The sequence below is a fragment of the Saccostrea cucullata genome, unplaced genomic scaffold (assembly GCF_032062105.1).
Source record: "Saccostrea cucullata isolate Sc308-1 unplaced genomic scaffold, CSIRO_AGI_Scuc_v1 ctg2189, whole genome shotgun sequence".
Lineage (NCBI taxonomy): Eukaryota > Metazoa > Mollusca > Bivalvia > Ostreida > Ostreidae > Saccostrea > Saccostrea cuccullata.
Genome location: NW_026918814.1, coordinates 316 through 144494, shown reverse-complemented (window position 1 = coordinate 144494; position 144179 = coordinate 316). Strand labels below are relative to the sequence as shown.

At 33.2% G+C, this 144179-nt stretch overlaps 3 protein-coding genes across 6 annotated transcripts; all 3 read left to right on the top strand.

Moving 5' to 3' along the window:
• Nucleotides 1-20654: 20654 nt before the first annotated feature.
• Nucleotides 20655-26425, top strand: LOC134271592 (uncharacterized). The gene is made up of 3 exons (XM_062753797.1): nucleotides 20655-21297; nucleotides 22476-23568; nucleotides 26179-26425. Exons 1-3 carry the CDS (start codon nucleotides 20655-20657, stop codon nucleotides 26423-26425), a joined length of 1983 nt encoding a protein of 660 aa, XP_062609781.1.
• Nucleotides 26426-76172: 49747 nt separating this feature from the next.
• Nucleotides 76173-76601, top strand: LOC134271580 (uncharacterized). The gene has a single exon (XM_062753788.1). The coding sequence runs from the start codon at nucleotides 76173-76175 to the stop codon at nucleotides 76599-76601; it is 429 nt and encodes a 142-aa protein (XP_062609772.1).
• Nucleotides 76602-92174: 15573 nt separating this feature from the next.
• LOC134271603 (ceramide synthase 5-like) lies at nucleotides 92175-118885 on the top strand. 4 transcript variants are annotated; one of them, XM_062753814.1, is made up of 10 exons: nucleotides 92175-92364; nucleotides 98951-99077; nucleotides 99818-99924; nucleotides 100704-100761; nucleotides 101001-101051; nucleotides 101240-101332; nucleotides 102163-102291; nucleotides 103535-103641; nucleotides 107664-107817; nucleotides 117848-118885. In XM_062753814.1, the coding sequence occupies exons 1-10, from the start codon at nucleotides 92186-92188 to the stop codon at nucleotides 117959-117961; spliced, it is 1119 nt and encodes a 372-aa protein (XP_062609798.1). In that variant the 5' UTR covers nucleotides 92175-92185; the 3' UTR covers nucleotides 117962-118885. The 4 variants fall into 4 exon arrangements, with proteins under 4 accessions (XP_062609798.1, XP_062609791.1, XP_062609804.1 ...); XM_062753807.1 differs by lacking the exon at nucleotides 107664-107817 and adding an exon at nucleotides 111519-111678 and having other exon boundaries at nucleotides 117848-118881; XM_062753820.1 differs by lacking the exons at nucleotides 107664-107817; nucleotides 117848-118885 and adding exons at nucleotides 111519-111678; nucleotides 114698-114835.
• Nucleotides 118886-144179: the final 25294 nt, after the last annotated feature.

Here is a 144179-nt window from a genome sequence, read left to right as displayed (position 1 = left end):
AATAAAATTCATGAGTTATACCGCATTAGTTTTTATTTTTTATTCAAAGATTTACAAAAATGTTCTATTTTAAAGTGAAAAATATTTGTACAGAATAATAAGTATGATTTCAGAAGGGTTATATTTTGAACATCAAAGAATGTTCACAATTTCTTTATATTCTTGAAAATTATTATTTGTATCATTTCCATTTAGGTTAAAAAATATACACCAATCCAGACATCCATTTTTTGTCTGTATCATCTGTCCTTAATGTGTAAATGGGGTGAATGGGGGGATTTGGGCAAACAAATCATTTATTTATAAAATGTTTTCCTTATTTAAACAAAGATTTCAAATTAAAGATAATGACACGATGTGTTGAGACTGACACAAGAAAATTAACAATAAAATGCTGAATGAATCACGTGACAGATATATAAATGATAGAGAGGAAAATGGTGCTTGAAAATTCGTTAGCAAAACAAGGAAAAAATTCTCTACTGACACATCAATATAAAGAAACCTTTATTTTTATATTTTCCTGTTTTTTTCTTTAATTTTGTACTGTGTTAATTGAGCAATTTCCATTTACAAAGTAAAAATTTATACAAGGAATAAGAAAAGAATCAAAAAGTTTCTTATCTTAAAGAAAGATTTTTATTGCGTTTCTTCGTTGCAAGTTTATAAATCATCTTACTGAGCTTTACTTAATTATTCTTAAAAAATGATAAAAAAAAAATCATTATAAAACTTCTATTATGAACTCATCTTTATTTTAGCCTTATGTTTTTCCTAAACGCAGTGTTGAAAAAAGGGTTTCTATGCTAATATATATTTGTGTAGATACAAATACGTGTATCTACAAAACTTACTACATCTGAACAAACAGAAGTCTTTATGAACCTTTTTGATGATATTGTACAGATTTGTAAGGTAGAGAGTACTTTAAAGGTCTAACATTGTGTTGTCCTAAATCTTGAAAATAGATTAAATAAATAGCATGTACATTTGAATACAAAACCTCAATGAAGATAAACAGATGGTGTGCGTGTTTTAAGTTTTCCAATTAAGATAAAACAGAAAATCATCTTAAATATTTTTGAAAGAAAAAAAAAAAAACGTTAAAAATAGTTTTAATTTTAATTTGATATCTTACGAAAGGAATAACATTTCCTTATCGTTTGTTTATCTTAGATCCGGGATGAGGTAAGGAGATGAAGGGTTTAATTCATTCACATTCTTTATATTTATATTAACCAAAATTTAACTGTTCAGAAAAAATAACTTCTAAATTTCCTTGAACAAATTTAAACATCACGAATTTAAAATTCAAGATGTTCAAGTAAATTTTAGCTTCACCTTTTTCTTCCTACCATAATGTCAATAAAAAAGTGTTTTCAATTTGTTTTAGGTTGCTATATATGGTTCATCAGTTTACAATATTTTGTAGTCTTCAGTCAAATGGCTTAAATTGAAATATCTATTTGATTGTTTGAAAATGCTGATTGATGCAATGGTAAATTGATTATCTTATATATTTTTTTATATTTTCGTCACTGCGAGCTCTTAAAGCAACGCCTGTGCGAAGAGAAAATTCGGACTGCTGCACATTCATTCGATAGAATATTTTGATGCCGCAATTTCGACCCACAATGCATCACTTGTTTTAGCTACGTTCTTTCTCGCGAGAATAATAGCAAATGTTCAACAAAAAGTTTAATTTACTCGCCTTGATTGAATGGATGCATATTGAAAATAAATAGTAAACGAAACCTTCTTCATTAACTTTCAGCACTTTTCAGGCTTTTTCTTGGTATATATTGCAACTTACTTACGACGTCATGTGACGTCAGAGTCTAGACGAACCAAATGTCACGTGCGGTTTGACGAGCCCGATTTAAATTAAAACAATAAAAGAGTTTGCGCTCGCTCTAACGGTCGCACCGTCAACATATTATTATTTATCTATAAGCTAGATGAATGGGTTAATTATTATCTATTTTACTGAAGATATAATTTATAAAATTTTTTGTTATTAATTAAAAGAGCATAAGACCATATTTTAAAAAGTTAACTTCATCTATTCAGACTCTAAAACACGGTAGGGAGGGCAGTGATGTTTATGTCAATAATAAGAAATAATTCTTAGTGGATGGGAAAAAAATCGAGATAAAATATGTTTCTGGCAAGTTAGAAAAGTTTGATTCGCACCGTTTTCACTCGATCAAGCGGTCAAGAGAGGACATCATTCCCTTTTTAAAGATCACCTTCAAAGAGTTTTTTTTTCCGTGTTAAGTTTTCTGGTCTCTTATTGTAATTATTTTTAATTTTCTCAGAAATGAAATATATAATACTTTTTTAAGACATAAATATAGGGTTGATTTATTAACATGATTATGTTCAATCTGAAGGCACAGCTTTTGCTTCATTTATTTTGAGTTTTATTTATTTATCTATTTATTTATTTTTGCACGTAATGTAGGTGTTTGTAGATCATCCCAGATTATAACTCTTCTGCATACACATGCCTTGTATAAAGTTCACACACCACACTTGCAACCAGCAGATGGGAGCTGATTAAAATTTAGTGATCAGAATCCCTATACATGTAATTGCAGAGGTACACAGGTGTTTAAACATAAAATTTTGATATAGATGTTTTATTAAATTTTATTCATTTTATTTTAAAATCTCATTGTTTTTTTTTCTTTTAATTTTATGAAATGAAAAATAAAACATGAGACCTAGTGTAATCTATTTTTTTGATAATAAAAGTTAATGATCAAATTGATCAATTTTAATCTTAGATGATCAAATTGATTTTCATTGATCAGAAATCGATGATCAACCTGTGATTTGGCTGTGTTATGTACATGTCTCCGGCCCCGGGGTAGAAGGGGTACAACTTGTATATTTTATGTAAATTGTGGTGGTCAGCGTAACAATGGGCACTAATCACCTATTGTTCTTCGTCTGCAGCTACTGGTGTACACAATAAACAAACTACCTACACTGTACTTGCTACTTTGAGAAGAAACAATTTTTACTACTTTTTGAAAAGGAATTATCCTGTAATTTTAATTTGGACGAATAAAATTGATAGAAAAAATATTTAGAAAAATAATACAGAGCAGTTCTAAAAGAATAAAAAAATGAAGTTTCAATTTATGAACATTGTGCAGTTTTAATAATTATTTTAATTTTGCATAATCTATCTATCTAAGCACAGTCATTTATTTCATTTTACCCACATTTCTTGAGATAAATCTAAAAAGTAAACCTCGGGATGTTTTCTGTTAAAGATTGTTTGTGGCCTGTGAAACGTACACGAGAATTAATTGATAGGAAACATTTGACTTCATCTTATAATTAAAAAAATCTGCAAAATGTAAATATAAATTCAAAAAAATTAGAAGGTTTAGTGACAGCAAGAAACAAGGAAACTCGACAACACTGAATCGGAAAAAAAAAAAAAAACAAAAAAAAACATGAATTTTGAATGTTGGCAAAATAACGTTATATATCGCACTCATGAATAAAATTCATGTTTTGAATTTTGTATCGTTCATTGATTCTATAATCTATTTTATGTACATGTGTATAAAAATATGAAATACGCAATTATAACATGTATGATTTATAAAACATAAAATTAAAGAATCAACCTTTCGTCGTTAACAGCATTTCACCCTCCCCTCCCCCATTTCTGTATTACATGTACATTCAAATCATGTCAATAAGCGAAAACCTGTATTGTTTATTTATACAAAGGCCCTGGACAAGGAGTAAATGGAATGAAAACAAATCATAGTCTCTGTACAAAATCATTTTTTCTAATTTGTTGTACGGCGTAAAGAATGAACTAATAATTGACCCGATTCTCAAAACGAAAGTAGAATTTTTACACGTGGTTGACATGTGTGTGTATACATACCAAAGTAAGACGGCATTTATGGAAAAAGAAACTTCCAGTCTTATTCTATTTTTTTCATACTGACTGACCATGTATAATATGTTTTAGGAGTTGTTTATATAATAAATTGATCCCGCTGCTACGGCACATGTACAGTACAAGACATTCGCCCATTGTATGTGTACTACTATTTTAGCAATGAAAGACGGATATTTTATCAACTGAAAATCCCACTGCATAAAATGTATAGTGTACTGATGGTTTAACAAATATTTTTTTTTTTATTTTTTAAAGCGAAAGATAGTCTAAGAAAGTGTTGATACCTCAGAATGATACACATACTGTATAAAATTCGCACGGAGGGCATAATCAGGGATCTAGAGCGCTATACAATATATTATAATTCATAAAATTAAAGATAATTTAATTTCATCGTTTGAACTTGTCACATTCTTAAATGAAAGGGCATAATGCATGCTTCATGATCATTTTTTTTATTTACATACTGTCTTGAGAATCATATGTCAATCTAAAGGGGGGGGGTGTCCATTACTAGTAGAGCTCATACATGTATATGACTTGTTCAGTTCTCCTCGAGAAATAATAATTACAACCATTGACAAAGATGCCCCCTAAAAGCTTTTTATGATTTAAATTGAACATATGATATAAGAATGATAATAAATAATACATTTAAAACAGTCATTAAACATGAAAACAATTAAAACGTGACTTTAAAATATCATTTAGAAAAATTTATTTTGCAAGTATACGGTAATAATTTTTTAATAAAATACTTTTCTTAAAAACATAATAATTTCTCAGGTATTTTAGCCCCTTCCTAGCTTAGAAAAAAGTGGCCACAGTAATTATCAGTAAATCTCAGCAACGACAGCACATCAACAGTATTTATCAGTATTTATCAGACTCAACAGTAAAGACGACAGTAATTATCAGTATTTCTCAGCAACAGCAAAAATTATCAGCAACAACAGTAATAATAACAGAAAATATCAGTAATTATCAGCAAGAACAGTACCGTATCAGTAATTATCAAAAATTCTCAGTTAAATTTGGGATTCTCAGCACTTTTTTCGTCCAGTAGTGTTAGCATTATAGTGACTCTAACATGCTGTACATCTTTTTTTAGCTGATATTCTGCTACATGTACACTGCAAATGTGTCCCATATAAATTCTTCTCATTTTTTTTACATCCGGTATCATATCAAACAAGGGAATTCTCAGATTTCGTAAAAATGGAATATAATTCCAGCATATGTAATTTAAAATGAATGTAATTTAAGTAAACAATATTTGTATAGAATATTAAATATGATTTCAAAATGGTTATATTTTGAACATCAAAGAATGTTCACAATTTCTTTACATTCTTGAAAATTATTATTTGCATCATTTGCATTTAGGTAAAAAAAAATGTACACCAATCCAGACATCCATTTTTTTGTGTGTATCATCTGTCCTTAATGTGTATATGGGGTGAGTGGGGGGGATTCTGGGAAACAAATCATTTATTTATAAACTGTTTTCCTTATTTAAACAAAGATTTCAAATTAAAGATGATGACACGATGTGTTTAGACTGACACAAGAAATTAACAATAAAATGCTGAAAGAATCACGTGACAGATATATAAATGATAAAGAGGAAAATGGTGCTTGAAAATTCGTTAGCAAAACAAGGAAACATTTCTCTACAGACACATCAATGTGAATAAATCTTTATTTATATTTTTCCTGTTTTTTGTTTTCTTTTACTTTGTACTGTGTTAATTTAACAATTACATTTACAAAGTAAAAATTTATACAACGAATAAGAAAAAGAATCAAAAAGTTTCTTATGTAACAGAAAGATTCTTATTACGTTTCTTCGTTGCAAGTTTATAAGTCATCCTACTGAGCCTTACTAAATTATTCTTTTCTCAAAAAAATAATTAGAAATCATTATAAAACATCTATTATGAACTCATCTCAAATCTAGCCTTATGTTTTCCTAAACGCAGTGTTGAAAAAAGGGTTTCTATGCTAATATATATGTGTAGATACAAATACGTGTATCTACAAAACTTACTACATATGAACAACCAGAAGTCTTTATGAACCTTTTTGATGATATTGTACAAATTTGTTAGGTAGAGAGTACTTTAAAGGTCTAACATTGTGTTGTCTTAAATCTTGAAAATAGTTTAAATAAATAGCATGTACATCTAAATACAAAATCTCAATGATGATAAACAGATGGTGTGCGTGTTTTAAATTTTCCAATTTAAATAAAACAGAAAATCATCTTAAATATTTTTGAAAGAAAAAAAAACGTTAAAATAGTTTTAATTTTAATTTGATATCTTACGAAAGGAATAACATTTCCTTATCGTTTGTGTATCTTTGATCCGGGTTGATGTAAGGAGGCGAAGGGTTTAATTCATTCACATTCTTTATATTTCTATCAACCAAAATTTAACAGTTCAGAAAAAATAACTTCTACATTTTCTTGAACAAATTTAAACATCCCGAATTTAAAATTCAAGATGTTCAAGTAAATTTTAGCTTCACCTTTGCCTTCCTACCATAATGTCAATAAACAAGTGTTTTCAATTTGTTTTAGGTTGTTATATATGGTTCATCAGTTTACAATATTTTGTAGTCTTCAGTCAAATGGCTTCCATTGAAATGTCTATTTGATTGTTTGATTTAAAAATACTGATCGATGCAATGGTAAATTGATTATCTTATATATTTTTTATCCAACAAAATCTCTTAAGGAATGAGACTGATAGTAACAAAATCTACAATTACATCTTTTTTGTAAAAATAATTTGACTTATTGAGGACAAAAAACAACAACAGGAAAACCGTTAAATTGTGATAAACTAAAAAGGAGTTAGGCAAAATTTCACAACAGACATATCAAAGTATATTTAAACTTTATTTTTTTGGAAATAGTACAATCCAGGTTCTTAGAAAAGAATTGTAAATTTTTACAGATAAACGATGTATAAGTACAAAAATTTGAAAATTAGTTCTCAGGGTAAAAATGATAATGTTTATTATTTGAATTCATCCAAGTACATGTTGTACTCTATAATAGCTTACATTGTTTTATAAATTGTAGAAGCCAACCTACTGACCCTCAGTAGCGGTTCCATTTTTTTTTCTCAGAAAAATATAATAAATATTTTTGTTTTTTACAGCAGGAATATAAGAAGATAAATACAGATATATTTATACTGAAACACAAACGAAACGCAACATTTTCGAAGATTTCTATGCAGGTTATAACTTTTTGCTGTAAAAGTTATGATATCTTCAGCTTTACCAAACCAGTATTTTAACGGTTGAATGATTTTCAATCCTTTACCGAAAGTTGATTTTGAGCCATCTTGACAAAAATAAAATATTACAAGTTTAATATTTGTTTTTCTATTTCCGATGTTTTGTAAATATACTCTTCAAAAAAAGAAAGGCATAGTAGAATTTTTGTGATACATTGAACATAAAGATTATTTAATAAAATGATGCATTAATAACACAGAAATTTTGTAAGCATCAAGAATACTATCTCAATATCATAATTACTCAACAAGTTTAAAATTATAATCAGTTTAAGGCCATTAAAGATCAATATTTTGTATGCCTCCCGCAGACACAAATGATAGCCACAAACGGCATCTAACGGAAGCAAGTGTGTGTAATAAAAACTGTATAGGAATACTCTTCCACTCCAAATGTAGAACTTTGGTCAGCAGTGTGGGGATGCAATTGTCTTTTGCAAATCATGTCAAGCCATTTTGTCCAGTGCTGCTTAATTTGGATAAAATCTAGCGATTTAGATGACTGTGGAAGAAACAGATTGCTGTTACCTTGCAAGAATTTGAGTGTCAAACGAGCCATGCATGCCATATGTGGTTGTGTGTTGTGAAAGAGTTTTTTAGAATAATGTTCACTTTCTGTTTTGCTTCTAATGGTAACGCACATTTTTCAATTGATTAAAGGTCTATATTTCTTGTAGCATAATTAATAATGTTGATTATTTACTTGAGAAAACATATGAATTCGGAATCTGTAAACTCTACTAATTTGAAATTAATAACAAAAATCTATTGATTCAACAACTTTATTTTTTCAAAACTTAAATCTCCAATGCACACTTTTATTGAGAATGGGTGTATAATACTTTTATTATGCACTCATCTCTCATTTAGCCCTTCGCTCTCCTAAACGCGGTGATAAAAAAGGGTTTCTGAGCTAATATATATTTGTGTAGGTACAAATACGTGTATCTATAAAACTTATTACACAATGTATCTGAACCAACATAAGTCTTTATGAACTTTTTTTGATGATGTTTACAGATTTGTAAGGTAGAGAATACAGTTAACGGTCTAACATTGTATTGTCTTACAACTAGAAAATAAATTAAATAAATAGCATGCACATTTAAATAGAAAAACTTGCTGATAAACAGATGGTATGTGTGTTTTAATTTTCCCAATGAAAATACAACAGACTATAATCTTAACTATTTTTAGGGAAAAAAATAAAGTTTTAGTGATATATAACTAAAGGTAAAAATATTTCCTTATCGTTTGTGGATCTTTTTTCATCAAGCCCTACTGAATTTCATCTCAGTTTCTTCTGCAACAGTCAATGTATTTGAGTTTAGCACTCACAACACTGTTTATGCTTAGCCTTATAGTGACTCTTACATGCTGTACATCATTTTTTTGTCTGCATTCTGCTACATGTAAACTGCAAATGTGTCCCATATAAATTCTTCTCAATTTTTTACATCCAGTATCATATCAAACAAGGGAATTCTCAGATTTTATAAAAATGGAATATAATTCAAGCATATGTAATTGAAAATGAATGTAATTTAAGTAAACAATATTTGTATAGAATAATAAGTATGATTTCAAAATGGTTATATTTTGAACATCAAAGAATGTTTACAATTTCTTTATATTCTTGAAAATTATTATTTGCATCATTTGCATTTAGGAAAAAAATATACACCAATCCAGACATCCATTTTTTGTCTGTATCATCTGTCCTTAATGTGTATATGGGGTGAGTGGGGGGGACACAAATCACTTATTTATATACTGTTTTCCTTATTTAAACAAAGATTTCAAATTAAAGATAATGACACGATGTGTTGAGACTGACACCAGAAAATTAACAATAAAATGATGAATGAATCACGTGACAGATAAATAAATGATAAAGAGGAAATGGTGCTTGAAAATTCGTTAGCAAAACAAGGAAACAATTCTCTACTGACACATCAATGTAAGAAACCTTTATTTTTATATTTTCCTGTTTTTTTTTTCTTTAACTTTGTACTGTGTTAATTTAGCAATTTCCATTTGCAAAGTAAAAATCTATACAAGAAATAAGAATAAGGAATAAGAAAAGAATCAAAAAGTTTCTTATCTAATAGAAAGATTTTTATTACGTTTCTTCGTTGCAAGTTTATAAATCATCCTACTGAGCTTTACTTAATTATTCTTAAAAAATGATTAAAAAAATCATTATAAAACTTCTATTATGAATTCATCTTTATTTTAGCCTTATGTTTTTCCTAAACGCAGTGTTGAAAAAGGGTTTCTATGCTAATATATATTTGTGTAGATACAAATACGTGTATCTACAAAACTTACTACATTTGAACAAACAGAAGTCTTTATGAACCTTTTTGATGATATTGTACAGATTTGGTAGGTAGAGAGTACTTTTAAAGGTCTAACAATGTGTTGTCCTAAATCTTGAAAATAGATTAAATAAATAGTATGTACATTTGAATACAAAACCTCAATGATGATAAACAGATGGTGTGCGTGTTTTAAATTTTCCAATTAAGATAAAACAGAAAATCATCTTAAATATTTTTGAAAGAAAAAAAAAACGTTAAAAATAGTTTTAATTTTAATTTGATATGTTATGAAAGGAATAATATTTCCTTATCGTTTTTGTATCTTAGATCCGGGATGAGGTAAGGAGACGAAGGGTTTAATTCATTCACATTCTTTATATTTCTATTAACCAAAATTTAACTGTTCAGAAAAAATAACTTCTAAATTTTCTTGAACAAATTTAAACATCACGAATTTAAAATTCAAGATGTTCAAGTAAATTTTAGCTTCACATTTGCCTTCCCACCATAATGTCAATAAACAAGTGTTTTCAATTTGTCTTAGGTTGTTATAAATGGTTCATCAGTTTACAATATTTTGTAGTCTTCAGTCAAATGGCTTCCATTGAAATATCTATTTGATTGTTTGAAAATACTGATCGATACAATGGTAAATTGATTATCTTATATATTTTTTATTAAATAAAATCTCTGAAAGAAATGAGACTGATAGTAACAAAATCTACAATTACATCTTTTTGTAAAAATAACTTGACTTATAGAGGACAAAAAAACCATCAGGAAAACCGTTAAGTTGTGATAAACTAAAAAGGAGTTAGGCAAAATTTCACAACAGACATATCAGGGTATATTTAAACTTTATTATCTTGGAAATAGTACAGTCAAGGTTCTTAGGAAAGATTTGTAAATTTTTACAGATTAACGGTTTAAAAGTACAAAAAAATTGAAAATTAGTTATCAGGGTAAAAAAGATAATGTTTATTATTTAAATGCATCCAAGTACTCTATAAAAGTTTACATTGTTTTATAAAATAAATTGTAGAAGCCAACCTTCTGACCCTCAGTAGCGGTTACATTTTTTCATAGAAAAATAATATGTTGACGGTGAGACCGTTAGAGCGAGCGCAAACTCTTCGGTTGTTTTGATTTAGATCGGGCTCGTCAAGCTGCACGTGACATATGGTTCGTCTAGACTCTGACGTCACATGACGTATGTAAGTCGCAATATACCGAGAAAAAGCCTGAACAGTGCTGAAAGTTAATGAAGAACGTTTTGTTTTATGTTTATCTTTAACATATATCCATTAAATCAAGGCGAGTAAACTTTTTGTTGAACATTTGCCGTGATTCTCGCGAGAACGTAGCTAAAACAAGTGATGCATTGTGGGTCAGAATTACTGCATCAAAAAAATTTATCGAATGAATGTGCAGTAGTCAGAATTTTCTCTTCGCACAGGCGTTGCTTAAAGAGTTTGCTATTCGAGCGGCGCTTCGCACCGGCTCTCTGCGCTCGCTATAATAAATATTTTTGTTTTTCACAGCAGGAATATAACAGGATAAATACACATATATTTATACTGAAACACAAACGAAACCCAACGTTTTACGAAGATTTCTATGCTGGTCATAACTTTGTGCTTTAAAAGTTATGATATCTTTAGCTTTACCAAATCAGTATTTTAACGAATGAATGATTTTCAATCCTTTACCGAAAGTTGATTTGAGACATCTTGACAAAAATAAAATATTACAAGTTTAATAATTTTTTTTTTCTTTTTCCGATGTTTTGTAAATATACTCATAAAAAAAAACAAAAAAAAAAACAAAAAAAAAAACAAAAAAAAAACGCATACAAAAATTTTTGTGATACATTGAACATAAAGATTATTTAGTAAAATGATAATAAAACAGAAATGTTGTAAGCAACAAGAATACTATCTAAATGTCATAATTACTGAACAATGTTACAATTATAATCAGTTTAAGGCCATTAAAGATCAATATTTTGTATGCCCCCCGCAGACACAAATGATAGCCACAAACGGCATCTAACGGAAGCAAGTGTGTGTAATAAAAACTGTATAGGAATACTCTTCCACTCCATATGTAGAACTTTGGTCAGCAGTTGCAGAGTCTGGGGATGCCATTGTCTTTTGCAAATCATGTCAATCCATTTTGCCCAATGCTGCCTAATTTGAATTAAATCTAGCGATTTAGATGATTGTGAAAGAAACAGATTGCTGTTACTTTGCAAGAATTTGAGTGCCAAACGAGCCATATGTGGTTGTGTATTGTGAGATTGCAATACAGCTCTAGTATGCTGCAAATTTGAATGGGCTTTGTAGGTAGAACATTGTTAGAATACCTTTTCCCATCAAAGTCCATTGCATTTTAACCAAACCAATGTTACTCTCTTATAATACTGTTTTCCATATCATTACACTACCACCACCAATTTTTTAACGTCCTGGAGGCAGTTATCTTTCTTGCATTCATAACAAAGCATTATTACTCATAAACTTACAAGATGCTTTCAGATAAACATTCTTGACTAGTATCAAACCACAATGTTCAGCAGTGATGCCGTGGTCATACTCTATTGATTTGAGATCTTGGAAGTTTTTTTGGGGGGTTTTGTGGGGTCAGAACAATGTCATGAATAATTTTCTTGCAATAAGTCGTAGTCAACTGAAAACGATCTTGTGCAGTACAGAGACAACTAATGCTATAGATGACGTCATTTCATTACATTCATGCAATTTACGTAATCCTCTGACGTGATGCTGTGATGCTGATGTCACACGTGGTCTACCATGTATTTTGCAAACATTGGGTGTTCGATGTAAATGGTTTATGTTTTATAGGTTAGATATAGCATTGTGCGTAACATTAGAACCTCTTGCAATTGTAGATTGTGTATAGGCGTAGTCACGGGGGGAGCAGCGGGGGCACTAGCCCCCCCATCCACTTTCAGATCAGGGGGGGGGGGGGCAAGATTATGCCCCCCCCCCCCCCACTTTTTAATGAAGAACAAAATCACAGCTATTTTGAAATAATATTAAACCTCATTTTATGGCATTTTTTTATGTTCAACAACTGAGTGAGCATTTCTCTTGAAGTAATATAGTTGTATAATATAGTAATATAATATAGTAATTAAATCGTGAAGACCTATTGTGTTCACCAGTTTGGGATAGGGAATGCGGGTCATAAATTGAAGTTTAGACGATTCTGTTTCTCTCAGCATCTTTTAGACAAAATTAAATGAGAATCACTAGCTACCCCTTGTTGTGACATCTGAAAGTCATTATTTATTTGCTGTATACCATTTCTTGTATAACACATAGTCACAAAGTACGTTTTGTCAAATCGTCGGATTTTTGATTGTTTAAATTTGCTGATTCATTAGCACTCATTTATTTTTACATATATGTGCTATAGCATTCTAGTCAATCCAAATCTTATCAAAATAAGTAATTTCTACAAGATAGCTGCCGTATTGGAGATTCTGATTTCGGTATACCTGCGGTGAATATCAATCAACTTTTAAAAACACTATTTCAGGAATGCAGCAACAGCCCCCCCCCCCCCCCACTTTTTCCCCAACATTAACTTTACAATAAAAAATTTTTTTTGAATTTTGGTTGCGCCCCCCCCCCCCCCCCCCCCCACTTTTTGACCATAGTATAGTGATATCGAAAAATTGTGGGGAAAAAATTGGAATTGAAAGTAACTTGCCCTTGAAAAAAAGTTTGCCACTAACCCACCCACCCCCCAACCCCCCTATGAAATAGGATTTTCGAGTTTAGGGAACTTTCAATATTTTTTTTTTTGCTTGTCAAAGAATTTCTGTACTTGAGCCCCCCCCCCTTTTAAGTTTGTGACTACGCCTCTGTTGTGGTACTCTTGCTTTCAGTCGCCCATTTTCCTTTTTGTGTTATGCAACATTCAGATGCAGCATTTTTAAGAAGCATCATTTTTTCAGATAAAACCAGATTCAAAATATCGAGAACCCCCGCTTTTGATAGCCCTTTTGCACCTGAAGGAAATGCATCAGAATTCAATAAATGAAAATTGAGATTAAAATTTTGGGGGAAAATATGCAAAATCGAGTTTTTATGTCTGTGAGACTTGTATAAAAGCTGTAAAGTTAACATTTGCATTAAAAAAAGATCACGCATGGGACAACAATACATCAAATCCATATAAAAATAAAAGGTATGACAAAACTATCATACGTATTCTCATAGTAAAAGTTGTGGAGTGTGCAATTGCAAATACATGTATCATGCACAACATAATAAATTATAAGGTTCATGTGTTTTATAAGTATGAATGACAGTTCCTTGACCGGAATTTTAAGGGTAACTACACTACGTCAGGTTAGAACTAATTCAATCTAAGTATCTAAAAATGGTTGGTTAAAATGCCCAAGAGTATTCCTTTCGTTCAGATTTTTTAGATTGATAAACTTATGTATGAAAGATATGGAAATAACGAACAGTATTTATCATAGCATCATAGAAATCAAATTGAAATTGTTGTACAGGGAGTTTTAGTGGGCTGTAATTGAATGGTTGGAAGGGATGATGTTTTAAAGAGTTATGTGTTACTTTCTAAGATTTAAAGGTTACATTTAAAAATCAATTCAGTAAGGCAAAATTAAATAAACAAACATCAGATATTTGATTTAAATGTTGAATGTTACCTTTAAACTGCAGGATACCCTTTTAAGGAAACGGATTAATATAAGTTGTTACAACTTGTTTCCGAATCCTGTATGTATTTTGCACTGTGTATATATGATGTCTAATTTAAATGAAATAAAGTTTAAACTAAACTGCAGGATAATAGTATAAAGTGTTGAATTCATGCATGTTGGCACGGAAGTTGTGGCGCATGATAAAACAAAATCCACATTCATGTATTATTTGAATTTACTTCAAAGAGATATAACTGGAAAACAGTAAAACAATTGTCGCAGGCGGGCCGATAGGTCGCCACACAAAAAGGAATTATAGAACAGTTCTTTAAATATATCACATTTATTCAAGGCTTAAAACATATGTAAAAGTTCTGGGTTGGAATGTTGTTTGGGTGCAATGGACCAATTTGGGATCTACGAAATCATTGTAAATTACTACCTTGATTCGTGCTCATGCATATCATAACATCTTCTGTATACTTTGCATGTTACTGCATACTGCATTTTACTGCAAAACTCCACAAAATATTTATACGAAATATTTGTGTACAATAAACACATACTTTACACCATATATTGTAGCTACTACATACTATAATATACTCGTATACTTTTAGCATACTACTAGTACTTGAAATGATAGCAATTATGAATACACACATTATTCAATCACGTAATTTACAACAAAGTTTAGAACTAAGATCCTTGGCCATTTCAGGAAACTGTATAAATTAAAACCTTTAAATTAATAAAACAACGTTACCTCAGAAGAGATGTAAAGTCTGGTTAATACACTCTATGAGTGTATAACTGATTACAGTTAATACTCGAGCAAGTGAAGTGTGTCTGCTCTACTCAATTGCTACACCGAAACTGACCACTTAAAGCTGACATGAACTCTTAAAAAGGCATCAGTTTTCATCTTTGTACGACTTACTACATTCCTGTACGCCCTTATCCGCCATATTTCTTCAATTCCGCTATATTATCGAAGATTTTTGGCCACCTGTACCTGCTATATATAGCCTTGTAGAATTGTTTCACTTGAGTGATTTTCTAGCTTGGCTGTCGACATGTACACATCTTCGATAGCATTTTTAAGTTTTTAGAAGTCCATTAACTGAATAAACTGACCAAATACATGTTTGAAAAGTAAGAAATCAACCAAACAATAGAACTATACCGAGAATTAAATTATTTTTGAATGCATTTGCTGTAATATAGAAAATACACTAACACGGAACACATTCAAGTGCAGCAAAAATCCATGCAGGTCGAGAAAACGCGTCAAACGCAGTAATAAAACATTTACCTGAATACTGCTATCGTTACAGGGATGTGCACATGTCGAAAGAATTATCCTATTTTACTTTTATTGAAAAATGCATCTCAGTAATCCATTGCTAACTCAACAGTAGAAGATGCTTGGACACACGTGGCCCATGCCGTTCATTTTATTTGCTCAGGGAAAATATCAAAGGTTGAAAGCTCAGTGGGGTTGATTGAAAAAAATGTAAGTGATTTTTTCAAAACTAAACATTACTCTTGTCTGTAAATGTTGCAAATAGAATTTATGATTACATGTTTTAACTTCATCAAATTTATAATAAAGCATGCATTATTACGAATCATTCACCTTTTGAAGATATTTTCCTGTGATAGGAGGAAGGGGGTGTAATAAAACATGCATATTAACACTCTCATAAAAATAATTAAGAAAACGTCTGAAACAGATTGATTTCTTTATGATTAATTATTATCAAATAAATACTGTGTATTGGCTTTATTAGACCTAATATAATTTGATTTAAAGTTATTAATAATTTTATGCACAATGAATGAAAACATACCCCATGCTCCCCCAAAAGTCGAAGTGCTGAAATTCCCAGAAAAAAATAGAGGAATCGTAAGTTTCTTGTTATATGCACACCTATGCACATTGTGTCCTAAATATCTGCAAAGTTTGACGAAATGGTGTGCAGCTGTTTTTGAGGAATTGTGCTGACAAACTGCTCATCTTTATATTCAAAATATGGCCAAAATCTAAATCTTTTTTTTTAAATATATACTAAGTATAGACATTGAACATTGCTGCGTAGATTTAGCCCCCCCCCCCCCCCCACTTTCCCACTTTTCCCCCAAGTCGCAGTATAGGTTAAAAAAGAGAAAAGTTTTGGTGTTTGGAGAAAAATTTTGTTACTAAAGTTCGAACCTACCTCCCCCCCCCCCTTTCCCCCACACAAAATATGATATTCGTGTTTTGGAAAAGGACGTTTCCCCTTTTTTTTTAAGCTTCTCAGATTTTTTGAATGTATAAAAAAAATTCTTTGCACTTAGCTCCCCCCCCCCATACTTTCAATTTGCTTCCGACGCCAATGCATTTGAGAAGGTATTTGAGAAAGTTCCCATTCCCGTGATGTATATTTCACGTTTATTATATCCCCCGCCTGAAAAGTGGAAGGGTATATAGTAATAGTTATGTCCGTCCGTCGGTCTGTTACGCTTTGGGGTACCCATCTCTTATCCGCAAATCCTCTTATACCACTTAGTGAAATTACTAAAACTTTCACAGAATCTTAGGTTTATTACATTTTACCATTGCATGTGCACCTCCTATTTTACTTTTTGATCCGACACGTATTTTGGGTTTAGCGACAACAGCAAAATATGGACTTTGCCATTATAACCATATGGGAGGCGGGGGTATCATTTAGTGAGCTCATTGCTCACAATACCTATAGTTTCTCTTTCAATTTGGCCTTTTGGGTTAACTTCTTGTCCAAATTTAAATTATTATTCGATTTATGAAGTTTTGACATCCCGCCTGAAAAAAATCCTTGATCTGTCCTAAGGCATAATAAATGGTACAGCAGAAAGTGCGTAGGATCTTAAACCTATTATTGCCCTAAGGGATGGTTACAGAGTGAGAGAGAGGGAGAGAGAGATAGGTAGTTAGTTCAAAATACAAAAGAGTAAATAAAAATTATCCGTATTGAACCAGTGTCAAGAATCCCTACCCTTAGGCTAGCTTTTAAAATTATCTTCCAAATTCTCTTACAGAAATTATTTTTATATAGAAAAAAAAATAGCAAGACTATCAGGCAGGGATTCTGAAATCTCGATAGACTCTATAACAACATAATCATAGAATATTTATACATTCCTCGAAAGTGCACATACTTTGTGGTCGGAGTGACACATTTAAAAAAAATTCAAAATTGAATTCGGCAGAGATGTCTGTCTTCCAAGAGTATTTAGATAACAGTCATGTCAATTATTTTTGCACGCCCCCCCCCCCCCGCCTACAAATCAAATGCCTAGATGTCAATCTGAACAGGGGATGGCATTTCTTCGTGTGTTAATTGTGTGTTCAAGAACGTAAAGATCTATGTTCACATAAAAAATTGTATTCCGGTTATTTGCTTTTAAGATTTGAAGTAAATAATTACCGTACATCAAATTACTTGGTTTAGATTTGAGATTAGTACTATGATAATCAGTTATAATTGACAAATGAATTTTGCGACGCAAACCAACTGCAAACAATATACATGACTTTGTATAGAATGTATATTAGAACTACATGTAGATAGACAATTCACAATTATAGCTTATGAACAGCAGTTATAATACCCCCCCCCCCTTCAGCCGCGCAAATAACCAAATAACTTCTCATTCCGCTTGTGATATTTTCCCTGACCAAAATGTGATCGGACTAAGTGTATCGGCCTGGTAGTCTATACGGAGTAATGACAGTGTGTTTACTTTTGAGCTATTACGGAGTTTATTTCTTTTTTGTGATGCATATTTCAATAAATGGAATTGGCAGATTTTACTGCTTTTTATTTCAAGTTTATTCTGCATAAATTGGCGCACTGTAAAAATACGTACTCGTGACGTGCATCTAAATTTTTCTCACCAAACTTGCATTTTTTTCTTTTGTTTCAAATCAATAATTATTCAGAAATATGATAATTATGTTCTTTATTGTGGTTTTGAAATGTCTTGATCTCCTCATGTGTTCTCATATGTTTTACCATCGGAGATGTGCACAAGTCGATACCCAAACCGAATAATTATTCAACTGTAACGAGCACTTTGGGGTATACATCGTTACAATGAGACAAGGTGTCTGAAAGAAATATGGCGGAATACGGCTATCGTTGGTATGAAACAAGTCGTACATAGATAAAAATGTTGCGTTTTTAAGAATTCATGTCAGCTTTAACAGCACGGGATTTAAACCCGCCAAGTAAATTGTACTGAGCGGATAAAATATTATGGAACACAGTTATAGCATTTAGTTATTTACATAGCGAAAAGGTTTGTGTTAAAATATATGGAACAATGTTTGGACGTTAATTGTGACAACAAAGCTTGAAATTGTTTTTGAACATTTTGAACACTTTTATTTGAAAAGAAATGGAGATAGTATAGAGATTTTATTACATTACATTGTTGATTTAAATGCTCTCAGATTTTAAGTAAAATAAAGAAAACAATTGTGTAAGCTTTAAAAAAAACGAAACACGGATATGTAAAGCGTCTGGATAAATGAATTACCAGTTAAAATGATACAATAAAGTTTGTTTTAAAAAATCCGTTACGATAAAAAAATCGTCCGGTGTAACGTTGAATATTGACCCGAGTTGAAAATTGACCCGGGGGTCATTTTTCAACGTTGAATATTGAACCGGGGTCATTTTTCAACGTTGAATATTGAGACCAAAAGTCGTTGAATTTATACCCGGGGTCATTTTTCAACAGCTTGATAATTTTTTTCTTACACCTGATGACGTCAACAAGTTGAAAATTGACCCTGTTGAATATTGACCCCACCTCAAAGTTTGAACATTTTTTTTAGCTGGGAAGTTGTTTTACGGGATTTATCATGCAATATCACTTTATTTATATTTGGTTCCAATTTTTTCCCTTTTCAAGAATAATAGAAATAAACAAACAGTATCACCCCGTGTATATATATATCTACATTTTAATCAGTGCTCGATTTGAGTTATCTTCAAGCATGACAACTTTATTTTTGAAAATAATTTCCAAAATCCATGGCATCCATAAATAACTACAAAACAACGAATAGGGCATAAAAACAAAAATCTTAAAAATCTGCTGTCTAGAAAGTGAGCCCTATATATATTGATCAGGTGGGTGGAACATCCCATCTAGTCAAATTCAGTATAAAAATAACAAAATTAATAGCCTAAAAATTAGAATGAAACACATCGACCAAAATGATTCCAATGATAGGTTACATTTGTGGAAAAGAGCAATATTATAGCGACCATAGCATGTAAGTAATGCTGACTTTAAATAAATTGTTGAAATCCCTGTAACAATTAACTTATTTGTCAGTAGCCTGTCTCGGCTTGATTATTGATCGCTTTCGGACCATAACCTTGAGAATGAGATTTTTCTTATTCTAAAAAATTCTTATTTTATGCAATGTGATTCCTATTTGATAACTTGTTATTTCTATTCCATTATTTGTAATTTGTATTCGGACTACCCAGTTTTCATGCGTTTCATACGATTTTCTTGTTGTATACATGATATATAAGTGAAATAAAAGAATTTGTAAGCAAAAAATAAAAAAAAAATACGGCTGTTCGACGGGAAAAGGTGATATCACCCAATCGAATATGGGCTGTCACCAATTCGAATAAGTGATATCACATTTTCGAACTGGTGATCTCACAAATTCAAATCAAATAGGTGATATCATCTATTGGAACAGGTGATATCACTTATTCAAATAGGGATATTACTTTTTGCAGTAAATACCAAAACGGGGCTTCATACCTATGAATTAAATCACAGTAGTGAAAACCCAATCATAAATATGTGTGTTTTTTTGCTGTTGAATTTTTAACCGGTTTCATAATCAAAATTCCACGACCCGGCTCAGTTTTCAACGGATTAGGGTCTAATTTCAACACCTTTGGTCTCAGTATTCAACGTTGAAAAATGACCCCCGGGTCAATTTTCAACCCGGGTCAAAATTCAACGTTTCACCGGATAATGAAGCATCCGGATATCTTTGGTCTGTATATCTGAAGGTCCTCTGTATATCCCTGGTAATTAAAAGTATTAATTGAATGACAGTAAAAATCAAATGCTCTAATGACTACCCTGCTTCTTGAATTTTTATAAACAATTCGATATCTGTATCATACAGGTACTTTTATTAATGGATGCAATTTATATTTTGATCAGTTTAACTTTTGATATTTTTAAGGGGAAACAAAATGTATAATAACGTATAAATAGAATTTGCTCATCTGTTATTTGAAAGGACTGTGAAATACTGAATTATGAATTAAAAAATTTCAGATTGTGAATTGATTTTCTTGAAATCAAAAGAAATGGCCTCTGGACCAGACCCTGGCGGCCGTTCTAGGTTTGCTAAACTTGGGATGGCAATAAACGAAGAAATGACCCAGGCCTGTAGAGACGTCTTAGAAATGGAGGTACCTCCTGGTCTTGTCTACAACAAAGTGAAAGCATCGTCAATTTATAAGAAAATACGCCCCGAACAAGAACTTTCTCTTATAGGCGCCAAAACAGATGGTTATAAAAAATTTGATATTACATTGTTATATACACTGATAAGAAATATATGTACAAAGATTCCACGTCCAACAAAAAGTTGGGGTGGGAACGCGATGCCGTCTGTAGGAGAAACAACGATAGGTGATGATATTGAAAGGATCAGGATGATAAGAAACAACATGTTTGGACACATAAGCTCGGCTTCTACCTCACAGACAGAGTTTGATGACACGTGGGCAATTATAACTGATGTCTGCCAAAGACTGCAAACGTACACAAACAAAGACTACATGTCTGGACTGAATAATATTCAAAGTCAGGCCCTAGAAGAGGAGTACGAAACAACAGTCATTGAAAAACTTAGGGAAGATTATCAGAATAATCAATCTCTAATGGAAAAGATATCTTCTCTCGAAAAGGATTTGCAAGAATTGAAAAAAAAGTCAGAAAACGAAGGTGACTATAATAAATACTGTCATTAAAATATTTACTACATACGATATACATGTATGGTAGAGACTAGTGTTTCATGCTAACATGACAAATACATTTCTCAATAGTAGTAATTTGGAATACTTTTCCTTAAGATTCTTGAAATTTGAACAAAAGTCTGTTAAGCAAGAAAATCTCCATGATACCTACGAGACGTCAGAACTATGGTGCAATCTATAATGATCGATTAATTGCAAAAATGTCTGTCTTGTTATCGGGAAAGACGTAAACAAACTACAAAACTTAAGGCCTGCATATATACCATGGTGTTGTTACATGGCGGTGTTGAAACTGAGACGCCCTTGGAAGCCCCTTCTTCTAGGAAACCATGCTGTAATTGTAGAAGAAAACTTTCTCCGGATATTTTCATATACCTGTTGTAAAACTTCGTATACCACTAGATATAGAGTCAGACTTCTCCAGTTAAAGGTCTTTAACTTCATTTAATCTTGTTTTAAGAAGTACGTGTACAACAATCACTCTATATGAATCTTAAATATACTTACCAAACATTCACAGCGATGCATTCACCAAAAGTGGTGGAGATTAACTTATCCCTGACCGCCCATTTATCTGTTTGTCATGTTGTATATTTATTAATTAACTAGAGTGAAAAAAAGAGCAAATTTATCATGTTGGTAAGTTAACATATTAATTTCCCAAAGTGAATTTTGATTTTCAGATTAATAGGCCGATTTACTGCATTTCTGTCTATGTAAAACACATAAATTACCGTAAGATATCTAACAAAAAAACTTACGTGCAATGAAATTTTATATTATTTTGCTTGAATTAGATAATAACCCCATTCTCCTACTTTTTTTCTATTAAATGGATAAGAATCCTTTCAATTTACTTTTTTGAACTTCATCATATACCACAATTTAAAGTCAATACATATATTTGTTTCTTTTTCCGATTACTTTAAATTACATACTTTCTTGTAGTAAATATATGTATTATTTGCAATAAACAGTGCAACAGTATGTTTCAATACTTCATTCAGATTCGGTTGAATTTAAAAGAACAATCTTAGTTGACAATTATACAGTTTTTCCAAAAAAATACAATTTGATTTATCAATTTCTTATTTTCTGTTTTTTATACTTATTCTCTTCAAAAAATAAAAACATCTTTTTCAGAAAACCCTCTGGTACAAGAGATTCTGGACAACTGGCGACAAGACGATAATGCCTTCATCCCTACAAGAGCTAGTGAAGTGGTTCAAGAAAAGCTTAAAAGTCATAACCTTATCACTGTGGTTGGAAATTCTGGGTCCGGAAAATCTGCAATAATTCAACATATTGCACTTATTCTAAAGAAGGAGGGATGGGATGTCATACCAGTGGATAATGTTGAAGAAATTAAAATTATCTGTTCAACTGAAGTCTCAAAAAATCGGATACTATTTGTATTTAATGATCCTTTAGGTACGGAGTCGGTAGATGAAATTTTATATCACTCATGGAAAAGGTTAGAGAAAACGCTTGAGATTTGCTTGAAGAAAAATAAACTATTGATATCATGTAGAAGATGCGTCTTTTATGACAAGAGAGTCAAGGGTATTTTATTAGATGAATCCACTGCAGTAGAAATTGACAACAAAGAAAATGGACTGACGGTTGAAGAGAAAAGAGCAATTTTTAATCAGTATTCACCGAATCTGAATTTATCCGAAGGGGTTGTTACTGAAATAATCAAAACGGAAGCTTACTTCCCATTACTTTGTAAACTTTTTTCAAGGAAGGCAACCCACAAAGAAATGGGTGTTGACTTCTTTAAAAATCCGTACGGATTTATTAAAAATGAAATAGAAGTTTGGAAGAAAACAGACAAGAAAAGATTTTGCTCACTAATCTTGATAGTAACTTTCAAAAATAATTTGAAAATCGATTCTGTTGTAAAAAATGATATTTCCTTAAGGAAATTCAAGGAAATTTTAGGAATGTGTGACTTACAAGAAAACACACATATTTCAGTCATTCGTAGCACTCTACATGAACTGAAAGGATCTTATGTCAAACGTGTCGGAAATGCTTTCCAATTCCTTCACGACTTTATTATGGAGATAACGACTCTGGTGTTTGGTGTTGATTGTCCACAAGAGATAATACAATACGCAGACAGTGGTTTTCTGCGACGAAGGGTGAGAATAGAAGACGATACAGAAGAGGAAGATCGCGATCCCTTCACTGTTTACCTGCCTGAAGAGTATATTGATGATCTTGTGGACAGGTTTGTCATTGACATCCAAACAGAACACGTCGTAGATGTTGTACTCAATCCATGTTTACGAAATAAAAGTGTAGTGAAATCTTTTAAGGAAAAGCTTGATTCACCCGAAAAACTTCTTCTTCGAATTAAATTGAAAATAGACGGATCGGAATTTTTAAAATTTTTTGAAAACTCTAGATCTGTTTTTTCAAGACTACTTTTCCTTAAAGCTGGATTTGAAACGTGTGCTTTGATGGGACTTGTCTTATTTTGTCATACTGAAATTTCTTCATTTTTCTTAAAACTTATCCCTGAAACGAAGTTAAAAGAATATCCCATATTTTCTGCTATATGTGCGAATGGCGATTTAAGCCTGCTGAATTTTCTCAGCGAAGAATACAAAAAAACAGGGCTGCAAGAAAAATGGAATTCATATTTACCAATTCACACAGCCTGTATATTTCATAATTGTTCAATAACTGAAGAATTAGTTAAGCTCAGTTGTGACTTACATAAGTTTGACAACAATGAAGGCTTACCAAGTCCGTTGTTATTAGCTGCTGCAAATGATACCGGACATCTGAAAGAAGCAGGTATGGATACAGATGGTGACGAAATGCGTAATAAAACTGTAATCTGTTTATTAAACAATGGTGCAGACATCAATTTATGTACCAATAATGGAATCAGTCCTCTGTATAAAGCTTGTCAAAATGGACATCATAGCACGGTACAACTGTTACTGAACAACGGTGCCGACATTAATTTATGTGATGATAATGGAGTCAGTCCTTTTTATATAGCTTGTCAAAATGGACACGATAGCACGATACAAGTGTTACTGAACTGCAGTGCCGACATCAATTTATGTAAAAAGAATGGGGTCAGTCCTCTTTCTGTAGCTTGTCAAAATGGACATCATAGCACGATTCAATTGTTACTGAACAACAGTGCCGACATTAATTTATGTGATGATAATGGAGTCAGTCCTTTTTATATAGCTTGTCAAAATGGACACGATAGCACGGTACAACTGTTACTGAACAACGGTGCCGACATCAATTTATTTGAAAAGAAAGGAACCAATCCTCTTTATAAAGCTTGTAAAAATGGAAATGATAGCCTGGTACAAGTGTTACTTAACAACGGTGCCGACATCAATTTATGTGATAATGATGGATTCAGTCCTCTTAATGCTGCTTGTAAGAAGGAGCATGCTAACACAGTTCAATTGTTACTTAACAACGGTGCTGACATAAATAATTGTACCAAGGATGGAATAAGTCCTCTTTATAATGCATGTCTTAATGGAGATGAAAGCACGGTACAACTGTTACTGAACAACGGTGCCGAAGTCAATTTATGTGATAATAATGGATTCAGTCCTCTTTATATAGCTTTTGAAAATGAAAATGATAGCACAGTACAACTGTTACTTAACAACGGTGCCGACATCAATTTATGTGATAATGATGGAATCAGTCCTCTTCAATTAGTTTGTTATAAGGGAAATCATAGATTATTACAACCGTGTTTGAACGAAGGGGTTATCATGAATTTTTATGAGTATAAAGGCATGACTTGTACTGCACATTTTGAAAATGGAGATGATAGCAAGGTGCAACTTTTACTGAACAACGGTGCCGACATAAATTTATGTGATAATGATGGAATCAGTCCTCTTCATATAGCTAGTTATATTGGAAACGAAAACACGGTACAACTGTTACTGAACAACGGTGCCGACATCAATTTATGTAAAAATAATGGAGTCGCTGCTCTCTCTTTAGCTTGTCTAAATAGATATAATAATACGGTACAACTGTTACTGAATAACGGTGCCGACATCAATTCATGTGATCATGATGGAATCACTGCTCTCTCTTTAGCTTGTCGACATAGACATGAAAGCACGGTACAATTGTTACTGAACAACGGGGTTAGCATCAATTTGTGTGATAATGATGGAACCAGTCCTCTTCATTTAGCTTGTGAAAATGGTGTTGATAGCATGGTACAACTGTTACTGAACAACGGTGCTGACATAAATAATTGTGCCAAGGATGGAATAAGTCCTCTTTATAATGCATGTCGTAATGGAGATGAAAGTACGGTACAACTGTTACTGAACAGTGGTGCCGAAGTCAATTTATGTAATAATGATGGAATCGGTCCTCTTCATGTTGCTTGTATAAATAGACATGATAACATGGTACAACTGTTACTAACCAACGGTGCCGACATCAATTTATGTAATAACGATGGAATCGGTCCTCTTCATTTTGCTTGTCTAAATGGACATGATAACATGGTACAACTGTTACTGAACAACGGTGCCGAAATCAATTTATGCCCAAAATGTGGATTCAGTCCTCTTCATTTTGCTTGTCTAAATGGACATGATAACACGGTACAACTGTTACTGAACAACGGTGCCGACATCAATTTATGTGATAATGAAGAAGGCGATAGTCCTCTTTCTATAGCTTGTCAAAAAGGACATGATAGCACGGTACAACTGTTACTGAACAACGGTTCTTACATTAATTTATGTGATAATGAAAGAAACAGCCCTCTAAATATAGCTTGTCAAAATGGACATGATAGCACGGTACAACTGTTACTGAACAGTGGTGCAAACGTCAATTTATGTAATAATAATGGATTCAGTCCTCTTCATGTGGCTTGTTATATTGGATATGATAGCACAGTACAATTGTTACTGAACAACGGTGCGGACATCAATTTATGTGACATTGTTGGAGACAGTCCTCTAAATGTAGCTTGTCACATTGGACATGAAAGCACGGTACAACTTTTACTGAACAACAGTGCCGACATCAATTTAGGTAACAAGAATGAAAGCAGTCCTCGTTAAATAGCTTGTCAAAATGGACATGATATCACGGTACAACTGTTACTGAACAACGGTGCCGACATTAATTTATGTGATAAAGACTGAAGCAGTTCTCTTTGGATAGCTTGTGAAAACTCACATTGCAGCACCATTGAACTTCTATTAAATTCAGGTACTGATGTAAATTTATGTAATAAAGGTAACTGCAGTCCGCTGTTCCTAGCTTGTTTCAATGATGATGACAGCCTGGTTAAACTTTTATTGAACAATGGGGCAGACTTCAATTTATGTGACAAGGAGGGAACCAGTCCTCACTACATAGCCTGTGAAAACAGACATTACAGCACAGTCCAATTATTTTTTAAAAATGATGCTTGCGTTAATATATGCAATAAGGACAACAAGAGCCCACTGTATATAACATTCTTATATGGTCATCACAGTTTGAACTTTTACTACAGTATGGTGCTGAGTTTTTATTCTGACGATGGATTCAGTTTTTATTCTGACGATGGATTCGGTTTCTAAATACCAAGTGCGATCACATTACTTCTGAGATATGGAGCAAAAGTAAATTTAAGCTTTGACAATAGGTTGCAAAAATGAGCGGGATACTATCATATAAATTTTAAAGCATTTATTAAAAAAAAATTACATAAGAGGAAGCAAACACGTGCTGTAACATTCAGATATATCGACAACGTATTATCAATTATCAATATTTACTTTCATTGACATGTCAACTCGCTATATTCTAGTGAACTTGAAATCAAAGACACCACAAAATATGGTATTTCTGTTTCATATTCGAATGAACGGAAAATTATATGTATTTAATATTTTTTAATTGCATTGTTAGCACATATAACATTTCATGAATGGGTTTAATTTGACAGACATGTTTATACCAAGTGATAAGCTTTTTGTACTTTATTTGACAAAGGAAGATTCCCTCTGTCTATCAGAAAAAACCATAGCGAGTATGACCGATCAAAAGGGTATGTTTTCTCATTTTGGGCATCTGATTCCACTCCTGGAGTGCTTGTGATTCGTGTTTTATGTCCAGTTTGCATATATTTATTGTTTTTTAAAATTTGTGTAGATTGATCCTTTTTTCTTTTAATTTTAGTGATTACTGCAGTACTGTTTATCGTCAAATTTTCTGTGACAACTGATAATTTGTATTTAAAAGAGAGCTAGAGATATTTTACTTAAAAGAAATTTTCTTTGGATTACGTGTTATTGTTCGATATCATATATGATAATAGGATTTTTATCCGCAACAATTATTTTTTTGCAAGAAAACACAAAAGTAAGTTCTTTCGAATTAAAGGTATTTACAGTAATTTATTAAGCTTACTTACATTTCAATGTCATTGGGTTTTCTTTTTTTATTGTACTACTGCTATTTAAAGGTAATTAAGTTATTAAAAAAATCAGTTGAATAAAATGGCTTGTTTCAAGAGAGCTTAGTCTTGCGGTTACATAAACGTTTTTATGTATTACTGTCAGCAAGGGAGCAGTCTGTTTTTTAATATAATGTGTAAAATTGCTCTGTATTTCAACAATATTTTGATTAATTTGTTCTCTGGGATGGGTAATAATTATTTATTTGTGTGTAAATAAGAGCTTTATTTATCTTAAGCCTTTACAGGCGACACATGAGTTCGAACTGTAATGTTTAGAACATACAGTTATATTCTGTGAATGAATCAAAATTATTTTGTACCAATATTCGTTTATCGTATTAAGATTTATATATTCGGGGGAAATTTATGTATTTCCTAATAAAACATATCTTAAAGGAAGAACGTGTGTTTTTTAACCCCCTGTATATCAATTCGTGGATGAAGGTACGCAAAAATTCAGCGATATAAAAAATCACGTCACAGAAACATTTCTTATTTTTTAAATACATGTTTTACATTTGTCGATATATCATCGTTTACTTTTTTCTTTTCTTTTTTCAACATGAAAATATGTGTATTTATTTTGCAATAATTTTGTTTGTTTGTTTGATTTGTTTTATAGTGCTTTGTTTGTTATTTGGGATAATGTATTCCGAAGGAAGAAGGAAGGGATGTTAAAAGTATTTCTGTTGTGCAAAATAATTTTTTTTTAGGTTAACCTCAAATTAGTCATCGACATTTATAGCACGAGATAGAATTGAATTTGTAATTTTAACATTATGCAATAAATTTGGCATAAGTTATTGTGAAACATGCAAATTTGGCGTTTGATAAAGTACATGTTTATATATTTTTAAGGTAATATTTTATACAGTTTTATATTATGTGTTTATGTGTCAGAAAATATCATTAATCATTAAATGAAATTACTGACTTTTTTCTTACTGGTTATTATTTTTACATTGCATTGTCGACGGATTCTTTCGTTTTTTCCTGAACATGACAATAAGCACACGCCGGGTCTAATCAGACAGCAGGGGATGCTCACTCCTCCATGGCACCTGATCCCACTTGATATTTTGGAGGTCTGTGTTACCTCTGCTACTCTGCTACTATTTTTTAATGGACTTTTGAGCTCAAATACCGTTCCTTGTCTTTCTGTATTTTATTAAATTGTCTAATCAAACAAGTTTTAAAATCATGGACTAGATAGCATGAACTTTATGCTAACATCATTTCAAACCATTCGTAGTACTGAGCAGTCATGAGATAAAAAATCGATTTGAATCCAAAATGAATTTTCATGTAGTGTTATGCATATTTTTTTTACCTTGAAGCAGAAGATACGGTCTCATTCGAAGGACCGGTCTCTACGTCCCACAGTGGGATTCGATGGCGCGACGTAAGGATTGACTCCTTACTTCGCCACCCTAGAGCAGACGCTCTGTGCCACGCAGGCGACTGAAGAAAATTAGACAATTATGAGTAAATGTGTTTTTTTTAAAGGGTCATTTATCATCACATATGAAATAATTATGAATTGTTATTGAAAGACCGGGAATCTTATGGAGTTCCAGTCGGATAATGTTTTTAAAAATCTTGTTTAAAAACTGAAAGACTGTGGTATTTTGCGAAAACTATTACATTTTGTACATGTAAAATTGTTTGGACACAGATTTTACGTTATTTCAATATTTTTTTCAAATTTTCTGCATAATATCATAATTCATGTGTTGCAAAAACATTTTGCCTGGAAATATTAAAAAAAATTCATATCTATTTGAAATTATTGAAACTGATTTTCGGGACCTACTTGATTGACACATACTTACACTAACCAAACTTTATCAGTTTAAAATTGTGACTAAGAAAAAGATTCAGATTACTTCGCATACAATTATATGACGTTTCTGCACTGACAAAATGAACCTTTTCTGGAATTCAAAATTTGATAAGCGCAAAAATTAGTTTAAAGTCTTTAACTTCTGCCAAATTTAACCAGATAGGTCAAAGTTATCTTAAATATATACTCAGAAAAGAAGACTAAAAGTGAGGATATATTAGGGAATTTCTAAGATACTAGTATTATTTGGCTCAATGTTTTTTTTTGTTTTTTTTTGACTTTCAGAATATAGGTATTATATTTGTCGTTGAAGGTATTCATAAGAAATAAATTATTGTAGATTTCTAAATATACGCGTGGAATTAATAAGCGCGTAATTTCGCGAAAAGCACCACACGCGAAATAAAACTACTCGCCTATATATTTATTGTGCAAAAATCTGTGTAAATTCTCTTGATCAATCGACAATTTGCGAATTAATTTTATCGAGATTTGATATTGAATAGCCCATTTGCGATAAAAAGGACTCGCAAATATAAGAAATCTACAGTAATAGGCAATAGGAATTTAAAATTATTTACAGTACTGAACATAGTTTATAAGGGAAAAATATGATTATTTTTCTCTTTGAAAAACCTTCCGCAACATAATATAGTTCCTGGCTTATTCACGCTTGAATAGAATAAAAACGCGGTTTTCTTTTCATTGAATTATGGTGTCCGGATAAGGCCATTTGCGTTAGCACGAAATCGCGTTCAGATAAACGCGCCGTCGCGCTAACACACAACACGCCGTCGCGCTAACGCAACTTTGCACAACGCGCCGTCGAGCTAACACGCAACAGCAAGTCGTCACGGTAACACACAACACGCCGTCGCGCTAACGCAACTTTGCAAGTTTCACAGTCTAGTAGTAAGTCGTGTACGGAAATATTAGACTGCGCATACATCGAAGTCCCCTACCCTGGGGTCTGAAAATTTGGGGGTGGGGTTCTAGGGGCCAGATATCACTTCTATGAAAAAATGGTGATGGTACCATCTCTAGTTTTCGAGATATGGTCCTCTAGTTTTTAGCCCTACTATATAATACTATACGAATAAACATCGGGCTCGGGGGCATCGAAGACCCTACCCTGGGGTCTGATATTTTGGGGGAGGGGTACAGGGGAAAGATACCACTTCTATGAAAAAATGGTGATGGTACCATCTCTAGTTTTCGAGATATGGTCCTCTAGTTTTTAGCCCTACTATATAATACTATACGAATAAACATCGGGCTCGTGGACATCGAAGTCCCCCTACCCTGGGATCTGAAATTTTGGGGGTTGGGTACTAGGGGTCAGATACCACTTTTATGAAAAAATTGTGATAGTACCATCTTTAGTTCCTAAGATATAGTCCTGTAGTTTTTAGCCCTACTATAATATGTTGACGGTGCGACCGTTAGGGCGAGCGCAAACTCTTCTATTTCTTTTGATTTAGATCGGGCTCGTCAAACCGCACGTGACATTTTGTGCGTCTAGACTCTGACGTCACATGACGTATGTAAGTCGCAATATTCCGAGAAAAAGCCTGAACTGTGCTGAAAATTAATGAAGAACGTTTTGTTTACTAATTTTTTTCAATGTTTATCCATTAAATCAAGGCGAGTAAACTTTTTGTTGAACATTTGCCGTGATTCTCGCGAGAACGTAACTTAACAAGTGTTGCATTGTGGGTCGAAATTGCGGCGTCAAAAAATTCCATCGAATGAATGTGCAGTAGTCCAAATTTTCTCTTCGCACAGGCGTTGCTTTAAGAGCTCGCAGTGACGAGCGTCGCTTCGCGACGCTCGCTGCGCTCGCTATAATACTATACGAATAAACATCGGGCTCGGGGACATCCAAATCCCCTACCCTGGGGTATGAAATTTTAGGGGTGGGATACTAGGGGCCAGATACCACTTCTTTGAAAATTGGTGATGATATCATCTCTAGTTTCTGAGATATGGTCCTCTAGTAATTACCCCTACTATATAATTCTATACGAATAAACATCGGCTTGTGGACATCGAAGTCCCCTACCCTGGGGTCAGAAATTTTGGGTTGGGGTACTAGGGGCAAGATACCACTTCTATGATAAAATGGTGATGGTACAATCTCTAGTTTCCGAGACATGGTCCTGTAGTTTTTAGCCCTACTATATAATACAATACGAATAAATATCGGGCTCGTGGACATCGAATTCCCCCACTCTGGGGTCTGAAATTTTGGGGGTGGGATACTAAGGGCCAGATACCACTTCTATGAAAAAATGGTGATGGTACCATCTCTAGTTTCCGAGATATGAATGTTAAGATCGAGTTTGAAAACTAGCAGGGACTATTTTGGGCGGTATGATGGCGCATGAAAATATCTTCTTTTCCGTATGCCTCTCAAAATCATTTAGAACAATGCAATTATTTATAATTTTTACACAATTAAAGACTTGAAGAACTTTTCAAAGGTAACTTTAAATTATTAATAAGGGTCTAATGTTACTAAATATACCAAATGACTATGATTTTTCAAACAGACTAATGTTACCTTTTATAAGCTGCCAATCCAAGTACAGATTTGAGCCAAAAATCCGTAAGAAGTATATTTTCTCTCTTAGAAAACGATCAAATTTTTGTATTTTTGTCATTTTGTATCTTTATGTGACAACTTTACCATATGTGAAAATGAGAAAGATTTATAGATAAGAAGCATATAAAAATAACTAATATATATCCCCCAAAAAATTTTAAAAGAGAAAATTCGAATTAGCCAATATCCACTTTAGTAAATTATTTATGTCGATTTAGTAATATCATTTCATAGGTCCTTTATGGTAGTACTTTTTTTTGCAAAATAAAAACATTAAATATTTTGAAAAACAAGTAGGGATCCCATACTTGGTGACAGTATTTTTTTTATTATAAATGTTCAGGAAAAAAGCAATGAACTTGACCCGACCTTGTCTTTAATACAAAACGGTCAAATTTAATTTCACTGATACCATCACTTAGTGATATTGTCTTCTTGATTCTGTGAAAATTTCATTAATTTTAAAAAACAAGAAATATGAGAAGAATCCTACCTTAGTTTGGTTAAATATTACGATTGACAATTCCTTCAAAAGATAGCAATAAAAATGAGCAATGTTTGTCATGAAAATAATCATCAGAAACAGATGAAAACTCGTCAAAAGAAGAATAGAGATTCTATGAAATTTGAAGATATTATATGTATTTTTATGTCTCCTTCGAGTATGTTTTTTGCATATTGAGAAGTATACGGAGATAACTAACAGATCTCATCTTCAAAAGTCCTTTAATCTTAAGTCCTATAGCAAATTATCAAGTCCTGTATCAAAGTAACATCTCTTTGTGTAATAATAGTTGACTAAGAAAACGTTTATTCTAAATTTGTTTGAAGACTTAAATAATACAACAAATCCGCGTAATTTTTGAACGACCCTCGAACACTTTTCCAAACAAACCACCGCGGAAAAATAGTACATTCTATCTCAACACTTGCTAGTATAGTTTTTCATACAAATTGTCTGTCCACTATTTATACACTGAATTGACGACGTATTTTTCCGCTACTTCCCGATCATGACAAAGAGCACACGGCGGTTGTGACCGGTCAGCAGGGGATGCTAACTCCTCCATGGCACCTGATCCAACCTGATGATTCGGAGGTCCGTGTTTGCTCTGCTTGTATTTTGTATTGTTTTAAGGACTTTGATATTGAATACTGTTCGTTATTTCCATACTCTTCATTCATGATTCTGTTCATATGGAAATCTTGCTGAACGGAGCTTCTAGCTCATGTGAATACCGAGGTATGTCCTTGTCATGTCACGTGAGGATGCAAAGTTGGATTATGCTCTTTAAAGAGATTTAAAGTATTTGAAAACTTTGTGGTGCACTTGAAAAACTCAGAGAAATAAAAAGACCCTGTGAAAAGTCAAAAAGGTTACCACAAATGAACAAGAGGCCCATGGGCCTTATAGGTCACCTGAGTATTGTGCAACAACTTTCAAACAATTAAATTTGGTTCATGTTTTAAACCAGAAGCCATGAAATTCACAATTCACAATTTTGAAAGAGGCACCATTGCTTATCATAATTGAAAAAACTTAGCATGCTTACTCTACTTACTCAATACCCAGAGGTAGATCAGAGTTACAAAGAGAAAATGTTCTTCCACTTTATAACCAGTTGTGCACCTCACCCCAAAAGAACCACTGACCCTGGGACCACATATTTCAAAATTTTGCAAATTTTATTATAAAATGGTTGATAAATATCAAAGAGCAGATTTCAAAGCATTATTTTTTTTTCAGACTATACCCCCCCCCTTCCCATGACCCAGGTGGCATAAAAATAACCATTTTGCTAGATGCACCTTTCTTCATCATAAATATATACCGGTATACTTGGATCATTTGCATAAAATTCACAATTTTGGAAAAGGCACTCTTGCTTATCATACTATGTGTTTAGTTAGTTTATTTAATACTCAGAAGCAGAGAAGAAGATTTTGAAAGAATAAATGCATTTTCACTAAATAATCAATAGAGCCCTGCTCTATCACCAGAGCCCCTGACTCTGGGGCCATAAACTTCACAATTTTGGAAAAGGCACTCTTGTTCATCATAACTTTGTGCTTAATTATTTTATTATATACTCAGAAGCAGAGAAGAAGATTTTCAATGAATAAATGCATTTTCACTATATAATCTATAGAGCCACGCCCTAACACCAGAACCCTTGACCCTGGGGCCATAAAATTCACAAATCTGGAAGAGGCACTCTTGCTCATCATAACTATGTACATACTAAATGAATTTTATACCCATAAGCAGAGAAGAAGATTTTCAATGAATAAATGCATTTTCACCATATAATCTATAGAGTCACGCCCTAACACCAGAACCCCTGACACTGGGGCCATAAAATTCATAAATCTGGAAGAGGCACTCTTGCTCATCATAACTATGTGCCTAGTTAGTTTATTTGATACCCAGGAGCAGAGAAGAAGATTTTCAAAGAATTCATGAATTTTTACTATATAATCTATAGAGCCCCGCCCTAATACCAGAACCCCTGACCCTGGGGCCATAAAATTCACAAATCTGGAAGAGACACTCTTGCTCATTATTACTATGTACATACTTCCTTAATAAAATACCCAGAAGCAGAGAAGAAGATTTTCAATGAATAAATGCATTTTCACTATATAATCTATAGAGCTACGCCCTAACACCAGAACCCCTGACCCTGGGGCCATAAAATTCATAAATCTGGAAGAGGCACTCTTGCTCATTATAACTATGTACTTAGTTAGTTTATTTGATAACCAGGAGCAGAGAAGAAGATTTTCAAAGAAATAACGCATTTGCATTATATAATCTATAGAGCCCCGCCCTAGCACTATACCCCATGACCCTGGGGCCATAAATTTCACAATTTTGGTAGAGGACTCAATGTTCATTACATTCATGCTAACAGTTTGCCTGCTTGATGTCAATGAGTAAAGAAGAAGATTTTTAAAGATTGAAATAATTTTAGTGGTTTTGGCCCCACCCCTCAGACCCCAGGGGGGGACCATGAAATTCACAATTTTTGTACCCCTTCACTCATAGATGCTGTCTACCAAATTTGGTTGAAATTGGTTCAGTGGCTTCAGAGAAGAAGCTGAAAATGTTCAAATGTTAACACGCGACACACGACGCACGGCGACGGACGAAAACGGATAGCAATAGGTCAGCTGAGTTACTCAGGTGACCTAAAAGCCGAGATGTGTAAGAGGCTATATAGAACCTGAAGTATCCACACTGTACCTGTGAGACTGAACAGTTTGATGGAAATAAGCAACTCTTGTTTTCTGATGTTTTTGACAAGATTTATGTTTAAAAGGGTAAGAACAAAGAAGACAGTATTAATTGTACAAGTGAGAGTCAGTGGAACAATAAAGGTGACGATGTTTTGAGTGAGGTTTTCAACGAAACACAGATATTTTCCATAACCTGTTACCTTCTAAACCAAACGTTGAAACTAAATTAGTACCAATTACAAGTAAGGGTGTGAAATAGCAGAAGATGGTGTACCAAGCGAAAGCCACCCTGATATTTTGACCTTGATTGTTTCCAGTGTACTTGCGGAATGAAAAGGTTCTGAACATATGAAAAGAACAGATAAACAGGCAACAACACAGGGAAAGCCAAAAATAATGTAATATTACACCCGTTACCTGACAAAGCAAGGTCGATCTTTCTACAGCAAGTTACTTGCATACAGAAAAGAGAAAATGTTGTGCTCATTATATTTAAACCTGGGAGTGTGCGCAATCCGGGAACATTCATGTGAATTACAAACAAAATCAACAAAGATACAATGCTGATAATGTTTTAACAGTTGTAAAGGTTTCCAGAGTTTTGGTATATTCGTGAGAAATACTTTCGATGTTTTGTTCGTGTGAATGGACACACACTCGAATTTTGTCGTCAAAATCTACCACATAGTCGCCAACGTAAAATATTTCTTTGGTCTTCTTTGTAGAAATATAACCGCCCTTGGTGTCAAAGTCAACTTGGCTTGTGTTAAACATTCTCTGACGACATAAAAGTAAATTACTTACATAAACAAAAATTAATGGATTGATATAAAGCAGCGAGCTATATTTTTTATCGATAAATAGTGCATATACATCCTGTAGTAAATATGTTTGTGAATTCAAAGATTTGCTAAAGTTTGACAAGCTTATGCCTTTTAATTCGATTGAAATATATTCATCTTCTTGTGCTTTAACGTTCACGGACAAATTGGATGGTAAATCTATAAGATATCTTTCTACCTTATCCCTGTCAAACAATTTGAGATCAGTCAATTCAAAATATATATTCCCCTGCACTGTAAACTGAAAATATCCTTCTCTAAATGTTGATAAAATGGGAGCTATTGGTAAAAAGAAATATTCATTGAAAATAATAGTGTTGATGATAAAAAATCGTAGATTTCAGCTTTTTTTCACAGCAGGGTACCAGTCTGGGACCTGACCCCTTTCTATTTCTTTAGTCAGGCGCTCTATCAACAGATTTATCTGATTACCGAAGATCAAATCAGTCTGACCGCCCCATTCCAACCGCCTTTAAGATCTTCGTCGGCCCCCAAAGACACCAACGAAGGCTCTTCCCTGGCAGGACTCTTAACCTCTCACATGACACTTCCAAGGCAAAAGAGTCGCCTTATCCCCAATCTCTCCGACATATTAACTGTTGTGAAGAAGAATCTTCAAACATATTGTACTAAAAGATTATTGATTAATTGTATGTTGTTCTACATTCCATTTGAGAATATTTCACTCCTATATATACGTCACCATATATTGGTGAATTGCTTCAAATTTTGACTTTTATTTGCCACTTTCAGCCATTGATGAGTGAGGGATCTTTTTTTCGGACCAACGTCTACAGTAGATAAGAAAACCTTTGTAGTGTCCAGTGTTCAGAATTAGGATGTTAGGGGTAATAGACATTTTCAGTTGGATGAACTTCTACAGCTATCGGCGATGATGGGTAATGAAGGGTGAAAGCCATGTTTTGCAAAAAAGGAAACACCTATTACAAACAAATGATATAATTTAATCTCAGGGCTGGATTAATACTTTATTCAATTTTACCTACATGTACTTACTATATATACAAAGATTCCTGTTTGAATTTTAAAAATATATACCGATGGTGATTACGTAAAATCTAATAGTTTATGCATGATACCCACCCCGTTTGAGTTTGGTTATTGCATATATTAGATACTTATTTCTTAATGGCTGAAAACAAAACTCTTCCATAAAATATGATTTTACAATTGCAAAAAATACCAACCCTGAAATACTACCTAAATGATTGTATGCTATGTATATACAAACCGAGATAATTCGTCCTCAGGCTTTTTCATTGAAATCTGCTTTTCCAATAAAAATGAAACTCATAAACTTACTTACCTTGTCATTGGACATTTGCAATTTATTTTGTTAAAAACATTCTTATTGTACATACAAGTACTCTAAATTTGACATAAAAAAGATGCTTAAGTTTCCGATCCACAATATCTATGTCGTTTTTGTTGACCAGGTCTTCCAACAATCTATTGGAATTCCCTTGGGTACCAATTGCATCCCGTTACTAGAAGACCTATATTTGTATTCAGATGAAGCAGAATCTGTCCAACATCTTATGTGTGGAAAAAAACACTTACTGAGGCCTTCCACTAGACATATAGATAAACTGACGACCCACAGTTAATTATCAATACTAATTTTCATTCTTATGTCGATATGGTGAAGGATATGGAGATAATGAACAGTATTCAATATCAAAGTCCATAAAACAATCAAAAATAGGAGCAGAGCAAACACGGACTTCAAAATCATCAGAGATGGGATATGGCGCCATGGAGGAGTGAGCACCCCTTGTTGACCGGTCACACCCACTGTGTGCTCCTTGTTATGATGAGAAAATAACGGAAAGATCCATCGTCAATTCAGTCTATAAAAAATGGACTAACAATTAGTATGAAAATATGTCAGTTAGCATTTGAATCAATGATAAATTGTATTTGCTGACAAGATCCTTCTATCGGCCATAGAACTTACGAAATGATGCCTTTAAACGAAAATTGATATTCTGGTTTCATCAACTTGTTTGTCAATACTTCACATTGGTTTAGAAATTGTTAATACGTAGAGCATGCTCTTGCGTATCGAATCAGATGAGATATATGCAGGTGATAAAGGTATATTGTTGCATAAGTAAGGGATGTTGACGATAGAAAAATTAAAGTCATCACGTATATCTTACAGTTTGTTTGTTAGATTACGATTAAGGCCTTTTTCAAGTAAAATATCCAAGTATGAAACGGGTGTGTCAGACTCTGTGTTATCTTTTATCTCAAACTCACCAGGATGTTTCGTATTGACATAAAAATGGAAATTAGTAATGTTGATTGGCAATACGTCGTCAATATATCTATATGTTGAGTTGAAGGACACAGCAAGTGTTTTTTTCTTTTGCGCAGACGATTTTGAACAAATTCTTCATAGTATAAATACAAAAATAGGTCTGCTAATAACGGGGTGAAATTGGTATCCATGGGAGTTCAAATAGATTGCTGGAAGACCTGGTTACCAAAAAACCACATAGATATTTTCAATAAGAAACTCAAACATTTTTTTTTTGAAATATCAACTTCAGAATACTTGTGTTTACAATCAGAATGTTTTTAACTAAATAATTTTGCTAGTGACCAATGACAAGGTAAGTAGATTAAGGAGTTCCATTAAAAAGGTAGATGTTAATGATATAAAAAAAGAGCCTGGACTTTTATTTATCGTGGGAATTCGTTGATTTTCGTAAAATCTTTTGATTTCAAATTGTCCAAAAGTTCCTTGGAATTTTTAAGTATCCACACCTGAATAACACCACTTCTTGAATAAATTTTTGCACAGTACTTTTGAAGTTTCTTCTTCACTACTGTTAATATCTTAGTGAGGAATAAAGAAAGGTGTAACATAAAGTTTAACTGTTGATATACATAAGGTGGTAACATCAAAAGAGACATCGTTTATTAAATGTTAGTAATACTATTTTGTAAACAATAATATTTCACAGAAATCTGAAAAATTACTATATCTTAAATCAGTAGCCAAATACGCGAGCTAAAACTTGCAAAATAAATATTGATAATCCTGATTTATTTTGCAAATTTTGACAATCATATCTGATTTGTTTTTACTCTATATAGTATTGAAATTACACATTTTATTCTATTTTAATAAACAGCAGAATTATAATATTAAAAATACACACATTACAAGCAATTGAATTTATCATTAGTGTTCTTGCGATGTTTTCTTCTTTCCCATGAAAAAATAGTGACATAATTTCAATTCGAATTTTATATAATTAAAAAAAGTTCCGTCCTTTGGTACATCGGGTGTCTCCTTGATACCACTGTCAGTAAACACTTTCCTGTGTCTGTTACATCATGCTCTACTGCTGCCAAGGAAGGAAAAGACAATGTTTGATTTTCAATCACACGATCCTTACGATACTTGGGTATCAGCTGTGTTCTAATTCTCAGTTACTATGATCACTGGAACTTCAACACCACAGAGATAACTCACTGTCACGTGACTCCGAAATGGGTTGTAAACTAGACAAAGTGAAAATAAAGAGTACTCACCGATTGAAATTTGTTTCACAAGATGATTTATCCTATTACTCCTGGGAGAATGAAATCTATCCATAGCGTATGTGTCTGCTGACACAGGGCGGATACACTTTGCCATATCTAGAGAAATTGTAATTTGTTATTGCTCTGGGTAGCACAGTCTGAAAATATATTCACAATTAATAGAAACGCAACACCTTCATTTTAGAGTGAAAACTATATACGGGATATAACTATGTACCCAAAAAGTTAGGACATCTTTTACTTTGCAAAATCAGTTATTTAACTGTTGAATGAATTTCTTTCCATTTCCGGAAGTTGCTTTTTAGCCCTATTAACAGAAATCAAAATGTTGCATTTTTAATACAATTTTTAACAATATTTTGGGTTTTCAAGGTTTTGTAGCTGTTAGTCATAAGTTTTGTACTAAAATCACGGGAAAAACATCCTTCTTTCTTTTCCGGATGTTAGTAATATTTTTCTCCATAAAAATAGATTTTGAGACCTTTTATTTCTTTATTCTTTATTTATATTTATTTACGGTGCCTCTTTAAAAAATGTGATTAAAAATTTAGATAACAATGTCTAATAAATTAAAAATACCCGAGGCCTTATTACATTTGTGTACTATATTGTCAATATTACATTTTTGAAAGATTTGAAAAAGAAATTCCACTCAACCGAGTCAAATATTTTTTCAAGGTCTAAGAAGAGTAAAGGTGTGATCACACGTTGTTGCTTTATGACTTAGTCTTCCTGATGTTGTTTAAATAAAGAAAAAATCAACGTCTAACATTAAACGGAACACACTTATAGGTAGCATTTCAGAAGGAAGCTTCTCTGAATGATACTGAATGGAAATAACAGCTATGTTAACTAGTAAACAGGTATTCATCAAATGCTTTGAGTAAGATCCACTTGAAGGGAAAAAAATTAATGAGAAAAGTTTTCAGCAATATGTACTGTTGATATATCTATTGCCTAATGAAAAAAGCTGTGAAAATAACGAACAGTGATGATATTTAAATATCCATATACCATACGATTCTGTTAACAGGACATAAAAAGTACCCATGTACATTGTAGAGGTGGGACCACGTGCCTAGGAAGAGTAAGCTCCCCCTTTTCCCGTACATCCGCCGTGATCCCTATTAATGAATCAGTTAAACGGAAATTCCTTTATGGAATTTAGCATAAAAATAATTGCGAAACAATTGACCCGATCATCAATATATATTTGTTGACAGAGTCATTGAAACGACCATTGAATTTACGAAATGCTAACTTTTAACGATGACGTTGAAAAACTGTAACATCCTTATACATTTACCCGTTAGTAGCCTGCCTCCAGTTAAAAAATGAATTGTGCTCTTGGGTATCGAATAAGTTGGAATATGTAAACATCATACCCTCCATGTGAATATAAGGATTTCTTTGTTCCTACATTGAACTAAAAATAGATTTTAAAAATTTTGAAAAATTATTTCACCAGTCGTTATTCTATGGGAGTCATTATTCGTCTTTACAGCAAAAGAGGGCTGCTTTCCGTGCCTACATACAACGTCTGCGACACAGGATCTCTACTTATACAATATCATCCGAAGGACCGTTTTGTTCATCCAGCACTGCATTCGAACCAGCGACATAAGTATAACTTCCCCGTATTTCTAGAACTGACGCTCCTACCTCTGTGCCATGCGCACGAAGTTCTTGTAGAAATGAAATCTACATGAATACAAGGGAAGATTAATATAAATTTATGAATTTTAAACCAACGTGTACAATCTTTTAGGCCATAAAATAGAGCTTATTGAATCATATATCAAAAAATTCAAAAACATTTAAAAGAAAATAAACACTCCTCTATAAAAGTCCTATTATTTAAAGGTAATATTTCATATATCCCGAGAAACCACATTATACTTAACTTAATCATTTTTCTGAAATAGTTATGTAAATATCTACAAATTTGTTAAGTTTGCAATAAAAGTTAGTTATAAGAATACATATAAGGATGCTTAAGTTCTTAATCTCCAACCTATGTGAAGTTAATTTAATTTTTTTTACTAAAAATAAAATATCTTGCAATTAGCAGTAAACGTTTGTATAATTAACATATGTTTTGAACCTAAGATTTTAATGATTAGATTGAGTGTTACTTCTATTCTATTACAAGAGAACAAAAAAGAAATTTAAATCAAAAAGAAATCTCAGAAAATTCAATTTAATGATGACAGCCAAATATATTCTTTATTCTTAACTGATGGTCAGCAAGTTTAATCCAGGGCAGAATTGCACAGCAGAAGCTGTGTTTGGTTATTAAAGTACTTTCAGTACAATGATTCTCAATACTGTTTATTTTACTTCATCAGAAAGGTACTCGGTGAATTAGTAAATCGAGTAACGAAATACTCGAAGTATTAATCAAGGGACAAACTACTTATTCTGTATTCTTGTACCTTAAACCCCTACATTGATTTTTTTTCCTTTAAGGTGATTGGACACATATTTGAATTTAATATTATTTCTACGAATTTGGGGGTGTGTAAAATTGATACATCCGTGCTCTTTCATAAATCAATATTTATCCTTAATTTTTTAGAAAAGTTCCTGTTTATTGATGCTTGCAGAGTTAAACAAATAGAACACAACATGTGAAAAGTAAACATTGACAAAAACTAAGTTATGGAATCGTTTTTACACGAAAACGGGTAAGTTCAATTTGTTAAACTCTGCACATATAACCGAGCACAGATTGACAATACTAATGAGTAGGTTTTGTTTTCTCACATTTCTACTCTTTTTTTCTTTTTTTTTTTTTAATTTTCAATTATTTTAATAAATTCTATTGTTTGGTTTTTTTTTGGCCCATCCCCCCCTCATATTTCCTTCTGTGTTGTAATATTTAAGGTCAGACGAGACGTTCCTCAAAATTTGTTTTGAATATCTTCGTAATGTTTGAAAAATATTCCAAATGATTATAGCATTCTTATTTTGAAACCAGTTTCTAAACGTTTAAAACAAATCCAAACACTTAAACATTTGAAATTGGAAAATTATTTTTCTCCCCAAAAGGATTATATAAGAAAAACTACCCCTGGTATCTTGCAGAAATGCCTGGTAAGGTACCTCAATTTTTTGTGAGTAAAAATGTTTAAGTACCAATACTTCAAAGACAAACTCTTAGAAAAATTTATCTACTATTAAGGAACGTCTCGTCTGTCCTTAACCCTTCAATATTTTGTAACGAAGCAGAGCTAGAATCAAGACAAGATGATTAAGCTCTCTACCAAATTTTATTAAGTTACATACAGTCATCAAAAAGAAAAGTGATCGTATCGTTTTTAAATAAAGTTCGAAGAATAAAAATTAAAGTATTTTCAAAGTTAACGGTTCGGATTTGCCAAAAATTATCCCAAGAGTCCCGGCCATTTCAGGGGAGGAATTACGGGGTCCAGTGACTCTCGTGGTATCTCAATAGCCGTCTCTCTGGGCTCTCCCGGTTCCTCCTTTTTATACCGGAGATGTTTGTTCACTATTCCGGCCCTTTTTCCGAAGAAAGCCAAAAATAGTTTTGTTTATTTGCCATTTCCCATTGCAACAGATGGAGAGTCAATTCCCATAACCACTCCAATGTTTGTACTGAATACTTCAGGGTTGTCTCTTACTAGTTGAAGTTTATTACTCTCACCCATAAACGAGCAGGTGGAAATCGAGTCAATTTCCATGTCCACTCCAATGTTTGTACTAAATACTTCGGGGTTGTCTCTTACTAGTTGAAGTTTATTATTATCACCCATACACGGGATGCCCATCTGTTCTCCTCCCGTCCTTGGTAAGTGTTTAGACTCCTCCAAGAATTATGCAAGAAAGTCATTTTGCAATAGTCCTCGATTTGACCAACTAAATTATTATCTAATATTTTACTTTACAATTTACAGTATTGACCTATAAACTGATTCAAGAGAAACATACAGTATTTATAAATACATCAAGAGTATACATCGTAAATATTATTTATAATAAAGAATCTACAGATTCTTTAGACAAGCATAGGGATTATTCTGCCCTATAAACACTTGCTTGTCTTATTCAATTAAAGCACTAATACTCGGCAATGGATATCAAAGTAATTAAACACGGCTGTGGATGTCAATTGTGTTACAATTAATTTAATACATATCTTTGTAGAACTTCGAATATGTACAGTATTTACATTTGTACCTTGATCTCAAATACAGAAAACTAATATAGGCTTTTGGCCTGCTGTTCATCCATATTCATTTTGAATTTTTCTTTGTACATTATGAATAAAATTCTTCGTAAACTAAATACTTTTCATTTATGATATAACAAATTTTCTACTTTTCTATTTAGAATAAAGGTTTTTCAGGTGTTAGGATATGTCAATCAAACGCGTCCCGAAATTTGCAATATCAATAATGATCAGACAAAATATATTTTTTTAAAAATAGAAACATATAAGTCATATCAGTCATGAAATTATACTGAAAAATTTAGAAAATATTAATTTCAAATCCTTGTCCACGCACTTTTTTGGAAATGAAAAAAGAACTTAAAAGAATGATGATACATTGAATTTATTAAAAGAAAATGATCATTAAAAGTGCAATCATTAATACATATAGTTATATACATCAACTAAATATTTTTCCTTCATTTTTAGAAGGCAAACCATTTTTATTATTAGTTAGTAAAATCCACTGAGCATGTTAGTCATTCAGGTGCTCTTTCATGAATGAAAGGTACAAAAATGTTCTTATCCATAATACATTATTAATTTACTTAATACTACTTTTCGTAATTATTCGTACATATAGTTTATCTAATTAAAAAGTTACATCTTTTTAAGCAGAGTACGTCTAGTACAATATTTTAAAGTAAAATATCTTGTTTTATTATTCAAAAGAAAACCTTAATGAAAACATGAAGACATCCTTTTGGTGGTATTATATAACAACAAACAACACTGACTAAAAACGGGAAAACACTTGCTGATTTTTGCACAAACAAATTCACCTTGTGATTATCAATATAAATGTATAGATTTATGAATGATTTTTGATCTGCTGAAAAAAGACAAAATTTGCTTTAATTAAGACCGACCCTTGTTCGGGGTGACATAGTAATTGTAGTCCATCGAGCTGAACCATGAGTAATATATTGATTTTTTCTTGATATGACTAAGCCCAACTTCAATCTAACTGGAACAAGAACTATGATCAAGGTATGAAAGTTACAATTTGGCGAGGATTCTGCGTTTAGTGTCATGTTTGTAAAATTTTATATCTCAATGTTAAAGGATGGGGAAAAAAGATGATTATCTTCTAGGCTTAAACTCAAGGGACACTAATTTCTTGATTTTAGCAAAGGACAAATATGTACCAGTATCGTGGATGAAGTTTGCACACTGAGTACTCTGGGCTTCAGGCCACACATTTCGAATCATCATAAAAATGCATATAGGTAGCATGTTATGTACCTGACACCATGTCCTTTTGGCATTGATATATTGATTTTGTTATTGAGTGAAATGTTTATCATTAATTAAGCAGAGTTTCCGAACAAAATGTCATGGTTCTTTTAAAGAAAATTTCTTGTATTATTCTAGGGTCGAAAGGTGTGTATGACCATCAAATTAGTATTTTTTTAACATTGAATCATTGAAATTCCATGCAGAAATAAGCAGACTCAGACTCAGCCGCCGCCATAAAACTTTTGAGTAATAAAAAAATTCTCAAATTCAGTTTTATTCTCAAATATTTGAGTACACAAAAAAGGTTACTTAAGTCTATTCTCAAAGAACAAAATGGCTGCTGTGCACAGAAGGAGAAGAAGATTTCGCAGACAAAATGCTTTACCACGACCAAGAGTGTTTAGGGACAGGACCAACCCATTGGAGACGCTGGAGGAGGAGGAGATTTTTCAGCGCTATCGATTCCGACCCGCTACGATTAACTTTTTAGTCAATGGACTCCATGAGGAACTCAAAACTGACACTAACAGGAACAGTCCAATATCCCCTCTCTTCCACGTTTTGCTGTTCCTACGTTTTGTGGCGACAGGGGCTTATCTCCGTCTGGTAGGGAACAGTCTCGGGATTTCAGAATCGTCCGTAGGCAGATCTGTCAAAGCAGTTGCCTCAGCTATAGTTGCTGTTTTTGCCAGACCATACATTTCTTTTCCTGTCGGAGAAATGGCAACAAAAGTTAAAGAAGGTTTCAGGAGAATAGCTGGTACGTAAATCAAATGACATGTAAAAACTCACATAGCAGTTTCCTCACTTCAAACGTTAGCGCCACATGCATTTTAATGTTTATCACTAACTTTACTGATTAAGTCCCGTTTCCTGTTGTTAAGTTTCCATGCAACTTCTAACAACACATAAGTTTTATCCCCGAAACTGTAAACGGTGTTGACTGTTGAAAAAAGCAAACAAACCGCTCGTTTTACTGCTTTTCTTCCTTATAAGAGTTCCAATTTAAGGGGGAATTACTGCATGAGAAAGACGCGCGGATCCATCAATTTGGCATGTGTACTCCCCAAATACTTCAACATGTTCAATACCAATACGCAAGATAGATCATTTTCTTTTTCTTATAAATAACATATAATAAACATATCTCGAATTTATTTCTTGAAAGAATAAAATACCATATATCTAAGCCAAAAAAGCAACAATTAAAATCATTCTAATTTATTTATTATATCATGATTCAAAATTTTAGGAGGTGTCAGGAAATGAGGAAGACATCAAAAGTTGATGTCTAAATTTAAAAATTTTTAAATAATATATGAGAATTGAAAAAAAGAGGAAAAATAAACAAAACAAAAAGCTTGTTGTCAGTAAATTCACTCATGCATGTAAAGTACTCAAACACAAACAAATCAGTATAAAATCGTGTCGTAAAAGGAGATGTTATTTTATGCTTTCTTTTTGATACCAGTGTGTTTTTCATGCACCAATAGACACACTGTCAAAAACTCAGAACTCGACTTTCAGTATTTAATTTTTTAAGAATTTTTTTAAATTTTCATTGCATAAAATACCTTGATCAATGTATTTTAAATACTTTGATAAAGCTATATAGCTTTATCAAGCTATATACCTTTATCGGGGTATTGTGCTGGACCTGCTTATTTTAGAGTTACTTTCCTTAACATATAATTCATATTCATATATCATTATTTATGATTATTATGGTAAAAACTGGTGAACTGTTTCTGTTATGTAATTTACTTTATGGGAAAACAAATTGTCATAAAACATCGGCATGGATTTGTTTTTAATATTTGTTTGCACTTACTAAATGGTGCTTCCTTAGCACGACCTTGTACAGTTATAGGAGCTGTTCTCAGCTGGCAATTGTCACATCTTTGTCCAGTATAACTACGGTAAATTAAATTACAGCCCGCTGACTACTGTTTACTGCCTGCATGTCCCTAAACACAAAGTCATCACCGCTTATCTTTCTTGTAGAGATGATTCTACCCGTTTAACAGCCGTTGAAGGAAGCACATGCACTTTTGTTTACCTTTGTAAAATACACTTTATTGGTTTTCATTTCGTAGATAATTCTACACGGGAGATCACTCTCAATCACAGTTTTATAAGAGAAAAAACAAATGATAGAAACCAGAATCATGACAAATAAGGCTATTAAGAATGTGTAATTCTTTGCTTAAACTAGGCCTACTTACGAGTTGAGTTTGTCCACAATGGTTTGCCACTCTTTTTCTTTAATTTCTTTCCCCTTTCCTTTCTGTCCACTCCCCTTGAACGACCCAAATAAAATTGATGTCCGAGACTTTACTTCCTCAATAAGTGCAACTTCCTCATCCACCCCCCAATTCTGTGCCCTCTTTCTCACAGGGACAACCTCTGCATCCATTATATGTTCAATCAGACGACAACAGTGTGTGTGTAACAGTGTTTTTTTTTTTATTTACAGTGATCATGACCGTTTCTTACCTCTAGACAAAAAAAGAGTTCCACTGGACCGCTTAAATCCGCGAAAAAAATCCGGGAAAACAGTCTCGCGAGAAAATAATTTTGAGAAAATTCTCAACTCCAGATTTGAGAATTACTCAGCTGAGAATATTCTCAAATCGTTTTATGGCAGCGAATTTGAGAAAATTCTTAACTGAGTAATTCTCAAGACTTGAGCTGAGAATTTTTTTGAGAATTCTTAAAGTTTTATGGCGGTGGGGCCAGGCTTTTTTATATCAATGACAGCTGCTTTTTCAATACAAAATGAAACTCGTTAATTTACTTACCTTGGCACTGATCATTTGCTGAATTTTTTTTTTGGTTGAAAAACATTATGATTTTACACACAAGAACTCTGAAGTTGATATTAAAAAGATGCTTGAGTTTCTACTTGATAATATCGTCAAAATCTTGACAATATCGTCTACTAAAACTTTCGGCAAGTGTTATTTGCAAATCTGTTAAACATCTTATAAATGCTAGCATCACTAATGGAGAATTTCCATCCTGTTTAAAACAAGCAAAGGTCACTCCTATTTTCAAAAATGGCGACCACGTAGATCCAGGGAACTACAGACCGATATCCATTTTTCCAACATTATCAAAATTAGTTGAAAAACACATAGCCAATCAAATGCGTAACTTTACTTCTAGCTTTGATCTTTTATTTAAATCACAATCTGGATTTGAGAATGTCATTCATGTTAAACAGCTCTAACAAAACTTACAGATAATTTGCTACAAGCTATGGACCTAGGAAATTTAGTAGGCATAACTTTAATTGATTTTAGCAAAGCATTTGATTTGGTTAATCATGATATCTTAATACATAAACTTCAATCATATGACTTTGACCAAATGGCTATTAAATGGTTTCATTCTTATTTATTCAAGGTCTCAGTGTGTAAAAATAAGTACATAATCTTCAGACTTTTTAACTTTCACAGCAGGAGTGTCGCAGGGATCTATCTGAGTTCCCTATTAATTTAATTGTATATAAATTATCTTCTTTTACATGTAAATAGAAAAGATATTGATATGTTTACTGAGGATGCAACCTTACATACATATCATAAAAATATAGAAGGTACTGAGAATGCCTTGAGATTGAAAATTGGTGTTCTAAAAATCAAACGGTGTTAAATACCAAAAGACAACTGTATGCTTATGGGATCTCAACAAAGAAAACCAAGAATAAATACCCCTGAACTAAATATATATGCTTCAAACAAATTAATTGAAAATGTTGAATCTGAAAAACTTTTGGGAGTACATATAATATTGATTATTCATTGTGCTTTAATTACCATTTAGGCTCAGTTTGTAAAGCTTTGACTTACAGTATAAATCGTATACTTTCCGCAAAATTTAAAAAAAATTCTCCCCTTACAAACGAGAAAACTGTTTTATAATGCATACATTCTGCCTTCTTTGAATCATTGTCTTACTGTTTGGGGTATTGTCGCAGGTGCTAGCAAAGATAGAGTTTTTAAATTGCAAAAAAGGGCAGCCTGGATTATATTAGATGTGGCTTTTGATGCCCCTTCACTACCATTATTTGAAAAACTTTGATGTCTGACCATATATGATAATGAGTTGATTGATTTTCATAAATATGTCTTGCTGTACAAAACACTGCATGATATGGCACCTACTTATTTAAGAGACTCGTTTGAATTTATTTCTTCTAATAGTTATGTTCTACGATCTGAAACAAACTATGACCTCATCTACCAAAATATTGAACGAATCAATTTGAAAAAAAAATTCTTTTCATTATTCCGTGGTTAATTTAGAGAACAAATTACCTTTGCATATACTTTTTTCACCAACTATACAAACATTTCGTAATAATGTAGAAAAATTTATTGTAACATGCCGCAACTAAAAGAAATATAATTTTATATCCTAAAATCGATCTGTATATGTAATTGTATTTGTACGTTATGTTGTGTTATTTTAATATTATAATATTGTACAATGTTTTATAATTGTATTATTGTGAATATGTTTAGAGGACCCCGAGGAAGACTAGTGCATTGTACTAATCGGGTTACCCTCTTTAGATAAAGTATTATTATTATTATTAATATTACATGTATTTGTATCCATGTGATTTTTGGAGGCCAGATGTTCAAAGTATATTGCAATTTCCATTGGTACCAATCGCACCATACAATGAGCAGACCTATTATTATAATCAGGTCATTTGATATGATTCTTATATCGATACCATATATCTCGGTAAAATGATATTAAAGATTTCACAGAGTCTGTTACATCTGTTTCCTATATATTTAGATATTTTACTAGAGCAGAAGTGTGTAATCTAACAACCAAGATTAATGGTAAACGTGATGACTTTAACTGTTCAATAGTCAACTTTCCTTACGTATGCTAAAATATACCTTCATCGCCGGTGTAAAGACGAATAATGACCCCCATCGAATAATGACCGGGGGGTCATTTTTCAACGACAAAAAATGACCCCCACCCGTAGAAAAAAATCATTTATTGTAGAAAAAGGGTCCTAGGGGGTCATTATTTTATATGTTAGTCCTATAAAATAATGACCCCCATTGAAAAATGACCCCCTTTAAAGTGATACAAGATATACACTCTTTGATATCTTTTTTACAGCGAAACTAATTTTTACATTTTCTGTAACCAGAAAAATACAAAAAGTCGTATGAAATAATTAAGAGATTCACGCAGTCTTTCAATGCTAAAATTGTGTTTGAAAAGAGATTCTTTAATTGTCAAGTAAATAAAATTTCTTTTTAATATTCCTCCTTATAATGTTTGCTTAAAGAATGATAATCCACTTGTTTTTAGAAATCAAACCATGCAAAAATCAGGTTTAAATATTCTTTAATAGGAAAAATTAAATTTTCCGTCATTTCAACTTTTAGTTTGTTTAAGTTTGGCAAATCCTATTTGACAATGAAAGAGGAAGAAATTTTTATCCCCCCCCCCCCAAAAAAAAAGAACATTACGTTAAATCAGAACAAAAAAAATAATTTTAAATGAAAAGCAGAAATATAAATAAAACTCTATACCTTTCAATAATTCTGAAAGAGGCTCTAGATAAAATATTGTAATGAAGTTAAGCCTTCACACAAGTACTATCATATCATTATTTACTTCGACATGATTAAAACATACTTTAAATGTTGGTGGAGGTATACTTGAAAGTATTGTGGCAAAGTAACAGTTAAAAATTAGTTGAATAGTAGTTTATTTTTAGCTTATTTTTAATTCCTTTCTTATAGAAAAATAAAGGTAGGGTGTTTTTTTTGCTTTTGTTCAATATCGACTTCCTCCTAAATAAGAAAGGGGGTGGGGTAAGTATAAGACCTAAAAATATGCTCTGTAAACTATGGGCTAGTGTAAAATACCCAGTCTTTCTAATGCAAAAACTATACATGTAGACATAAACTTTTGATTTAGCACACAGTATTCATTACATTTCTTTTAACGTAGAACCTACTTCGTATGACATCATAACTTGTTAATGTGTTAAACCTGTGCTAACCCATTAAGGCGTCATAATTAATTCAATGCCATTTTCCCCGTACTTGACAGCTTCAGTAAAAATGGTAGAAAATACTGCATTTTGAAAATCACAGAATTCAATCATGTCAACATAATCTTGATTCAATTCATATATTTTTTGGTTTATAATGCTTAATGGCAATATATTTCTGGAATAAGAGAAAATATGTAGGCACCTTTTATTTACTAAATCTAGACCTGAAGTTGACAAACCCAAGACTATCTAGTGTAATGAAATTACAATGTACATACAACTTTCGTAATAATTTGAATGGTATGTTACCATTTTGAAGGAATGCATAAATCGTCAGAAATCTTTAGTTGCCAGCTATATCTTGATGAAATTGTCTAAGTCAAAGATGTACGTGTTGTAGATCATTTGATCGTGTGTACATTTTTGTGATATCTATAATGAAATGATGTGCATTCCTTTTAACAATTATTTGTAACCTATTCATAGTTTTGGTGTTTGATTACAATTTTTCTATTAAATATGATCTTTTTAAAGAAAAAGTACAATTTCTGATAAATATTTAATCTGAAAGTAACCCCAAACAGTCATTTAATTATTAAATCCCGTGTAAGTGCAAAAAGGTCAAGAATATTAGTATCGGTAAAAGCCTATCTTTCATTAGTTAGAGGGGAAAGGTATATATTTTAATCATTTTTTGTAATCATTTGGCTATGTTCTTCATCATATCGAAGATTGAAAACATTGTGACAAAGACGTCTAAAATATATTTCCAAATATAGGGTGAATAATTGACTAAAAATAATAGAGTTAATTTGACTATTTTTTTAATGGTGGACTTATCTTTTATGTTAATTGAATAAAAAAGAAATTATTCTTGATAAAATATTGTTTAATATTATTCAGTTAAAAAAGTTTATAAACGACGATGTTTGAAGATATATTTTTGTGATTTTTCATATTCCCTTTATGACAAGTACCCCTAAAAATATTTGTAAATGTGAAGTCGCAGTATGTAAATACCCTACCAAGTTTCACAGCCGCCTGTTCTAGATTAAAAAACAAGGAAACATATCATGATATCTTAACTGATTGATAAGCAAGTACTAATTTATCATTTTGAAAAGTTTGAAAATCTTGTGACAAAGACTTTTCCGACATAGGTTCTACCTTAATTCTTGTTTTACTCCACCCTTTTACTCAGTTCTGAGTATATTTTTCAGAGAATTTAATATGAAAATCAGAACAAACATTTTCATTGTTGTAACGTCTTCTTTATAATGTATATTAATATGAAAAGTTAATTGAATACCATTTCTTTTTATGTCCCCGTAGTCGAAGATTCGGGAGTATATAGTTTTAACGTGTTCGTCTGTATGTCCGTCTGTCTATCTGGCGGTTTGTTTGTCCGCAAAAACCTTAACCTTTACCATAACTTTTCATTTATTGGAGCTATGACTTTCATATTTGATATGTATATTCCTTGTGACAAGACCTTACTTTGGGTACCACCAAATTTGACCTTTTGACCTTTACCTTGGAGTTTATCCCATTTTACACAAAAATGCCAATTTTTTATTTTGGCCATAACTTTTAAACGGTAGATACTAGTACTTTCATACTTCAAATATGTAGTTTTTTGGCATTACCTTTCATTGGATACTAAAAACCTTGACCTTTTGACCTTGATCTTGGAGTTTTCCGTACTTATGATTTTTTTTTTACCTTGGCCATAACTTTTGAACGGTAAGGGCTAGGGTATTCATACTTCACATATGTAATCCTTGTTACATTAAACATTTTCTTAAGAAATCATCAACTTTGACCTTTGAGTTTGACCTACCTTTCAAAAACCCATCCTTAGCCATTACTTTTGAACAAGTGGTCCTAGATCTTTCCTATTTTGCAGTTGTATTTCATGTGAGAAGACCCTACTTTGGGTAACAATATATTTAAATTGCATTTAAGAAAAGTTCAATCTTTGCTATGTTGCCATACAGGGGCATAGCTGTTTCACAAACACATCTTTTTATATATGAAGATTTGCGGATAAGAGCTGGATACCTCAAGCGTAGCAGACAGACGGACGGACATCCCAATCACTATATACCCTCCCGCTTTTCAAGCGGAGGATATAATAATATTTAATACTGCTGATTTTTTCTTTCAGTTCGATGATTTCCACCATCAAAAAACAATGTTTACCTAATCCTTAAGGCTTGATAAATCTTTTACTCCTTTAGATTCTGAATCATTGCATTTACCTTAAAATATAGCTATAATTGTATAATGTTATGAGATCAACATATCATCAGTTTATTCCCAATAAGCTCAGGTGAGCATTTTGGCCAATATGCTTCTTTATCCAATTTTTTGTTTTTGCCCCTTAAAAATTTTAGCTTTAATCTATAGGGGGTCATTTTTCTACGGGGGTCATTTTTCTTCACGTGGGTTCTGCAAATTTTTAGGGAAGTGACACTTTTTCTACGGGCAAAAGGGTCATTTTTCTACGTCGAATAATGACCGGGGGTCATTTTTCGCTGTCGAAAAATGACCCCCGTTCATTATTCGATGGGGGTCATTATTCGTCTTTACACCGGCACATTGGGTTTATATCTCAGATGATTCGATATGCTAGAGCATGCTCTACAATGACCTTGTCAAAAAAAACAATTTTTATCATAAATATATCAGAATGGAAGAGTTTATATGTATTTTTACGTCTCCTTCGAGAATGTATATGGAAATAACTAGGCAGGTATGTTATGGTAACAACCAAATATTCTACTTGCCTATATGATATGACGTCATAGTAAGCTATATGACTTGAAGTTTAGAGATAACAATTTCTTAAAATCGATGCCTATTATTGATTTGAGGTCGTTAAATGAATCAAAATATGCAGAGGTATAATGTAAACGGAATGCTGTCATTTCTGAGCCTCTGTAGTTCTCTCAGGGGTTAAATACCAAACCCGTGACGTCATGCTAAGTTGGATTATGCTTTTTCGTGTCTTTTCGCCAAAAGAGTTTTAAAATATTTTAAAATTTGTGGTGCACTAGAAAAACTCAGAGAAATAAAAAGACCCTGTGAAGAAGTCAAAAATGTTACCACAAATGAAAAAGCCGAGATGTGTAAGAGGCTATCTAGCACCTGAAGTATCCACACTGTACCCGTGAGACTGAACAGCTTAATGGAAATAAGCAGCTCTGAGGTGTCCTCTTTCGATTTTCTGATGTTTTTGACAAGCTTTATGTTTAAAAGGGTAAGAATAAAGAAGAAAGTATTAACTGTACAAGTGAGAGTCAAAGGAGCAATAAAAGTGACGATGTTTTGAGTAAGGTTTTCAACGAAGCACAGATATTTTCCATAACCGATGTTATCTTCTAAAACAAATGTTAAAACCACATTAGTCCCAATTAGAAGTAAGGGTGTGAAATAGCAGAAGATGGTATAACAAGTAAATGTCACCCTGATATTTTGTCCTCGATTGTTTCCAATGTACCTGTTTAAAGAAAAGGTTCTGAACATATGAAAAGAACAGATTAACATGCAACAACACAGGGAGAGCCAGAAATAATGCAACATTACACCAATTATCTGACATAGCAAGGTCGACCTTCGTACAACATTGGCTGCTGTATAAGTTACTTGCATACAGAAAAGAGAAAAGGTTGTGCTCATTATATTTAAACCTGGGAGAGTGCACTATCCGGGAACTTTTATGTAAATTACAAACAAAATCAACAAGGACAAAATGCTGATAATGTTTAAAACACTTGTAAAGGTTTCAAGAGTTTTTGTGTATTCGTGAGGATCAATTTTGATGTAGTTTTCATCTGACTGGACACAAACTCGAAATCTGTTGTTAAAATCTTGCACATAGTCGCCAACGTAAAAGGTTTCTTTGGTCTTTTTTGAATAAATATAACCACCCTTACTGTCAATTTCAACTTCGATTGTGTTAAACATTCTCTGACGACAGAAAAGTAAATTACTTACATAAACAAAAGTTAATGGGTTGATGTAAAGCAGCGAACTATATTTTTGATCAATAAATATTGCATGTGCATCAGGAAGTAAATGTTTTTGGGATTTCAAAGATTCGCTGAAGTTTGACAAGCTTATGCCTTTTAACTCGATTGAAATATATTCATCTTCTTGTGCTTTAACGTTCACGGACAAGTTGGATGGTAAATCTATAAAATATCTTTCTACCTTATGCCTTTCAAACGATTTAAGATAATTCAATTCAAAATATAAATTCGCTTGCAGTGTAAACTGGAAATATCCCTCTCTAAATGTTGAAACAATGGGAGCTATTGGTAAAAAGAAATATTCGTTGAAAATAATAGTGTCGGTGATAGAAAATCGTACACTTAAGCTTTTACCCACATATTTACCAGCTAACCTAATAAGTTTGTTCGTATCATTGCTTGTTGATGTTACATTTAGTTAACATAGTATATATAGTGCGTATGTAATTTGTTGTGGATGTCGTATGAGAGGTAAACACTCTTCTCCAACTAAAATCCTCCCAAGATAACACACCTCGTCAATTTCCTGAAATAAGAATACTAACAATTTTTAACAAAGTCTAAAAAAAAAAAAAAAACATTTATATACTTATGAACATTAGATGAGGTCAACCCTAGTTATGCAGACCTCAGAGAAGAAATATCGACCGAACGCGTCAATATGCTTTTTCTTAGGTCTATGTATATAAGGATTGTTCCGATTTAAAATGCTTTAATTAATTTTGTTTATGAGATAATAAATAATGTTTCAATCCATTTTTTTATGAAAGGCGTTGCCATTTGCACCATGACGTCAAATTTACGAATAGCAGCTTCATTATCTGTTTTAAGAAAATCTAAGAAATACTATTTTGAGGTCAGCATCATTGTATTATTGTTGTTATTTTTTCCTAAAAATTCCTTTATCAACGGATCCCTCAGACAAAAGCGATTTTCTGAGCACATGAAAAAACTGCATGCTTTTTACCTTTATGCTGCTAAGTAATAAATAAACCTGAGGGGATGCTTAAAATTCTTCTTCTTATTTTTTTGATAGAATCAAAACTTAAGTTAAAATATAAATATAAGGATTAACTGTCTTGATTTTTTTTAAATTTTATGATAATGATCAATCAAATGCTAACTGGTTGATCACATCATAAAACCACGCCAATAGATAATTATTCCTTCAAAAAAATATTGCTGCTCGATGATTTAGTAGACTCATGTGCCATATCCACTTTGCCGTTCGAACTCGGTGAATTTTATGTTTCTTAAGATAAATAAATCATCGCACTAGCTTCAAAAACAAAACTTTTAAAATGTATAATCTCTTAGCAATGGTACATGACTTCTAATTTAAAAAACATGAAACATGTGAAAGATACTGGCTTATTAAAGAAATAAGTTTATAAACTTTCATAGGTATTGAAGTGGGTTGGTCACGTTAACAAATCCTGTGAAGGCAAAAGGCCTTCTCAGAAGATTTGATCACGTACCAACCCACTTCAATTCCCATTGAAGTTTATATACTTGTTATTTATTACTTATATATACATTTGAGACAGACAATTAATAATAACTTAAAAATACTCACCGTCAATAGAAACGCAACACCCTAATTTAAGGTGTGAAAATTATGTATGGGATATAACTATGTACCAAAAAAGTTATGCCATCTTTAACTTTGCCAAATCAGTTATTTAACGGTTGATTGATTTTCATTCCATTACCGGAAGTTGATTTTTAGCCCCCTGAACAGAAATCAAACATAAGCATTTTTAATAAAATTATTGACAAAATTCTGGGTTTTCAAGGTTTTGTACCTGTTACTTATAAGTCTTGTACTAAAAATCCGGAAAAAATATCCTTCTTTCTCTTCCGGATGTGATGCCTGTATTTCCTCAAAGTAACTGAAAGCACGCATTTTCATTGCTAATGTTGGAAATTCTCAAAATAAAGAAAAGGGAGAGATACAGATGCAAATATGCACTACATAACGACTTTTCGGGCTCATGTGTTTCAAAAGCATGAATGACAGTTCCTTGACCAGAAGTTAGAGAAAATTCGACCTTAGTATCTGAAAAACAGCCATTTAAAGATGCACAAGAATATTTACTTCGCTCATGTTAGGACATTGATAAACCTACTGCATGGTAAAATTCGTGTTGTGTTTGTTGTACCTGGCGGACTAGGAGGTTTTAATTGAATGGTCGGAAGGGGGGATGTTTAAAAAGTTATTTGATACTTTCTAAAGTCTAAAGTTAACATTTAAAGTTTAAATGAAGTATCATTTTTTGTAAATTGATTTACTGATTGGTCAGACCAAAACAATGTCGGACTATTACAAACTCGGACTAGACAAAGCCGGACCATAACGAACTCAGACAATAAATTAAATTTACTATGTTTTAATATAATTTTGTTTACTAATTAATAAAGTTATATATTTATTTCAAATATTTGAACCCAAATAAATATTTTGCACTTTCTATGGTTAACAGTTATAAACACAACTGCAGAGAAAATCTATAGGAGGCCAAATATGCATGAAAATATCGTGGGGCTGCCGTTGTGTTTGACGTCAGTGGCCGAAAAGTAATAGAATTGGCATGGGGGTCCTCGTGTAATTCAAATCCATTTATACATTCTTAAAGTCTAAATCTACAATTTTATTTCACAATGAATTGGAAATATAAGGAATCACTGTCTAGTTAGTATAGTATGCCAGGGACATCAACAATAGTGGGAAACATGGGATAATTATCCCATGTTTCCCGCTATTGTTGATACACTGGCATACTATACTAACTAGACAGCGATTCCTTAATTAAATACCAAATATATTTATATTTTGTTACAGAGATATATGACTTTTATAGGCCATACAGATACGTATAACCAGACAAAAGCAATATTGAAAGGACAATTTTGAGTGCATGTATTGCTTTCACAGATTTCCCAATATGTCGTTGAGAATGTCGAGGAAATTTACAGGCCTAGTTATTTTGTGAAAGCTATATTGATTTCATTTAATATATTTATTTTGATTTGGACTATTATTTTTATAGATGATGTAGTTAATGTTTTTAGGTAAAAAAGTATAATGAATAACTGACTTCATTTTCGTTTTTCGTTTTGAAATTTACTTATACCGGTGAATAATGTAAAGAAAAACACAATGATAATGAATGATAAAATATTTACAGAGACGTAAGATTGATTGTTGGTGGGGGGTAAAGTATGTTACTTTTTTGGCATCCAAACATTCTCTTAAAGTAATTTATCTACTAATATATTTAATAAGAAATTAGGAAAATAACATGACAGGTACATATATTTTCTCAGCAAGCGTATTCTATGACATATACTTTTAACTGTAAAAACTTTATTTAAAAAAAATGTCTTTTATAATTGTTTTAATTGGTAAATCAAACATATCTATAGTCTTCAGCTTAATATCTCTAACAAAATACATATTAAATTCATAGTCAACACAAGGATCTGTAATTACTAAACACACATATATATACGGTAGTCCGAGTTTGTTATAGTCCGACATTGTTATGGTCCGACTTATCTGTCAACGCATATAAAGTGTGCCGCGGCACTTTGTTTATCAATTAGCACTGAATTATGTCTTCTCATTCCTTGATTATAGCCAATATACTTGTGGAAGTTTTTGTATGATTATCAAAAAGATAATTCATTCAATGACTTTTTTTCATTAAAAAAAATTATGACACAAATTCTGAAAATGGAAAAATACTTTATTTCTCACTGAATTTTTGCCTAGCCGAGGTATCTTATGTATGGGCAGACCTGTATTTAATCTTGGGCCGACCTGTTTGAGCCGAGGTGTCATTGGACCGAGATGTCAATGGGCCGAGGTGTCGTTGGGTCAGGGTGTCAGATCGAGGTGTTTCTCAGCTGTTCGTGGCAATGCTTTGATATTTTCCAATAGATTTACACATTTATCTTGAGTAGAATCTAATGAAAAAATATAGTTTTAGCCTATATAATGAAGATTTAACTTAAGGTCTAACAAAAATAACGATAAACTAAAAAGTTATAGACTGTGTAGTTGACAAAAGTGACATACAACGTGTAAACAAAGGCTTGATTCTATCGGTATATTCTCTGACTTTGTTCACAAGTTAAATCGATCGCCAAAAATGTATGAAGTATTTGTTCACGTTGTAAATAAAACAATTATTTCACTTGCTTATTTTGTTCATCTTTATGCTTGAAAAGCAATTCATTTTATATTTATAAGTAACGGTAGATATCATTGCGCTGTGTGATTCGGTCATGTATTGACCTTTGACCTCCGACAAACTTTATACAGAATTGAAGATATTTTCTATCTAATAGTAGAAAGATACCACAAATGTATATATTTGAAAAACAAGAGGCCCTTGGGCCACAACACTCACATGAGCACTTGGCTTAGGAAAAGGCGGAAAGTTCATTTAATCTATGGAAAAGTTTTAATTCATTAATGGTCTTAACCGACCCTTAAAATGGAGGGGTATGATTTAAACTAGTTTGAATCTACACTAAATAAGGCTGCTTGCATAATGTATTTCTTTGACTATCTGTTTTAACCTTATATGTTTGAACTTACATTGACCCACCCGCACAACTAAACCATCCAGTCGTCTTTAATTGAACAAACTTGAATCTAGACTACTTGAGGATATAACCATATAAATATGGTCAATCATGGCTTTGCTGTTCTTGAGAACAAGATTTTTAAAGAAATTTCCTACATATTTTATTTTAAACTTTTATTGGCCATTGTGGTCCCGCTCTACCCCATGGTGACATGATTTGAACGAACCTGAATCTACAATACCTGAGGATGTATCCATACACATATTGAAAATCATGACTTTGCTGATCATGAAAAGATTTTAAAAGAATGTCCTTATATATTTCTATGTAAAGTTTTGATCGGCCATTGTGGCCCCATCCAACCCTGGGGGTCATGATTTGAACAAACTTGAATTTACACTACCTGAGGATACTTTCATATAAATATAAGCAATCATGTTTTTTTCTGTTCCTTGCAAGAAAATTAAGAAGGAATTTTCTATATATTTCTATGTAAAATTTTAATCGGACATTAGGGACACCCCGGCAGTCATGGTGTGAACTAACTTGAATCTACACTACCTGTGGATGTTGCCACATAAGTTTCATCTTTGCTGGCACAGTGATTCTTGAGAAATTTACATTTAAAAGATGCCATAATTTTTTCACTATTATTTGGTATTCAAAAAATATACGTACCTCAATTTTTCTTTTAAAGAGTTGCTGATTTATTCCTATCTTTGGAAAATATAATTCTCGCATTAATGGATCAAAATATAGTCTTATATTTCCGTACTTCGGCTTACAGTCGGTTCTGGTAGAGAGCGTTTATTCTTCAGGTTTTCATCTCCTTCACAACGAGAACAAAACTGGTTTCTGAACGGATGAACAAAAGGGTGATTTCTAACATCTGGTAGAGTTAAACAGGCGTTTTGAAAATTTAAATTCAAGAGATTTGAATCATTGCAAACTTTTATATCAGCAATACCATTTAAGTTACACATGTGACAAAATTCGTTTTTAGATATTCCGAACGGCACGAATGCTTGGGAACTGGACTTTTCACACATCCATTTTACAACTCCTCGCTCATCATGTGGACAGTTCCATATTGAAACGGACGCTTTATTTTCACATGCAACTAGTTCCCTTATGTCGTGCAATACATCACACATCTGAGTTTTAGCTTGTTGAATAAGTTGACTGAAATTCATTAGATAAATAAAATTGAATTGGAATTCGCAAATAACGATGAGATCAACAATCTTATAGGTATCATGAAGTAGAATTTGATGTTCTATTGTATTATTTGTATTACATAGAAAACAGAATATGTTTCTGTAGGTTATCTTTCCTGACGAGATCAGAATATTGTAAGCATGGGGATTCTCTTCGCACAATTGTTTGACTTTTCTATACTCATTTGATTTTTTCAGTTTCATATTATTTTCGTAGCATTTTGAGACAACAAGAACACTTCCCTCTTTTTCAGTTGTAGAAAATGGGTATACTTTGTCGACGCATTCTACCGGATGAAGTAATGCCGTGTCGATGCAACAAGTACACCTTCCACGAAATAAACAGGAATAAGAGCAATCACATTGTCTTTCTTCAGTCAGGTTTCGAACACTCTCAGACAGAAGGTCTCGACTACAGAGGCGATGGGGATTTATTGCTGCTATCGTGCTCGAAAGTTGAACAAAATCCAAACCATTGTTCTGTTCCACAGTTTCAAATGGAAAATGAATGTCACTCTTGTTAGAATCTCTTATCATTCTAAGAATGACATCACTGCTAAAGGTTGAGTTATAAAACGTAAGATGGAATCTTTTTATTAGGCGATTACCATGTAAATAACGTTCAACAGTACTTGTTGAAAAGTCAGAGAAATGATAGCGTAATTTTTCATTGAAATCACTTCCATGTATATGCCTTGATTCCGAAGTCTCTAGGGCCCTTGGAGGATTGTTACATTGGAAACAGTAGAAATTTTTATACGGATACGTGACAGCTGATAAAGAACTTTGTTGACATTTGTGGATTGTTTCATTGTTTTTTAATGAACAGGAGTCTACGTAAGGTCGATTTCTGTTTGACTCTTTCAATTTGCACAAATAGCAAAAAATTTTCTTATGAAGTCTAAACTGATTGAGGTAAGAGGATGTGCAAGCGACATCTAAATCTTTATCATCCGGGCAAGATTTTTTAAATTCTTATATGGATCCAGAAATATCGGTCGGATATTTTCCTCCATACTAGCTGGCGGAGAATACACGATTGTCGTTCGGAAGGTTTTTGAGAGCAATTTTAGTTGTTCAAAAGATTCAATAAAATTGATAAATGGAATAAACGCTGAGTATAACCCTATGGACAAATCCCAATCGACTAGATTTAGATCAATTTCTCCGTGACAATATGCACAAAACACATTCCGATAAGAAATGTTACTAACGAAAGAGCTTACTGGAACATTAGAATCAAAATCGGCGGAAAAATATTCACATTTCTGTTTTTCTTCTTCTGAAATAGATTCTGGACAAGTCGTGATTATCGCGTACATGGGCTCAAGGGTTAGTTCTGCTTTCTTTTCCATATGAACGTGAGGGGTATCTAAAACGGCTAATGGTCTTTGGAAGTATTTATCAGGACAACAATTCAAGTCCTGAAAGCAGGAATCTTCACAGGAACAGGGCGGACAACGAGATAGTGTCATGTGAGGTTCATACTTTGTTGTACCTGGCCAGTCAAAACACATATCATTTTCTCCACAGGCTTCAATATAAATGATCATAAGCCGTGACAGATTGAATCCAGAAGTAAGACAAATTGCCGACAAAAACCAGACAGCAGCTGATGCGTTCATTGTTCCTTCTTTGTGTTCATTTCATGATGAAGTCTGTTACAATAGTTAAATATAAATTTTTTAAAGAAATCATCTTCACTGCTTGATTCCCCTTTTAAATGGTCCCTCAATTTATATACATTTTATTATCCATTTTAAACTATTTTAACTGTAGCATCAAAAACATAAAATCCCGGTGTAAAATCTGCATTTCCTGAATTATAAATGTTCTGTTTTTCCATATGTATCTCAAATGTAGGGTAAATAGGATGGGATGGGATTTTATTAGCAGTAATAAATCAAATTTCGAGGTCAAGGGTCACATTTGTGAAAATCCACAAGTCGTTTTGTCACGAAAATAAAACTATTTGAAAAACAAAAGCCCCAGTATCAACCATTCTCAACCATTCAAGAAATACATGTATGCGTTTAGTCGAAGACTTTCCATCGAAACAAATAGATAAAATTAGACGGTCGACTGGGGTTTCCATTGTGCAATATTTCGTGTATCATAATAAAATGAAGTGTATTTAGTCTATTTACTGTATTTTAAAAAAAATTAACAAAATTAAATAATTACAGGTTATAAAATTTTATAACCCCTCCGAAAACAAGACTGTTAAATTATGGTTTTTTTGTTTTGTTTTGTTTTTTGTTTTTGTTTTTTTTTATACATAGTATGTACTATATAGTACGTATCATTAAATATTTTAGTTTGTGCTTTAAATTGCGAAAGATTGACATTTTCCTCTATAATCCTATAATAAATGTACCTGTTTTTGAGACGGTCTCTTAAAATATCAAGACGGTGGATTTTCTCCTTTGGCATTTACACTGAAGTCAAGGTAAGATAAACGAGGTTGTTCCAAAAGTAATGTCACTGTGTCCATATCCTTAATATTTCAATTACCAAATATAATATACCAAAATATATATCAAAATAAATCTAATGAAAATTGAAAATTGTATTTAATGTTGTTTAATTGAATTAATTTAATAGACGTTCAATCTTTGTCGCCGCTTCACAAATATAGGTCACATGTTAAAGTTGTATTGTTAGAATGAAAAAAACGACAACCACTTATTAAAAAATCATCTGAAAAGCGGCTTATTGCCTAGTATTTTAAAAGACAAACTTTTACATTTTCTCATCTTAAGTCGAAAATAAAGATTAAAGATGAAGTCATTGCTTTTTTATCATAAATATTGTCGTTTTAATCTGATGTCTTGAACAAAGGAAATGTCGAAATGAGAAAAAAACACTGAAAAGAGTGTGGATACTCATAAATTCCAAAGAGCTTTCAGACAATTTGAAATCACAAGACTTTACCAAAATCAACAGCTTAAGGGGGCCGACTATAGTTTCCATTGCGCAATATTTCGCGCATCATAGTAAAATGAAGCGTATTTACTGCTTTAATGCAACTTTTTTTCGTTTAATTATTAAAATTATTAAACAAAATTAAGAAATTATAGGTATAAAAATGTTATTACAATTTGATATAACTGATTTTAACTGATTTTGCGCTTGATAGGTAGGTTGACGTCGTTGCAGTGTGTTTTCGACGTAATGATAATCTGCAGCTCTTAAAGAAAGGGGTAATAAAAATATTATTAAAGAAAAAGTAATAAACATACGCTCTTGAAATTTAAAACATAGAAATTTGAGAATATCTGCAATATTTTTTACTATGTTTTCATGTGAATCCATTGTGTACGTCATATTTTGTAATACTATATAAGATAGTAAAATTTGCTAATTTTTTGCATTTTGAGATGCCCCCTCTGGTGAAAAGACGGTAGAATTTTGTGTTTCTTACATATATTGTATAATATAGTATAACTCATCAAATATTATAGTTTGAACAAAATGTCTATTGTAGTATTTGTATAATTTGCTTTAAAGTGCTAAAAATTGGCATTTTCCTATATAATCCTATAGTAAATGTACCTGTATTTTGAGAAGGTCCCTCAAAAATACCTGGACGGTAGATTTCCCCCAAACTTTGCATGTCCACTGAAGTTAATGTAATTTATATATGGTATAAAAATGAAGAGTTTCGCCATTGTAGTTTTCACACAATAAAACTATAGTCGGCCCCCTTAAAAACTGGCGACTTTTTAACTTTATACAAAACCATTCCCTAGTGCCACGATTAATTAATGTCCAGGCTTCTTAATATCATTGACAGCTGCTGTTTTAATATTAACTTTACTTACTTGGTCATTAATCATTTGCAAAATTATTTTGTTAAAACACATTCTGACTGCACACACAACTGCTCTGAAGTTGACATCAAAAAGATACTTGAATTTCTGATTGACAATATCTACCGTAAATCTTGAAATTTTTACGTCGATTTTATTTTGCGAATTCGGGTCAAAATGCATATGCTGTTGATTAATTTTTACGTTTCAAAATTTTGCGAATGACCACTGCTTTGTTTACATTTTCTTATTAATTTTTGCGAATGCAATGAACTCGCAAATTTGCTAAAAATTTATCTACATCAAAAATTTCCAGATTTACGGTATTTACTTTTAGAGAGCTGTTTTTCCAACAATCTAATGAAATCCCCATTGGTACCAATTGCGCACCTTTATTTGCATAATTCAGATATTTCGACGATGTACTGTCAATTTTAATGATAATTTCCATTCATATGAAGATACCACATTCTGACACATATCTGTTTCTTACTTCGATATTCTACTTGAGAAAGACATAAATGGTAGTCTAACGATTAAATTCTATGATAAGTGTGATGACTTTAACTTTTCTATCGTCAACTTCCCTTACTTATGCAGCAATATACCTTCATCATCTGCATACGGAGTTTATATATCTCAGTTGATTCAATACGCAAGAGCATGCTTTACGTATGAACAATTTCTTAAACGAGGTAAATTATTGACATACAAGTTAATGATGCAGGAATTTCAGCAGTCTCGTTTAAAGCCATCATTTCGCAAGTTCTATGATCGATACAATGACCTTGTCCGCAAATAAAATTTATCATTGATTCAAATGCTGACTGACGTTTTTTAAGACTGATTGTTAGTCCATTATTTATACATTGAATTGAGGAGGGACTTTTCCGTTATTACCCGATCATGACAAAGAGCACACGGCGGGTGTGATCATTCGGCACGGGCTGCTCACTCCTCTGATGTTTCGGAGGTCAGTGTTTGTTCTGCTCCTGTTTGAGTTTTGATGTTGAATATTGTTCGTTATCTCCATATGTTTCAATGTAATGTGTTGTTGCTTTGAAATAGGGTTATAGCCAGTAAAGACAGTAACGATGATTAATCAGACACACAGAGGAAAGAATATAAACAAGAAACTTGTTTATAGATGGTGTCAGCAATTTTGGCTGACTATGAGTCATTGGTTTATCAGCAAAGGACAGAAAGACTGGAAGGGATAGGACGGAAACGTTCATTTGTCAAAAAAGAGACACATATCAGCATGGTCAGGGTAAGAGGGATATAAGAAAGTTTTAGTTTGTCTTATGGTTATGTTCAAATAATTTCGGCAGAGGACTTAATTATTTATATAGAGTGAGTGTACAATGGGTTACAATAATTCCTCAAAAAAATAAAATATGTAAATGTACTCATGATTTTAAATATTTTTAATGTAATGAAAGGTAGGCGGTTTCAGTATTTGGCGGTGCGTATCCCTCACATGACGTTACATGACGTATGTAGGTGAGGCGACCACAAAATAACAAATTGCACTTTGTATATAATTCGATATTTTGAAAATTATAAATCATTTTAATTTCAATTTTCAGGACTGATTTGTAATAAATATAGCTTTGACCATGTATAATTTTCTTGATTTACGTCGACTAGTATCAATTTTATCAAAGTTGTGACATTACTTTTGAATTAACCCCCGTATGGTTTATAAATACCCCAATAAAACCCCAGTCGAGCCCCTTCAATCCGTGAAAATTTTATTACTTTTTAAATAGAAGAAATATGAGAAGATTCCACTTAAAATATGAACCTGAATGTCTTGTCATCATTGGTATGAGCATCGACAGTAATCCCTAGAAAAACATCCTTGTAGAATCTATGATAATGGTAGTCTATCGCTATTTCCGGGGGAAATTAAGGAAACGTTCTTTCAAAATTGCAAACTTTTATTCGGCTTTTATATTTTCTAATCGACAAGTTTTGCCTCTAGAGACACTAGATTATGTTTAATCTTCGGTTTATTCTTTTAAAAGTTGTTTCTGCTTCCTTAATTTATTATGTTAAAACACAAATAAAATTCTGGAAAGTCATTTAAACTGAACCAGTGGTCAGAAGATTAATGCCCAAGGTAAAAACTCTAACAAAGTTTTCGATTGTCAAGATATTATTTTACCAATTACACATTCTAAAACGTAAGGCTGCCTGTTCGAATCCCACTGTGAGGCCAGGAGGCAGGTCCAACGGTAAGACAATATATACCGAGATCCCGTGTCATCCCTCACTGCTAAATGGACCAGAGTGTCTAGTATAGGACAAAAAATATTGCAGATTGCCACCGGCAAGTGGTGGTGTCTCCATATGAGTGAAAAATTCTTGAGAGAGATGTCAAACAAGAAGCAAGCAAAATCAAAAATTTTCTCAAAAGTCAATACTTACATATTTCAATTCTAGACAAAAGAAACGGTGCTATACACATGATACATGTGACGGGTTCAGTAGTTTATAGTTGGTAAATTTATGAAGACTAATACTTTTTGATGACGTTGTGTGAATTCAAAATGAAAGTTTTAGAAAAATAACCTGAATAAGCTAAATACATTCTATAAAAAATGTGAATACTTACTCCAACACCGTCGATGTAAACGTGCATTTACTAAGTCTAGCTTAAACAGAGAACTCGAGGTATTTGTATGGTATGTTTAACCTACTTCACTTTCTTTCTAATATAACCACGCCCAAGACATCAACAATGTCTTACACAAATGATCCTACTCATATGTATATAAATAAGACACACGCCCAATATACATGTATATGGAAAAAAAAGACAACACAGTAAACCATAATCGCTTTCATTTAAAAATGTTCAGATGCTTTACAGACAAGTTTTTAAAGCATAACCAGTATTAAGATTGCATTTGAAATCTATTTTTGTTGAAATGTAGAAAAAATAAATGTCAAGAAGGGGGAACTGGCGCAAAAAAAAAATATTCATGGAAATAGAATGGAAAGGACGCCCCACCCCACTCCTGATTCTATCATCTTCCAAATCAAGGGTTTTTGATCCGCCCAGCTCCATGTGAAGAAGAGTGGATCAAACACATATGACATGGGACGATGGATTCTATATAGTAGAATAGACCACTGTTTAATTATAAATAAAGAATTGAGAACGACAGTATTGTTCTCACATCTACCTTCTAGTCAATCTTCAAATGTTAAGGTATTCGAATGATAATGCACCACTTGTTAATTCATATTTGAGAATTAAAAACACTTGTCGGATCGGTACTAGTGTATATATCATACCAGTATTTCCAAAACAGTGGAATTTAGAAATATCTTGGTATTATGAAAAGACCCTTGAATTAACTTCGTGTCCGAAAACCAATTTCCAGCTGTGCACTGCGCACCATTTTGGTCCAGATATGAAATTCTTGATCAGTTATCACTAAGCGATATCTGCAAGGTTGCCACAGGAGTAGTCCTCCAGTTATAAATCAAATAACAAACAGTCATTGATTATCATATCGCCAAGTAATCATCCAGTGTCTTAGTGTTCAACCAAATCCACTGAACTTCCGGTTGACCCAGTTTTCTGGAACAATTTTCAACTTATTGTATGCTGCTAACTAAATGCCGTGACTATCTATTGTAAACATTTTTATGTTTGTTAATTCATTTGCAACAATTTTTCATGAGTGGAATTCATATGCCTTATTATAATTTTCATTTTTACAGATTTTTCTTAAGGAACCCCCCCCCCCCCCTGCAAACGCCATACTGTCTGCATTAGCACGCTCTTAAAGCTTCAGACGCTGAATACTTTGTAACTTTTTTCCAAGTTTTTAATTAGTACAAATGTAAAGAACATACATACAACAATTTTTTTTTCTTCGAAAATGTAATAGACACCATTTTAAAATTTTCTCTGAATTGGTCACACTTCAGTAAACATTGTAGTTATTTATAAGGTTTGACAATTATATGCCTCATTTTTCATTAAAGTAACATATTTATATATCACCTACCTCATATAAACAGACTTTTAAAATTAAAATATTAATTCTCTTAGGTGGTGTGTTAGCAATTTTGTCTAGTGTACATATTGATATTTAAATCGATTTCATAAAACATTTCTTAGTAATTAGTGATGCTTTTATAGCCCGAATTATGTAAAAAAAAAAAAACAAACAAACAAACAAACCGCCGTCTACACCCCTTATTTCAAGATCTATAATTAGGGATAATTTATTACATGTATATAACAATGGATTTAAAATAATTAATCAATAACCATTGAACTGATCTTTGTTTAATAAGATCTTATGCTCAAATTGTCATCAGTCTTGAATTAAATGGATGTAGGCTGGAATCTCGAGTCAGCTTTCGTAATTTCTTTTTTTTTTTTAATTGAATGCACATTATACGATTTTATATTTTTCAGACATGTAGAAATTTTATATCCTTCTTATGCTTACCATATTTGCTTCAGATTTTTACCCTCTACTGACTATAAACGATTAAGACCCAAAAAGAAAAACTAAATTGTCTGCCAAACGAGATGACAAGCATTTTCATTGTCAGCGTTCCTTATTTATGATGTAACATTCCGCTATTATTTGCATATGATGTTTACATCTTACAACTTATTCGATTCCAAAGAGCACGATTAAATTTTAAATCGAGACCGGCAACTTGCAGATGCATGCAAGTTACATGTAATGTTACAGGGGTTTCAACGACCTCCTTAAAATGCAGTTTTTCGTAATTCAATGGTCGTCAATATATATAACCTATAATTGGGTCAATTGTTTAGCCCTTTTTATACTAAATTCGACAGCGGCATGTTCCGTTTAAATGATTTATTCAAAGGTTTTATGGCGGGTGTGACGTGTCAACAAGGGATGCTTACTCTGTCTAGGCAGCTGATCCCACCTCTTCAATTTGCGGTGGTCTGTATTTATGCCTTAATAACAGAATCATTTTGTTTGTGGATATCGTCAAACCACCACTGTTTGTTATTTTCACAATTTTTTCCACAGTATGTTGTTTGTACGAAATATAGATTTTGAGTATTGTCCTTTCCGATTCATTCTACCTAATTCACACGATTTTTTATATCATTCAAAATATACATATAAATAACATTGCATAACTCTCCTTATTTATTTCCAAAAACTTTTCTCATTTTTTTCATTCAAAAGTTCCCCTCAAAGCATGCTGAATACTTGTTTACCATTGAAAAAAAAAACCCAGAGCATCCTCTTTTCCGTCATTTAGGTATAAATTTCTATAATCAGTCACACATTCAAATTTGAAAGAAATGGAAGACATTCATAAAAGGAAATTCGATAAGAGTAGTAACCAATAGGTGTCATTTTGCTATTTTCAGTGTGTGTTTAAAATATAGAAATATGCATATAAATGAAATGCTCTTTTATTGCATTTTAGATGCGCTGTCGTCCATTGTTGGTCAAAGAGGACATAAAGGAAAATTGAAGTTCAAACACTCTGTTGGAAAAGGGGTCATTTTTCAACGGGGTCAATTTTTATAGGACGCAAAAATAAGAAAATAATCCATAGAGCCATTTTTCTTTTTAAAAAAATCAATTTCTTAGGTGTGGAGGTCATTTTTGGTCGTTGAAAAATAAATATATTCTTTACTTATAAGACTTTTCCTAAAATACTGAGTTTTGCAGTGGACGGCTTACTTTGACAACTTAACCTGGATTTACAGATTTGATAACATGTAAGAAAACCTTTCTGGTGTCTAGCTAGTTGTCAGAGATATGGTGTTAGGGATATTGGTGTTCGGTTGGGTGAACTTTTACAGATCTCAGCGACTATGAATACAAAAAATAGTGGAATCCATGTTGTGCAAAAATGAAACAATAAACTATTACGAACAAATATAATTAAATCACAGCAACCGGTATCATACTTAATTTGAATTTACGTAATCACTATATATACGAAATTTCTTTTTTGAAAATATATACCTGTAGAGATTACGTAAAATCTAATAAACTTTTATACCGACCCCTGCGATTTTGCTTATTGGATACATTAGATAATGCATTTTTTAATGGTTCAAAACAAAAGTATTCCATCAAGTATTATGTAACAATTGCGAAAAATACCAAACGCCATACACTACCAAATGATTGAATATTATGTATACATGAACCATAATCTTGAAAATTTAATATATTCGTGTACTCTGGTAAGAAGATGTTAAACTTGTCTTGGGATTTCCAAACTTGAGCTCGAAAGAGGAATTAAAAAATAGAGCCCAGCTCCAAAATAATATGTGGTTATAAAACTTGTAACATAATTCTGAATGCAGAAGTTAATTTGGAGTGTTCCCCCACCCAGCCCCCAAATAAATACGTCTATGACCTTTCCTGGCTTGCAATGGAACAGAACTGTAGCATCAGGGAGATGGGCTTCCACAATATTTTCAAAAAAGAAATTACTATTGAAAATGTTCATTATACATTGCACGGTTGCCTCCCACTTCCTTAATTTTTGTTGCATTATACTCTAGCCACATACAGTATATTGAGAAGTAAATGAATAATTTTTCATAATTAGACAGGAACTTATTTTGAACATCTTTTCAGGGTCAGTTGATTTTCCTTTCCTGACCCACCCCCCATTCCACTTAAACAAACGATTCATATCGGGTTCCAATAAATGTTCAATCAAGCCTCTTTCTTTACCCCTCACTAAAATATAAACGGCATCCAGATATAAAACAGATATGCTCAGATTTGAATTGTGGTATCTTTTACCTCAGTCTCACTGGGATATATCGTATCGACATGGAAATTACTATTGTTAATTGACCATACGTCGTCAATATATCTAAATGTCGGGTTTAAGGCCACAGCAAGTCTTTTCTTCTTTTCATGTATAAGACTGTGCTCAAATTCTTCTTCATATGAATGCAAAAATAGGTCTGCTTACAACGGGGCCCAATTAAAACCCACGGCAATTCCAATAGATTATTAGAAGACTTGGTCTCCATATAGATTTTGTCAATAAGAAACTCAAGCATCTTTTTGATGTCAACTTCAGAGTACCTGTTTGTACAATCAGACTGTTTTTAACAAATAGTTTTGCAAATGACCAATGAGAAGGTAAGTTATTTCATGAGTTCCATTTTTTATCGAAAAAAGCAGCTGTCAATGACATCAAAAAGTCTAGGTTTTAATTTATCGTGAGAAAAATTTGTATAAAAATTTTTAAAGTGTAAAGTTTTTATGCTGTTAATTTGTAAAATTTCGTGATTTCAAATATTCCAAAATTTCCTAGGATTTTTCTAGTATCCATATCTGATTTACACCACTTCTCAAATATAATTTTTACAGTACTCTTAAAGTTTCTCCTTCACTACTGTTTATATCTTCTTGACGAGTAAAGAAAGAGGCTTAGTAGAACATTTTCCTAGAACCCGCTATATGCCTTCAACATAATATGGATTTGCGGGGCTGATACCGATCAATATCACACCCCTGGTAAATTAAACCTGAAAAAGTATTTATTATTATACACATATTTTTTGAGGTGGGTTACATATTCTCTTAAGACACGTTCCTAAAATATATCTTTTGCATCTCTTGATATTATATTAAAAAAAATACAGCATATTTGTCACTGTCTTGTGATTTCTGCATTGTTTTCAATATGTTTTTAAATATAAGTACACCAGAAATTGAGATATACGCCATTCAGATGATTACTCATATGGGATATAAAAGAAATATGACCTTGTGGTATCTTGTCCAAATACCTGGTAAGGTACCCTAATCTTTTGTGAGGAAAGTTGTTTTAGTACCTAGACTTCAATGGCAAATTCTTGGGAAAAGTTATACATGTATATTTTTGAGGAACTTTTTGAGTGTAGGGATAATCTAATTGACAGATAAAAGATTATTTTCAAATAACGGATGGGATGGTACACATTTGAAATAGAAGTAAAAACAAACCCAAACCGTATGAGACAATAGACCGTATATATGTAAGAAGTCCGTGCATGATTATTTACTTATTTTCTTCTAAACTAAATATGTACTGTATTTTATTACTAAGAATGTACATGTAATAAACAAACATAATTCAATATACCGTCTTTCACATCTCATGCTGCATCAGCCCTCGACCAGCTTCGGCCCTCTTGCTGATATCGGTGTCTCGGGCTGATACAGGATGTGATATGGAAAAGGTATGTATTATTCTCTATGTAATTTCCATTCTTATGTCGATACGATATATCCTGATGAGCTTGAGATAAAAGAGTCTGACACATCTGTTTCATATTTGGATATTTAACTTGAAAAGACGTCAGTGGTAATCTAACAACCAAGCTCTATGACAAACGTGATGACTTAACTTTTCAACAGTCAACTTCCCTTACTTATGCAGCAATCTACCTTCATCACCTGCATACGGACTTTATATATTTCAGTTGAATCGATTTGCAAGAGCATGCTCTTCGTATGAACAATTTCTAAAACGAGGTAAATCATTTACAAACAAGTTGATGAAAAAGAATCAACAGTCTCGTTTTATGTCATCATTTCGTAAGTTCTATGGTAGATACAATGTCAGCAAATATAATTTATCCTTGATTCAAATGCTGACTGACGTTTTGTATTGTTTTATGCACTTTCGATCTTAAAAACTGTTCGTTATCTCCATATGTTTCATTGTACTGATTTTATGAATCCTCGTAAACCAATATTGATATGGTAATTCAAATTCATTTTGTTGTTTGATATATCAAATATATTCAAAACTGACATATGATTTTGAAGAATGTCCTCCACATGTAAAGTGTTATGAATGTAGGTTGGATTACCACTAGTAGAATGAAATCCAAGTTTCCTCTAAAATACATTTTATGTCACATTAAATGTGATGAAGACCCTAAAAAATGTAATTTACATAAGGTAGTTACTCATCAAAAGATACATATTGTATCAAAGATTAGTAATACTATTTTGTAAACTATAAAGTCTCAGATAAATCTGATCATTTTTCTATAGCATAAATCAGATGCTACATGTTTATACGTGTGTTAAAACTTACAAAATAAATCTTGAAAATTTTGACAATCGTACTAGTTTCAATTTTACTCTTTATAGTATTAAAATTTCACATTTTATTTTATTTTGATTAAAAGCATAATAATAATACCCGGTATTAAAATGATACAATTAACAAGCAATTGAATATATTGTAATGTAGAAAACAATCTGAAAATTAAGAGTATTCACCAATTTCACAAATTTATTTCACAACCATTACTTTTACAAAGAAGTATTTTAACTTACCAATCTATTTGCTATAAAGTGATTGCTGAAGTAAGTAATTTTACTTAAATAATTATAATAAACAGCCTTTTTTATATAGGCCTTAATATTGGACTTCCCTTTATGTACTTAGTTAGTTAAATCTAAAATCAATGACTATCGATCTTGAGATGATCCAGAAAGATCGCATTGGCAGAAGATGGATGTAATTTTACTCACTTAATTTCAAGCCTCGGTTAAAAATAATATTTATTTTCATTAAAGACATTTTGACTATCCGTGTAAAACTGAAGATAACTAAATCGATTGATCTCCAAAACCCATACGTGTATTAATTGTGAAAAGAGCTTTCAGCTGGAATAAACATTTTTGACCTTGACCTAAGAGTTTGACCCACTTTTTGAAAACTAACCTTAGTCGTAATTTCAAAAAAGTTATAACTAGAACTTTCATATTTTGCAGATGTGTTCCTTGTAACAAGACCTTCCTTTGGGTGCAAGCACTTTTGGCCATTTTACTTTGACCTTTAATTTGGAATTTGACATTTGAGAGAATTCAACCCTTGCTATAAGCTGCCATGCAAGGGCATCAGTGTTTCACTACAACATTTTGTTAGTTTATGCCTTATAATTTAATATCCTATCTTCATCATGTTCATGTAATAAAAACATTTATCTCTACTTATTTCCTTTAAATTGTACATATTACGTCAAAGGGATGGAAATAGCCATCGTGACAAAGGCAACGCTGATTATACGATATACTAACTCATTATGTTATTTTTTAAGGTTTCTTTTTTTCATCTTTCTTTGTATATAAAAATACGATATTTGATTAGGTAATTTTATTTTATTTCATTTCATATACTGTAAAACTGCTATAAAACTACCAATTGGAACTTTTAGAATTCAAGCGCAACTATCACAGAGTAGAGTACAAATGATATTGTCACGCAATACAATATGTTTAGATAGATTGATTGATTGTGTATTGTTTTACATGCTTAACGTTCCTCTCGCATGGAGACGTCACCACTTGCCGGTGGAAAGCTGCAAATTTTGTTCTTTTCTCGGCACTAAGGGCCAATGAGCACGGAGGGTTTTTTTTGTGCCTGCACCTACTGCGACACAGGACCTCGGTTTCTACAGGACCGATCACCACGTCACACAGTGTGATTCGGACCCGCGACATAAGGATCAACTCCTTACATCGCAACTCTAGAGCAGACGCTCTAACCACTTTGCCACGCACGCGACTGTTTTAAATAGAATATGATTCTTTACACAAATTTATAAAAAAAAATTATAAAACGTACATTTGATTCATTAAAACGTTGCACATGGTATATGACATAGTACATATAAATAAATATATAATTTAATTCAGTGTCAGATTATTATTTGGATGGTTATTTTCCCTAATTAACACCAGATTTATGAAGACATTCTAGCGACGTGCTTCTTCTGTTCTCATTATCTCCAATACGCAAAATATGTCATCGTAATCTAGAAACAAATCTAGAAATTATCCCTTGAATTCTTTGTTATAAGCGTCATCAAGCGAATACAGTTACACAAAGTTGATCCTTATTTCTGAAATTTTATCATTGTATTAAAAGTTTATCGCCAGTATTTCAGGCAAAAAATAGTCTTTGTCCCCGCGTTTTTATATTTTCATGTGCTTTGTTTCTTTTCCAAGTATATGTCACGTGATGTTTATGAATGTATTAGTTCTATAGCTAGTCTGTCATTCTTCGACATGCAGTTGACCAGTGTGGCCGTACACGCGCGTCTAAACTGTACTTTGGATTTAGGGGATTTGGCTAATGCTCTGATGAACGTTCGGTACGACCCGGCCAGGTTCAGTGGTCTGATCTGGCAACACGGACGTTTAGGAGGCAATTGCCTACTGTTTGTCAATGGTAAAATCAATTGTAGCGGGAAATGTGGGTCCATCCGAGAAAGTGTACGGCGATTGAGAGGTTATGCACGTCTCCTCCAAAGAAAGGGATGTCCCGTGACGTTGACTTACGTCCAAGTACTGACCATTTCCGCCAACAATCACTTAGAGGATCGGGTGATGCTGGATTGCATTCCATTCGACTATCGGTATGACCCCGAACTCTTTCCCGCCGTCATGTTCAATCGCGAACGAATTCATTTTACGTTGAAGTTTCGGGTGCTCTGATCATCACGGGCATCAAACGTAAGGAGGATCTCGAAAACGTGGTGTATCCCACGATCTTGGAATTGGGCGTTTGTTTATAAGAAGGTCTTACGAGAGTGAGAGAGAAGATGAATTTTTTTGAAAAAAGTAAATGATTTACAAAGATTACTTGAAAGCCGTGTACAGTTGTATTACCATCCCGGTCACCTGGGATCGTTCGGTGGAGTGGAGAATTTGTATCGGTATGTAAGAAAAGAGGGAAAATTCGTTCTGGGTCACGCCAAGATTCGCAAGTGGTTATAAAAGCAAGAGACGTTATACCTTACACCAGAACGTACGAAAGAAATTTAGAAGTCAACGCGTTGTCGTTCTTTATATCATTTATTAATGGGACGCAGACACGGCCGTCATGACGTCCTACACAAAAGACAACGACGGATACGGAATTTTCCTTCTAGTCATCGACGTGTTTTCTCGGTTCGTGTGGACCGTTCCCCTTCGATCGACTCTGGCCGCCGACATGGTAACGGCATTGAAATCGGTCTTGAATAAAGGCAGGGCTCCTGAGAAACTTCGCACGGACAAGGGCGTCGAATTTAAGAACAGACAAGTCCAGAAAGTAATGCAGGAGCAACACATTGACCATTTCTTTACTCAAAACGAAAGCAAAGCTAATAATGCGGAACGGGACATCAAGAATCTCAAGTTGTGTCTCGGTCGTTATTGCAGTCGTCACCAGAGTCGTCAGTGGATCTACGTGCTCAGTGACGTCACGAAAAGTTACAACGGTTCGTTTCATCGCAGTCTCAAGCGAGCTCCAGGCCAAGTAAAAATAAGAAACGAACAGGAATTGTGGACACTGCCTCATCCTAAGGGTAGTCCGGCGACTCGGTACGAATTCAAAGTGGGTGACGAGGTGCGCATATTACACTTACAGCGTCCCTTTCAACAAGAATACGACGAGCGTTGGAGGTACGAGTACTTTGTAGTGTCTTCGCGGGGTATGAAACAAGGCTTTCCTTACTATACCCTGAAGGATCTACGAGAGGAACCCTTGACCGGTTACTTTTACAGCTGGGAACTTACGAGAGTCGTCGTCACAGAGGAGATCATCTATCGCGTCGAACAGATATTGAAGAAAGAGAGATACCGAGTGTTGTCAAATGGTGGGGCTGGCCCAAAACATTTAACAGCTGGGTTCCTAGAGAAGATCTGCAGTTATACGGTTCAAAAGCATAAGAGGACGTTCTTACTGACCCTCCTTGCAAGATGCATCACCTGTTTCTGAGTAATCTCGATTCTTCCTCACACCATCCCGACAATACTCACGATGACTTTACGGTGACACTCCCCAAACCATTCGTCTTACAAGGGGAGTGGGGATGTGCTCTGCTTGAGATCTGTCTCTCGATTTCCAAGGAGGAGATTCGCTACGTGTGCAGCGATCTGATCGAAGACTTCTATGTAAAAAAAACACCTTGTTTCCTGTACTTCGAACGATTCCATCCGGAAGGATCAGTCAGTTTCGATACTACCGTCCGTACTTCTTTCTGGTCCGAGAGAGAGGTCACGCGCATTCGAATATTTAAAAAAAGAAGAGATCTGCAACGCCTGCCTCTAGACTCGAAGCCGATCTACTTCGTGCTGGGATGGGATCCATAAAAATCTACGACGTCGATCAGAAAAAGTGGATGCCTTACGCCCCCAATTTCAAGAAATGGCAGCAACATTTCGTGGATATTTCGGAGGGGCGGGTGAGACCCGATCTCAAGGGGCGTTATGTGGTAGGAAGTGGATCTCGAATCGATTCGACCCAAGATGTGAATCGACCTCGGGTGACCCTGGTGACTCCAGTAGAGATTGCTTAATCGGAACTTAAATGGGAAGGCAAAGTTATAAGAGGAGGCAAACGTAGCACTAGTACGCTCCACAGTCCACCCGGGAAACGTCTCAAAGATCTCCAGAAAGAAAACGGGTATCGACATTACCGACAGAAAATTACGTTTACCTGATGTCTCTCTTTGAAGTTCCTCCGACCGACACGGCCGTGTAGGAACAAGAAGGATCGAATTCCGTCCCATCAATCAGATCAACGACGACACGGTCCTCGAGTTCAACGTCGTACCCCAATCCACCGGATACATGGTTCTGAGTCGCACCAAATTGAGCGTGAAAATGAAGATCAGCAAGTAAGACGGCAGTTCCGTGACGGAAGATGACGTCGTACCTTTGGTCACTCTGCCGTTTCACAGCCTGTTCTCGACGGTACAGTGCGAAATGCAGTAGACGGTCAGTCAGATCGGAACCAATTATCCGTACAAGGTTAACATTGATACGCTTCTGTCGACCATAAAGAGCTACGAGATTGGAATTCCTCGCAACTCTTTGTCAAGGACGAGGCGGTTCGATTTGACGCCCCAGACGCTAAAACGGGTCTTAATAATGCCCTCTTCTCGAGATGGATGCATACTCGCGACGGTGCGATACTGGATCTGGAGGGTCCATTGCTCTTGGATCTCTTTCATCAGGAACGACTGATCTTGAACGGCGTCGGTTTGACTATGAAACTGTGGCCCAGCAAGAACGCTTTTCGGTTGATGTCCAACAGTCCTCAGCCCAACGAGAAGATAAAAATCGTGGACGCCAGTCTCAAAGTAAGCAAACAACGCCCTAATCCCGCTTTAGTCATGCGCGCACAACAGACTGCTGGAACAATTGCCGGCTTTGTACGCGTTTATGAACTCGTCCCTCAAGATTGTCTCCAGGGGAATACAGTTTCAGTGCCGACGACATGTTTCTAGGAGAAGTACCCTCCCAACTCCTTCTGGGTCTGGTTTCCAGCCGCGCCTATGGCGGAGATTATAAGAAGTCTCCCTTTAACATTCAACATTTCGACTGCAACTTCGTGGCACTCTACGTGGACGGTCAGTCCTTACCCGCCAAACCCTTGCAGCCTCAATATGCCGACGGAAATTACATTACCGCTTACCAGACTTTCCTAAGCCTCGGACGCAAAGTATGAATCAACCGAGAAGACTATTCCGTTCCACCTGACGCGTCCGTGATGAGTCAGGTGCATGTGTTTGGGTGTCGGTAGAAGGCGGAACAGCGATACTTTTCCTTTGTTGAAAAAATCAGTCGCTGACGTACTGAAGTGTAAAGTAAAATAACTCGAAGCAGGTGTTCTGTTTTAATTATTGAATGGGACAATAGCAGCACACCTTTTTGGGTTATATCTCATCGACAGGTGCTTTCAAACTCGCGTACTTTTACAATTTTTTTGGTGTTGACCTCATTCTGGTTTTGCACTAAGGACACTTTGCCTTGATATTCACGAGCAAAGTGTCTGATCATACTGTGATAAATTTCCCAATTACTAGCGGCCAGACCACAACCAATACGAAACTGAAAGCCTATACTTTCGTAAGATTCTTTCGAAAGGGATTGCAGACATTGCTTAAACCACAATGAGCGTGAAAACACACGGCGTCCGGTGATTGCCCGTCTGACGATCTGAAAATTCTTATCGTTCCTGGAGTTCCACGGTCCTCGGGAACGGTTAAATTGCGACCTTTCATTTGCTTTCTCGTGGCATAAATGTCTGCTCAGCGAAAGTTCTTGGCAATGTCCTTGGATAGACCATGAGATCGCACGCTTAAACAATTCACTTGATGCACAATAGCTTGAACAGGAAACTTACGGTTATCTCCCAGTTCGTAGATTAAGTCTGTATATTGTTGCTGATGTTCATGCTGTTTTATATCTTTCCTCACTTCGTCGAAATGATTACACGACCATAATGCAGTGATCGGAAAATAAGGGTCGTCGCACATTCTCCCTCGCCGGTGCTTTTCCTTCATTTTTGATCGACGTTTCGCAGCTTCAGAGGAAGATAAACCTTGGTAAATTAATTTGCGATTGTCCCAAAAATGTCGAAATTCAAAATCAAATACTAGAGAATTCGTTTCTTCGTCTGTCAAGTTTGCTGTCCACTTGGTAAATGGATTCAGTGTCTAACGTGTACTCAGTTTTAATTTAGGTCCGTGTATCAAATGTACGTGGACACTGTTATTCATTTAATTAAACGCACTATTAACGTTTGACTCATCCTATACGTCTCCTCTTTCGTCAATTGTGTCTAAAAAAAAAAAGACATCTGTGGTGTGGTCCACGCCTTTTTTTATAATCTAAAAGAATTATTTATTTCGGACTGATCAAAAACTTTGTAAAGAGATCCGGTAAAACTGCCTCGTACCTCTTATTTCATGATTACACATGTTTTAATCCATGCTGTACCTCGTATTTAATCCACTCTAGGTTTTAAAAAGACAACTCAAAATAAAAGGTAAAAACAAATTTATTGTTGAAATGACATGTGAACAGAATAAAAACAAAGTTTAATTTTTTAAAAAAGTTCTTTTCTATTGATTCGTTCAAATTAAAAGTCACACGGGCCTTCTTTCCGCTACACCCCGTCTGGCCACATGAATTCTATTTCTCCGTGCACATAACTTTCACAAATGAATTCTAAGTTCACAAAAGCTCAGTCGGTAGAGCGCTCGCTCCGTGATCGGAAGGTCGTGAGTTCGTATCTCGGCCGCGACTGACCTAGTCGTTAAAATGGGTAGCAACTGTTCCTTCGCCATGCGCTCGGCACTTCGAAGTGAAAGTTGCGGGTCCTTCGGATGAGACCTTAAAAACTGAGGCCCCGTGTCAGCGGCAGACGTTGGCACGATAAAGATCCCTCACTGCTCAATGGCCCTGAGTGCCGAGTAAAGGTCAAAATGTGAAGCCCTTCACCGGCATACGGTGACGTCTCCATATGAGTGAAAAATTCTCGAGAGGGACGTTAAACAATATACAATCAATCAATCAATCACAAATGGATTCGTAACGAACACGTCTCATGACATCGAAGGGAATACGATCGGCCATAGTGACTATCATGATATCCCGGAACAACATGAGACCCTTTCTGTACGATTCGTCTTCAATATCTTGTGATCGCAAACAGAATGTTGCCATTTTTGTAACATCCGATTGCGCTTCCAAAGTCAATCGGACAACGCAGTGTTTCTCATGGACGAGCTCACTTCTGAGAACGTGATGTTTTTCACAGAATTTACAGAATTCTGTACTCATGTCGTTGGCAATATAGTGGTCGATCAGTTTTTTGACAGATGCACCCTTTTTAAGGAATCGATGAAAGCCTGGATCAGCTATCATTTCAAGTTGGTATTTATTTATGGAAATCATTCTTTACGTGTGCAAAAAGCGGTAATAAGCATTCTTATTTAGACATCTGCTTTTAAACAATATGCACGAGGTCGTAATGACACATCCTGTGGTGTGATCCGCCCCCTTTCCTCTCATTAATTCTGATGACTCATTGGACTCGGGGTCCGTCCTCTGACGTCATCGATGTGCAAATTCGATGAGGGAGAGTATGTAAGCTCACATTATACTACTCTTCACCATATTTTAAAAGAGTTGTAATTCAGATATGGATTCTCAAAACCTTCGAAGAACTTTTATTCGCGACGACTTTATTTCGCGATTTAGCAGGGGTAAACTATAGTTCGCGACGATTAATTTTTGCGATAAAGCCTTTTTGGGTCTGTTATTTATAGACAAATAACACTTTCAGGACTGGTTCGCGGCGAGAAATATTCGCGATGACGAGGTTCTCGCGAACTTCGCAAAAATTTCTCGCACTCGAATAAAAGTTGGTTTACAGTATATACGTATATATATATTAATCGTTTGATTGCCATATTGCTAATTCTTTTGGCATCGAGAACTACGTATTTGTTTTAATTTGAACAATAGAAGGCCAATGTTATAACAGGTGTTTGTAGACTGGCCTGCCTGTCTGATCCTCGATATATACAATGACGAATGAGACAGGAACTGCCGGTCTAAGGTGTTTGGTCAAAGAGAGGCAACTCTGTCTAGTACAATAATAATAATAAACAATATTTTATTTCCAATTAAGGCCCCCAGAGAGGCATGAGAGGTACATGTGTAGACAAAGGCAATCAATAAGTAGATAAACAAAACATACAGCAATTTGTGTTAAAAATAAAAATACATACATATCATATTGTTGTTGTGCTTTAAAATGTTATATTAAATGATTAGAAAGGTACTCTCCAAGTTGAAGTAAGACATTCATATGTAATGATCCAAAAATATTTTTGAGAACTATCTAAGCTATGAAAATTTTTATTATATTTATGTGCTTCATTTAGAAGTTTGATTCTTCTTTTCTGTAAAAAGGACAATATATGGTAAAATGTATTTCATTTTCCAGTACATTCAAATTACATTTTTCACATATTCTTTTATCTCTTTCAAGTCCAAAATATCTGCCAGTTTCAATTTTGAGTTTGTGAGAAGATATTCTTAATCTGGTTATGCCTCTTCTAAAGTTAAAGTTATTTAGTAATGTTAAATATTCCTTACGTTGGAAATTACTTTTAAGCTTTACATAAGTACATGTACCAGTACTTCCTGAAGTAGTTCATTCTGGAATGTCCAAAATATACTTATTTTTTTCTTCCACGTTTAGTTTCTCCTTAAGCGTAAGCCATGCAATCAGATTATGTATCAGTATGAAAAATCGTTTCCTCTCAGCCAATCTTTGCAGTTTAGGGTGTTTGATCACGACAAATTCTCCTTTGAGAAGGGATCCTATGATATAACAGAAAAATATCTGCATTTAGCCAAACATTCAATACGTTACCGGGTTGGAAAAAAAATGTGTTGTTGTTTTGTTTTGTTTTGTTTTTTCATTTAGGTAATCTTTAAACAGTAAAACTGACAACAATGCCAATTTGCCACAAAATTACAAAGCACTAACAAAATAAAATAGTTTTACAATCACACACTCTGACTTTATGAGATTTCCTCAGTATTATCTTTCTCCTCATCCGTTTCCTCATTCTTCTGTGTATCACTTTCTATGTTTTCTCTCTATAAGTCCTTGGAACTTATTTTACTTAGTTTAATGTTCTTGACATATTTAATTTCTCCATTCCAGGCCCTGAAGAAAGCTAAGTTTTTTTGTATTAAATACGTGTGGCACTTCGAAGGGCCCCTCCTCTACCTGATGATGCCTGCTTAGAAGTCCGTTACCGTTCCTCACGGTTGGCTTGTCGTGACAAAAATGCAGCTTTTCTACTGTTGTGGTAGACCACTTTTTCAGCTTTCTCTTTTCCAATCTTAGTTTAAGGAGCTTTCTGCATTTCTGAAATACACAGAGACAGGAAAATACACATCGGTATGTACATTGTTCAAAATGTAAATTTTGTTTGACTTCCTAAAGCAAATCAATTCCTAGAAAATTTGTATATGGACTGCAGTAAATATTTACAACTTTCTAAGATATAAAACCCTGAATGTGTTCAGAACTTTATTGCTTTCAAGAACAGTCTTTTAACAAAACACCATAGTGATACCCATCATATATCCAAAATAATAGTCAACAATAGAAGATCCAGGACTTTCTTAAAATGGGGGGGGGGGGTAAGCTAGGGGTCTGAGGGCAGGTGGTGTTGCGAGTCACACCCTTCAGAACCTCCCAGGTTAAGGTTTTTTTTAAATCATGCAAGTTATTCTAAGCATACTTTTATCAACTTAAAGCAATATCTAACAACATAAAATAAATAGACTGTCGTTACTAAAATTTTCAGTCTAACCCCCCCCCCTCCCCCCTTCTTCCCATAAATCCACTAGTTGTTAAATTCTTGGTGATAAGTTATCTTTCTTGTTAACGTTAACGCAATGTTGCATCTTGCATCTAAAATGTCAGATACAGGCGTTTGTAAGTAAATTTGCCCATATTTAATTTATATTTTTATAAGTTTGGTAACTTGCATGTCAACATAATTAACTTACATGTCGACATAATTATGTTGCATGTCTACATATAATTATGTTGCATGTTAACATAATTTATCTTGCATGGGGAGGGGGCAGAAATACTAGTATGCCACATAGTTCATGACCTTAGAGTGTGTCACAATCTTGATCCCGGGTCATTTGAGCAACTTTCGGGTCACTGTAAGAAAAATGTCATAATTCATGTCCGGTCCATGTCTTTCTCACGGATAAACTTGGTGACTCTCCAATTTGAATAATGATCGATTGCTATGATCAGAGGGTATGTTATTTCCTTGAGTTAAGGTTGTTTGTGCAAGTTCAAGGTCACTGACAGAAAAAGTTCGAAATTTGTGTCCAGTCCATTTTTTTCTTATGGTTAAACTTGAATCAAGTACTTCATATTGTAAATATTGTTTATGACTGTAGGGTGTGTCATTACCTTCACCCAAGGTCATTTTGGCAAGTTCACTGAAAGAAAAATTTCAGAATTTGTTTCCGGTCCACATGTTTTTTTATGAACAAACTTATTTTAAAAAACTTATTCTAAATTATAAATTATATGTAAGTGGCAAAAGTTGGAAAAGGGGGAGGTCTTAATTAGATAACAAAACGATCTTGAAAAGACCTATGACTAAAGTAGAAATGCTGTTTCTCCTACAACTCGGCTATAAAATTATTTTGTACATAAATTATGATTTATATAATAAGTGTAAATATATTTTAACCATGCAAGCATACCAGTCTTGTAGAGTAGCCTTTCCACCCTAAAATCTTTCCCCCTGGAAAACTTGCTCTATAGAGTAGGAACCCCCCCCCCCTGCCCCGGAAAACTGGCTGAGACTAGAGTAGGACCCCCCCCCCCCCGGAAAAATGGCTCTAAAGTAGGATTTCCCCTACGGAAATCTCACACCAGAGTCAATTTTCCGGGGAGAAATCCTACTCTCTGTAGTAGAAACTGTTATAGAGTGCGATTTCCCCCAGAGCCACCCCCCCCCCCCCAATAAAATATAATTGCTGTAGGCCTACTTATGTTTTAAAGGGGAGAGGGGCGGAACACTGCTTCAAGACAATGCCCCTTCTTTGAAATGGTGACCATATGTATTGGACATATGTATAAAAATATTATGAGGAATGAAAATAAAAATTTTAAATTTCATTTTTCTCAGCAACCGTCAAAACCTTTTAAGGTTATAAAATATTTTAAATGGAAGCCCCTGGGCCACATCGCTCACATCAGTAAAGGTCATGCTGTTTTTCGGCTTAGGTGATCTTTTAGCTTTCGGATCAGGTGAGACAAAACTAAATGATTTAAACAAAAATGTTTTTACTTGTTACCATGGTAACATTATTAGTTTGATTTTTAAAGACTTGTTTTGCAGAATTTACATAATAAAACACATTTTCTATCAGCAATCATTCAACATGTCAATCATGAATGTCCCATAATCTTGGCTTCGTTCTGTGCACAAAAATTGTTGAAATGCTCACAGAGTATGGCTCTCAACTCTTCATAGAGTATTTTGACTTTTTATGTGCTCAAAATAGTTGCTATATGTTAATCAATTGAAAAAAAACTTTTAAAAGATGATAATTGCATTTTTAAATTTGCCTGATTAAATTTTAAAACAATGGGATTGAAAAATCTTGTACATGCACAAAATGACTGACAGATTTTTCATTCTCGGCCATGCTATGAAGAACTCAACACAGGTTAAACGATTCAAAGTTCAGTCAAAATTCTTTGAACACATAAATATCTAAACCTGTTTCCATGGCAACATTTTTGGTTAAGGTTTTTAAAACTTGATTGCATAATATAACAATAATACAACAAGAGGCCCATGGGCCACATCGCTCACCTGAGAAGCTTTGACCATTCTGTTCTTTACCAGATTTCTTCCTTGTTATACATAATGCATCCCCACCCTACCCCACTGATCATAATTTAGACATTTTGAAATCTACACTACCCCATGATCCTTCCATGGCTACATATGTTTCAGCTTTTTTGGCCCAGTGGTTCCTGAGAAGAAGATTTTCAAAGATTTTTCCTATATATTTCTATGTAAAACTTTGATACCCCATTGTGGCCCTGCCCTTCCCCCGGGGGTCATGACTTGAACAATTTAGAATCTACACTATACCAGGATGCTTCCACATAAGTTTCAGCTTTTCTGGCCCAGTGGTTCTTGAGAAGAAGATTTTCAAAGATTTTTCCTATATATTTCTATGTAAAACTTTGATTCCCCATTGTGGCCCCACCCTTCCCCCAGGGGTCATTATTTGAACAATTTAGAATCTACATTTTACCAGGATGCTTCCACATAAGTTTCAGCTTTTCTGGCCCAGTGGTTCTTGAGAAGAAGATTTTCAAAGATTTTTCCTATATAATTCTATGTAAAACTTTGATACCCCATTGTGGCCCCGCCCTTCCCCCGGGGGCCATGATGTGAACAATTTAGAATCTACACTATACCAGGATGCTTCCACATAAGTTTCAGCTTTTCTGGCCCAGTGGTTCTTGAGAAGAAGATTTTCAAAGATTTTTCCTATATATTTCTATGTAAAACTTTGATTCCCCATTGTGGCCCCGTCTTTCCCCCGGGGGTCATAATTTGAACAATTTAGAATCTACACTACCCCAGGATGCTTCCACATAAGTTTCAGCTTTACTGGCCCAGTGGTTCTTGAGAAGAAGATTTTTTAATGACCCAACCCTATTTTTGTCCTTTCTTGATTATCTCCCCTTGCGAGGGGATATGTCCCTTCATTTTAACAATTTAAATTCCCCTTCACCCAAGGATGCTTTGTACCAAGTTTGGTCAAAATTGGCCCAGTGGTTCTTGAGAAGAAGTCGAAAATGTGAAAAGTTTACAGACGGACAGACAGACGGACAGACAGACGGACGGACGGACGGACGGACGGACGACGGACAAAATGTGATCAGAAAAGCTCACTTGAGCCTTCGGCTCAGGTGAGCTAAAAATGATTGAAGAATCTTTAACAATCGTACATGAAGGTGCTAGTAGTATCATTTATGATGTGTTGTTAAGGAGAAATTGATGTTACCATGGAGATATAAAATTGTAAAATGGTCCCTGGTTTTTAGAAATTTAAGTCTAGAAATTTATATTTCTTTTGAAAATTGTTTTTAGAATTTAAAGATACAAAGTTATGTGGTTTATGATTTCAGGATTTTACATATTATATATTTTTTTATTCATAAAACATCCATTTTTGTTGCTAGGCAACGAATATGAAGTTCAAAAAATTATACCCTTCTGAATTCAAATTCTAAAAGAACAAATCCTCTGCTCTTAAATTATATACACGCCATGTCTGTATCAGGTCCAGCATTTGAGTAATTTGACACTGAATAATTCCAAAATGAAGTAAATTGCTTAGTCAGCAAAAAAGGAAAAACATGAATATATATATATATATATATATATATATATATATATATATATATATATATATATATATATATATATATATTATCCCATGTTTAACCCTTTATCCCGTTGATATAGCTCATGTGATATCGTTTTCATATCACACAGTTGTGACGTCACAATGGATTTTGCGTTAGAGTGATGAAGTAAAATGAAATGGAGTCCTATATAAAAAGTGTCAAACATTGTTTGTAGGGTAAAAAACATGGGATAAAAAGAATCTCACATGATTTGTAGTTGGATATGATTTTCTGATATCCAACTCGTTGTGTGTTTTTATCCCCTCGCCAAGGCTCGGGGATAAAATCCACACAACTCGTTCGATAAAAATCATATCCAACTACAAATCATGTGAGATCCTATATATATCATATAAAAATCTTATATCTATGTTATTTATTGTGAAAGCATTCAAGATGTGTATCTTGGGATTAAAAGCAAAAAAAAAAAAAAAGCCCGTTATGCTAAAATTATCCCATGTTTCCCACTATTGTTGATGTCCCTGGCATACTCTCAAAACTAGACAGTGATTCCTTATATTTCCATTTCATTGTGAAATAAAATTGTAGATTTAGACTTTAAAAATGTAGACATAGACTTAAATCACACGAGAACTTCCATGCCAATTTCAATAGTCCTCGCCCACAGGTACTTGTGGACAGGAACCCCCCCCCCCCCCCCATTCAACCCCGGGGCTTGTTGAACATTTTTTTTCAAAAATTATATTTATTACACTTATTCATTATGTGTACAATATGAAAAAATCGTCAAAACCCCAAAACAATCGCTCTACAAAAAAAAAAAAATACCCCACTATACATTATAAGGGAGAAAGGTATGCCACTCCGGTTTGTTTACGTTGTACCCCCACTGGTCTTTCTGGGTTTAAAAACATGTATTTATTTTATTTCAATCTAAAATGTCGATTCACATCGTCTCTACATATATTTCTGTCTTAGTGCATACTTTCCGATTAACTCTGCATCTCGTAAGAATCCCACAATATCTGATTATCTCCTTAAACAGTTTTCCAGTCCAGAACGTTGAAATTTCCCTAGGTAATCGCAACGGAAGTGCATAGAGAATGTTTTACTTATTAGGATAACGTCCGAGAGAGTTTTGGACTGACGTAATAATCTCTCACGGGTTTTATCATACATTCTCTATGCACTTCCGTTGCTTTTTGCTGGTATGAACTTCACTTTGTTTATCCATATATTTGCCCGAAATTTTCATGATATTCTACTCATAAGCCATAAACCTTTAATGTTATGCAATAAAAAGATGCAAAAGTTCAATAATTATTAACGTTGAATAGAGCTAGGTAAAAGAAATACAAAGTCACAATTCATTTCCACAGGTGCTTGAGGACAGGACCCCCCCCCCCTACCCAATATAGACCCCCGGGGCTGTTCGACTTTTTTCACATAGATTATATATGGATGACACATTTGTGATAGAATCTATCCTATTAATTCAGAAAATTTGCTTAAACTTACATTTTATAAAAATATCTACCCTCTCTATGTTGATTTTTATATAGAGAATGTAGGGTAGATTTAAGAGAACGTTTGTTTGAGGTAATTTTTCGATTTGCTGGTATAGATCTTATCATAAATATGGCAATGAAAGATTTTTTATGAGAAAAAAAACGAAAAAGCCCAGGGGTCTATATCGAAGGGGGGGGGGGGTCCTGTCCTCAAGCACCTGTGTTTATTTCAATAAAATCAGCCCAAAATCTGCCCCGTGGCACTCTACGCAACTGTGTAATCGGCCCAAAATCGGCCCTGTGGCACAGAAGTTACATGTAAGTAAGTTCAGCTCAAATCTTTTAAAATCACCATTAAAATCATTTCAGTTCCTATTGATTTTTTCCTGATGATTGGTTTTACTTGTCCCAGCCTTTGCCTTGGCAGCACTGACCAAGGGCTGGGTACGTTTGTGCCTAATTTATTTCTTAACACAGCATATTAAGCATTTTTGAGGTATGTTCACATGTATCAATGAAAATGATGACTACAAGAAAAAATATACATACAGTTCATTGGCGTCGGAAGCAAATTGAAAGTGGGGGGGGGGCTAAGTGTAAAGAAAAAAATTTTCTCTACCTCCAAAAAAAAACCTGACAAGCAAAAAAAAAAAAAAAAGGAAATGTCTATTTCCCAAACACGAAAATCCTATTTCGGTGGGGGGGGGGGGGGGGGGGGGGGGGGGTTGGTTCGAACTCCAGTACCAAAAATTTTCTTCCAACCACCACCACTTTCCCCATTTTTAACCTACACTAAGACGTATCTGTGGACGGTGGGGGGCTAAACTTACTAATATATGTTCAATGTCTATACTAAGTATATATTTGGAAAAGTCCCCCCCCCCGGTTCTGACTCCTATGCAGTTTAATGTATTTTCCCTGTTTAATTAAATATTTTGAATTTGTATTTCAGGCCTGCATATATAACTTGAAAAGCTTTAATTTATTTATAGTGAAACCATCCTTTTATTCATAATGAACATAAATTGAAAGAAATGTAAAATGACTTATCATAAAAGATAATTGATATTCAGTTATTTATTTATTTAATTTTTTATTTATTTATTTTGTTTGTTTGTTTGTTTGTTTGATTGTTTGTTTGTTAAATGTGACATTAATAATTAATTAATGTTAAGGTTATCGGATCCCATGCCAAGAAATCTCGTCCGATTTCGACAGCGATGGAGTCAATAAAAGTGTAGTTGATGCAAATCACCCATATTCCCAAAACGCCAGCAAGACAATTTACGGCCGCAGACTTCTGGGGGTGGATCCTAGGTTTTAAGCTTTCTTAGTTAAAGAAAAAATAAACTTCTATCCCAGGATGTAATACAAATACCCTAAAAAGTTACTGTCAAAAATCTTTATTTACAAAATACGTAAAATGCCAAAGGCACTGGTACCCAAATTTATTTTTTAAAAAAAATTGGACTGAAGAAAATAAGAAAAAAAAAACAATCAAAAGAAAATATTCACTTTAAAATGAAAATATATACATAGCCAATCGGGTAACGTCTACCCATTCAGTACTCGTCTCCATCTTGTTCAACCAGGAAATGATGTAAACTTCCGGAAATTTGGTACTCTTTTATCTATATTTCGACGCGGTACTTCAACAACTACCCGATGTCAATTAATTTGTACTGAGAAAAAATATTTTGAAATTGAATTACGTAAAAAAAATTGAAAGGCAGCTTATTTTATTGAAGAATTACTTTACTATAATTAATTTTATTCCCCCCTCCAACCCGAAAAAGGCAGGGGGGGAGGGGGCAAGGGCTTCTAAATAAATAGTATTCTACCTATAATTTTAACCCAGAAAATTTTAAGATCCCTCCTTCAAAACTGCGGACATTAATTGCTTCCGCGCGTCTCCCAGGGGAAGAATTACAGATTAATGTTAAATCGGCTTTTATTGAGTTTGCTATACGGAGAGAATGCTAAGGTTTTCTTGGCATGGATCCTCAGGTTCTGAAAATCAGGCATTGAGTAATTGAAAATGCTCACACAGATGTCTCTAAATTCTCAAATTAAAATGTATTTACCCACGGTGTTTCTTTTAATTTCATCTCTAGATTTAATCATATTATATAGGGAAAATTAGTAAATCTCAAATAATTTTTCAGGAAATGCGATTTGAACTACCTACATAATATATACATAATATGTACTGCATATTTTTTAATTGATACTTGATCAAGAAATACATTTTAGGAATAAAAATCATAGGTATCCAGGCTTTTAAAGAAAAGTGCATGAATTTTACACTTATTTATTACTTTACTTTCTCCTACTTACTTCCATCGTTTCATAATGCATATATTATAGTGTATGAAATGTTTCCTTTCAAAGAAAACACTGTAAATCACTTCTAATTTCAAATCATGCTTATAAACATTGATAAGTAAGGCTAAATTTAAAGAAATCTGTTTTTTTAAATATGCAAGTTTTACTTAATTTTATTAGGTACAAATGTCAACTTTTTAAATACCGTTTGTTAAAACTTTAAAGAACATTGAATCATACGTAGAGGCATAAAATGAAAATTGTTGCATGAAAAAATTCAATTTCAAGATTTATTTGAAGACTTTTTGAATTATATTATAAATTAAAGCGTTATCCTTCCTGGCTGAGGATCGTATATCCTAAAACCAACATAGACTGAAAAAAAAATATTTTCCCGGATTTATTTATTCTGTCCTTGTCGGTTTGAAGCTTTATATTAAATCGAAAAGAAAATGGCGTGGAAAACGGTGTACGACACCTTTTGGAGTGAATGGTTTTGGTTGCCAGAAAATGTAACATGGAAACACTTAGAAAACAAAGAAGATGGTTTATATTATCCACAGGCAAAAGATCTCTACATCCCATTTGTTCTTGCAATTGTTGTATTTGCAGTCCGTAAATGTTTTGAAAGGTGAGTCAAAGCATGTGATCGAAGGGTGTGTCCCGAGAGAACTCGAACGGAATATCGTACGATATATATTCATTCACATTTAGTTACGTTAGCTTTAAAAGAATACCCAGATACTGTTTTATATGAAATGCACAAAGAAAATCCTTTGAAGATCGTTGAAATTTGAGCTAGCACTGTATTGAGAAGAGCGATTTAACCGGACCTCGTATGGCGTCCGTTACATTCCGAATAACCTCGTTCACATTACAAACCGGCTTTACAGGCATTTACACGTAGACTCAGTTATTTTATATCATTATAAACATAAACTTCTTAAATATTTTACTCAAGATTGCAGTCATAGATTACATGGAGTTAAATATTCATGTTTTATGTTTCCATTCCACAGTCTTTATCCAAACATCTTTTTAACCACTCTGGTACTTGACATGTTGACAGGGAGGGAAGGGAGTTCCTCATTTTTTCCATGTCCTGCAATCAATTATTGGCCTGTGCACATGGAGAAATAAGGAGCTCCCTTTCCGAACTAAGACACACTCACACATTTCAGAACAGTGGCTCTTTATTTTCAGTATAGGACTAAAATTAAATTTTTTTGAAACGTCTTTACAAACTATTGTTAGTCAATTGCGGCCTCTGAAGCCTCTCATATATGCGTGAGAATGCAAATGAAGAGGTCACCAGCTATTGCAATGGAACAATGGAAAGTATTTTTCAGTTTTAAGATTGCTAGATGTGTTGAGTCTGATTTCAAATTTTACTGCCCTCTGGTCAATGTTTCTAATCTCCAGCTTTGGATCTGATGGGTTTTTTTAAGATTATAAATAATGGTTTCAGAGATTTTACTGTCTTATTCGAAAAAATAAAAATGCAAAATGCCCCCAGTTTTTGCAGAAATACTAGAATAAAACATCAAGTCAGTGCTATTGACGTTGAGTGCTTCATTTACTGACACCATTAATTTTAAAGTCAAGGGGTACAGGATTTTGCAGTGCTGGATTGATTCTGTATCTTCAGATGGCTTCCTGTATGAGTTTGTAGCCTCATTTTCGGACACCTATCCTTCGAAGCGAGAACTTGCACTGGCTGACTGCAGATAAATCTCAAACACGTAGATAATGTAAGCTATGTAAATATAATTTAGAATTTCATTGATATAGGAGATTTTACAGAAGTAAGAATGCCTGTTAAGATTTCCTCCGGGTGGGACCTAGTTTACTTTCTCTAGATACCCTGTTAAAATGTACGTCCTGTATTTATTTCATCAAGGAAGTGTAAGATGATCTTTAGTCATTATATACCAGTCTTATAATAAGGTCCCTATTCTTTGTCAGTAATGAAAACAAGTCAATCTAGGAGACTTATTGAATTAACATAACACCTAATGAGTGACCAATGTCAATAAGCAATGTGGTTGCATGACAATGAATAATTAACAACTGTTATGGAAGCACTTAACAACTTTAGCAGAGCTTTCACTAAAGGGATGGCAGAAGATGAATTTGTCAGTGTTTAATGGTCAGAATTCACTGTTTCAAATTTTGTAAATGGCAATGTATACCATTGGAGATAACTCTTATACATGTACAGTATACTGTACATCGCTACATTTTCGCGACACCTTATTTTCGCGAGATAGTCATTCACTCTTTATTAGTGAGACATAATTTTCACGAATTATGGTTATTCTTCTATATAATCTTAAGGAATACTATTATACGCGAGAATGAAATTTTCGCGAGCACACTGTCTCGCGTAATTACGCGAAAATAAAGTTCTCGTGAATAAAAAGTGATTTACAGTATTCAACCTCTCTACATCCAAATTATAGGAATTTGTTCATGAATAGCTGGCTCTATAGGGTTAAAGACATAATCCCCCTTCCCCCTTTGTTTAAAAATTCTAACATCTTATACATTTATTATGTATGCTTCACAAACTTCATGGTAGTCTTTTGTTCTGTATATAATATAGATGTTTTTGTATACATTGTATGTAATATACTTGTCTTCAGGCAGAAAGATGATACTTGTACATTGTATTTAGACACGTTTCCATTGTTATTGAGAATGCTGTGCTCTGCTTGAAGGTCAAGAGGTCACCTGGACAAGCAGGTTATTATAACATTTATAAACAGGGATTTTAAAAAAAAATTAGACACATGTGGTACTTTTTCTCAGATGGATGTTCTTCATGGAAGCAATTTATTATATATGCTTTAATTTTTCCCCATTGTAAAATTTGGAACATACAATCAAAATTTCAGTCGCATAAAACAGTACCGGGTAATAGCAGATTTTGAAAGGGTTGTATAGAATAATGCTTTAATTCATAATTAATGGGGTAGTGGATATTATTTAATATTTATTGAGAAGTTATATAATTATAATCACTCTTCCATTTCTAGAAAAGGTCACAGTTATATGTATATCAGAGATCAACGTGAGAAATGAAGAGAGAGAAATTTTTAGTTCCTTTATTTATGTTTTTGTCATTGTAAATATCAGCTTAAACATGTTAAAAGTGCACGAAAGCCTCAACTATATAGACTTTTAAATGGTCAATTGAATTTTTGCCATGGGGTTATTGAATAAAAATCTAAATATAGTAATCCTTTATGAGTTTAAATATACGTCAACCAAAAAGTAACAGTGTTTTATACATTTTCCCTATAATCTTTGGAATGATTGTTTTTTAGCCCAATTATTTTGTATTAAGTTTTTCAAAAGATTCACAAAGTTAACATTTTGTAACATGTGCTGTGATATTTTCATTGCATAAAAATCATGTTCAATTGGACTATCATAAATCCAATTATTGATCAACAAATTTCATGGGTACCGGAGAAAAGAACAAATTATAATGTTAATATGGAGCCCTGTAGAAAGAAAAGTCTGCATATATCACTTCTACTTTTAAACATCTCAGAAAATGTATTTTACTACACTTGAACAGAAAGCCCTTGATAAGTATAGACATTCATTGATTTCAAGATTGTCATTCAGCATGTTCATTGAAGAGCTACTAGTAAACAAAACAGGTACTCTGCAATCTTTTTAGGCAAGCTTTAGTTTTAAAAAAAAATCATTATTATTATACGTGACATGCAGGAAATCAAATGTATGGTTATTGCACATAATCAGTGTCATATTAATTATGACTACATAATGTATATATTCAAGACTTAGAAGTCAAATTTGTTTATTGGTGTAGAATTTCATTAAAAAAATTCCATATTTCTTATGTTAAGGGGCTTAAATGAGAGCTTGAAAATTTAAATTTACATATGTTCACTTTAAAGGACACGCATTTACACAATCTTGCATATGCCAGTTTTTGAGAACTAGAGAAACATGAGAAAAGGAAATGTTCAGTTATGTAAGCAAATAGAGACCTTAGTCAATAAACCCATTGAGTTATATCCTGGATATGTAATCTCAATGATTAATTTCTGATGTTTTTCTTAAAGCTATATCTGGCATATCTGAGCTTAATAAAAAAAAAATAAAAATACGAGATTGAATGTCAATTTACATTACATTTGTTATTTAGGTTCAAATTCAAATTTTCACAGATTTTGAACTTAAATATCCCCACGTTTCTATAGTTAAACTGACTTTAAACTGTATCTCATATTAATTCCAAATGGAAATAAATCGGTTATTAACTGTTTTAAATCTGTGATATCTATGAAATGCGATTTATGTAAATTGTGTTATTTACAGAAAAGTCCTATCTTTATATAACATGCATAAAGAAATAAAACAAATAAAAAGATCTTTTTAATTTAAGTTAGTCTGAACTAATCAAAAATACATCATTTATCACTGTAAAGAAATATGAAATCATTTATGTTTGAAATTTAGTTTTTAAATAGGTTACTTGTCAATTTTAGCATGAAAAATATCCATACATATAATTTCATCTTATGTATTTCAACAGAAATCTCAACATTGTTGAAAGAGATGCACTATAGTTCAACAAAATTTGCCCTTGTAACTTGTAAGTTTTGTTTATAGTGTTTATAATGTCAAGTACTATCAGGACTAGGTCGATTACTTTGTGTTCTTAATACAAGAGAAGTATTATGCAATCAAGTGGATTATTTGTGATGTTTTGTCTTAAAACAGGACTTTGGATTATTTTGTTTTGTCAAAAGATTTGTTTTTAAGTATAGAGCTATTATGTAAAAAAATATTCTATCCCTCATCATGCTCCTGCCCCCATATGATATTTTATTACTAATGAAATAAGCATTGTTTTATATGTATAAGCATGATAAGAATTAATAAATGGCATATATCAAAATAAAATTCATTCAATGATCATGATGATGATATTCTTGGTCCATGTAATCTAATTAAAGTCTTTGATGCTTTAGCGATCTATTTGGAGCGGATCAAAAATCTAATTTTAATTAGATTATATTTGATCTGTAGGAATATTTTTATCTGTAATCATGGTAATTAAAACCTCCTATAATGGTTTTGGGATGGCAGGGTATAATCCTACGGTGATGTTACTGATGTACGTAATTAAAACATTTATACTATAAAAAGATTTTAGTTTTTGCTCAGAAGTACATATACATTAAGTGGTTTAGCAGTAGAACAATGTCAACACTGTGCACATTCATAAAAGTTCTCAAAATCTTAATATGATACTTTTTTTTATCTGTAATATATCTGGAAATTCAGGTCTGAATTATAACTATAAAAGACTTGTTGTTAAAACTAGAATTGGGATAAGGATAAATAGTGAGCTATAGGAATGGCTTCTTTAAAATATTCAGTGCTCTTGTTTGTACTAAACATTATGTTTAGAATCCAAAAAGGAACTCGATCACTTTACCAAAGCAAACTTTTATTTTTTCAATAAAGAACATGTATCAACAATTCAGAGTCGTTTTTTAAAGGTACGTATTACAAGTAGATCTTTGTTAAAAGTGCAGTTACCAAGAAACTTGAAGTTCACTTATTCTTTGAATTGCGTCCTTTTTGTTTGGAGTTTGTTTCTATTTAGTCTGCTTGAATTTAAAAAAAAAATGAGGATTGGTTGAATGTTATAACCCTTGTAGCAGATTTGGATTTCATGTAAAATCTGAAACATTTGAGAATATGCATCCTAGCTGATCAGATCAAAACGGTTAATAGCACGTACAATATAAAAAAAACTTTAGCGCGTGACTAATAAATGTATAGATCAATGGGTCAGACATATACAGTCTGTGTAGTATTTGATACTGTCTCTGTTAAATGTAAAACAATTCCAGTACTTATCAAATTTAAGATCAATTTTGTTCAATATAGAATGAAAATTATTTAAAAAGAAATAATCAGGTCAGATTAAAAGAGTGATTGTGAAGGAAAATTAAAATGAAGGCTAATGATATGCAGAGAGGTCTCTCTCATAGTACCCTTAACTTGTTGACTGTCTCAATATACTGAATGTTTTCATTGCAACTTATTGTCTGTCGTGATATGGCATTTCACCTAGAGAAAAAAATACATAAGGACTTTGATATTAGAAGAGCCATTAATGTATATAAAAAATTTTATAGAAGACCTTTGGGCTCTGAAGTACAAATGTAAATGTGAAGTCGATAGTCTCTGCAGTCACATGTTTTCTGTACATAGTACATTACACTGTTACAGTAAAGGACTGGGATTTAATGCTTTGACCGTGATTAACAGGTTAAGAAGGGTCATTAAGCCAAGGGACAGACTTTGTGTTTTGTTCACCCTGTGTGGAGATGTACAGACAATATCACAATGATAAACAGTAACTGTCATCATGATCATATCAGATAATCAAGATAGAGTAGTTCACGTTTGTACTGTACTGATAAGTGATAAAGAGATCTACTCTAGTTGCTTAATTTTTATTATATCTTTTTTCTTTGAAAAAAATGTATAATGTAGACATGGTAGATTGTATGTCATTTGCCAACTGAAAAATGTTTAAAAAACAGTGTATGGTTATGAAATTTTTGTGAGATGGGATTGAAGTGGAGTTGGGGGAGGGTATCAGCAGGGTGAGGTATCCAAATATGTAAATGTCCAAAGTGTATTCCTGCCCTATCAAGTCAACAGAGCTTTCTACTATGGCAGAAATTTCATATTTGTCCAGAAGTTTGCTTTCAAAATACAGATTAATACTCATTACTGATATACTTCTAGGAATTGTAAATTTCCTCAATGTTGTTAAAATGCTTGAGTTATAGCAAAGCAGATACTGATGGATTTGCACAAACAGCTCAAAAATTGCCAGATATAATATATTGCGCAATTTTTTGACAAGATTGCTTGGAGATAAAATAAAAAAAAAATCAAAAAAAAAAAATCATTCATATCATAAACTAATATACAGAGCAATAAAAAGTCATATTAAATGTCAAAGATGAGATTATTGACGAAGTGTTAGGCCTAATTTAATTACAAAAATTGTATACTGGTACATATACTGAACACTTCAGACATGCTAGAAAGACAATAATATCTCTAATTAAAGTTAGTAATATATATTATTACAGGTGTGTGATCTCTTTTGATGGCATGCAATGATGTTTTCCTTTATATTTTTTCAGCCTTATAGCTAGACCAGTAGGATTATATTTTGGTATTAAGGATGGCCGACCAAAGATTGTTACACCTATTAGTGCCTTGGAGAATTCATACCAAGTAAAGAAATTTCCATCAGAAGAAACGATAAAGGTACTTCACACTTATTATTCGTGTAAAACTCAAAATGGGGTCAAAATTGAGCTTCTAGACTAAGTGACAAATTGTCAAAATTGAGCTTGCAGTAGAACATTGATATTTTGGAAATATGAAGTATTAACAGAAAGTTATAAGCAAAATGATTAAAAGAGCTAGAGCCATAAAAAATTCTAGCTTCTCATCCAGTTTTATTATACGCTTAGCCGGGCCAGTCAATGTTGTTTGTCTCATGGTACAGATATTTCTGTTAAGTAGTCAATCGGTGCAAATTCATCTATTGTGCCCAAATAGTGTGTTAACTAATAGGTCAACCTGTGTGGGACAGATTGTCACTGCGTAAATGTGTCGAGGTGTCGTCAGGCCAATATGTCTTAACTTTGACCACTACAAGGCTTAAAAAGTTACCTTAACTCTGTGGATGTTGGGGGGGGGGGGGGGGCAAAGTTTATGGATCTCACAGGTCTGCTCCCTCATCCTCGAATTTACATCCCCATAAACCATTATTTTGTCAATATATTTATTCATTAAATCTTCTGTATGAATGAGTTAACAACAGAATTACTTCACCATGAACCAATCAAGTTTAACGTGCCCAAGAACATTGACCCTCTGTGAATTAAAACAATTCCATGGACAGTTGTCCTCATTCTACATGTTCTGTCACAACCAATTCCAAATTTTTGATTTTAACACATAATAAAAACCAGTTCTCATTTGAATTAATTTAATTACAGGTTTTAGAAAAACAGACAGACATGACAGAGCGTCAGATACAGAGGTGGTTCAGGATGAGAAGAAATCAGGAACGTCCAAGTCAAATGAAGCGCTTCACGGAGGCTTCGTAAGTGTCCAGTCTGTTATATAGAGAAACCTCTGTGATTGTTTGATGATGGCCCAAGATCTGACAGGGCATGTTTATAACATGTCCAAGACTAAGATCCTAGCCATATAAAGCTTTTCCAGTAAACTTTTTTTTTGAATGAGACTTCATACTTTAGCTAGTTGAAGTTCAAAGAAAATGGCTTCATGCTACATTCTTGTATTCATTAAGTTATAATACAGTACCACAAGCTGACTTTGTTAAATGTCTTTCAAAATCAACACTGATCATAGTTTTTAACTATGTTGCAATATAGAGGCTTCAGGTTTCCTATCAAGACCAGATTGTTCCCCAAGGTAACTTTGTACTGTGCCACCATAGGAGGCAATTGGTTTTCAAAAAAGGAAATTTTTCTGTTTCTGTCAATATATTCTTGAAATATTACTTCAGGTAAAGTCCGCCACCCTTGAGGGTGAATTGTTTTCAAAAGAGAAAACATTTTGTGTTTCTGTTAATTAGCATATTTTTGAAATATACTTCAGATAAAGTCTATGTTTATGTTTAATTTGAGAGCTTGCTAAGTGAGCCTGCGTACATTTTGAAAATTTATAATACATAATATTTGATATTTCACTAAAAAGAAAAAAAAAATTCTGCCCAAGTCATTTGATAACAACATATATATATTTGAAGAAACATTTTTTTTATACATATGTCATTTGTATTGTACAAAGATTATAACATTGACTCTTTTTGTGTGATAGCTATAATGACAACTTCTCTCTTTTTTTTTTTTGTAGATGGAGATTTTTCTTTTATTTTAGTATATTTGTATATGGAGTAGCTGTCTTATGGGATGTAAGTTTTCTATTCAATACTTTAAACAAAGAAAACATTTCACAAATTTAAGATTCAAATACTTCTAAATCAATAAATGGGAGTGGAATTAGAGCTAGGCTTTAAAGGCAATGAAATAGTAATTATAAAAAAAGACAAGGAAATAAAAAGAACACTGTGAAACATGATATAGATGAATAGTTTATTTTGTGAAAAGTACATTAATTGTGATGTAAAATAAAGAAATTATCTTTTTACAGAAACCTTGGTTCGCTGACTCCATGAAATGCTGGGTAGGGTATCCACAACATGTAAGTTTCTTCTTACTCCTTTACACATGTAATGTTTAGTTGAATATTTTGGCTGATTCACGTAATGAACACTGCTTAAAAAGCAAGAAAGAGAAATTGAATTTAGAAAAATAAATATCTAATATTGAACTTAATGAGAAGATTTCCTTGCATTATAAATCTTTATAAATGGTGAAATTGTTTTCCAGCATTTGTCCTCGGGTGTTTTCTGGTATTACATGATAGAGATTTCTTTTTACTGGTCGCTTATGTTTTCACAATTTATGGATGTTAAAAGAAAGGTAAGTTTCTGTTTCTTGATTTTAATTCTAATAAACAATAAAAAATATAGAGACAAATTTTTGCTGCCCCAAAAGGTGCAACAAAGAAAAGTCATTTTAAGGGTCTGATTCCAATGATCACACTATAGTGCAGGGTTATCCCTTGTCCAAAATATCTTAAGTTTTCCAGGCTTTTTAACGATTTTGATATTTTACGTGCCAGGAAATGGCTGTTCTTATGTTTTCCTGGCACGTATAATATCAAAATTGTGAAAAAGCCTGGAAAACATCAGATATTTAGGATTAGGTTATCCCTAAGAATTGAGATAAAAAGGGACATTTAAAAAGTAAGAATGGATCTTGGGTCCACCTTAATGGTTAAATACCAAAATAACGGAGGTGGGAAAATTTCCTGGCCCCCTGGTCTGAGAGAGAAACCTGATGGTGACAATAACTTTTAATGATTATGCTCTGCCCCTTTCATCACTAGACCACTCCTTTAGGGGCCCCTATATATATACTTCACTTGAAAATAGTAGGGCCCCTTTCTTCCATTAATGTAAAATTAAATATTTATGTAGGGATTTTATAATTTATTTAATTCCATGGAAGAACATGATAAGTAGCTTGAACTTATTTCATTATGGACATGAATTTCTTCACACCACACACAGAAAACATTGAAAATAAACCCTTTGGATAATGATTTTACAGTATTTGGTATCATGTCAGCAAAATACATGTCTAAATGTTAAATATTCCCCTGTATACAGTATTTCTAAATTTAATTATGTGCTTGGTAATTCATTTAGCAGTTTATAGTGGATTTTCATCGAGATTTTCTGTTTTAGGATTTCTGGGAGATGTTTACGCACCATTGTGCCACGATAAGCCTCCTGACATTTTCCTGGTGTGGAAACTTTGTACGAGTAGGAACGCTCGTGTTATGTATACACGACGCTGTGGACTATTGGTTGGAGGTCAGACATTTTAATTATTTCTCAGGCATAAGCCAAATTTTATCATGGATATATATACCGTAAAAGTGGCAATTTAAATGAGACACAAATATATCCATTTCTTAAAAATTAGTATTTTATTTTTTGCGAGAAGTAATTTTAACGATTTTTAAAATGCTCACTAAAGAAGGTTTTACAAATAAAGCAATTAATTTCAAGGAATATTCAATTTTAGCAATTTCAGCACCCTCACCATCGTCTCAAGCCATGGTCCGGAGTCCGCATATATAGCACTCTCCTACCCGTGGCTGCTTGATCACAAAAAGCGTCGTAATCTTGAATATTTACGCCTTTCTATTGTGACGTCATATTCAGTCAGTGGCAAGTTTTGTTTCCATCGCAATCGAAATCAACAACTGACGTCAACAGTATACAATAAATATTTCCTATACTGCGATTGGATATTGAAAGATCGCGATAAAGTTCATCATCTGACTATGCTTTACTTGCATTGGTCAATATTTTAATGAGCTATGAAGAATTCTCTCCTTGTTCAACCACAGCCAGAATGGGAGAGGAGCATACATTTTGGCTGTGGTTTGCGACGATGCACCCTCGCTAATAATGCCAAAATTAAATCCTCGCTAAAATTTCCATTTATAGGGGTATCAATGCTTATGAACTTAATTTTTTTGTACTTCATGTCTACAGGAATATATCGGTTTTATCAATCTTGTACATGGAAAGGGGGAGTGGTCTTTAACTGGATTAATGTTTCTTTAGGCAGTCAGTAACAAAACTGATAAGTGATTTATTTTCTCAATGATCATAGTATGCGAGAGACATAAGCACAAGACAGGCCAGTAGAAATAAGTGTTAGGGAAGGGTGGGGGGCAAAAAAATTGACAAGTAAGAATAAATTAATTGCCAAAAATTGGGAGAGGGTCAAGCAAGAAAAAAAAAACTTCCAAAACTCAGGAGAGGGTTTAGAAAAAAAAAAAGAGAAGACATTTTCTCTGTAAACATGCTTGATCACATATTGAGATACACTTCAATTTTATTAAAAAAAGTTAGTGATAGTTTTGTTGAGAAACTCTTATGTACCGGTAGAATCATAAAATGATTTCAGAGTATGAAATAGTTAGGAGTAATGGACAGTCACTTTGAAATAACCTAATAAGTGATTATGCATGTACTAAAAAGAATAATAGTGAATTTTGATTTTTAATTATTTAGACAAATGCCTTGATATCTATTTCTTCAGGCTGCCAAAATGGCGAAATATATCAAAGCCCAGAGGCTGTGTGATGTACTGTTTGCTGTATTTGGCGTGGTTTGGTTCATCACCAGACTAGTTCTCTATCCCACCAAGTAAGTACCAAAGTCAGCTGAAATACACACATTCTTGTCAGTATAACAAAATACATGTATTGTATGAGAAATTCTGGTAAAAGTTGAATACGAAATCGGTCTGTTTCATGATTACTGCGACGCTGCTCTTTCGCAGGACGCAGTGATATATTTTGAGGAAATATCATTGTTTAAAAGTATTGTATTTAATATTTGTTAAACATCTGTCAAATAAAGCTTTCCCAAAAATTATTTAATTGCCCTGCAAAAAAGCAGTTTCGCAGTAATTGTAAAAGGCCAGATTATGATTTTTATTTAAAAAATATAATGATGAAAAATTTCTATTGTGAAAAATTAAAGAAAAGTATTGTCTTGCATCATCGTCATACTTATTATATATGAACATTACACAAACTGACTTAAAATAAGACTACACATTCTTCTCAGAATATCAGATCACTTTTCATTTCAATCATACAGAGTGCATTTTTCATGTATAAAAGAAGTCTACAACTCTGATATTAGCAATATTTCTTCTCTTCTTTCAAAATCTACTTAAAGCAACTTTAAAAAAAAAGTTTGCAACTTTAGAAAAAGTTGAATTGTAAATTTTTCCAAACTCTGTTCGATTCTGCAATATATACACCCTTATGAAGGCACACTGTCACTTTTGTGTTTTTTCTTCTGTATACTGGTAATGGAATTACCGTATAGCGGGTTTTCTTGGCGGGTGTAAAATTTGGCGTTTTACCTGCTCAAAGGTATGGCAATAATTTTGGCGTAATTTATTTTAACGGACACGGTGATTCAGCTCTTAATAGATAAACACTAAGAAGAGTATTGACTATTTTAGCAATTAAAATTTTAGCGGGCTACCATCAAAACGCTAAAATAATCCAGATTTAGCACCCCGCTAAAATAACCCGCTATACAGTATAATATCTGGTACTTTTTTAAATTTAACAATGTAGGTCATCCTTACAGCTGAATGTTATGCAAGATTCCTGGAAGTTAAATGTAACATATTACATGTACTGTGTTATGTGGTCAAATCAATCTAATCTAGAGCACCTTGTAATTAATTTTTTCAAGAAATGTGATGAAGGAGGAAGGCATTTTTTAAAACTTTTTTATTGCCCCCAAAACAAAATGAGGCAGCTTTTTACAATGTACAAAACCTCAAAAAATGATGAGGGAGGTGATTTGTTGTTTTTATTTTATTGATTTAGCAATAAAAAGGGTCAATGAGGCACCCTTGGAAGAGATGAGGGAGGGCCTGAGAACCAGGAAATTAATTTTTTATGGCCTAATATACACAAATGTGCTTGTCTGATGTAAAAAAAAATTATCAACTTTGATTATAAAATTAATTAGTATATGACTATGTGAATACCATGTTATGGTATTTCTAACTCAATATATTTAAACATACTGTATTATATATTCAAGGAAAAATATATTGCTTTTTAATAAATATAACCTTTTCATCTAATATTTAAAATATCATTACATATACCAAGATAGATTTTAAGAATAGTTTCACCCATCTTACCTTTCTCCTTGTTAAGAAAATTGCATGGCCCTCGTAATCTCATATGAGTTGATTTTTGATCATTAATTTGTTGGTTGTTGACTTGCTGATATTTCATGGAGGTAATAATTACATAACTGTATGTCATGTTGAATACATATTTATGTTTGTTCAGATTTATGGGTTTGGAATCACCCATTAGTTATTAGCAGAGGGCTTCCAAATTTAAAACTGACTACTTCTGCAATTCTTAAAATTGTCTTCTCTCCTTCTGGGAAATATTAGTGCAACTTTATGTTGAGCAAGGGTGCTTTGTCCAAAAATGGCCGCTGAGTCAGGTTCTGGTGTTAAGATGGGGTTCTGTTGATTATACTGTAAAAAACGTTATATTTTCGAAATCTTTTACAAGTTGTATTATACTTGTGTGACCATTAAGGCACCATGAAAGGGCCCTGTACCAAAGACCTTGTACAAAACGGATCAATGTAATTGTAGACTTGAGCCCAGAGCATTTCATGAAAAGTGATGGATAAATAATGCTTATAGATATTTATCAATGGATTTTATATGCATGAGCTTATTCTTAATGCAGGTTGTTGCAGTTGATAAGACACAGTATGTAATTTGTTTAAATAATTAATATATAACAAGTATAAAGATACAAAGACTCAGTATATTCTTTCCCATCTCCAGTGATGGACATTGTACCTTTACCTACATAAATTTCTGAAGAATTTTATGTGTTGGCAAAGACTTGAATGAATTATTTGTGTTATACCTTAAAAAAATGTTTCCTCTCAAAATTTATGCTGAAAATTTCAATATTTAATATTTAGACTATTTTACTGATCTCATTGGTCATAAAAATTGATATTGGATAGCTGAGTGATACATTGGATCTTTTTGATGACATATTGGACCACTATGACATTTTTGTGTCACAGTGTCGATGGTTTATGCTATATCTTAACAATCATGTCAAACATGGTAGCCAGCACAAGTCTAGATATATCAAAATTCAAAGGAAGAAAGTATAATAAAACTTTTATTGACTTTGGATTTAGCAAAAGATTTTTTTTAAAGGCATTGAATGAAACTGTTTGCCTTCAGCTTAATGGCCTCAGGCAAACAGTTTGGTTCTTAGTTCCAACAAGACGTGTTGCCTTCCAACTCTGTGAATAAATATAAAATGTTGTTTTTTGTTGTTGATTGTGCAGGTGTAAGTTTAAAGTTGTAAGTGATATGTTAACATTGTAAAGTATGCATTTTTTTCACCCCCCCCCCCCTTCTTTCTCTCAAACACATAGAAGTTGTTTTCAACAGCACAATTTATAATGTAATATTGTACATTAACAAAGCTATAGTGTTTTGTTCAAAAATTTTCGAAAGCCTATATGTTGTCTACATACAAATCATTTGATTTTATTTCACAAATTTTTAGACAGAATGATGGATGTATATTTAAACAGAAAGATTTCAAATGTCAAAGTACATAAATATATCATAATGAAAATTTTATGAGAAATTCTCTTCAAGTTATTCTTAAGCAAAAATATTTCAGTGGCTAGGCCAATTTTGACAAAGCAAATACATGTCTATTCCATTGGCTATGTCATTATATTTCATCAAAAATTTTTAAGTGGGGAAAAACTCATTAAGTTAATAGCCTATTTAGCTAAGGCTAATGATTGAAAAACATTTTCAGTACTTCCATAGGGAATACTGATAAAGAAAAGAGAAACTTGATTGTTTGTAGAGTAGAACAGAAATATTTGTAGTTAGCATGACAGTGTGCCTTGTTTTTTGCTTTTTATACTCTCATTTTTTATAATTTGACTTTCGTATAAAATAATGTTGCTTCCATAACTATTCAAGCGTAACTTAAGCCTTTGTTAGCCTCCTTTTTTTTACCCAAAGTTTAGCTTTTGTTTCAATTTTGCATGATTGTGTGTCAACAAGCACACCAATTTCTCTCAAGGCATGATGTCGTATGTGGATGAGAAGGAATGGGGTATGAATTAAAAGTGGATGGGGAAAGAAGAAAAAATTGAACTCCAAGTTCTGGGCAGAAATTCTTCCTTGGAACATGAAAAGAACATGTAGTCCAGGAAATACCTGGGAATTTAAAGATCTGAAATAGTTTTTAAAAATGCACTGCAACCAGAAACTATCAGGAAGATTTGTTTTAAAATTGAGTTTGGTACTTGGGCATTAAGTTATTTCACAAGTATTTTTATGTTTCTTTTGGGAAGCAAAAATAAAGTTGTTAAATGAGAAAGACTTGCAATTTTAACTTCAGCCTTTGGACTATTTATGAACATTTATGTGCTGCAAAATGCCATATCATTTACTGCTTTTCTGTCAATAAAATTAAAATTTTCCCTCTAGCTATAGGTTCAAAGTGTTTAGATCAACTTGATGATGAGAATGAAGTTTTGTAAGCATTAAAAAAAAGGTGATAAAAATGAGTCGGTGCCATGTTTTAATCGGAACATTTTATGTCCTATTTCAGAATCGTATATAGCACCCTTTTCTATGCCCACCCTATAGTTGGTTGGGGCCCGGCATACTTTCTCTATAATGGCCTTCTGATAAGTCTACAAATTTTACACCTTTGTTGGACGTATATGATTGGGCGAATTTTTTGGATGCAAATCACGTCAAAGGTAAAACCAAACACTTTGTTCTCCGCATGTCGACCTTGAAATCGGCTATTGACCTCACTTATCTAAGATTTTAAAATGACACAGGACGTCAGCGTTAAATTTAAAAAAAAAAAAATGAGCGTAAATTTGAGGCTTATTTCTTCTGATTGTTTGTGTAAACAAAAAAATTTTATTTTCATGTTTGGAATCTTGCATTTTTGTATGTAAACATGTGCAATTTTTAGGTTTTGTTGTTGTATTTTTTCGTAGTACATACTCAAGAGTGCTTTACTGTGTAAATTTGTTGTCTTCCTGTGTGGTTTAAAATCTTAGGCTTGCTGCCTGCTGCTGATTTTGTGGAGGGAATTATAACCTCTCCGATCAGTACCAAATACGACGTACATGTCTTTTAATATGGTGCTTTTCCTCCCCCCACGGTTCGCACATTTACAAATAACGCTAGACAAGGAATATGAATATATCCAGGTTCTTGTAATATTGTCACTTCTTCAGCCAATTAAACGCTTTGCACAACAACATGGTGGATTGTCCTGATGTATGTAGTTTAGAGTATAGTTACAAAAGATATGGAAAGATGTGTTGTTTTGATCACAAAAAGTTAAAAATTTTGATTAAAGATAAATCTGTAGGGAAAACATCTTATGAAGTAAATGGATTTCAGCAAGTTTTTAATTGAAAATATGTTTCTGCACATCTCCAATTTTTGCATGCATTCAGCTTATTAATATTTTCCTTTTTTTATTATCTTTTTCATTTTTTATTTTACAAAATAAAATTATGCAAAAAAAAAAATTGAATCAGATTTAAGTTATGGAAAAGCACCACTATATTACCTGTAATAGTTACTGGAAAACCATAAACATGTATGCTATTAGATCTATATCAAAGGTAGATGTATCAAAAACAGTCATGCATGTTGTTAAAAGCCTGTTGGTGATAGGGAAAGCTTGCAAGGGTATTTATAACTGTACAGGGGATGTATTTGCATGAATATGAATAGGACCTGTCCATATACAATACATAACCTATCTAATTGTCATCGTACATACTTTTTAGGATATCCATTTTTGTCAAAATTGGTGTTGAGATTTTTGTCAAGGGTAGAGGTTGCCCAATCGTTTTGAGGATTCCTGGTTTATTTTTAGATGGGAATTAAGACAAAAAACTGAATTATTATTTTGTCATTTTCTACTTTTCAGGAAGCACACAGATATTTGTTATTAAAGGTCCTTTTATAAAATGTTCCTTTTTTGTAGAAGTTTCTTTGTCTTTCTTGTAAGATATTGAATATGTTCTTTCTAAAAAATAACATGTTTTTTTTATTGAGCTTTCCAAGAGGTCATTTACATATTCAAATATTTACTTTATTTACCATGCAATTTCTTTTTTTATTATCTTTAAGTTAATGAAATTTTAAATCCTTTTACAAAATTTTCTTTGTTTTTTGTTATTTGTTTTTCTTATTCTATTCTAATTTTATTTATTTTTTTTTTTACATCCTACTTTTAAAAATTACATTTGAACAAGAAGTAACAAAAATCAGTCAAAAGAAGGATGATTTTAATGGCATATGTTTTTTTTTTAATGTCATTTTGATAAGAATATCAGTATCAGTAATATTGAGAAATTAAAAAATCTCTAATCTTGACATCACTGGTTGCAAAGATATCAGCTGGATACAACAACATACTTGTTAAAAGCCTGGGACATAAAGTTAATATCGTATTAAGCAGTATATCTGATTACATAAATATTGTTTAAGCAGTATATCTGATGATACAGTATCCAGATTAGATGAGTTGCACTGTATTTCATGTATTGATCATAAGAAAAATTGAATTACATTCTAACAAATGTATTGTTTTAACATTTTTTTAGGGTCCATTTAGAGTTTCAGAACAATAAAGTAGTTATGTTGTTTCTTGCAGTATGCAAATTTATGGCAGCTTAACTGGAATGGTTTTGTGTTCTCATGTTGTAATGTCTTGAATGAGTGACAGTGTGCCAACCCTAATAAGTTTTTTTTGGGGGGGGGGTGATCACAGATTTAAAAATAAATGAATATTTATATATTTTTTTTTTTTTACAAGGAATGCTATCTTCTGTTGATAGTGGACCAACTTAGATTTAATTTTAATTTTTAAAAGTTTATGTAGAACTCTGATGGTTTGAAATTAAAAAAAAAATTGATTTCATGAAAACTGTGAAATCTGCTATTTATTCATCATCATCATTCATTTTCATCATTGTTAGCTCTGTAGAATTTTTACCTGTATCATACTATTGGTTATGTCCTTGTAGCAATGCACTTGCATTTTTAGCTCACCTCAACGAAGTTGGGGGGAGCTTATGTGATACCCTCGGCGTCGGCGTCCCAGGTTAAGGTTAAGTTTTTTGGGGCAGTTTTCTTTTTAAGTACTTCTATGTCCTATATTGATTAGACATGCATGGAAGATGCTTCTAGTGTCTTTCATTGTACCAGTCCAAGATTCAGATGCTGCAGTTTAAACAAAGAAATGACCAGATTAATGTTTTTGGAGCAGGTTAACATTTTTGGTGCAGTTTTTGGTGCAGATTTCATTTCCAAGTAACTATAAGCCCTATGTCGACCAAACTTGCATGGATGATACATCTAAGGATGCATACTACCGGGCTTGCTTCGGATGCTGAATCTGACCTACATTTTCCGGTTGAGTGAACAGGTTAAAGTTTTTGGTGCAGGTTTTATTTCCAATTAACTTTAAGTCTTATGTTGACCAAACTTGCATGGATGATACATCTAAGGATGCATACTACCAGGCTTGCTTCGGATGCTGAATCTGACCTACTTTTTCCGGTTGAGTGAACAGGTTAAAGTTTTTGGTGCAGGTTTCATTTCCAAGTAACTATAAGTCCTATGTTGTCCAAACTTGCATGGATGAGACATCTAAAGATGCATACTACCAGGCTTGCTTCGGATGCTGAATCTGACCTCCTTTTTGTGGATGAGTGAATATTGTTAGTTTTTGATGCATGTTTCATTTCCAATTAACTATGAGCCCTATAGTGAGCAAACTTGCATGGACGATACATCTTAGGATGCACACTAATGGACTTGCTTCGGATGCTGAATTCGACATACATTTTTCAGATAAAAGACCAGGTAAAAGTTATGGTTGCAGGTCTATTTCCAAAAAAATATAAGGCTTATGTAACATTGTATAAACCAAACTTGCACAAATGTTGCATCAAGAGATAAAAACTCTCAAACTTGCTTCAGATGCTGGATTTTGATTACATTTTCATGAAGAAGTACTAGATTAAATTTTTTATGTAGGTCTATTTCAAAGTATCAGATCAAAATTGCTTAAATATTTTCATTTTTGGAATGTACACTTTTTGTTGGTTAATTGTGTGACTTTGCCTTACTTAAAGACAACATTCGTTGAGGTGAGCTCTGTAATCTCTGATTACCTATGTTTTACTAGCAAATTTCACACACAGATGCACAATATATGTCTCATTAAAAAGAATACAGGATCCATGGAAGGAAGACAAATACCACAAATAATATATTCACCCCTTCAGACACCCCAATACGTCATCCATATACACACAGTCATCACACTTTTCAACCATAATTTCTTCTTTGACTGCCAGCACTGCCAAGGCAATACAGGCTTTTATTAATCATGTGGTCTGTTCCCCGCGCTTTCTTCTAGGGTCATGTGGTCCACGTATTATGAATGCAAGCAGGTGGTCGGAGGTTTTCCGAGCCTTTACCTCTTTAACGGCGTATTAGTGATACTACTGGTTCTGCATGCATACTGGTTTTCTTTAATCGTGACTGTCGCCTACACGGTATTGTCCAAGCAAGGGGAGGTAAGTCATCTGACAAAGCAAGCAAGCTTTTATTCTTATCTGTGTGTTTTACGAATTTGCTCCTGTCATGTGCTACTGCATTTACGATACAAGTGAGTCGCCATGCCTACATCATGCTGTACTGTTTAGAAATGGCATAGGTGAGACATATACTAATCATTACATAATAGTTTTTTTGAAAGTTACTGATAGTTTTTTAAAGCAGCAATGTAAAGCAAAAATAAATGAAAGGATCACTTCATTATAAATAGGAATTTGACCTATAGGACCGGGCTTGGTTTTTTTCTCTACAAAAACCTTTTCGATTTCCGTTCTGATTAATGGCATTAGGCTGAATACATATAACAACTTGTTTTTCCTAAATCTTTTTTCAGCAAGTAGAGGTATTTCTATTGATTTCCTGACTTTGTTATCTCAAATGTAATAATTGATATTTGTCATAACTTTTCAATAAGCATAATGGTAATGTTTACTGCCTCTGAAATTCTATTCTTAATGTTTAGGCAATTTTATCCATGAATGTAGTAAAAATTCCATTAATGTATGCAAATTATATAGGCCTAAATCAAATCTAAATCAGTTACTGATATGTATGTAGCCAAAATCAATGTTATTAAATCCTAAGGAATATATACAATTGACATTCATCGCAGCTCAATGCTGCCAAATGTACCTGTATTAAGTAACACAGAGTGAGTTATTCTTGTCCGCGGAGAAAGTGTGCTTATACTGAGGTTTGTTCCGCCTGACTGACAACTGTACATTGGATTTTCACAATTTGATATCTCTTTCGTGTTTCTTATATCAAGAATGGGCATGCATAAAGGATATACAATTGAAGGAAAATACACAAGGCTATAAAAAATATAAAATTGGCTTTGAAAAGGCGAAAATTTAAAAGTGTGGTACCAGGTGGATTCGAACCCCCGACTTTAAAATATTAGTATGCACACTGTGATAGTCAGCATATATATCAACTGAGCTAGTCTGACTATACCATTTACCAGTATAAATTTGAAGTAGATTATCAAAATCAGGTTTCCTTATTTTTTGTAGGTTTTTTGTGAATTTCGACCCTAGGGCAGGGGTGCCCCTAAAAAAAATCCTATCTTAAATTAATCCTTACATCCAAACCTATCAAAATATCACAATTTTATTTAGGGGCAGGCCTGCATTGAAGGACTTCTAGGCCAAAATTCATGCAAAAAATCAACACTTTTTCGGACAAAATGGTGTTTAGGCCAACTTTGGAGGTGTATTGTAAAGTTATAAATAATAAATTTTAGGTATAAAATACAAATTTGAAAAATTTAGACATATATACGGTAGAAAACAATAAATAAAGATTAATTATTCCGGGAAATTGTTCTCTCCTATAGGTCAATTCTTTTGTCAAAGCGAATACATCCTTTTCATAAATGAAAACCATCCCTTTTATTTTTTCCAAAGATTTTGATTTTTTCTTGTTTGAGATAGCAACATTTCAGAAAGTAATTTTTTATCTGATATGCATTTTCTGTAAACAAAACAGTATTGCTTTAAATGAATGAAGTATGTACTAGACCTTATTATTTTATGTACATGTTGATAGTTTTATTGGCATATTTCACTGAAAGTTTTGATCTGAAAGAGAGAAAAAAAAATCAGATATATAGGAATTGTTTATCATGCTTTACCATTGCTACAACAATTGTATGTGTTTCATGCTCATAATTATAAAGTTTCTGGACACTTCCTACACACAAAACCTTTTCTCAACTGTTAATTAAGCTTAAAACTTGCATGCTGAACATGTTCAATGCTTATCATTTATTTATATATTTATATATATATATATATACTTCAGAGCTCGGAAAAGAAAATTGTGTTTAAAATATTCTGCAATGTCCGAATATATCCTGAAAACAAATGTAATCTGAATTCTTTAATATATATATAAGTTTTGTTTGCAAATTTGGTTAACTGGTACAGTGTATAGGTTTTAGGCAGAACTATTGAAAAAAAAGTTGTTGCCTATGATAAATGGTTTACATTATATAAATAATATCAATGGTTGGTATGTAGGAGGTGTCCATATTGATGTAATCTTTGTTTTTATCTAAATCAGCTCTGTTAGTGGTGATGGTGTCTTATTAAATATCCACATTCTATAGTCTGTCTCCTACTGGACTTTTTTAGTCCAGGACCTTAAAATTTTTGAAATTCAATATTCTTATAATTTATATTTTATTCCTTATATTCATACCCAACTTATTGAGTTGAGATATAATAAGGTTCCTTGTATTCAGGAAATAAACTTTAAACAAACAGTTTATGTAGACCCTTCATTTTTGCCAAAAAATCACCATTTTTTGTGTAAGTGTGCTTGCGCAGACTCCTTTTTGGATTTTTTTTTTTCAATCTAAATTTCATACTTTCGGAAATGCTGGGGTTTTTTTTGGAGTTTATCTAGAATGATAAACATTCAGGCTTTACAATATATGAAGTCTAAAATTTCGACAGGTATAGAATTTCTGACAGACTATAGATTGTGTGTTAAATAGGTATCTTTGCCTTGGGATCTTTTTAGGTACATGTATTAATATGTTCTCAGTAGAACATACTTTTTAATTAAAAAATCCTATGAAGGTTGATAAATTTTTATAAGATGCTTATGTCTAACTGAATTGTACAAGTTAAAATATAGATAGAAATTAATTAAATGCATTCGAAATAAAATTGTTCATTTGCTGTATAAAATTTGGACAGTTGAAATTTGCTTTTAATAGAAAAGGTTAGACATTGAAAGACATTTTTGGAACTTCTTGAAATGAAAAATAATTTTATAAATATTCAAATTTAATATTATAATTACTGGGAAAAAAATGGGCATTATCATTACATTTTTTCATTCACTTAAATTTTCCATTTTTCCTTTGCCTGTGTTACATTGTATCCTACATTTATGATCATATTGCTTTTTCTGACATAGATTTAAATTTGTTTTTCTTCATATGGTATATTTTATTTTATGTTTTAGGGACAGGTATGTAAAGAAACTATCGCGTTTTCTACCGCTTTCTCTTTCATGGTTGTTTTTTTTTTTTTTTTTAAGTAGAATTAGATGCTGCACTTGTTTATTTATTGCAAAAGTGGCCTTTTCTGATTTCTATTCCTAGAAAATTAAACATTTGGATATTTAAATTCTGTTCTTGTGTATCCATGATTGAGGAAACGGTTATCTTTCTCTTGATATCCCCCTTGAAAGAAAAATCCTTCTACTTTTATAATAACTTTCAATTTTTTTTTTGACACACTCTGAAATATAGCGTGCATCACCTTATAATATTCATGAAAGGAACCTTTTAAAATCTTTGATAGGGTAAATTTGCATATTTAAAAGATCTTTATTTATGGTCAAGGAGAAATTCAGGGTAATTTGACATTTCTGCTTTTAAAAAAAATGGAATTTAGAAAATAATTTTTTTTCTTCATTCTCATTTCCTCATATATAAAATAATTCTCTGAGAAATGTACACTGTATATACCACCTTGTATTAACAGAAGCATGTAAAAAGCTTTTCTTTAAATAATAATTTTCCTTATTCATTTTTTTGCAAGAAATCCATTTCTGTTGCCTATAAATATTTCCTAAACTTAATGATTTGGGATAGAGCAGGCACATTCATTTTTGTTCTGTTTATATATGTTTAGTATTGTTTTAAAAAAAAAATAAAAAATATGACATACAGCAGTTTTCAATTTTTTAATGTAATAATTATTTCTGGAAAAGATTTGTATTATCTTGCTTATTTTACTTATCAATTAGCAAGGAATTTCATAACAATTTAGTGAGATAAAAAAAAGGAAAAGTTTGATGTCAAATTTTAGATTCATGAATTTTCTGAATAGGAAAATAAATTCAAAAATTCTTAAAATTAAAAAAAAATAGGGTAATGGGATTTGATTATTTGCAACAGCATATTAAGATTTCATGACAGACACTTTCTGTGTGTGGTGGGAATTGTGTATATAAATCGGTGTATTTATCTGGTATATTTCTCATCACTCATACAGTATTAATACAATATATAACTTGATCAGAGAGATATGGTTAAAAAAAATTTCGTGATTCATTTTTATTATTCGATCTTAATGAGAGTTAAATGAGAAATGCATATAACTTTTGTAATACAAACAAAATTGTCAACAGGTGAATAAAAAAGAGGTATGTATTTTGACAGATATTAAGCATACGATCAATCGCACAGTACTTACCTCTCACCAGTTCTCAGAAACGTCAAGCCATGAACAAAATGGGTAGAAAGGGGAGGGGTCATTTTCCATAAAAAGCTTTCCTAATTCATCTTAAAGAGCTTAGTCATCTTATTAGAAATTTTAAGAAACAAACTGGAGTTAGCTAGTAAAAGCCAAGCAATTAAAATTGGTACCAGGTACTGTCTAGTGATTTCTTTGTTTCTATTATCTATCTAATATGGGGTTTTGAATATCAATAGAAATGTGTTCATTAAAAGTGGATTATTTGTAAGAACTCCATTATAAAGAAATCTCTGTTAATAAGGATTTTTTTTAACAAATCCTGTTCAATCTTTTGATTATGCTACTTTTAAGGATATAAAAATTCTCAATTATACAAATTAAAGTAGAATTTGAGGTCCTGGTAGCTGCAAGATATGACCTTGCAACAGTTTTATTATATGTTGGGCTCCTGGCTGTGTTACTAAAAAGTAGGTTATTATGACCTACTTTGTGAATTGCTCATTTTTTTGAGTGAAAGCGAGAGGACATTAAATTTCATTCATCTGTCGATCAGTTTGTCAGTCTGTCACAAAATTTTAAACCTTGATCCTAACTCTTCAATGAGAAGAGAAGGGGCTTTCATATTTCATATGTACATTACCTGTGACAAGACCTTTCCAAATATACCATGATTTTTTCCACCTTGGAAGTTTGACCTTAATTCAATTTTTTTTTTTTTTTTTTTTTTTTACATTACTCTAAATTTCATGGTCATGACTTTTGAAAGAGAAAGGATAGGGCTTTTCATCTTACACATGTTTATGACCTTTGACAAGTCCTTTCTAAATATTCTATGAATTTTGAGCCCATGACCTAGACCTTGAAGTTTGACCTACCTTTCAAAAATAATTATGTTTATTTAGAACTTTTGATTAAGAAGAGATAGAGCTTTCATATTTGACATTTGGCATTACTTGTGACAAGAAGTTTCTGATCATGCTTTGATTTTAGACCCCTTGACTTTCATGTTTGACTTAATTTTCACAAATTTTAAATTTAGGTGATTACTTTTGAATGACATATGATAGAACACATTGGAATAACATATGATAGGGTGTTCATATTTGACACAATATGCCATAAATAATTGCATCCCATCCACTAAGACACCAAAAGCAGGGGACTACAATTCTTTGAATTTGCTTGATAATTTTTTTGCAGACAAGATGGATCCTCTTATTTGTTAATAACTGCAGAAGCTTTACATGTAAAAAAATAAAGAGTACATCATATCTGAATTTAGCAAAACATCATTCATCAAATTTTTGCATAATCAAAGATAAGTTTTTTTCTCATATAAAAGTGTGAGCTTACAAGATAACAATAGCATCTACACAAAACCTGTGACTCCTTTATTTTTTCTGTCCTTTTTTGCATACTAGAAACTTAATGTTTGCACTCAAAATTATTTTTAACATTGTCATAACATATGTCCAGGTGATTTGTACTTATATCCAAGGAAATGTCTACAAGATTTCATTCCTGAAAAGAAACTGCTTCCTTTTTTATTTCAGTTTGTGCCTTCTGTCATTCTGTTCAGGAAACTTTTTTTTTGCAGCAATGTAATTTAGTTGTTAGCCATTGGTTCTTTATTATTATTTGCATAAAGTGAAAAACTATTATATATTGATGATCATGTTTATATTTATGATAAGTAGAGATGTTGAAATTATTATTAACGGTATCTTATATTTCTGGTAAATTGAAATCAACTTAGTTTTTTGGGGGTCAGTCTTCATGAATTTGACCACTACATGTAATTAAATAAGTCCACTTTGCAATTTTTCATTTAGGTTAAAAAGACCATATGTTTTTTAACCTATTTAAAATTGTGCATTTTTTTAACCGCCAAAATTACTTTCCATTTCAGGAAGTTACAGATATTCGTAGTTCAGATGAAGAAGAAATCAGTGAGGAAGATACGTCAAATGGTTCTGGTGATCATAAACAGACCAATCATTTCAGTAACAATGTAACGCAGTGAAAATAATTGTATTGTAGTCCTCAACAAAACCAATGATATCATCAGGGAAGTGCAGTCAAAGATGAGACATGTTTCATTTTGTGTTTTATATGCATGTGTTTCTTTGTTGACCTTAAAAGTTGTCAGTCTTCGTTTATCAGTGGAAAATGAGATACTTAAATGAATATATATATATATATATATATCTATCTAAAATTTCAAACATTACCTATATTTCATTAATCTATGAATGTATCATTTCCTTATGTTCTAACATTGCTTTCTTACACATACCTTCCCTGATGATATTAAATACAAGAGATTCGAGATAAAATGTATCATTTTCTCTCAGAAAACGTTTTCATTTTTATCTTTTCAATCATTCAGAGTTCAATCCCGTATTTTAAAAGTTTTTCCCGTATTTTAAAAGTTTTTATTAATTTATTGATTGTGCATACTAACGAATAGAGTAATGTTTTGCTGAAATAAGGTGTTTGCGTGAAAATTATTTTCTTAATAGATACGTACATGAATGCATTTTCTGTAAAACTCTGAGGTGAGAAAAGGTTTTACCAAGTAGGATTTTTTACAATCAATAATGTAGAATGTTTTCTTAAAAACAATGCGAAAGCCATAGTGAAACAAAGGTGAACAAATAATTTCTATTTTGCATCTTTGCCATGAAATGTATATATAACTTCTTATCTCTGGTTAATTTAAGTCATTTGCAAAATCTGAAAGAACACACGATGCCATTAGTTTGAATGCATGTAGTTTGCAGTATGAAAATTTTGAATTTGATTTCTATAGTCTGTCGTTAATTTTAATTTTAATTATCATTAGCCATTCAAACAAATTATATTCAAGATTAGAGTACATGTATTTTAAGTAAAAATGGAGTTTTTGATGTAAATGATTCTAATCTCAAATTTTCATAATTTTCTATTTTTTGTACAAGAGAGACGTATGATTTTGTTACACTTTCTATATACTCTTAAAAAATATCATTGTTTTCGTATTTTCATAGTGAATTTGTCTCTGCATTAGCAAATGATTTTTATTAAATACTTGTACATTTGAAAACTATAATTCTCTGGCATTAGTATGAAATATATAATAACGAGAGCTTATGTCCTAAAAAGGTTTGTAGATCCGGTCTAAGGATCTTGTGTGTGGTTTTAGAAGTTCAAAATGAATAAGCTTGTTTAATTGAGCAATGGGATGTGATAGTCTTATTTAGAAATGGGGCCAAATATGAAGTAACCATTTAATGAGGGTCAATTAGATACTCGTATTCCATTGTAATCTTCAAAGAATTTCTAGAAACAAAAAACAATCAAATGTCCCTCTATTTAACAGATGTAAGTTTGAAATAAAAGGAGGATTTTTATTATTTTATAGAAAGCTATTTTTTTTTTGTTTTAATTCCATGTGTTCGTATTTCTTTGCCCTTCAGACACTAAAATTGTCTGCAGAAAAGTATCCCCTCTTCCCATAAACCTGAAATAACTACATGTAGTAGTCTAGTGATCAATAAACAGGAAGATTTTTTAAATGGCCTTACAAAGGCAGCGTGTTAACAAATAGCATTTTCTCTAACAGGTCCAGTATTAATTTTTAATAATGTAGATTTGGTTGAGAATCGAATTCTGTCTATGGAATTGTCACAAAAAGCGATCTTTGAGTTAGAACAAATGAAAAAAAGTCAAATATTTTTGTGAAGCAAAGGGGTTGGGGGGAATATAAATACATTTAAAAATATCTTTCATTAAAGTATTGAAATAAAATACCAAGTGTGATTGTCAGGTTAAACCACTTTAAATAACTTGTTTTTTTTAATGTTCGTTTGATATATTTTCTGAATCTTTACCTTACCAAATTTAAAAGACGCATTACTGTATATTTCTATTAATATCGATGTAAAATGGATATTTATTATGTATATATACATGTGTATAAATGTGTATTGTAGATAAATTTCTATTGATGTTGTAGTTATGAAATTGACATTGCTTGGAAATTTTGTCAATAAACAATGCACTACTTTTATTTAGATATATTTTTATAAATTTTACTATCCTGGTATCACTTACGTATGGTGTTTACATCTCCCCGACTTATTTGCTACTCAAGAGCATGCTCTGAGTAAGACCAATTTTAAATGAGAACGAGAAAGGCTAATAACACATAAGTCGAAATTACAAGGTTTAAAGCCATTTGTTTGTAAGATCGTTATTATAACTGTATTTTAGAAGAACTTGGTTTTACTTCTACTTCAAGAAAACCAGCTTCACATGTACAATTTACTTTCTAAAAGTGAAATTCTTCAAAATCACATTTCAGTATTTGAAGCATTTAACATTCCAGTCAACCAAGATGAGTTCAATTTACCCTTCAAATATTGGATTCCTTACAAACAGCTTGCAGGATCAAGCAAATGCGCATGCTCTAGAAAGCCCAAATCCTTACTCCTTACAAAAAAATTAACTGCTACCAAGTAGAAACTTCAGACATGCTTTGCTGAAGCATATTTTAGCGGTGGTGTATATCATGTTGATTCTCAAAAATTCCCAAGAACAATTGGAAAAATTAAAATCGTTATTTTTTTTTGCAAGTGTCAACAGTATCAAGACGACCGATAACTCCTACGCTTTATACAACCATTCCTCACAGGGTATTTAAAAGTAGACATTTGATATTATAGACAACTGTTTTTTAAACAAAAATGGAAGTAGGAAATTTCCGGTCTTGTGACTGGTCATCAACAAATTACTTTGCTTAAAATCAATCTTACACACAAATACTCTGAAGTTGATATTAAAACGATGTTTGCATGAGTTGCTCATTGAAATCATTTACAATTATTTAGTCTTCGGAAACCAGATGTTCTAACTAACTGTTGGAATTCCAATGAACAGTAATTGTGCTACTTTACTAGCTGATCTGTTTTTATATTCCTATTAAGCAGAATTTATTCAGAAACTTCAAAGAAGAAAAAACTTGGTGCTCAGCTTTCAACTGGACATTTATGATTTAGATTTCAAAGCATAGGTCAGAATTTTGTAGCCTTCCCCCGGCAAGTGGTGGCGTCTCCATATGAGTAAGAAATTCTCGAGAGGGACGTTAAACAACAAACATAAACTGTATGTCGATTTAATATATCCCAGGGAACTGAAATAAAATACCACAATTAAATCTGCCACATCTGTTTCTTGTGTAGATGTTTTAATGACTTCAGACGATAAGAGCCGACTAACAACTAAATTGCTCGACAAACGAGATGCCATAAACTTTTCCATCGTCAGCTTTCTTTATTTATGTAGTAATATTCCGCTATCACCTGCATATGGCGTTTACATCTCCCAACCTATTCGATACTCAAGAGCATGCTCCGAGTACCATTAATTTTTTAACCGAGGAAAAGGGATTTCAAATATCTGCATTTCGTGAATTCTGTGGTCCTAACGGACCTGATCTTAGTAAATATAACCTATTGTTGGGTCGTTTTTGGCTGACCTGTTTCATACCAAGTTTTAGACCTTTGTTTTTATACTGCAATGGACTTCTGAATGTTTTATCTACCTGATTAATTTATAGGGCGCAAGGTGGGTGTGCCTGGTCAACAGGGGATGCTTACTCCTTCGAGTAACTTAGTAAGTTGTACAGAACTTCTTTCCAATCCTTTTGATTGAATCAATACTATATGTTCAAAGCAAAAACTCCTAGGCACCTGATCCTCATCTTAACCTTAATTCTCTCCGTACCAGGAGGCACACAAAGCCTGGACATCTCTTTTCCACTGTGGTCGGTCTGAGGCTGCACGGCGTATTGTGTTCCAGGAGTTCCAGCCTACCTTATTTCGCTCCACCTCCATGATCCGCCGTCATATTGCCTGGGACGGTTTCGCTTCCTTCTCCGTTCAGGCGTCCAACCGAGGGCCACAACGCAGTCATCCGTGAGGTCCTTTCTAAGCACAAGGCCGATCCAATTCCATCTCCTCCTCTCCTCGCCACTGATGCCTTCTACTTCTGACATATCCAGGACTGTCTTGTTTGGGATATGCGGTTGCCATCTGACCTTAAGGATCCCTCTGAGGCACTTGCTCTGATAGATGTCAATCTTCTTTTCCTCTGTCTTCGTAAGATTCCAAGTCTCACATCCGTATAACAATATAGAGAGGACCAGGCTTTTAAAGAGGGAGACTTTTATCTTTCTACTGATGTCTGTAGTGTTCCACATGTTGGCTAGCCTCCTGAAGGATACACTGGCCAGTGCTATCCTCTTCCTGATGTCAGTAGTTCCTCCTTCCTTGGTCACTGGTGACATTGGCGCCGAGGTAAGTGAAGCCGTCCACCTCATCTTCTTTGCTGTTTCCAACTGTCAGGTAGCACTTTGCACTTCTTGGCATTCAACTTCATCCTAACTTTTGCAGAGTTTTCTTCCAGATTTGTTGTCTTGGACTGAAGATGGTTCATTGCTGATAACAATAGGGAATGTCATCTGCGAAGTCGAGGTCTTCAAGCATAGTAAGTCCCGTCTAATTCCTGTTCTCTTTCCTCTGACAGCCTTCTGCATCACTCAGTCTATCACTAGGAGAAATAAGAAGCCTGATATCAGCATCCTTGTTTGACACCAGTCATCACAGGGAAAGGGTCTATGGACTCGTCATCAATCACAGAACACTGAAAATTGTCATACAGGGCGTTGACTATCGTAGTCAGTTTTATGGGTTTTCCATTTTCTTCATGATGACCCGAAGGCTGTCTCTGTGCACCGAGTCGAAAGCTTTCTCAAAGTCCACAAAATGGATGTAGCATTCCACTCGCGTCGACTTGCTCCAGGATGTTCCTGAGGATGAAGATCTGATTGACAATCCCTCTCCCTATCTGGAACCCTGCCTGCTCTCTCCTAAGGGTGCGGTCAACCCCAGCCTGTATTCTGGTGATGATCCTGCAGAGTGCTAAGCTGGCTAGGGGCAGCAATGTGACTCCCCTCCAGTCCTGCAGTCCAGTCAAGTTGCCTCTCTTGGGAATTTTACAGATCAGTCTTCTAGTCCATTCTTTGGGCACCTTTTCCTCTTTCCATATCTGGTCAAAGGTGTGCTTCAATTCCTGGCTCCTCTAATCGAGGTCTGCCTTTAACATTTCTGCAGTTATTTGATCTGCTGCAGGGACCGTCCCATTCCAAAGCGCCTTCAGTGCAGTCCTTATTTCCTGTGTGGTGGGTGGCTCAACTGAGATGTCTAGCTCTTCTCCTTCCTCATGTTCATCTTGTGGTGGTGACTCTAGATTGTCTCGGTTGAGTACTTCCTCTAAATGTTCCCTCCATCTGGCAAGCCTCGCTTTTTTATTTTTCAGCAGCTCTCCATCTTTGCTCTTCACCGCAGCTGTTTGCTTATCACTCTTCCTTGTCAGCTGCTTTACTATGCTGTACAGTTCCTTCTGCCTCCTGTTTTCGGCTGCTTTCTGTGCTCGCTCAGCTTTCCCTGCCATCCATCTCCTCTTGTGTTCTCTGGCACTTTTCCTGACTGCTTTGTCTTTCTCCCTATAATTTTCCTTCAACCTAGTCTAGACTCTGATCTTATGCTCTCTATCTTTGTCTTGCTGTCTTTTCTTTCATCTATCTACTTAATTACAGGTGTTTTCGCGGATCCAAGGTTTATTTTTTGCCTTTCCTGTAGCCAAGTACTTTCTCTGTACCTGATCCCACTTCTAGAATTTCCAGGGATTCGTGATGTATATACCTTTTTCACAGATCTGTATTGTTCGTAAGGTTTTTGAGATCGATCACTGTTCGTTATCTTTTTCATTTCCCTTTGTTTTAGAAGCATATCTTGGACATTGTGAAATGTAAGATCATAGAATCTTGTTAATTGGTGATTCTTGAGGCCTCTGTCTTTCACATTTGTCACGATGTCTTACTTTTGTCATTTTCCAAATGCATCAACCACCAAAGTGTTAATTATGATTCAAATTTAACAAAAACTTTTCTCACAGTGGAGAACTTTTGTCATTTTCCAAATGCATCAACCAACAAAATGTTATGATTCCAAGTATCTTAGTTTTGAAAATATCAAGCTAATAAATTTCGAACATTTATATCGTTAGATTTCAGAGAGTAGGTCACAATAAACTATTTTTTAAGTGACATAATGTACAATTATATGGACTACCTTGACTCTCATTGGTTGTGACAAATGTGTTTTTCTTGTAAATGGTTATTTGTTAGCTCAACTGAACTGAAGGCTATTAGGAAGAATTCTTTAAAAATATTCTTAAAAGTCATGATTTGTCACGGAAGCATTATCAGATATGGTGTAGATTGAAATTTGTCAAATCATGGCCCCATGGAATCAGGCTCCAAGAATATAAACCGAGAACAGACTGCAGTCAAAATTTCAGTGTAACTTGTGAAGTGATATAATTTTCATAAGTAAAGAAAATTTTCATTACATACACAATTTTAAATGTTAAGCAAAATTTCAAATTTTTAAGCAAATAAATTGAATAAAACTCAAAATATTAAAAATCAAAATTTTGACTTACGTCGGTCCTCAGTTTCTGGTTTTGGTGCCTGATGGGACCATAATATAGTTTACATAAAAATATATATATGTATATCTACAGAAAAAATCTGCTGCTGAATGAGTGCAGAAGTATTACTCTCATGGGGCTCTTGTGTAGGAATCATCACCTGCCTTGTCAAATATTTATAGTTTCTTTAGAGGGAGCAATCAGTGACGACTTTTTATAGAAATTTAATTTTGTTAGGAAATGATAGCCAAGGGATCTTATGGGTGAAGTTTGTTCCAAACTTTACATGTATGTGTTGCGATACCAGCCGCCAAAATTGTCTCTGAGAATGCCTTGACTCCTTCAAAGGTGTTTTACATTGGTTTGCGTTTACTTACATTTCAGTTAACAACAACCAAATGAAAACTCCATTACACCTTTAGTTATTTGATACGAGCTATTTCCTTCCACACATGCATGGATTTAAAAACATATACGCAATAAAATACACGTGTACGTATTTTCTATTTTGCTTATCTTATAAATGCACTTCAAAGATTTTACATTTTTATGCCCCCCTTCGAAGAAGGGAGGGCATATTGCTTTGCTGCTGTCTGTCGGTCGGTCGGTCGGTCTGTCAGTCCATTTAGTTTCCGTTCATTTTCTTCACAACTGTTGCACATACTGAAATGAAATTTGGTATACAGGTTTCTCAGGTAAATATCTAGGTCAAGTTCTGTTTTGGGTACAATCACACCATTTTTGACAGAGTTATGCCCCTTGGACTTAGAACAATTCAATTTATTTGCAGTTTTCGTTCATTTTCTTCGCAGGGGTTGCACATATTGAAATGAAATTTAGTATACAGATTTATAAGCTGAATATCTAGGTCAAGTTCTGTTTTTGGTTCGATCACACCATTTTTGACAGAGTTATGCCCCTTGGACTTAGAAAAATTCCACTTATTTGCAGTTTCCGTTCATTTTCTTTGCAGAGGTTGCACATATTGAAATGAAATTTAGTATACAGATATATCAGATAAATATCTAGATCAAGTTCTGTTTTGGGTACGATCGCATCCTTTTTGTTAGAGTTATGCCCCTTGGACTTAGAAAAATTCCACTTATTTGCCGTTTCGATTCATTTTCTTTGCAGAGGTTGCACATATTCAAATGAAATTTAGTATACAGATATTTCAGCTGAATATCTAGGTTAAGTTCTGTTTTGGGTTTGATCGCACCTTTTTTGACAGAGTTATGCCCCTTGGACTTGGAAAAATTCCACTTATTTGCAGTTTCCGTTCATATTCTTTGCAGAAGTTGCACATAATGAAATAAAATTTAGTATACAGATTTTTCAGCTGAATGTCTAAGTCAAGTTCTGTTTTGGGTACGATTGCACCATTTTAGACCTTTTGGACTTAGGAAAAATCCAATTTGGGGTGAGGGGGGAATAAGTGTTTTACAAACATCTCTTGTTTAATTTAACAACTTCGTATTACACCTCAATTCAAATCTCAAAAAGTGATTTCATACATAATTTTATTGTCATTAAATTTGTTTCATTGTTGTTGAAATACTGACTCAAGTTTGACAGGAGCTGTATATATTGATGTTATTCAAAAGGGGGGATACTTGACAAATGTGATTTTAAATACTAGGTTAATTAATGTACAAAAACAAGAATTCATTTTCTTCAAATTACTGGTAACATTTTTTTAACTAGTGCTAATTGTAACGGGGACCGTTACAGATGTTCCCCAAACACTCCCCAACTCCCTTTTGGTGCCATATTCCCTGTAATCTCTATTAAATACGAAATACTTTATGGAATTTAGACTTAATCAAGGTCTTCCCAGAAAAATACAAAATATATTTAAAAATAGGCATTGCACGCGTGCTCATGTGAGTAACGACCATATTATCTTGTCTACACTATCTAAAATTTTAATATACTTAATATCAAAGCATTTAATCCAAAAGTATTAAAAAATACACTCATTCGAGTGTATTTTTAATTTTACTCATTTCACGTGCACGCACGTGCATAACAACTACACCTTCTTGTAGGAGTCCCTTATATTTATCTATCGTCTAAATCTCATCCTGTTTGGTTGAAAAACAAGGGAGTTATAGCCACTTGAAGTTTCAGCCAATCAGATTGCAGCAACATGCATGCGCGTGATTTCATAAATTTTCATCTTTATCGTATTGAAGGATATCTAAATGAAAATATATTTTAAAATTCCAAACATTTCGTCAAATAACAAAGGAGATATAGCCATATAAAGTTTCAGCAAATCAGATTGCAGCACACGTGCATGCGCGTGATTTCATGAATTCTTTTCTATATTATATTTTAGGATATCCTAATGCATGAATATGTTTTAAATTTCAAAGCATTTCGTCAAAAAACAAAGGAGATATAGCCATTTAAAATTTCAGCCAATCAGACTGCAGCACGCGCGCATGCGCATGCTTTCATGAAAATTTTTATATATCATGCTGTAGAACTACATAATGTAGGACTATGTTCAAAATTTCAAAAGATTATGACAAGAAACAAGAAAGATATTGAGACTTTAGTTTCAGCCAATCAGAGCGAAGCGCACGTGCATGCGCGTGAGATCTTGCAATTTTGACCATGCTATCTTGTCTATACTACTAATGTATCCTTACATTATGAGTTTCAAAAAGAAATCATCAAAAAAAAGAAAAGTTACAGCAGTATCCATTATATTGGTCATTTCACGTGTTGCACGTGCGCGCTCTTGCAAGCACGTGCGCGCAAAATGACCTTCGTTCGGCAAATCTACATAACATGTCTACTGACCCTAAAAACATTTTACCTTAGTCGGATGTGTAGTTTACAAGATCACTCGTGGACAAAATTTTCCCAGGAAGAAGAAAAATAATAATAACTAGATGCAATCTCGTTGCGAGCAACGAGAGGTCTTCCGTCCGAATTTTCGATAAGATGAGATATGATTTTGACTATGAACTTTGATAAAACAACATGAAATCATGCCTTTTCTCTTTTGATTCAAGTCTTTTGATTTAGATAATATCATCAATGCGTTCTTAATTTGCACATTAATTCTTTTCTTTTTTCTACTTTGAGAAACAACCAAAACTAATTAAAGATAACTTGTAAGGAGACCTAGGATTATAAATGTAGTTTGACACAGAATTGCAACGAACCTATGACGTGACAATCAAAGTATCCCTACACATTTCATTGCTTCTTATGTTACTTTCGTTCAAGCAAACGCTCGGCTGCCTCTATTAACCGCTATTGCGAAATGTCGAAATTGACAGAGTCCGGCGCAATTTTGGTCCCGCTTCAGATTTTTGAATGTTAATATCTCGAGTTTGAATTTATAAATTTACAAACAAATTATATATTCAGCCTAATAAGAAATGTTTCTATCAACTATACTAATATAATTTGAAAATATTGAAAAACAAAAAAGTTAAAGACGATAGACTTTTGGCCCCTCTATGCCCCTAATTTGAAGGGCTAACCCCATTTACTTGATATCAAATGAAAGTTCTTACTATATTGCAATTTTTTTATTATATATGTCTTAACAAAATATTAACAGCTAAAAAGATATAAATGAAAACGTGTCAATTTTTGCGAGATGCTTATGAGCCTATTTTTCGAGCCCAGGCGAGCGTCGATGCCTTCTTACCTGGAAAGCTGTATATGCAAAATGTCACATCTACTATCCTACCTCTACCTTCACTGAAAATCTAAAGTCGATATCTTAAGTCGTTTAGGAGGAGATCTCAGGACAAGCCAACCCTCTAAAAATCAGTAAATCGTCCATATCTCACGACCGGAAGTGACGACGTACTTATGAAAAATTTCCGACAAGGTTCAAATAAATATCTATCAGATCTAAAAGTTTGGTGAGAATCGGTTCAGCCATTTCTGAGAAATCGCGTGCACAAAATCGGTAAGAAAAATAATAATAATAATAGGGAAAAAGAAACCGAACGAAAACAATAAGGTCTTCCGTTGGAGACGGAAGACCTTAACTAGATGAGATCTCGTTGCGAGCAACGAGTAGGTCTTCCGTTAAATTTCTAGATAAGATGAGATGTGATTTTGACTGAGATATTTGTTAAAAGAGAATGACATTAAGTTTTTCTTCATTAAATTTAAAGTTTCTGTTTTTTATCCAATATTCTGAACATCTTTTGTTCAATATTGCTTATAAAAATACTCCCCCTTTTCGAGAATAAAGCATAAAAAATATAGCATTTTGGCCCCTGGCGATCCCTTATTACATAACATATGATCAAAATATTATAACATATTGTTGCATATCGTTAAAATGAATATCTTTGCTTCTCAAAATGTATACTTATTACAAAATATGGATCATTAAAGAGTTAAAGACTTCTGGCCCCTCTGAGCCCCTAATTTGATGAGACGGCCCCTTTTTCTTGATATCAAACGTTAGGTCTTGTGATTTCAAAGACTTTTTGTTATACACTTGTTAAGAGATTTCTTTTCTTTTAGGAGAAATGCTTAATATAAATATTTAGGGGCCACCCCTTCAAGTCCTTAATGGGGCCTGTTTACCAAAATTCAAAGTATGCATATTGTTCAAAACATTATTCTGACCATCCTTTCTTCAATATTACTTATCAAAATTTCCCCCCTTTTCGAGATATCAAGCGCCATAGATTTGACATTCTGGCCCCTTGTGACCCCTAATTACGTAACATATGATCAAAATTTTATAATTTATCATTGCAAATCGTTAATATGAACATCTTGCTTCTAAAATACATCATTAAATTTTGATCATTAAAGATTTTAAGATGAAAGACTTCTGGCCCCTCGCAGCCCCTAATTTGAGGAGTCGGCCCCTTTTTCTTGATGTCAAACGAAAGGTCTTTTGATTTCAAAGACTTTTTGTTCTACACCTATTCAGAGATTTCTTTTCGTTTAGGAGATATGCTTAATATAAATATTTAGGGGCCACTCCTACAAGTCCTTAATGGGGCCGTTTTACAAAAATTCAAAGTATGCATATTGTTTAGCACATTAATCTAGCCATCTTTTGTTCAATACTGCTTATCAAAATATTCACCCTTTTCGAGGAATGAAGCGTCAAAGATTTGACATTCTGGCCCCTTGTGACCCCTAATTACGTAATATATGATCAAAATTTTATCATATATTGTTGCAAATCGTTAATATGAACATCTTTGCTTCTGTAATGCATCACAAAATATTGATCATGAAAGAGTTAAAGATGAAAGACTTCTGGCCCCTCTCAGCCCCTAATTTGAGGAGTCGGCCCCTTTTTTATTGATGTCAAACGAAAGGTCTTGTGATTTCAAAGACTTTTTGTTCTACACCTATTCAGAGATTTCTTTTCGTTTAGGAGATATGCTTTATATAAATATTTAGGGGCCACTCCTACAAGTCCTTAATGGGGCCGTTTTACAAAAATTCAAAGTATGCATATTGTTTAGCACATTAATCTAGCCATCTTTTGTTCAATATTGCTTATCAAAATATTCACCCTTTTCGAGATATGAAGCGTCAAAGATTTGACATTCTGGCCCCTTGTGACAACTAATTACGTAACATATGATCAAAATTGTATCATATATTGTTGCAAATCGTTAATATGAATATCTTTGCTTCTGTAATGCATCACAAAATATTGATCATTTAAGAGTTAAAGATAAAAGACTTCTAGCCCCTCGCAGCCCCTTATTTGAGGAGTCGGCCCCTTTTTCTTGATATCAACTGAAAGGTCTTGTGATTTCAAAGACTTTTTGTTCTACACCTATTCAGAGATTTCTTTTCGTTTAGGAGATATGCTTTATATGAACATTTAGGGGCCACTCCTACAAGTCCTTAATGGGGCCGTTTTACAAAAATTCAAAGTATGCATATTGTTTAGCACATTAATCTAGCCATTTTTTGTTCAATATTGCTTATCAAAATATTATCCCTTTTCGAGATAAAAAACGTCAAAGATTTGACATTCTGGCCCCTTGTGACCCCTAATTACGTATTATATGATCAAAATTGTATCATATATTGTTGCAAATCGTTAATATGAACATCTTTGCTTCTGTAATGCATCACAAAATTTTGATCATGAAAGAGTTAAAGATGAAAGACTTCTGACCCCTCGCAGCCCCTAATTTGAGGAGTCGGCCCCTTTTTTATTGATGTCAAACGAAAGGTCTTGTGATTTCAAAGACTTTTTGTTCTACACCTATTCAGAGATTTCTTTTCGTTTAGGAGATATGCTTCATATAAATATTTAGGGGCCACTCCTACAAGTCCTTAATGGGGCCGTTTTACAAAAATTCATTGTATGCATATTGTTTAGCACATTAATCTAGCCATCTTTTGTTCAATATTGCTCATCAAAATATTCACCCTTTTCGAGGAATGAAGCGTCAAATATTTGACATTCTGGCCCCCTGTGACCCCTAATTACAAAATATATGATCAAAATTTTATCATATATTGTTGCAAATCGTTAATATGAACATCTTTGCTTCTGTAATGCATCACAAAATTTTGATCATGAAAGAGTTAAAGATGAAAGACTTCTGACCCCTCTCAGCCCCTAATTTGAGGAGTTGGCCCCTTTTTTATTGATGTCAAACGAAAGGTCTTGTGATTTCAAAGACTTTTTGTTCTACACCTATTCAGAGATTTCTTTTCGTTTAGGAGATATGCTTTATATAAATATTTAGGGGCCACTCCTACAAGTCCTTAATGGGGCCGTTTTACAAAAATTCAAAGTATGCATATAGTTTAGCACATTAATCTAGCCATCTTTTGTTCAATATTGCTTATCAAAATATTCACCCTTTTCGAGATATGAAGCGTCAAAGATTTGACATTCTGGCCCCTTCTGATCCCTAATTACGTAACATATGATCAAAATCTTATCATATATTGTTGCAAATTGATAAGATGAATACTTTTGCTTCAGTAATGTATATCAAAATATTGATCATTAGATAGTTATAGATAAAAGACTTTTGGCCCATCTGAGCCCCTAATTTGAGGGGTCAATCCCTTTTTCTTGATATCAAATGAAAGTTCTTGTGATTTTGAAGATTTTTTGTTCAACACCTGTTCAGAGATTTATATTCGTTGTGGAGATTTTCTTAATTGAAATATTTAGGGGCCACCCCTACAAGTCCTTAACGGGGCCGTTTTACAAAAATTGAAAGTATGCATATTGTTTAGAACATTATTCTGAACATTTTTTGTTCAATATTGCTTATCAAAATGTTCCCGCTTTTTGAGATATAAAGCGTCAAAGATGTGACATTCTGGCCCCTTGTGGCCCCTTTTTATGCAAAATATGCTTAAAAGTTTATAAAATATTGTTCCAAATGGTTTAAAATTAAAAAATATCGATAAATCTAGCAGAAAAAATGAAAATTTTTTTAAGTCATATGGGGGATCGAACCCGGATCGCCCGCGTGACAATCCAACGCGCTAACCATTCAGCCATTGGGATCGCCGCTTCGCGTTTTCAAATGCTTATATCTCGAGATTGGCTTTTTCGATTTTCAAACAAATTACATATTTGGCTTCTGCAAAAGGATCTCTATTTAATTCTAAAACAAAAATATTAAAAAAGAAAAGTTGAAAAAATATGTTTCTTAAATTCACTTCCGGTATCGACCGGAAGTATTGACGACGCACGAAAAGGCGATTCTGCAACGCTATAAGTCACGAACTATCATCTCCAATTAATCTTCAGTTCATATCTTAAGCAGTTTTCGCTATTAAATCAAGACAAAATTGCATTTTAAAATCAGAAAATTGTCCATATCTCACGACCGGAAGTGACGTCATAAAAACGATCAAAAACCTATCAAGATCGATCAATAAACTATCACATATGAAAATTTCATGTAAATCGGCCGAGTCGTTTCTGAGAAATTGCGTGCACAAAATCGGTTGGAATAATAATAATAATAGGGAAAAAGAAACCGAACGAAAACAAAAAGGTCTTCCGTTGGAAACGGAAGACCTTAACTAGAAAGTCTGCTATTGCAAGCAATAGCATATGTCGCCCCGTATTAGACAAGACTTTCATTTTTATCATCACTAAAACAAAAGTCCATAAGCTAAGTTTGAACAACCATTCAGTTATATCAGTCATTTCCATTGGAAACGGAAGACCTTAATTCGGTACATCCCACTCATTATGTTCCCCAAACGAAGTTGGGGAACATATTGTTTTTACTCTGTTTCTTATTATTAAGGTCTTCCGTTTCCAACGGAAGACCTTATTGTTTTCGTTCGGTTTCTTTTTCTCTATTATTATTATTATTATTATTATTATTCTTCCAACCGATTTTGTGCACGCGATTTCTCAGAAACGGCTCGGCCGATTTACATAAAATTTTCATATGTAATAGCTAATCAATCGATCTTGATAGGTTTTTCAGCGATTTTATGACCTCACTTCCGGTCGTGAGATATCGGGAATTTTCTGATTTTAAAATGCAATTTTGTCTTGATTTAGTAGCGAAAACTGCTTAAGATATGAACTGAAGATTAATTGGATAAGATAGTTCATGATTTATAGCGTTGCAGAATCGCCTTTTCGTGCGCCGTCAGTACTTCCGGCCGATACCGGAAGCGAATTTAAAAAACGCAATTTTTCAACTTTTCTTTTTTAATATTTTTGTTTTTGATTTGAATAGAGACCCTTTTTCAGAAGCGAAATATGTAATTTGTTTGAAAATCGAAGAAGCCAATCTCGAGATATTTGCATTTGAAAACGCGAAGCGGCGATCCCAATGGCTAAATGGTTAGCGCGTTGGATTGTCAAGCGGGCGACCCGGGTTCGATCCCCCATATGACCAAAAAATTTTATCATTTTTTCTGGTCGAATTTTCGATATTATTTAATTTTAGACCATTTGGAACAATATATTATAAACTTTTAAGCATATCTTGCGTAATTAGGGGTCACGAAGGGCCAGAATGTCAAATCTTTGACGCTTTATATCTCGAAAAGGGGGGATATTTTGATAAGCAATATTGAACAAAAGATGGTCAGAACTATGTTCTTAACAATATGCATACTTTGAATTTTTGTAAAACGGCCCCATTAAGGACTCTTAAGAGTGGCCCCTAAATATTTCAATTTAGCATATCTCCATAACGAGTAGAAATCTCTGAATAAGTGTTGAACAAAAAGTCTTTGAAATCATAAGACCTTTCATTTGATATCAAGAAAAGGGGGCTGACTCCTCAAATTAGGGGCTCAGAGGGGCCAAAAGTCTTTTATCTATAACTCTCTAATGATCAATATTCTGTTATACAATACTGAAGCAAAAGTATTTATCTTAACGATTTGCAACGATATATGATTCAATTTTGATCACATGTTACGTAATTAGGGGTCAGAAGGGGCCAGAATATCAAATATTTGATGCTTTATATCTCGAAAATGGGGAATATTTTGATAAGCAATATTGAACAAAAGTTGGCCAGAATAATGTTCTAAACAATATGCATACTTTGAATTTTTGTAAAACGGCCCCATTAAGGACTTGTAGGAGTGGCCCTTAAATATTTTCATTGAGGCTATCTCCACAACGAATAGTAATCTCTGAATAAGTGTTGATCAAAAAATCTTCAAAATCATAAGACCTTTCATTTGATATCAAGAAAAAGGGGCTGACCCCTCAATTTAGGGGCTCAGAGGGGCCAAAAGTCTTTTATCTATAACTCTTTAATGATCAATATTTTGTTAAACATTACTGGGGCAAAATTATTCATCATAACGATTTGCATCAATATATGATAAAATTTTGATCATATGTTACGTAATTAGGGGTTGCAAGGAACAAAATGCTGCATTTTTAATGCTTTACGTCTCATAAAGGGGGAGTATTTTTATCAGCCTTATTGAACAAAAGATGTTCAGAATTCCCTGATAAAAATGAGAAATTTTAAATTTGATGAAGGAAAACTTAAAGTCATTCTCTTTTATCTCAGTCAAAATCACATCTCATCTTATCTAGAAATTCAACGGAAGACCTACTCGTTGCTCGCAACGAGATCTCATCTAGTTATTATTATTATTTTTCTTACCGATTTTGTGCACGCGATTTCTCGTAAACTACTGGGCCGAATCTCATGAAACTTTCACATCTGATAGGTACTGATCTGAACCTTATTGGAAATTTTTTTCGTTGACGTTGTCACTTCCGGTCGTGAGATATGGCCAATTTTCTATTTTTAAAATGCAATTTTGTCTTGATTACTTAGCGAAAACTGCTTAAGACATGAAATAAAGATTAATTGGAGATGATAGTTCATGATCTATAGCGTTGCAGAATCGACTTTTCGTGCGTCGTCAGTACTTCCGGTCGATACCGGAAGCGAATTTAAAAAACGCAATTTTTCAACTTTTCTTTTTTAATATTTTTGTATTAGAATTGAATAAAAACCCCTTTTCTGAATCCAAATATGTAATTTTTTTGAAAATCGACCGAGCCAATCTCGAGATATTTGCATTTGAAAACGCGAAGCGGCGATCCCGATGGCCGAATGGTTAGCGCGTTGGATTGTCACGCGGGCGACCCGGGTTCGATCCCGCTTGTGACCAAAAAATTTTATCACTTTTTCTGCTCGATTTTTCGATTTCTAATAATTTTAGACTATTTGCAACAATATATTTTCAAGTTTTAAGTATATCTTACGTAATAAGGGGTCACAAGGGGCCAGGAAGCTAAATCTTTGACACTTCATATCTTGAAAAGAGGGAATAATTTGATAAGCAATATTGAACAAAAAATGGTCAGAATAATGATCTGAACAATATGCATACTTTAAATTCCTGTAAAATGGCCCCATTAGGGACTTGAAGGGGTGGCCCCTAGATATTTATATTAAGTATATCTTCTAAACAAAAAGAAATATCTTGATAGTTGTAGAACAAAAATGCTTTGAAATCACAAGTTCTTTCGTTTGATATCAAGAAAAAGGGGCTGACCCCTCTAATTAGGGGCTCAGAGGGGCCAGAAGTCTTTCATCTTTTACCCTTTTATGATCAATATTTTATAATTCATTACAGAAGCAAAGTTGTTCATATTAACGATTTGCAACAATATATTATAAAAGTTTGTCATATGTTACGTAATTAGGGGTAACGAGGGGCCAGAATGCTAAATCTTTGACGCTTCATATCTCGAAAAGGGGGAAATTTTTGATAATCAATATTGAACAAAAGTTGGTCAGAATAATGATCTAAACAATATGCATACTTTGAATTTCTGAAAAATGGTCCCATTAGGGACTTGTAGGAGTGGCCCCTAAATATTTATTTTAAGTATATCTTCTAAACAAAAAGAAATCTCTGAATAGTTGTAGAACAAAAAGTCTTTGAAATCACAAGATCCGTCGTTTGATATCAAGAATATAGGCCTGACCCCTCTAATTAGGGGCTCAGAAGGGCCAAAAGTCTTTTATCTATAACTCTCTAATGGTCAATATTTTGTTATACATTACAGAAGCAAAGATGTTCATATTAACGTTTTGCAACAATATATGATAAAAGTTTATCATATGTTACGTAATTAGGGGTCACAAGGGGCCAGAATGTCAAATCTTTGACGCTTCATATCTCGAAAAGGGTAAATATTTTGATAAGCAATATTGAACAAAAGATGGCTAGATGAATGTGCTAAACAATATGCATACTTTGAATTTTTGTAAAACAGCCCCATTAATGACTTGTATGAGTGGCCCCTAAATATTTATATAAAGCATATCTCTTAAACAAAAAGAAATCTCTGAATAGGTGTAGAACAAAAAGTCTTTGAAATCACAAGACCTTTCGTTTGATATCAAGAAAAAGGGACCGACTCCTCAAATTAGGAGCTGAGAGGGGCAAGAAGTCTTTTATCTTTAACTCTTTAATGATAAATATTTTGTGATGCATTATAGAAGCAAAGATATTCATTTTAACGATATGCAACAATATGTTATAATATTTTTATCATATGTTATCTAATAAGGGATCGCCAGGGGCCAAAATGCTTCTATGCTTTACGTATCGAAAAGGGGGAATATTTTTATAAGCAATATTGAACAAAAGATGTTCAGAATATTGGATAAAAAAAACAGAAACTTTAAATTTAATGAAGAAAAACTTAATGTCATTCTCTTTTAACGAATATCTCAGTCAAAATCACATCTCATCTTATCTAGAAATTCAACGGAAGACCTACTCGTTGCTCGCAACGAGATCTCATCTAGTTATTATGTTCCCCAAACGAAGTTGGGGAACATATTGTTTTTACTCTGTTTCTTATTATTATTATTATTTTTCTTCCTGGGAAAATTTTGTCCGCGAGTGATCTTGTAAACTATACATCCGACTTAGGTGAAACCTTTTTAGGGTCAGTAGGCATGTTATGTAGAGTTGCCCAACGAAGGTAATTTTGCGCGCACGTGCTTGCAAGAGCACGCACGTGCAACACGTTAAATGGCAAATATAATGTATAATGCCGTAACTTTTCTATTTTTTGATGAAATGCTTTGAAACTCATAATGTAAGGATACAATAGTAGTATAGACAAGACGACATGGTCAAAATACCAAGATCTCACGCGCATGCACGTGCGCTTTGCTCTGATTGGCTGAAACTAGAGTCTCAATATCTTTCTTGTTTTTTGACGAAATCCTTTGAAATTTTGAATATAGCCCTGCATTAGGATATGCTACAACATGTTATAAAGCAATTATCATGAAATCACGTGCATGCACGTGCGCTGCAATCTGATTGGCTGAAACTTTAAATAGCTATAACTCCCTTGATTTCAACCAAACAGGATGGGATTTGGAACATAGATATATATTATGGACTTCTACAAGAAGGTATGGTCACCATGCACATGCATACACGTGCATGCATGTGCGCTGCAATCTGATTGGCTGAAACTTTAAATAGCTATAACTCCCTTGATTTTCAACCAAACGGAATGGGATTTGGAACATAGATATATAAAATGGACTTTTAAAAAAAGGTATGGTCACCATGCACATGCATACACGTTCGTGTACGTGAGCTGCAATCTGATTGGCTGAAACTTTAAAAAGCTATAACTCCCTTGCTTTTCAACCAAACAGGATGGGATTTGGAACAAAGATATATTAAATGGACTTCTACAATAAGGTATGGTCACCATGCACATGCATACACGTGCGTATACGTGAGCTGCAATCTGATTGGCTGAAACTTTAAACAGTTATAACTTCCTTGGTTTTCAACCAAACAGGATGGGATTTGGAACATAGATATATATATAATGGACATCTACAAGCAGGTATGGTCTCCATGCACATGCATACATGTGCGTGTACGTATGCTGCAATCTGATTGGCTGAAACTTTAAACAGTTTTAACTCCCTTGGATATCAACCAAACGGGATGGGATTTAGAACATAGATAGATTTAATGAACTTCTACAAGAAGGTATGGTCACCATGCTCATGTATGCACGTGCGTGCACGTGAAATGGGTAAAATCAAAAATACACTTGAATGAGCGAATTTTTTAATACTTTTGGATTAAATACTTTAATATTTAGTATATAAAAATATATAGATTGTGTAGACAAGATGATATGGTCATTACGTATATGCCTTCACATGCGCACACATGCAATGCTAAAATTTGAATGAGCATGGTACATTTCTGGGTAAACATTGTTAAAATTTCAAATGCATAGAGTTTGTGTTAATAAATGAAGCTTACAGGGAATATGGCACCAAAAGGGAGTTGGGGAGCGTTTGGGGAACATCTGTAACGGTCCCCGTTACAATTAGCACTAGTTATTATTATTATTATTATTTTTCTTCTTCTTCTTCCTGGGTACTTTTTTGTCCGGGAATGATCTTGTAAACTGTTCGTCCGATGTAGGTAAAACCTTTTTAGGGTAAGTAGACATGTTATGTAGATTTGCGGAATCAAGGTCATTTTGCGCGCACGTGCTTGCAAGAGCGCGCACGTGCAACACGTGAAATGACCAATATAATAGATATAGCCGCAACTTTTCTATTTTTTGATGAATTGCTTTGAAACTCATAATGTGAGGATATATTAGTAGTATAGACATGGCGACATGATCAAAATAGCAAGATCTCACGCGCATGCACGTGCGCTGCACTCTGATTGGCTGAAACAAAAATCTCAATATCTTTTTTGTTTTTTGACGAAATACTTTGAAATTTTGAACATAGCCATGCATTAGGATAGCCAACAATATGATATATAGCAATTATCATGAAAACATGTGCATGCACGTGCACTGCAATCTGATTGGCTTAAACTTTAAATAGCTATAACTCATTTGGTTTTCAACCAAAGAGGATGGGATTTGAAACATAGATAGATATTATGAACTACTACAAGAAGGTATGGTCATCATGCACATGGATACATGTGCATGTACGTGCGCTGCAATCTGATTGGCTGAAACTTTTAACAGCTATAACTCCCTTGGTTTCCAACGAAACAGGATGGGATTTGAAACATAGATAGATATAATGGACAACTACAAGAAAGGTATGGTCACCATGCACATGCATACACATGCGTGTACGTGTGCTGCAATCTGATTGGCTGAAACTTTTAACAGGTATAACGCCCTTGGTTTTCAACCATATGGGGTGGGATTTAGAACATAGATAGATGTAATGGACTTCTACAAGAAGGTATGGTCACCGTGCTCATGTATGCACGTGCGTGCACGTGAAATGAACAAAATCAAAAAAACACTTGAATGTGCGTATTTTTTATTACTTTTGGATTAAATACTTTAATTTTTAGTATATTAAAATATATGGATTGTGAAGACAAAATGATATGGTCATTACGCACAAGCATTTGCATGCGCACGCATGCAATGCTAAAATTTGAATGAACTTCGTACACTTCCGGGTAAATGTTGTTAAAGTCTCAAATACATAGAGTTTGTCTTATTAAATGAAGCTTACAGGTAATATGGCACAAAAAGAGAGTTGGGGAGCGTTTGGGGAACATCTGTAACGGTCCCCGTTACAATTAGCACTAGTTATTTTTAGAATCGGTAGGAGAAGAAAGTAGTGCAGGAAAATTACAAGTTCCTCAATTTGCAGACTTGCATAAAAGAAATCTTGTAGATGTACTGAACTGAGCCTAATACTTGTTAATTGGCAGTATCTTTCCTATCATAAAAGCTTGGGAAATGTAATTTATGAAGAAGATCAGCCGAATTATTTTGTGTATTGTAACGCCAGTGAGAACTCTGAAATTTCCCTCTTTCACTTTCATTTTAGAGGTTCTACCGAAAAACGAATCTGACATGCCACCATCAATTCGAGCATTTCTGCATTGCAGAGAGCTGATGTGTGTTATGAGATGATAAATCATGTGTGAACTTTCTCAGTTTAGCGGAATCATGAACATTTTCGGCGAGATGAATGTTTTGTATACAGTGGTGATCAAGGCTTTGCGAACCATCAGGAGTGGATCAAAGAATTTATGAATGAATAAAAACTATGGAAATGACGTACCAATTTTTTAATTAATACTTGCACTATCTAATGAAATAAATAATATAAAAGTGATAGATATACAAGAAAACGCGAAATGATAATAAATGCAGCTGACAATCGTTATTTTTTTTTATATAGATAAAATAAAATATTTATAAATTCAAGAGACAAAACAGAAGGAGAATGAATGATGGCAAAATATCACATGACGGGAACTGAATTTTATGAATGAAGATTTTAAAAAGTTACTTGTAAGTTGTATATGTTATATCTGTGTATTCTACTTGGCTGTGTGCTTCAAAAAAAGGGGGGGGTCGTCTTGAACATAGTAAATAGCCATAACGTTTGAACGGTAAGTACTAGGGCTTTCTTATTTGAAATATGTAATCCTTGTGAAAAGAACTTTTATTGGATACGACGAACTTTGACCCTTTGACCTAGACCTTGGAGAACACATGTGTACATCTGAATCTTTTTTTCTGTTTCGTTTCTATGGCAACCGTGAGCGACTCATTACAATTATTTTGAAAGTAGAAATCACTTTGACACATTGCAAGGAATAAACATTGAAAGTTTCAAAACGATTGCCTGAGTAGTTATTGAGAAAATCGAAATTAAAGAATTTGAACTTTCACCTGGTTTCCATGGCAATAATCGATTATATGAAAATTTTAAATACGAGTTGCAGAACTACAGATACTAATCATTAAAATAAGAAAAGTTTCATGACGAACGTTTAAGGGACCAGAGAGAACACTCTCGGACAAAATTTGTCGCTTTTTACAGGTTTCCATGGCAACGGTAGACATATTGGAACTGAACGACCTCACTGCACAACTACAACCAGTGATCGTCCTTTGAGGAAAGTTTCAGGAAGATTGTCCCAGCCATCTCCGAGAAACAGCCTGGATAAAAAAAACATGCGTACAATATCAATATGTCGTCCCCGACTTCGTTCGGGGCGACATAATAAGTACTGAATTTTTCTCATCAATAACTCCTGACTTTTCCCCTTCAATTCGAGCATTTCTGCATTGCAGAGAGCTGATGTGTGTTATGAGATGATAAATCATGTGTGAACTTTCTCAGTTTAGCGGAATCATGAACATTTTCGGCGAGATGAATGTTTTGTATACAGTGGTGATCAAGGCTTTGCGAACCATCAGGAGCGGATCAAAGAATTTATGAATGAATAAAAACTATGGAAATGACGTACCAATTTTTTAATTTATACTTGCACTATCTAATGAAATAAATAATATAAAAGTGATAGATATACAAGAAAACGCGAAATGATAATAAATGCAGCTGACAATCGTTATTTTTTTTTATATAGATAAAATAAAATATTTATAAATTCAAGAGACAAAACAGAAGGAGAATGAATGATGGCAAAATATCACATGACGGGAACTGAATTTTATGAATGAAGATTTTAAAAAGTTACTTGTAAGTTGTATATGTTATATCTGTGTATTCTACTTGGCTGTGTGCTTCAAAAAAAGGGGGGGGGGGTCGTCTTGAACATAGTAAATAGCCATAACGTTTGAACGGTAAGTACTAGGGCTTTCTTATTTGAAATATGTAATCCTTGTGAAAAGAACTTTTATTGGATACGACGAACTTTGACCCTTTGACCTAGACCTTGGAGAACACATGTGTACATCTGAATCTTTTTTTCTGTTTCGTTTCTATGGCAACCGTGAGCGACTCATTACAATTATTTTGAAAGTAGAAATCACTTTGACACATTGCAAGGAATAAACATTGAAAGTTTCAAAACGATTGCCTGAGTAGTTATTGAGAAAATCGAAATTAAAGAATTTGAACTTTCACCTGGTTTCCATGGCAATAATCGATTATATGAAAATTTTAAATACGAGTTGCAGAACTACAGATACTAATCATTAAAATAAGAAAAGTTTCATGACGAACGTTTAAGGGACCAGAGAGAACACTCTCGGACAAAATTTGTCGCTTTTTACAGGTTTCCATGGCAACGGTAGACATATTGGAACTGAACGACCTCACTGCACAACTACAACCAGTGATCGTCCTTTGAGGAAAGTTTCAGGAAGATTGTCCCAGCCATCTCCGAGAAACAGCCTGGATAAAAAAAACATGCGTACAATATCAATATGTCGTCCCCGACTTCGTTCGGGGCGACATAATAAGTACTGAATTTTTCTCATCAATAACTCCTGACTTTTCCCCTTCAATTCGAGCATTTCTGCATTGCAGAGAGCTGATGTGTGTTATGAGATGATAAATCATGTGTGAACTTTCTCAGTTTAGCGGAATCATGAACATTTTCGGCGAGATGAATGTTTTGTATACAGTGGTGATCAAGGCTTTGCGAACCATCAGGAGCGGATCAAAGAATTTATGAATGAATAAAAACTATGGAAATGACGTACCAATTTTTTAATTTATACTTGCACTATCTAATGAAATAAATAATATAAAAGTGATAAGTGGTGATCAAGGCTTTGCGAACCATCAGGAGCGGATAAAGAATTTATGAATGAATAAAAACTATGGAAATGACGTACCAATTTTTTAATTTATACTTGCACTATCTAATGAAATAAATAATATAAAAGTGATAGATATACAAGAAAACGCGAAATGATAATAAATGCAGCTGACAATCGTTTTTTTTTTTTATATAGATAAAATAAAATATTTATAAATTCAAGAGACAAAACAGAAGGAGAATGAATGATGGCAAAATATCACATGACGGGAACTGAATTTTATGAATGAAGATTTTAAAAAGTTACTTGTAAGTTGTATATGTTTATCTTGTTTACTTGGCTGTGTGCTTCAGGAGAAAATGATGGCAAAATATAATGACGGGAACTAATTTTATAATAAGATTAAAAAGTATGAATGATATGAATTGATACTGGTGTTTAAAAGGGGTTTAAAAGTTACTAAGTTTGATAAGTTAGGCTTTCTTAAAAAGACTGGAAGAACTTTTGATACAAACTTTGACGTACTACTAGGCATTTATTGAATTTTTTAAAGTTTTTTGATGCAACTGACCTTACATATTTGAGAAACTTACATTGAAGATTTTCTTAGTTTCAAACGTGCGATATTAAATGAAATAAAAATTTGAACTTCAGGTTCATGGAATTTAAATTTAATATTGAGAAACAATAAAATTTAATACAGTTTCATGCATTTAGACAAAACATTGCAAATCTTACATTACATAAGAATTTTGACAACTAGACAAAAACATTCGCTTTGGATTTAGGTTCCAGCAACGGAACTGAAAAACAGACAAACATGTCGTCCTGTTCGGAAATTTCCACATTTCAAAAACTCAACTATGCTTCTCTTCGGACTATGTATAATTATCATTACTCTATTTTCCCCTTAATTACATTTCGCATTGAGTTTGTTATGGATGAATCAGGTGAATTTAAGGAATAAAATTGGCGAAATTTTTTATAATTGATAGTTTGAAATAGAGTAAAGATTTAAAAAAAAAATAGAAATGCTACAATTTTTATTTTTTAAAAAAATAAAAATATAAATAAGAAACAAGAAAAGAAATGAAAAATCACTGACGTTTTTTTTTTTAATAATTTTAAAATTAAGAAGAAGAGATGATGAATTCAATACGGGATGATTTTTGAAAGATTAAAAAGGGTGGGAGTTGTTTCTTATAAATAGCCATAACGTTGAACGGAAGTTGGGTTTCTTATTTAAATTGTAATCCTTTGAAAAGAACTTTTATGGATGACAACTTGACCCTTTCCTTAGACCTTGGAGAACATGTGTACATCTGAATCTTTTTTTTGTTTCTTTCTAGAAACCGTGAGCGACCATTACAATTATTTTGAAAGTAAAATCACTTGACATTGCAATGAAAAACATTGAAAGTTTCAAAACGATTTGCCAGTAGTTATTGAGAAAATCGAAATTAAAAATAATTTCCTGGTTTCCATGGCAATAATAAATTATATAAAGAATTTTAAATACGAGTTTCAGAACAGATACTAATCATTAAAAAATAAATTTATGACGAACGTTTAAGGTACCAGAAAATGACAAAATTTGTCGCTTTTTACAGGTTTCCAGCAGGAACATCTTGGAGAATTTGAACGACCTTCTGCACAACTCAAACCAGTGATCGTCCTTGAG

Excerpts from the sequence above, each read along its gene's own strand:
- LOC134271592 (XM_062753797.1), top strand. The coding sequence starts at position 20,655 with ATGGCCTCTGGACCAGACCCTGGCGGCCGTTCTAGGTTTGCTAAACTT. Across the intron at positions 21,298-22,475 it reads AAAAAAGTCAGAAAACGAAG|AAAACCCTCTGGTACAAGAG; the intron begins GTGACTATAATA and ends CATCTTTTTCAG. Across the intron at positions 23,569-26,178 it reads ATTGATGATCTTGTGGACAG|TGGTGCAAACGTCAATTTAT; the intron begins GTTTGTCATTGA and ends GTTACTGAACAG.
- LOC134271580 (XM_062753788.1), top strand. The coding sequence starts at position 76,173 with ATGCAGTTGACCAGTGTGGCCGTACACGCGCGTCTAAACTGTACTTTG.
- LOC134271603 (XM_062753807.1), top strand. The coding sequence starts at position 92,186 with ATGGCGTGGAAAACGGTGTACGACACCTTTTGGAGTGAATGGTTTTGG. Across the intron at positions 99,078-99,817 it reads CATCAGAAGAAACGATAAAG|GTTTTAGAAAAACAGACAGA; the intron begins GTACTTCACACT and ends ATTTAATTACAG. Across the intron at positions 101,052-101,239 it reads GGGTAGGGTATCCACAACAT|CATTTGTCCTCGGGTGTTTT; the intron begins GTAAGTTTCTTC and ends ATTGTTTTCCAG.